The 123,583-nt window shown below is 52.0% G+C and overlaps 2 protein-coding genes and 1 long non-coding RNA gene across 3 annotated transcripts; 1 reads left to right on the top strand and 2 right to left on the bottom strand.

The window, feature by feature from the left end:
- Window positions 1-18,088: 18,088 nt before the first annotated feature.
- Window positions 18,089-121,358, bottom strand: LOC132249526 (E3 ubiquitin-protein ligase TRIM11-like). Its single transcript, XM_059724846.1, has 3 exons — window positions 121,065-121,358; window positions 120,096-120,252; window positions 18,089-19,295 (listed from the first exon to the last, which is right to left on the bottom strand). The coding sequence occupies exons 1-3, from the start codon at window positions 121,356-121,358 to the stop codon at window positions 18,754-18,756; spliced, it is 993 nt and encodes a 330-aa protein (XP_059580829.1). The 3' UTR covers window positions 18,089-18,753.
- On the bottom strand, window positions 23,763-29,075 carry LOC132248841 (uncharacterized). The gene is made up of 3 exons (XR_009460299.1): window positions 28,912-29,075; window positions 27,592-27,687; window positions 23,763-23,944 (listed from the first exon to the last, which is right to left on the bottom strand). It is a non-coding gene; the product is annotated as an uncharacterized LOC132248841 (long non-coding RNA).
- LOC132248840 (ral guanine nucleotide dissociation stimulator-like 1) lies at window positions 62,876-84,881 on the top strand. The gene is made up of 7 exons (XM_059723238.1): window positions 62,876-62,988; window positions 64,158-64,235; window positions 68,007-68,191; window positions 69,420-70,072; window positions 75,516-75,635; window positions 78,110-78,224; window positions 84,675-84,881. The coding sequence occupies exons 1-7, from the start codon at window positions 62,900-62,902 to the stop codon at window positions 84,860-84,862; spliced, it is 1,428 nt and encodes a 475-aa protein (XP_059579221.1). The 5' UTR covers window positions 62,876-62,899; the 3' UTR covers window positions 84,863-84,881.
- Window positions 121,359-123,583: the final 2,225 nt, after the last annotated feature.

Here is a 123,583-nt window from a genome sequence, read left to right as displayed (position 1 = left end):
GGGCACCCCTGCCTCACCCCTGAGTCCACTGCAAAGGCTTCCCCCAGGAAGCCCCTCACCAGCACCCTGCTCGTAGCCTTTCCATAAAGTGCCCGCACCCACCCCACAAATTCTCCTGGCATCCCCATCCCTTCCAGGACCCGAAACAGGAACTCGTGTCCAATGCTGTCGTATGCCTTTTGCAGGTCAAGACTTGCCACTAGCGTGTTCCACTTTCGTTCCGTGACATACGACAGCGTGTCCCGAAGCACCCAGAGCGCTTGTGTCGTTCGCCGCCCCCCCACTGCGCACATCTGTTCCTCACCCAGCACCTGCGGTAACACCGCCCCCAACCTCGCCGCTAGGATCTTGGAGAATAATTTATAATCGGCGTTCAACAAGGTGATTGGCCTCCAGTTCTTTATGTGCTCCTGTCCCCCTTTCTTGTAAATCAGGACCACGACACCCTGGGCAAAGCCCTCCCCTACCTGACCCCGCACCATAAATTCCTTAAAAAGGGCCAAGAGATCCCCCTTCACTAAGTCCCAAAACTTCCCGTAGAAATCCACCGGGATCCCGTCTCCTCCTGGTGTCTTCTTTAGTGGCATCGATCTCAGGACACCCAGCATTTCGCTTTCCATCAATTCCTTTCTCAGACTCTCCCTCCCTTCCTCCCCCACCTTTCTTTCCAAACTCCCCACCAGTCCCTCCACTTGTTCCTGCCGCACCGCTTTCCTATGAAACAAATCCTTGTAATATCTAATCACCTCCTGCAAGACCCCTTCCACATCCTCCACCCTTCCTCCGTTGGCCGTGCAAAGCGCCTCCATCACCCGCTTTTTGCTTTTCACTGTAAAGCGAAAAACCTTCCCCATTCCTCCCCCTCGTCCACCCACTGCGCCTTGGCCAGGAACATCCGTTCTCTCATCCTGGTGCGGAACCAATTTTTCACCCCCTCTCTCGCCCTTTCCCATTCTTTCTTCACTGCTTCCCCCTTCTTCAACTCTTCCCACAATCTTTGTACTTCTCCTTGCAAGCGTGCCAGCTCCTTCTTTTTCTGTTGTGCCTTTCTCCTCCCCACATCATCAAACCACTCTCGCACGCGCCCCTTAATTTCGACCCACCAGTCCCACCGGGTTGGGAAAAAGGGTTGCAAGGTTTGCCACTGGCGATGCGCCCTTTCAAAGGCAATGCATTCCTGGGGATCATCCAATAACGAGGCATTTAATTTCCAGACTCCTTTCCCCTGTTTGAGCCCCTGCCCGATGCCCACCTCTACCCACAGCGCGTGATGATCTGAGAAACTCACGTCGATCAGTCGCTTCCTGCGGATCTCCAACCCCTCCGACACCAGCACAAAATCGATCCTCGATTGCCCCCATCCTCCCGGATCCACTCTAGTAAACACCCCTGACCCTTCCCAAATGTCCTGGAGCCCCTCGTCTTTAATCCACCCCCGCAGCCACTTCCCCGTACTACCCATCTTGACTCCCTGCCCTATTCCAATTCGCCCACCCTCTTCAACAATGCAATTAAAATCCCTCAGCACAATCCGCGGTCCTCCACCCCCCCCAACACATCCCCAATTTATGCAAAAAGGGCATCCTCTCCGCATCCTCGGCTGGGGCGTAGACATTGTACACAGTCACATCCACGCCCTCCACCTCCACCACTGCTTTCTGTAGTCTCCCCTCTTCCAAGACCTGCTGGCCTTTGATTTTCCAACTGCCTTCCCTTGCCAGCATTCCCACTCCTGCTGATTTGTTCTCATTTGAACCCCCCCACCACGACGGTCCAACCCCCCATCGCTCTTCCAAATATTTCTAATTCCTCCCCCATGGGATCCCGCACCCTTGCAAGCACAACACTTGTGTGTGCAGGTCCCTTAAGGTTTTTGACATTGTTTCCCATCTCTGCTTCCCATATAAACTTCATACATTTAAAGATGCCATGGTCAATGCCATCCAGGCTGTTTTCCAGAAGAGTAAACCCTGCATCAGATGTCGTCCGTGTCGCTACTTAAATCTGAGGTGTCTCCCCCACCTTTCTGCATCCCCGTAGTCCTGACCAAAAGGTCAATCGCAGAGGAGCTCAGGTAACTATCACTTTCCTCCCCTTCCCCTTCCTCAACATTTTGTTCCTTCACAGGCATCTTCCTGCTCGTTCCCACTGTTGTTTCCAGCACTTCCCCTTCTGTCTCCTGGACCTTTCCCCCTTCCACCTCTAGCCGCTTGTTCTTTGGCTTTGCACTCTGTCTCTTCTTTCTTTTTGTCATATTGAATGAAATAGTTTGAATGTTTGTGAAGGTTGCCCATTAGCCAGTTTCAGGAAGAAGATAAGATTTATCTCCTTATCTAGTTCATTGTTTTGGGACTACATGCAAAAGGTCCTGACTTCGCTTAAAGTCTTAATTTAAATTTCATCTTTAGAAATCTTTTACAAAGAGAGCAAATATCCTGAATTCCAAGAGATCAAACCCTGGGGCCTTTTGACCAGATTGGTAAGAAAAGGGCATTTGCAGTGATATGGAAGTTTCCCAAAGGTAATTTAAAATGCTCAACAAAGGCAAAAGAATCTGTTGAGTAAGATCCGAGCCCAAATTTGGGAGCAACCATATATTGAGTAGGAGGAGCCCTCTGACGGCAACTCGCTCAATAAAAATGGTAACTTGCTGTCCCAATTTGGAGGTGACTATACTTGTAGAACGAAGGAAAAATCGCAAGTATAGCCCGGTTCAGACCGATCACCTGAAACCACCCTCTCCATGAACACGAATCTCTTAGTTCACGCTGAAGCCGCGGAGCACCTGAAAAGGACTGAAGGAAGGGGACTTAGTCCTATCACTGCTGAGGCCAGCCTATTGAATTGTAGTGCTGAGCCCATTTCATTGAACTGTACTACTGAGGCCAACCCATTGAATTGTACTACTGAGGAATGAAACCATATTTTGGTATTTGGCTTCTTGGAATTCTAGGATTGTAAGTATATTATGAAAATAATAGTATTGATTTAAATTTAACTTTTAGTTGTAATTGTAGTTGTTTTTGTAACACTAATTCTTACAGTATTGTTTGGGAAGGAAGTGCATTCGGAGCATTGTTTCTGATATATGTAATTATTGTGTTTTTAATGTTTGTGGTGTTTCTTAAAAATAAGCAGTGTTATATACGTAGCAAAGAGTTTTAAAATAAAATTGTGTTGTATAAATTAAGTGTGTAATCATTGTGAAATCGTGCAATCAGTTAACTACTCCCCCAGCCAGTGCATCAAAACGAATCAGTAAATTGTGTGGGATTTTCTCTATTCCATAACCCACTAGAGACATGGCGTCACGAACAGGATGCGCTGGTTGCCCATTTCAAAATGGGATGAATGTGTTGCAGCATTGGATGTTCCACAATGATAATGAGGGAACTTGGAAGGTAAATATAAGGGATCTTAATAATGAGGATGAAAGAATCACGTATAGTTTTATGTTTACACAAGAAAGTTTAAGATGTTAGGGAAAGGAGTTTACGATCAGTTAAAATTGCCACTAGCAAAGGAGATAACGTGTTTAAAAGCAGGAGAGATACTAAGAGAATTAGAAGTAAGTTGGGAACAAGCATCGGGAGGTTCTTTGAAAAAACCTAATTACCCGTCCCTCTTAGGAGAGGCAGCTCGGGGAATCGTTCACTTATTGCATGAGGTAGAAAATTTAGCAGCCGAGAATAATGTTTTAAAATTGGTTATGAACCAGAGCAAAGTGAATGAAACAGAGGAGCATGAAGAGAAACCAAGTAAAATATCTGTGCAACCTACTGCACCCTCTCTAATTACTCCATCCACTCCACCACCATATGCAGAAGTTACAGTAGAATTGAAAGAATTAAAAGCTGACTATGAGGTAGGAGAAGTAGCTAAAGGTAGAGCAGAGCCAGTACTGGAGGCATGTCCTATAGTAACTACTAGTTGGAAACAACAAGGCACAAATCCTGCGATTAGGCAGAATATCTATAGAGAAAGGAACAGGGATTTGGCTAGGAGAACAGCACGACGTACTAATAAAAATTGCTATGTGTGGGGAGGAAGGATTATAGAGGAAGAAAACGGAATAGGGACCCTATTAAGTTCAGAGGAGGCCCTTCCACTAATAAGAAATTCGGGATGGAGTAAGGGGGCAATTCTCACAAATACCACGAATATAATTCCGGGAGGCATGTATCCCATAACTTTAGCTGGATTAATTGCCACTGGGGTGAAAAATCATTTGGGAGCTCTAAGCTTTCCCCAAAATTTAGAAGGGGGTATGAATAGCATCAGGTACATAATGTGGGGAATTAGTTTTGCCCATTGGACAGCACCCCCAAACACCCTGTCGGCAGTACAACAGAGATTAAGGAATGATTGTTTGTTTATCAGCACTCCTGAACAAGTAATTGGCAACAGGATGTCGTTAGAGGTAGCAGCAAATGTTCTGAAAACCCCAGGAGTAAAAGCCTGGCTACTGCCGCTGGTGGGGCAGACACCCTGGGAAGTAGCTGATCAAATAGGAACCGTAGTGCAGGAGGAAGAAATGAAGAAAAAGCCCGAAATAACAATATAGAACACCACGTGCACACTCCTTATCATCCACAATCTAATGGGGTTGTGGAGAGACACCTTGGTATTTTGAAGACACAATTGAAAACAAATTTAAAATCAATTTCTTTTAAAAACTGGGATGCAGTATTGCATGTAACCTTAATTCAGTGCAATAATGATAAAACCATGTGGTTGAAACACGAAAAGAAAGAGTTTCCAGTGTGGACATATAAGTATAAAAAAGGTGATAAAGTGTGGATACACCTACCCAGAGAAGAAAAAGTAACAAATGGTGTAATCGATCAATTGGGGAAACATCCCAACACTTATTTTTGTTTAACTGAGGAAAATCAAACAATATTAGTACACCAAAGTTGGCTGACCTCACGAAGCTAGGCCTCACAAGGACCTAAGCAATCATTTCATTTTGTTACAGGTGTCAAGGATTGAGGTGGCAACAGTGGGAGATCAAGGATGAAAATGATCCCAGAGATGAAAACTGGATGTGGCTAATCAATGCAACATTATGCAGACCAGTACATAGACCACCCAACGTGATTCTGGGATATAATGCTGATGTATGGAATCTCACAATACCAGGTTATTCCCTTAAATGTCATATTCCTTGGGAAGGACCATGGAACCCCTCCAAATTATTAAATCCTCGTGATATAATTAATGGACCATATCCATATGGCATTAAATTAACAGAAGCAGGGATAAATGAAACTGAGTACTATCCAACACCATGGGGTTTTGTGAGAACACACCCAGAATAAGGTGTATTTGGGGTAAAATTAACTATTATACCAGTAGGGTTATTTGAAAATGCTACCGTAGACCCCTATGGTATCATCCAATGTAAGTGGAATAAACTTTTCTGGAAACCTAACACTGTGCAGAACAGAGGCAGGCTTACCACTAGCACTTGGTGTCGGACTATAGTACATACTAGAAAAGGGATATTACCTTATCTCTTAATTATAAGGGCTCCACCGCACCAAGAACAAAGCACAATAGCCTGGCATTTAAAATCTCCTGAATATTCCCGCACTGCCATGCGCATTACATATAACATTAACTGCACGCAACCACAAAGAAAGCGCAGGTCAGTCTGGACAGACTGGGCACAGCAAAACCAAGATAAAGAATGGGAAGAAACAGTAAAACCTGAATTCATGTCACTTTTGGGATTTGCCACTACACATGTGACCATTACAAAATACATTACACAAAGAATGCAAAATTTCATAACATTAACTGAACAAAATGAAAATATCACTAATTCTAACATGAGGAAAATCCAAGCTAGATTACAGTTCATCACCTGTACACAATGTCATGAATCCAGCACCTTTGAACAACTTATTGTAACAAATTTAAAGAAAAAAATCACAGATGCTGGACATACACCTCATGTAGAATGTCACAGTCAAATAATTATGCTATTTAGTCACAAAAATCAGGGAAGTGTACAATGAGTCTGTTCAGTGAACCCACTAATGGGTTGGACAGTACATGCCCGCATTGGAGGAAAACATACAGGTACATTACCCACCATGCGGTGTACCAAGCATAATTGCACACAAGTAAACACCAACCAAGTAAAATTCAATGATAAATGTTCTGAATTGGAAGCATGGAATCAAACCCATATTGTGCAATGTACTGATTGCAAATGTAAAATCTACACTAAAACTGTTCAAGTAAACATATTAAACTATGATTATGCTTTTGACTTAACCCCCCAAGATGAAGCAACCCAGTATTATGAAATGGTAGAAATGGGATATGATATTCCTCAACTCCAGCCCTGTAAGCAAGAGGGTCAGTTCTGGAGAGATACAGGGGAAATAATGGAAATAAAACATAATATCCCTCAAGACTCACCCTGTGAGCCTGGAGCTCAGTTATGGAGAGACGCATTTGCAAGGAAATGTGTGTGCATAATAGAGCCAAAAATTAATAATCTACACTCCAGTATGGAAGTAGTACTTTGGTCCAAAACAGGTATCCCATGGATCGCTGCAGATCATTGGAGCACGACTGAGGAGAATAAGGTGCATTCCCAACTATCTGCGTGGGACATTGACTTGCAGGAATTAAATTTGACTCATATATCGTTTAACTTGGAAACTGGACAATTAGTGATGTTGTCAAAGGACTATGGAGAACACATTACTTACCTGAAATTACTCAACACCAGCAAGATCCTCAATGCACCATCTGCTTCGGTGTTAGAAGGACTAGCCATGACTGAAATGCAGTGGGGAATGGTGCTAAATCTACTATACGTGAAATAGGATCGATAGGACAACAAGTATGGAACACTATAAAGATTGTCTTTTCGGGAAAATGGGTGATATATGTTATAATAAGCATCATAGGATTGTTTGGGTTAATCATTTTCGGAAAATTAATTTTGTGTATGTTGTCATGGAATCATCATAATAAGTTTGTAAGGCTTAGTAATGAAATATAATTGTAATCAAACTGCCTAATGGGCACGGGGGGATGTCATATTGAATGAAATAGTTTGAATGTTTGTGAAGGTTGCCCATTAGCCAGTTTCAGGAAGAAGATAAGATTTATCTCCTTATCTAGTTCATTGTTTTGGGGACTACGTGCAAAAGGTCCTGACTTTGCTTAAAGTCTTAATTTAAATTTCATCTTTTAGAAATCTTTTACAAAGAGAGCAAATATCCTGAATTCCAAGAGATCAAACCCTAAGGCCTTTTGACCAGGTTGGTAAGAAAAGGGCATTTGCAGTGATATGGAAGTTTCCCAAAGGTAATTTAAAATGCTCAACAAAGGCAAAAGAATCTGTTGAGTAAGAGCCGAGCCCAAATTTGGGAGCAGTGATATATTGAGTAGGAGGAGCCCACTGACGGCAACTCGCTCATTAAAAACGGTAACTTACTGTCCCAATTTGGAGGTGACTATACTTGTAGAACAACGAAGGAAGAATCGCAAGTATAGCCCGGGTCAGACTGATCACCTGAACCAACCTCTCCGTGAACACGAATCTCTTCGTTCACGCTGAAGCCGCGGAGCACCTGAAAGGGACTGAAGGAAGGGGACTTAGTCCTATCACTGCTGAAGCCAGCCTATTGAATCGTATTGCTGAGGCAAGCCCATTTCATTGAACTGTACTACTGAGGCCAACCCATTAAATCGTATTACTGAGGAATGAAACCATATTTTGGTATTTGGCTTCTCGGAATTCTAGGATTGTAAGTATAATATGAAAATAATAGTATTGATTCAAATTTAACTTTTAGTTGTAATTGTAGTTGTTTTTGTAACTAATTCTTATAGTATTGTTTGGGAAGGAAGGGCATTCGGAGCATTGTTTCTGATATATGTAATTATTGTGTTTTTAATGTTTGTGGTGTTTCATAAAGCTAAGCAGTGTTATATACGTAGCAAAGAGTTTTAAAATAAAATTGTGTTGTATAAATTAAGTGTGTAATCATTGTGAAATCGTGCAATCAGTTAACTACTCCCCCAGCCAGTGCATCAAAACGAATCAGTAAATTATGTGGGATTTTCTCTATTCCATAACCCACTAGAGACAGCTTACAACAAGCAGATCTTTTCTTTCTCTAATGGTCCACGATTAGGTCTTTCCCTGGCACAGACCCTGTAGAAGGTGCAGAGCAGGTCTCCGAAGCAGGAGAGCATGGGGGGAGCAGGGCACCAGGTGCAGATGGGTGTGGGAGGGCAGCTGGGGAGAGTCCAGACCTGCAGGGAAGAGCTGGGCGACCTGAGAGACCTGAAGAGCTACAAGGGGAAGCTTCACTGGCAGCAGAGGCACATTCACACTCAGCAGGAGAGGAGGGACTCTGGGGAAAGCAGGAGCTGGCTTCCTCGTGCAAGTAGCCAGGAGTGCCAGCACTGGAAGGTCTGGTCAGAGTTGGTGGAGCCAGAGCTCCCTGCCTCTGGAAGCGCTGCCTTGGCTGCCTCTAGGGGCTGACCAGGCAGAAGCTTTTTAGACCAGAGGATCCAGGAAACAGGTGGGGGGGGGGGAGGGCTATGGGGAATTTGGGGTGGCTGCAGCTAGCTGTTCTGCTAACATAAGTGCAGCCGGTGGTCGGGCCACGACCGGTGCGCGCGGGGCGGGGTGCAGCGCGCGGGGCGGGGCGAGGAGAGGAGAGGAGAGGAGAGGAGCACCCCGGGGCTGGCGGCGCTTTGCAGAGGACCCCGGGGGGGCGGGGCTGCAGGAGCTGCATGCTCTGTCGCGCTCGCCACATCGGCCGAGGCCCGTAGAAGGGCAGGGATTTTTTTCTTGCTTTCGATTCCGTTGCGGTGTCCCGGGATTTCCGGTGCCGCTCCCGGCCGCGCCGCACTCGGCTCCGCTCGGACCCGGGTCTGCGCCCGCGCGGGGCCCTGCAGAGCCGGCCTCTGCCTCGGGGCGCCCCGCAGCACTGGAGCAGCCTGAGAGATACTGGGAGGCACTGGGGATACTGGTGGCACACCAGTGCGGCACGTCCCGCAGGGCCCAGCCCGGCGCGGGGCAGCGCTGGGGCGTGCCGTGCCCGAGGGCCGCGGGCTGCCGGGCGCTCAGCTGGGGGCAGCGCGCGCTGCTCTGGGGCTGCTCCCAGCGCTGGAGCAGCCTCGGGCCCCGCTCCGCCACCGCCACCGCCACCGCCGCGGGGTCTGCCGGCCCCACCCGGCCCGTGCGCGGGCCCCGGGGCAGTCACCGCCACGGCAGCAGTGCCCGGCGGGACAGCGGCGTCCTGGGGACAAGGGGGGACAAGAGCTGCGCACTGGACCCCGTAGTGTCCAGAGAGCCCAGACCACCTAGCACCCCCTTCTCCTCCCCACCAGCCCCAGACCTACTAGCACCCTCCCAGCATCCTCCATTACTGCAGTGCCTCCTGGTTTCCTCCAGTGCATCCCAGCATCCCCCATTACCCCAGTGCCTCCCGGTATCCCCCAGTGCCTCCCAGCACCCTCCCAGGAGCTCCCATAACCCCCAGTATGCTCCCCAGCACCCCCCAGTACCTCCTAGTATTTTCCAATAATCTCCCAGTACACTCCCAGCACCCCCCAGTGCCTCTCACTATCCTTCAGTACATCCCTGCACCCTCATAGGATTTTGTATTACCCAGAGTGCCTCCCAGTACCCCCAGTAGATACCACTACCCTCCCAGGATCCCCCATTACCTCCAGTGCCTCTCAGTATTACCCAGTGGATCCCAGCACCTTCCCAAGGTCCCCCATTTCCACAGTGCTTCCCAGTATCCCCCAGTAGCCCCCAATATGGTGCCAGGGTTGGTCCCAGCAGGCCAACTGACAGCCCATTAGCCCGTTCCTTATTCAGGCCAGGTTCTTTGAGTAGATGGGATGTTTTATATTAGACTGAGTCATTGGAAAAAAGTTCTTAGTAAACTTTCTGGCACAATCCTTATTCGATTGGAATAATTCCAGTCAAATTTATCATTCAGTAATTCGAATGATATGGAAATGGAATCATTTATTCCAGTGTCCCCTTATTCGATTCCACAATCCAAGTACTTAGTGCAGTGGCATGGGGGTGGGGGTGGGGGGCAGTCAGTTGGCAGCTGGGCAGGGCCGTGTCACACTTTGAGCCAGGCAGGATGGCACTCGGGGGTCTTCAGGACAGTCTCTTGGTGGCATCAACAGGAAATTTGGGGTGGACTGAGAAGTATTTTGCCTCCAAATCCCAATTATTCATTTACAGGGGTGTAGGTTGTAGCCATGTTGGTTTAAGGACATAGGCAGGCAAGGTTCTTTGGGTGAATTTGATATCTTTTATTAGACCAACTTAAATAGTTGGGGGAAAGAAACTTAGCAAGCTTTTGGGTTTAAAAACCTGTCATCAGGCTGAGGAAGCCTCTACAGTTGGTGTGTGCTCTTCCTGGATGGCAGGAATAGCAACGAAGCCAGAGGCTGGGCTGGTCTGCATGGAAGACAGGCCGTCAGTGAAGATGTAAGTTGAGTCAGTGGGTGGGAGACTGGCTGGGTTGCGGGGAGAAGGGGGATGCATGTAGTAGTTAAATAGTGGGACAGTACCTGGGGAGTCAGAGGTCAGGCAGGATGTAACGTGTCATTAATCCAATGTCTATATTTAGTCCATGATGTTTTGTATCCAGAAGGTTGATGAAGTGAAGTTCGTAGGCTCGTCTCTGAGAAGTGTTGTGTAAGTTCCCTTTGAGGATTAGACCTGCGAGACTGGAGAGAGAGTGGTTTTCTTGTGAGAAGTGTGCCCCACTGCTCATTGGGAATTCCTGTCTTTGATAGATTGTCGGTGAGCGCTCGTTCTGGTGCACGGGTGTTGTTTGGTCTCTCATTTATTCATGTAGGGCTGTCTTCCTGACACAGAGCTGGTGGGGGGGGGGGGGGGGGGTGGCAGGGCTGCAGGTCGGGAGTGAGGGGTGTCCCAGCCACCTGCAGAGGGATTGGGATTGAGAGCATGGTCAGGGGTAGAAAGGTAAGGAAGATTTATTGACTTAACAAAAATACAACCACGCGAAGTAACAAAACAAACAACGACAGACAAAAGCAATTCACATTGGCAACTTATTGGCAGTCCTCTCTGATGCCTGATACACAGCAACCTTCTTTTCCTCAAAGATCAGTGAAGTCAGGCGTCCCCGAACGACACTGTCCAAAGGGGTACCGGAAAGGACCCTGGGATGCAGTTCTTGGGCTCTTCGAGGTCCACGGGCCCACTGATCCGGGCAACAGCTACTAATTCTTTTACAGAGCTGTATCTTCCTTCCGCCTGGTTTCCAAATATTCCAGCTCATTTAAAGCTTCTGAATGGTTCTGATCACGTACAACCACTCAGATTCCTTTTACTTAACTGTCCTTAGACTGACCAATAGCAGTACAAGCCTTGCATTCCTTTGGTAAGGTAATTTTAACTATGCCACATGGCCTTACTACTTCAAGGCTTTGCTAAATTTACTAGGCCTTACTTTATACAAGTCCTCACTACATCTTAATCTTTAATTAGGTTTTTAGCAACAACATATAGCTTAATATCTAAACAAATACAGAAAAACACTTAGTTTAATCTTCATAGAGCCTTCAGCAAGCACCTTTATCACACAGACATAATTTCAGCTGTCACAAGGGGCACCGGCAGGGCTGGGGGGTCAGGGCGCAGAGCAGTGTGGTAGCACACGTGGGTGTAGGCTGGATGTGCAGCTCCATCCTGTGTCACTGAGGACCTATGTAAACATTTTCTGTTGAAGTGTGAGCTGGTTTGTGATGCTGCTGCCACTGTCAGCACGACTCCACCTTACTCAGGCGTTCACCGAGGGTTGAGCCCCAGCCTCTGTTCGCTATTGAGACTCAGTCACAGTTCACTGTAAAATTTGTCAAAAAGCCACACCTGGCCACAGGAAGCAACAAGTCAGTGTGTCTGTAGGAGATGTACCCGTCCCCTTTGTGACTCCCCCCAGTCCCACCATGCAACTCTGACCACAAGTTCTGCTTCCTGTTTTCGTTACCAAAGCAAGCGCACAGCCCACCTGCCCACACGCGCACACACACACACACAAATCCACCCCCCTACCCCACTGTCTGTGACACACAGGGGCACACACATTCTGCAAGGGTTTGGGAAACACACACACATGCTCAACACAAGTCTCTGCAGGCCACACATATACAACCCAAGTGTCCCGGACACCCATGCACAGACAGACACCTCTGAGATGCACCTGGTTCTGGGGTAGGCGCCAGGGGCTGTGTACAGCAGGGCCCCTAATGCAGTTGGGGCCCGGGCTGAGAGAGGCTTGGATGCCTGGGCTCTCTGGGAAGGGGAGGAGAGAGCATGGGGGACTGGGAGCCTGGACACCTGGGTTCTTCCTGTTCTCCCCTCAAATCCCCCACCCTGGAGGATGTCAGAGAGGGACTGAGTCCTAAGTTGCACTCCAGTGCCCAGCCATGCTGCCTTGCACTGCATCTGTGCCAGGGCCCGTTGTCTCCACCCACCCTGGGCACCAGGTCACACCTGCATCTACCTCCAGGCTTCCAGTTGCACCCCTTCTCCCCCAGCACCCAGCTGCCCCACTTTTCTCCCCATCGTGGTAGTGTGCATGTGATGGGAGGCAGCAGACATGGGCATGGGGGAGAGATGGCTCTCCCCAGAGCAGAGGGTAGCACATGCATGCAGAACCAGGTATCCATGGACAGGATGGTGGGGGCAGGGGTCAAAGGACATGTGCATTGGGCTGGAGGGGTGCAAGGGGAGGGGTAGTGGAGCAGAGACCCCCCTGCTGCCCCCCAGCTCCAGCTAGTGACTCCCTGACGGAAGTGGAGGGGGTCTCATGCCTGTCTGTGAACCTCCCACTGCTGCCCCCGAGCTGTGGATGAGCTCAGGACCCCCAGCCAACTGCATCTGGGAGGCAACCAGGAGCCTCCAGCCATCAGCCACTCAAGGCTGTGGCCCAAGGGGGGCAAATCCACTCCCCAAACTGGAACTGACCCCCCCACACACACACTGGGGCCCTCCACAGTGCCAGCAGGCCCAGGGCTGGGGCCTTTGGGTCCAGAGGGACTGGGGGGGGGTGGGAGGGTATAACCCCCCAAACACCTGGATAAATCAGGGTGCAGTGATTGAGTACTTCCCATCACGGGGCTGTGGGTCAGGAGTGAGGAGCACCAGCAAGGGTGCAGGGGGAGGGGCTGTGGGTCAGGAGTGAGGGGCATCAGCAGGGCTGGGGGGGAGGGGGCTGCAGTTGGGAGTGAGGGGCACTGGCAGAGCTCTGGGGGGAGGCACTGGGGTCGGGAGTGAAGAGCACTAGCAGGGCTGGGGGGTGAAAGCAGAAGGGTCCATTAACACAAGAGGGTGGGGGCTGGGTGTGGAGCTGGATCCTGAGCAGGACAGAAGTAAAGTTTTGTGTTAAAGTGTGTGAACTTTTGGCAAAGCAGGAGTTGAGAGTCCCAGGGGGCGAGGACTAGACCCCCAGGCATGAGGGCTGGGTGGGCAGTGACTGCGGGGACTCAGATGTCCATGTGGGGAGAGCCGTGGGGTGCAGCGACCAGGCCCCGTCACGCCCCTGGTGCAGGCAGGGCTTGGGCTGGCTGGGGCACACGCTGGTGGCACCTCTGGGGCTGCAGTGGGGTCCCTGCTCTGGGCAGCTGCAGCATCCCCTGCTCGGGCTCTGCTCCCGGGCCTCACTGCCCCGAGGGGAGGCTCCCGGTGCCGCACTGCACCCGCACAGAGAAGCACCGCTCTGCTTTCCAGCCTAGACTCATCCTGGATGGTTTCACCTGCCCCTTGCTCCCCCTACCTTTGGCTTCCCCAATGCTGTAGTTGTGTCCCGTCAGCCTTGTCCTCTGTGAATAGAGACCCCAGCTGTCCCAGTGCTGCCCCCCCACCCCCCATGGTTTTAGCTCTGCCCCTGCCCAGCCTGGCAGCCCTGGGGGGCATCTGCTTCCTGGGGCTGTGACCCTTACTAGGGCCTGGATCTGTGCGTTTCAGGGTCTTGCACTCTCCAGTCCATGGAGCTGCAGGAAGACGGCAGCACTGGAGGCTACATGCGGTTCAGCTGAGATGGGGCAGATTTCATCAGCTATGACCCGAGAACACACACCTGGGTAGCAGGAACAACGCAGGCCCAGGTCACCCAGCGCAGGTGGAATGAGGATAAGGCCATGCTTTAGCATGCAGGAGCCTACCTGGAGGAGACCTGCAGCAAGTGGCTGCGGCAGTACCTGCAGCACGGGAAGGCAGCGCTGCAGAGCAGTGAGTCCCGGTGTCACCGCCCAGGACAGCACTGACCGGGCGCCCCCTCACCCCAGGGAATGCCTGCCCCATCCCCCTGTGTCCAGGATGGCGACCACTGCTTCTTGGTCTTGCTGCTGGGCGAGACCCCAGCACAGCTGTAGGACACGGTGCCCTTGTCCCTGCTCTGGTCAGGCCTCCCAGCTGGGCAGAGCCCACGTGGTGTCCCTGCCCTGGCCGTGTGTCTGAGAACCAGAGATCAGCTGTGTCGAACCCTGTTCCTGCAGCCCTGAGCCCAGCGCAGCCGTGTCTACCGTCCCCCACACTCCTTCCCCAACACTGCCTGCTCCTGCCTCAAATGGGCGCTGGAGCCAGTTTGTGTGGCCCGGTGCAGGCCCAGCCCGGGCTCCTGGCAGGGGTGCTGAGGGCCCAACAGGGCAGTCACTCTAGCAGGTGTCTCCTCCCTCCCAGAGCGTCCCGTGGCACAGGTGAGCGACAAGCCATCATCCTGGGGCGGACGCACCGCCCTAGCCTGCCAGGTCCATGGCTTCTGCCCCAAGGACGTGGCTGCCGTCTGGCTGAAAAATGGGGAGGTGCAGCCCCAGGAGACGAGCCATGCAGGGGTCCTTCCCAGCGGAGATGGGACCTACCAGACCTGGGCCACCATCGAGATTGACCCGAGCAGCAACCACAACTACGCCTGCAGCGTGGGGCACGAGAGCCTGGGGGCAGCTCTGAGAGTGGCCTGGGACAAGGGCCGGACGGGTGAGTGACCCCCGCACGGGGAGGGAGAAGAAACGTGGTGCTCAGGAGGGAGGAGCTGACTGACCCCACTGAGCAGGGAGGAATTGGGGGGTCAGAGGATGCAGGGGTACTGATGGGGAGGGGGGACTGGGCCCATGCAGCGTTGGGAACAGGTCTGGGGGTTCCCCTCACTCACAGGCCCCTTCCCTCTTCCAGAGTCCAACACTCACCTCCGGGACAGGCTGCAGCGGGCGGGCTCGGGCCGGGCGGGAGCGCTGACCTGCGGGCTCCCGGGCGGGATCGGCGCGGGACGGCTGAAGGGCGGCGCATTATTAGTACTCCGGGAGCCATCACACTTCCCTCGGGGCAGGAGGAGTCACCGATCCGGCCGTACGGATCCGGGAGGGAAGGCAGGAGAGCTCGTGCCCGAGGAGGTGCCTGGCATGGCCAGAGGGGCAGCGTCTCCGGGCCAGGATGCAGGGCAGGGGCAACCCAGACCTGATGCACGCGGCCAGTCCGCCGCCGCCAGTTTAACCAGTCATTGCCTTACTGGCCAACCCACTGCCGCCAGCTAATGAGACGATTAGCAAGGAGATACTTTTGTCTCTGAGTAAAATAAAGACTTCCACCGTTGGAGACAACTAACTGGGTGGTCTGCCTTATCTTACCCCACTCCTCAGGGAAGAGCATCCTTTTATTTCCCCTCCTTCTCACTCGAGGCAGGGGAGCGCTGAGCAAGACGGGGCGGACGGCAGACTCGCTCCTACAAACACTCACAAGTATCATCCAGAAGACGGTAGAGATCTGGCTCGAAGATTTCCAGAGAGAGCGTTTCAGATGGATCAGACTCTCTCCCGGTGTCCTGATGCTTGGGCCATGCTGGAAAGACGGCTTCTCCTCCTTCTTCTGGGCCCAGGCCCTTGTATCGCCTGTCTGACCGCAGCAGCCCAGTCCAGTAGACGCCAGCAGTGCTGGCAACTAGCAAACCAATATAAAAAGCATCACTGGTCACCTGGTCAGAGGAGCAGGGGCTTTTCCCTCCCCCGCGCAGGCGACCAGAGGGACCGCACCCTCGGCACCAGGCTTTTGTCACGTAGGCAGGGAGGAAAATCCCCCTCCCTTAGAGATTCGACCCCAGTGTCCCAAGCTGACCAGGACAGGTTTCTGGAGAGAGACACAGATGGTGGCATTTCTGCCACACTCCCAGTATGTCCCAGTGTCCTGCTAGGTTCGCCTATCACCATTGCCCCCCACCCCATGTCTCGAAGCATCCCGCAGGGCCTCCGAACAGCCTGCGCAGCGTCCAAGTCTCGTGCTGGGCCGGCTGTCACCAGGGTGTCGCTGCATCGCTCTGCTGTAGCTCATTTCCACTGCACTTCCACGTTTGGGGCCCAGACCTTGGCTCCTGCCCTCAGTGAGTCCCATGCTGAGCACCCTGCCAGCCTCTGTCTCTACACATTGCAGCTCTAGAGTGGTCTGCCAGAATACTGGGAGGCACTGGGGATACTGGGAGACACACACCCTCCCCTTCCCCACAGGATGCGCACCCAGGTGCCCCTCTGCACCCCCAGGGCTGGGCCAGGCAGGAGCAGGTCTGGGCCGTGCCTCGCTCCTGGCCACGTGCATCCCTGCTGCAGACCCAGGCTGTGCCCTGCCCTATGCTGCCTCCACCTGCCATCCCGGGTCCTGGAGGCACCTCCCACAGGGGCCAAACCCAGGACTGGGGCAGGACTGTGCTTGTGGGCCACAGGCTGCAGGGCCCAAGGCAGGGCCCTGGCACTGGGGAACAGGACCATGTTTTGGGGGTCACAGCTCTCCTGGCTCTGGGACAGCTGCAGACCCAGCTCAGTCCCCGGCACCAGCATTGCCATGGGGTCCATTGTCAGGGCCAAGGGGCTGGGGGGCACTGGGCCAGCTACCACCATGGCCAGCAGTGCACAGTGGGACGGCTGCATCCTGGGGGGAGAAGGGCTGTCACAGAGGACCTGGGCACCTGGACAGCCCTGATGCCCAGAGAATCCAGTTGTCTCAATACCCTCCCAGGATCTCCCATTAGCTCCAGTGCTCCCCCAGTGCCTACCATTATCACCCAATGGGTCACAGTACCTGCCTAGGGTCCCCCATTACCCCCATGCCTCTCAGTATCCCCCAGTGATTCTCAAATGAGAAACAGAGCAAGAGCAGACACAACCCTTGATCCCCTCTTTGAGGACGGGGTGACACTGAATAGGGCCCTGCTGACACAGGCACGTGTCTGGGTCCCTCTGGCCATGGTGCATCACAGGGAAAAGGATGTGGAGCTGTTTCTTTCTCCCCCTCAATCCCTGGGGCAGCAACTGGCTGATCCATTGTGGCCTTTCTGAGTTCTTTGCACCAGAAGAACTGCTATATTATTCTTCAGTAGCAAAGCAAGTGAAAAGGAAGAGCAGGCATTTTCTGAGGGTGCCTTGAGTCTAATGAGTGGGGATCTTGGCTCTAAAAATATTGGAGAACTATTGTTGTGTAGTGAGAGAGGCAGCTAGCTCTGATAGCATGAAGTCCGACAGAAGCAGGATAGAGATGCACCTTATAGACTCAGGAGCGCTCAATCCCTGGCCCATGGGCCAGATCTTGCCTGCAGAGCCAAGTCATGCAACCCCACAGGTCCTGTGATTCGGTGATGGCAGTTATTTTGGAGATGTTGGGAGCTGTAGACAGTAGCTGAGTGAAGTAGGAGACTGGGACACGTGTCCTGGGCACCAAACCCAGGGACAGGAGATGAAAAAATACTAGTGACTACACTGCCAGGAGCAGCGCTAGGAATCCTGATCTCCCCTCCCTGCTGCTCCCCACCCCCAGGCACCCTGTACTCCGGGCACTCAGGCACAATGTGACGTGTGCTGGGCCTGGGACACTTGTGCCGTCCGACCCACATGAGGCCCATGGTGTGTGGGTCTGGACTTGCACACGAGAAAGCTTGAGCACCACCAGACTTACTGAATCCCAGATGCATCCGCTTTCAGGAGCAAGTGCTCACTCATCAGAGGGTAAGAAATGATGTGCAGACAGCAGGTGTACAATGCAAAGGTATTTATTTTAAATATAAAAGGGAATAGAGGGGAGAGGATGGGGTCAGGAGGGAAGGGAAACAGTGCTGAGAGAGGCAAACAAATTAACAAAATAAAAACCCCAGAGTGACTGTAGTGATGTTAGTGAAGGATGAGAGTTTGGAGACAGTCCCTCCCAGGGGGGTGCTATGCGTGTGGGCATGAATGGCACCTGCCCCCAGTGGCTGGGGAGAGCACGGCCCCAACGGCGGCTGCTGCACCCCAGTGGTGGTCAGTGGGGAGCTCCCAAAGAAGCTGTCGGCACTGTTGGCAGCAAGGGTGGGGGTGGGGGTGGTGAGTGCTGGCCAGGGGTGAGTGAAGACCCACAGGCATCGCCAGCAGCATCAGTGGCGGCCAGGGCTGATCATGGACTGCCTGCAGAAACTGCTAACAGTGTCGGCGGCACCTTTTTGCAGGGAGTGCACTGCAATGCTCAGGGGGTGCACGTGCACCTGTGTGCAGCCCCTAAGCATCGCCCCTGCATGTGGGGATTGGGAGATGACACCTGGGCCTGGGCAGCACCAGGGTCCAGGCTGGAGCAGCTCCTGTGTTGGAGACCCCAGCCCTGACCCCACAGCCTGCCCCCCACCCTGGGGGCACCGAGGGGTGGCAGTCGGGGCACGGGGAGGGGACAGTCTGTGCCCCCCGTGGGTCATGGCAGGGACAGGGATTCCCTCAGGGCTGGGCTGGGACTGAGCACAGGGTCAGGGGAGCCGCGTTGGTGCCCCCAGCATTGAGACCAGGACTGAAGAAAGGACGCAGGGTCCCGGAGAAGGTGTCAGTGAAAGTGAAGAGATGGGACCTGTCGGTCACGTTGTAAAATGAGACCTCGCCCCCCTCGTAGTCCAGGAAAACCCCCACCCGCCTAGGCCGCACGCGCACGGGGAGGGGGGTCCAGGGGGAGGTGCAGGGCTTGTGTCCTCCATCTTCCAGCCACACGACCCAGTATCCATGGCCAGGTGACAGTGTGACATCCCCCTTCCTGCGCACAGACTCCCTGCACACGCCCACGTACCACTCTGTCTTGTCTCCCACCTCCACCTCCCAGTAGCGCCTCCCGCCCGTGATCCCCTCCGAGCCCAGGACACAGGGACAAGGATCAAATCTTTCGGGGGTGTCAGGCAGATCCTGTCGGGTGTCTCCGAGTCTCACACATTTCCGATCCTCAGACAGGACGAGTTTGGGATGAGCCGTGTCTGGGTCCAGAGTCACGTCCCCTGGGGAGAGAGTCACGGGTCAGGGTCAGGGCAGGCGGGTCCCCAGAATCACAGAGAATTCACCGCATCCCAGGAATCGTGGGTCAGTCCCTGCTGGGAAATCACCATCGCCCCAAGGGGAAATGGGGGAACAGGAAATGGCCCCAGGGCAGAGAGGGATGTTCCCACCAGACCTCTTCATCCCTGGGGCAGAGTGGGGCTAGGGGGCCGGGTGGTGCACCCACAGGGGGGAGGAGAGAGGGGCGGGGGCCATGGGGTGGGTGCAGGGCAGGCCCCAGGTGGGGGAGGGGCATGAGATTATGTCATACCAGCAGGTCCCTGTCCTGCCCCTCCCTCACCGCAGGCTCAGCTGCCTGGCCCCACTAGCACAGCTCGGGGGTGATGGGGCAAGAGGGGCAGCGCCTTCCCCATGAGCTGGTGTCACAGGCGCTGTTGGGAAGGGGGTGAGGGGGGCAGGCAGGTAGACTGGAGGGACAGGGGGGCGGGCTGGGAGACAGCAGGGAGCAGAGGGGCACTAAGCACGGGAGAACAGGGCCCATTGCTCATGAGTCTGGGGCCATTGAGTGAGGAGAGGCATTTCCCCAGGGACTGCCCCTCCCTCTGGGCTCAGCTGCACCAGGCACAAGTCCCAGCTCACCCCTGTTGTGCATCTGCTCTGGGGTCCGCGCTGCAGATCCTGCACTGGGCCAAGGACGCCCTGTGCAGACCAGCCCTGGGGCACTGCTGGGTCTGGGGCCTTCTGTCCCCGGAGTACTGGATAACCCCATGCCCGTGGGGCCCAGCTGCTGTAGGCCAGCCTCCATTGTGCCAGATGCTGCACACAGAGATGGCAGTTTTGAAACACATCTGAGTTACACTTGCTCTGGGGAAACACTTGGAAACACGTAGGAGCACAAACTCCAATGGGTTCTGATAGGACATGGATAGGCCAAGGCAACAACAGGGGACCCCCAGCACTTATGGAAGGGCAGGATGGGGAGGATGAGCAGCTTGGGAGCGGGGATCTGTTCAGAGCACTTCAAAAAAATATCCCCTCTGCTCTGTTCCCTGAATCTGCTGTGACATTTGCATTGGAAATGTCACAGCAGGAGGAAATTGGCCCCTGCTCCCACCCAAAACCAGGCAAAAAAACAAAGGTGGCTCCAGCTGAACCTCTCTTCCCAGAGTGATTGGTCTGTCCCCAAATGCACAGACCCCTGCATGCATGGGCAGACCCCCCACCCCACCCCACATATACAGTTCTTGCAGGGACTGGCCCACAACCCCAGGGAACGTGTGTGCTCTCCATCCCCTGCTCACTCAACAACCTGCCAGAGCCAGGACCAGAGCAGGGCTGAGGGATCCACGCAGAGCTCGGGCTCGAGCTCTCACTCCCCGATCTGGGCACAGAGTGGCCCAGCGCAGTCCCTCCCCACGGTCACTCTGGCTCCGGGCTCATCTGACCCACAAGGGATGGTGACAGCTCTGCATGGCTGGGCGTGTGCATCCGTGTAAGGAGGGAGGCATGCTAGGTTTCCCTGAAGAGTCTCTTCCACCCATGACAGCCCCAGGTGTCACCCACACAACAGAGCTGACCTGGGCTATCAAAGCCATTTAAGATCTATGGGACTGACCCTCCCAGACCCAGGCACGTGTGTACCAGGCCCAAGTGAAAGTGGCTGCTTGGCTTCAGCTCTGTGCGGGTCAGGCCTGCACTGACTGCTGGTTTGCACCCCCCTGGGCACAGAACAGCTGCAGGGACCCAGGCATCTGGGTTGGCATCTCTTGCTGCCTGGAGGGGCTGGTGCTTGCACTGGTGTGTCTGTGCTCTCTGGGCAACCCCAGGCTTGGCTGAAGGCTGCTTTCTGCCCTCCCCGCTGCCTCAGGGAAGAAGTAGTGAAGCCCCTTCCTGGAGGGAGGAACCTGGAGTAACAGAAGCCACCGTCCAAAGCCCAGGAAACACACACGGCCTGAGCAAGAGCTGCCGCGGGAGAAGGAGAGGGGTTTCCCTGAGCACTAAAGGCAGAAGGAGCAGCTGGGCACAGACTGGCGGCAGCTGGGAGAGGACGTGGGTGCCAGGGAAAGAGAGCGAAGGACACCGGGAGGAAGCAGCAGGGAGGGAGAGACGTGCTGGCTGCATGGCTGGGAGAAGAAGCCCTCAGCCAGCAACCCCTCAGCCGGACAGCCCACTGCCGCCCTCCCTGCCGCACAGCCTGGCTCCTGCCCTGTCGCTGTTGCAGCACTGGGATGTGGGTGCTCAGGCTGTGCTGGGAGCCATGGTTGGGAACAGCACCTTGCAGCCAGGAGCCCCCTGAGACCAGTCCACTGAGCAGCCTGCAGAGCAGGACCCATGGGGGCTCGGGGGGCTCTGCTGCCCCTCCCAGGCAGCCAGGAAGGAGGGGAGCAGGGCTGAGCTGATGCTCCTGCCTGTCAGGGCCCCTGACTGCACCATCTCCTCCTTCCCTCCCTCCTTCCCCAGCCTGCAGCCAAGCCCCGGGGCCAGAGCTTGCCCAGCACCTGCAGACTGTGGCTCCATCCTCTCAGCCCTATAGCCCCCAAAGCAACATGACTCTCCTACCGGGCTTCTCTCTCCTGACCCCAGCACCACAGATCAGTCGTTCTCTATCTCATCATCCAGGCCAGATTCCCTTCCCCCACCCTCCATGCTCTGCTCTTGCCCCTTCCTCACCCCTCACCCTGCAGCTCTCCAATCCCACTGACTTCCACACTCCCTTCGTGTCCATCTCCCCTGCTGCCTGGGCACTAAAGGCCAGGATGGGGTGCAGCTCCTCTCTCCCTTGGCGGAGATCTCACACTTCTGGTGGACGAGGTTTGGAGCCTGGTTCCTCACCCCAGTGACCCTAACAATAAGCAGCTGTCCTGGCCCTCTGCCCACTACCTGCCACTGCAGCAGCAGAGAGGGGGGAGTGGTGAGGCCCATGGATGGTGTGGCGGGCCAGTGGGGGTGTTCCTGTGCTGAGCCACCTGCCTCACTGCACCCGACCAGCTACCAAGCTCCAGGTGTGTCCCTGGGGTGCCTACGCCTGGCCGTCCCCTTTCCGCAGCACACCCACAAGCCTGGGGAAATGCTGCCACCACCTGGACTCAGGTCTCTGTCTGGGCCCTGTGCCACCCGGGATACACAGGCCCTGTAGTCCTTGGGGATCTGGGGCGCTTCTATAGGCCTGAAGCACTCCCCTGTCACCTCCTGGGCAGGGGGGAAGTAAAAAGCCGAGCCCACCTTAGCAGGTCCCTTCCATCTCAACCATGTACCACAAAGCTTGCTATAGCGGATAGCTTTATTGGGTGGGGAGGGGAGGCTCAGGGAGGGGGACAAGCCAGCGAAGTATCCAAAGAGCACGTCTGAGCAAACAGAAGCAGCCTGGTAGCCTTGTGCCACGCTCCAAGAACACCGTTCCTGGGCACGTTTCTGGTAAGCTGCTCGCACATGGATCTGGAGTCTGAAAGAGCTGCACAACCCGCGTGCCTGCTCCATGGTCCCAAAATATGTCCCCTTCCCCTTCCTCATGCGGCCCCTTGTATATACCTGTTGTGACCTCATCACTAAAATCCCACCACCAGCAGCCCCATTGGCTGTGGCCCGGTGTTTCCCAATGACATCAGCCCTTGCCAGGTGAGATGGCCAGTCACATGGCCTGCAGTGGCAGGGACACTTGAGACAAAGAGAGCAGGTCCTCCTGGGTCAGGCATGTCTGCAGCCCAGGTCCCAGCTCAGTGGTATATGAAACATGGTGGGGGGGAGCGCTGCCTGGTCACAGCAGGGGGGACTGGAGGGGCGATTCCTCCGCACTCGGTGACAGCAGGGAGCAGCTCGACCCCTCATTAGCAGGAGGCTGAAGAGCCCCGTCCAGGGCAGCCCCACTGAAATCGGTTGGCCCCAGCATTTCCCCAGAGCAACTTCTCTGGGGAACGTCCTGTCTCCTGTGCACACAGGCAGGGACATTGTGACTGCACCTGGTAGTGCTTGCGAGGGGTGTCAGGGCAGAGCAGAAAGCAAAGGTCCCTGGGGAGACAAGACCAGGAGTCTCTGAGGAAGCATTGGCTCCACTTACCTGCATATTGTCGGGCTCGGGCAAGTCCTGAAATAACCAGAAACCAGAGGTCACACAACCAGGCACAAACCCCACAGGACACATGTCAGTGGACAAGACACTGCAAAAACCAAAACCACAACTTACCCAGCTCTGCCAAGGGTCCCAGGAAGGAAAGGGGAGGAGAGAAAATAAAGACACGAGTCAGTACCATGGTTGCCAACTCTCTGTAACTCTACTGGTGTAGCCTCCCCTAAATCCTGACAGCCCAATTTCTCACCACCCTCCTTCTCTCAAGCAACAACTAATCCAGCCCCTCTAATCTGTGCCTTCCCCCCATATGCATCCTGCCCCTTAGCCCCTGGCTCCTGGAGAGACAAGCCCTGCCCCTGGGGCTCCCACGCAGCACTGCACGGGGGGGGGGGGGGGACAGAGCAGCAGGCTGGGGGTGCTGGGGATGAGCTTTCTTGGGGAGCTCCTCAGCACACATCACACACAGCTTCTCCAAGGAGAGCCCTGAAGGCCTGCTGGGACACCAGCTGCACAGCATGAGACCTCCCCCTTCCCTCCGTAGGGAAATCCATGAAGAAAAGTTACCTTTGTCTGCACGGCGCCTCTCTGAAACAAACAGCAGGAGAGACGTGTTACACGGATGGAGACTGGACACAGTGATGAAGAGCACCAAGCAATGGCCTTTCCACTGTACCTATACACGCAGGGGCTGTCCCTCACTGTCCCCTTGGCCACAGCACACCTGGGTCCCCAAACCCACTGCACTCGGCCTTGGTGAGGCTGCAGCTGGAGTACTGCATCCAGTTCTGGGCTCCACAATTCAAGAAGGACGTTGAGATGCTTGAGAGAGTCCAGAGGAGAGCCGTGCACATGACCAGAGGGCAGGAGAACAGGCCTTATGAAGAGAGGCTGAGAGCCGGGGGACTCTTCAGCCTGGAGAAGCGCAGGCTCGGGGGGACGTGGTGGCAGCTTATAAGTACATGAGGGGTTTGCATCAGGATGTGGGGGACCACTGAGGAAAGCACATTTCTTCTGTGTTTGGACAAGAGTTCAGCACATGTTCCCCTGGGACGGGCAGGGGCAGCCGTGGCCCTGGGGTGAGCGGGGGGCTCCCTGTGCTGTGAGGGATGCCGTGGCCTCCCTTCAGCTCAGGACAGAGCTCTTGGTTGCTTCAGCTGCAGCCTAATTCCTGTCATCCTTTTGGGACTGTGGACATGTAGTACTAAATCAAGTGCTGCCAGGGCTGTGCAGTCCCAGAGATGCACGGTTACATTTTTTGACAACCTATGGCAATGTAGTTCATTACTATGGTGATACAGTGTTGGCATCATGGTTTGTGCCCACTGATGCTATGTCGTACTGACAAGCTACGTCCCCCTAGCTCATTGCTTCAGTGACGTAGTGTCTTGTGCACACGCGCCTACTGTCACACGCACGTAAGGGGATGGGCCGACACAGACAGGTGTGCATCAGCTTCCCTGCGCACCACGTCCCTGCTGCCTCGGACTGACCTGCTCCAGGGCATGGTGCAAACTGCCCCACTCTTTCCTATCCCCTCCAGGACCTGCTCTAAAGGTCTCTTCCAAAGGAGCCATCCCCCTGCCCGGTCCCCTCTGACTCCTGCCCTTATGGCAGGGGTAGTTGAAGGTGATGCTGTACTGGAGAGAGACTGGCCCAGGGGGGCTGGTTCCCTGCTCGTACTGAAGTAGGGAATTATCTCCCAGGTCAGCTTGGCCAAGACTGTGGGCTGGTTGGTTCCACTTACTGGGATCATCGGGCATCTTTTACCCAATACATTCTTGCCCCTGCAGGTGCCCAAGGTGTTGGGTGGGCCGTTGTCTCTCCTGCTCTGGGCAGACTGTACGCTCTCTAGCTTGGTGGTTTTTCCCACTAAGGGAACCTGTCCCCGGGGTCAGAGGTCTTTGTGCATGCAGGGGAGCAGGGCCTGGATGGCTTTTGTTGTGCACCCTTCTGGCTAAACATCAGCTGTGTGACAGCCTGTGGCCACAAGGCCCTGCAGTCAGGGGCCCACATGGGCCCTTCCACTCTTGTGTCCCTTTGTCCTCATCCCTTTCCTGCTCTTTTCTGTGTCCATCCACTGAGCTGGCCTCGAGGCTTCTGGGATGGGACTGAGGAAGGTGAAGTGGGTCAGCAGCGGGAGGCATGGACCTGGGCTGGATAGCAGGTGGGGTCCATCCTAGGCCAACCCCTGGCCTTGCAGCTAGTCCCTGCCCCTAATTGTGAGGACAATGGAGAGTAGCTGCCCCTGGGACCAGGGTAGAAGAGACATGTCCATGAGGGGATGGGGCAGAGGGGCCTTTGTCGGGCACATGCTCAGGTCAGCCTGGGCTTAGTGAAGGAGGTGCGGATGGACCTGGGGGCCTGCCCTGGGATACAGTCCAGCAGGACACGGAGGCATCGTCATGCCTGACAGTCACTGCTCAGCACAGCTGGAGCTAGAGCAGCTGGGCCCAAGCACCAGCCCTGTGTGAGAATGGCCTTGCACGTCCCGAGAGCGATTTCTGTGTTTCCGCAATTGGAGACACCGGGTCAGGTCACAGCCATTGGCAACCCTAAGACCCTGCTCTCACCCACGGGCTCCCTGGAGACCAGGGAGCAAACCAGCAGGAAGCCCCCACAGTGCACGAGACACACTAGCACACCAGCATGCCGTGCAGCCCGTTCTTGTGGGGCGATCTCCGGCCGAGCAGCCCTAGCTTTGAGGAGAGAATTGAATTTGGGACAAACACTTTTTTTTTTTTTAAATGAAAAATGCTCATGTCCCAAATCAAATCAGTCAAATCAATTCCAAATCCATGAGTCATCCAAGAACCACATGAAGCCTTGCTACCAGCAAGCATCCTCCACCCCTGCCTGGGGCGTCAGATACTTCCAAATCCTTTGACGGGCATCCTCCGTGCAGGCCCACACCAAGAGGATTGGGGTTCAGATGTCCCTGAGTTTTGCTTGCCCTCAGCTGTATGGCCACAGGAGAAAGCGAGGGAGGAGTCTCCCATTTCCATAAAGTCCTTGTATAGCTGAGATCTTCCCACCGGAAGACAAAGTGGGAGACTAACTATGCATTACATCTGCCAGGGTACTACCTCCTGCCAAGAAAGTGGTTTTCTCCTGCAACTAGGAAAACCACTTCCATGGTAATGGTGTTTCCCTGCAACAGGAAAAACACATTAATAAGCTCCCAGCACAGAAATCCTCCCTCCTCATCCATGTTTCCAGCTGAGCAGCACAGATCTGGTGGGACAGCTCGCTGCAGTGTCATAGTTTCATAGTTGGTAGTGTCCGAAGGAACCTCGATAGATCATCGAGTCCGACCCCCTGACCCGTGTAGGAAAGAGCTAGGTGCTTGTCCAGTCTCCTCTTAAAGACCCCCAAGGTAGGGGAGAGCACCACCTCCCTTGGGAGCCCGTTCCAGATTCTGGCTACCCTAACCGTGAAGAACTTCTTCCAGATGTCCAACCTAAACCCGCTCTGTGTATTTGTGGCTGTTGTTCCTGGTTACTCCAAGGGGTGCCGTGGCAAACAGAGCATCTCCTATTTCTTGCTGCCTCCCTCCCCGCCGATGAATTTGTAGATGGCCACAAGATCACCTCTCAGCCTTCCCTTGCATAGGCTGAAGAGATCCAGGTCCCTCAATCTCTCCTTGTAAGACCTTACCTGCAGGCTCCTAACCATAAGAGTGGCTCTGCTCTGGACCCTCTCAAGGTTATCCACACCCCTCTTGAAGAGCGGCGCCCAGAACTGGATGCAGTACTCCAGCCGCAGCCTGGCCAGTGCCACATAGAGGGGGAGCATCACCTCCCTGGACCTGTTCATCATGCGCCTGCTAATGCATGATAATGTGTGGTTAGCTCTACCAATCACTTCAACACATCGACGGCTCACATTCATCTTGGAGTCAGCTATGACTCCGAGATCCCTTTCTGCTGCTGTGCTGCCGAGAAGGTCATCCCTCAGCCTCCAGGTGTGTTGGTGATGCCTTCTCCCCAGGTGCAGCACTTTGCACTTGCGGTGTTCGGTGTGCGCTCTTCACCGAGCTCCAGGGCTGTGAATCCACGTGGCCCCTTTCCTGGCTCAGATGTGGGGTCTGGCCTGCTCAGAGACCTCCCACAGCTTCAGTCCATCCCGGTGCTTGGAGCTCCTCTCAGAGCAGTGGATGGAGCCCCGTCCATCCTGTCCTGTCCCATCTCCGAGGAGCTCACCTCTCCACACAGTCTCCCCCCTTTCTTACTTACCTTTCACACGGTGCTGCCGCCAGAGGCAGAAACTGCCCAGGAGAACGACAAGGGGCAGAATCACGGCCAGAGCCACCGCCCATGGGAAATAGGGACCTGCAGGAGAAAGTGGCATTCACGTGGCAGCCCTGTGTGAGCAAATGCAAGGGCTGGGGGCAGCAGTGGCTTTCCCTGGGACCCTCCTCATGGATTTCAGGCCAACAGGCCTCCCCCATGCTTGATGCTTAGCACACTGGGAGCCCAAGCTAAAGACCAGCTAACGCACCCACTGCCCTGCCCCTGCCCGGAGGCAGCAGAGTGGTCACTGCAGGAATAAACCAGAGCCAGCAGCACAACCCCTGCATGCAGAAACCTCTGCCAGCCCGAGGGAAGAGAGATAGTGACCCCCCCTTCCTCAGGGCATCATGGGACCCTCATGGGAAGTGGCTCCTCATGCAGCAGGTCAGCAAAGACAAACCATGTCCCTTCAGTCCAGGGTTACAATACATCTGGGTTTTCCCAGACACGTCCTCTTTTGGGGTCCTCCCATCTCTGTCTGGGTGTTTTGTTTTTAATATCACCAAGTGTCTGGGATTTGGGATTTTGCTCTGCTCAGCACCGCAGTTTCCCCCCCGCCGGCACTGGGCTGCAGCAGGGCAGGGGAGGCACCGGCTTCTCCGGCAGGGAGGGAGCTGGGGAGGGGCAGGGGGAGCTGCGTGCCCTCCAGGAGACACTTGCAGGGCTGCGGGGAGCAGGGGGCTGCAGGACGGGAGTGAGGGGCACCGGGGCGGGGAGGCAGGGGACGGTGGGTCAGGAGCTCAGGGCACAGGCAGTGCCAGAGGACTGTGGGTTGGGAGTGATAGGCAGCTGCAGGGCTGAAGTGGCTGTGGCTTGGGAGTGAGGGGCAGGGGCAGGGCACAGACATATCTCTGCCCCCCCGCAATCATATTATACCCCCTCCTTCCTATCAGGTGCCCTCTTTTTTGAAACTGGAAATGTGCTAGTCCTGCTTCAGTCAGAGGCTGAAAGCTGCGCTCTGTGCCAGTGTGCGGTTGTCCTGAATCTCAGTGTGACCCCTCGTGCCAGGCGGCGCAGGCCGACCCCAGGGGCGCAGTCAGGACTGAGGTGCTCGAGTGCCGTCAATGCAGCCCACAGACACTGTCCCCTGCAGCGCTGCAGGCACCGAGCGAATGCCGGCCGGGGAGCCAGCCCCCTTGTCTGTCCCAGCAGCTTGTCCCCAGGGCTCTGCCGGCCGTGTCCAGCCGTGGCCCTCAGGGGACTCCTGCGTCTGCTCTCTCACCCCAGCAGCTACCAATGGACCATGAGCAAATCTTTCCTCACCGTTCTCCCAAGGCCTTTGAACCTCTTATATCTCCTGGCTGCAGTAGACCTGGACTCAGTCAGACCTTGCACCAAAGGCGTCCCAGGAGAGTGTGTGCAGGCACCAGGAGCAGGCTGGGAGTGAGGCGTAGCGTGGGCAGTGCAGCCCCAGGTGCAGGGTTATGGGGACGTGTCCCAAGGAGCAGTGAGGTCTCTCAGGGGATGTCTGCGTGGTGCAGCACGGCCCCATGCTGGGATTGCTGTGCAGACTCTGCACGTGTAGCCCCAGACCCAGGAACATCCTGGCCCCCTCACACTGTGCCATGCCTGGGGGGCACTGCTCTATGTAGGGGGCAGGGGGCAACTCTGGGAGTCCTGCCCTGGGGTGAAGCTTTCACAGCACAGGCTGGTGGGAAGCCCCAACCTGCAGCCCCTCCCCTGTCACCCTATTAGCCTGGTCCTGCCTCTGGGCTTGCATCTCCTCTCTCCTTCCACGGCCCTGTGCCTCGACAGAGTGAGGCACTCAGAGCTCAGGAGCCAAGACTTATGGGGTTCACCATGAGTGACCATTATGCTAATGTGCACCCAGGGAAATGCACCCTGAGTCTCCTTGTGCACTCAGCCTGACACACCTCCGAGGGTTTCAGAGTGGTGTCATGCTGAGCACCTGCCTTTGAATACCAGGCCCCATCAGGTGACTCAGGTGGGGCACTCAACGCTGAGGCACCCCTAGTCTTAACTGGCACCCCCAGTCCTAAGTGGTTTCTGCCCTGGGTCCTCTGCGCACCAGGGCTGCTTTGATGGCTCCGTGTGCTGAGCATGAATAAACTCCAGAGTCATGTGCCCCACAGTTTATTTGTGAGCATTAATTGCACATGTAGCACCACCCGGTGACTTTTTCCAGCTAGAGAAAGCTACTGGCTAGCTGGAAGAACTTCCCTTCGTTATATACATAGTCTGTGACACCATTGTCAATCTGAGCAACGCGCTGCACCATGGCATCTGCTCTAAGGCAAAGGTGTGGTGTGGTCTGGACAGGGTGGGAGCCCTGGGGATATACACCCAGCTGTTGCACCACAACTCCTGCACCTGCCGTCTCAGTCCCAGCAGGGTCCTTCAGCCCTTCACCTCCGCCCAGAGCAGAGAAACCCGGCCCATGCTCAGCCTGGCACCCCAGCCCCTCCTGGAGAAGCTCCAGTGCAATTTTGCCCTGCTGCACACAGCTCGGTACAAGCAGTCCTCAGCGCCCTGGGTGGGAGCAGCGTATGGGAGACGGTCATTTGCTGTACTGATCTACAGTCACCGTGCTTGCTTGCTTCCCTCCTCAGACCTGCTGAAGACGCTCTCAGGGACCAGACACCAACTCTCAGTAGCGTAACTGGGGCCTGATTCTGCCTATTCCTCCACCCTTTCTCCCTCTCTCTCTCAGCCCCTCTCCATCCCCTGCCTCTGCTCTCTATGCCACCTCTGCCATCATGGCAGGCACCAAAACTGCAGGCACCGGAGGCTGAGAGAAGACTCTGGGTGCTGACAGGTGAGTAAGTGTCACCTCCCCCTGAGCCCGACAGCCCCATTCAAGACACTGCGGGCAGGAGCAAACAGCAGAGGCACTGACCTGTCACCTGCAGCTCCACCACAGCGTCACCTGAGGAGCCATTGGACTGGACGAAGCAGGTGTACAGCCCATGGTCAGAGGGTCGGACACCGTGTATTCTCAGGGAGACGCTCCCATCGCTGAGGTCGTCCTTCACAAGTTGAGTCCTGCCCCGATATGCAGGCATCTGCTGCCCGTCCTGATCCTGTCCACCTCGGTACAAGTGCACGTAGGAAGAGAACCCAGGCTGGAGCCACCGCACCTCCATGCTCTCAGCGCTCATGGGGGGCGACAGGTGGCACGGGAGGACAGCGTCCTCTCCCATGGTGACAACGACTGGCTGGCCTGGTCCAATCACTCTGAACGGGGCTGGGGAGCAGAGCAAGACACCAGAGAAAGGTGAGTCGAGAACAGCATCGGTGCAGCTGCAACGGGGCAGCAGAGTGTGAGCGGGGACAAGGGCAAACCTGCATCCCCGCAGCCTGGCTCCAACGGGCACAGTGCAGCATGGGAGCTCCAGCAGGGCCTGCCCCTGCTCCCATCATCATCGGGTCCATTTTCTGGTGCAGACACAGCCCCATAATGAGAGACGGGCACTGTCGGGGAGGGCACCTGCCTGAGGCCCTATGCACTGAGGAGCATCACCTCTCGCTGCCCCCAGGCACAGGGGAGGGAACCAGGGAGGTAGGGGCAGGGGGTGGGGCAGGGCTGGGGTTTCAGGCCACACCTTGTTCCAGGGGTCAGCAAGCCAAGCCTGGCACACAAGGCCATTTTGCTCAGCTCACCACCGCCAGCCCAGGCTCTAAGCATCTGCTGCCACCCACGGAGCCCGGGCTGCTCCCAGCAGGAAGGTGGGAGGCTGCAAGCCCTGCTGCGAGCAGGCTGGGCTGCACTGGCCGGCTGCAGCCAGGAGGCTGCAAACAGCGGCTCTGGGCTCCAGCACGTCGGCACTCTGGCACCTGCCAAGGTAGACATTGTGGGGTGTTTGGCACTCCGGCCAAAACACATTGCCTGCCCCTGCCTTAGTCCATGGGGCTGCAAGGGGTGTCTGAGTCCCAGGCAGGCTGCAGTTACATTTCAGAGGAGACAGACTGGTCAGAGCGGTGGAGCAAAGACTGAACATGTTCACCAGCTACTGAGAGCCAGGCCAGTGTGACAGACCACAGCCCAGGGGCAGTAAGTGCCAAGGGGCAAGGTCTCTACAGAGCAGTGGATGCAGGGCAGGAAGGGACAGGAAGGAGCAGGGATTGGGCTGGTGCAGGGAGGGAGAGTGAAGCGGAGATGGCAAGTCAGCAGCTGGGGGATGCAGGCCTGCGGGGGCGGGGGGTCCAGAGGGGGAGAGTCAGTGTCTGGCCTGGGCTGGGCCTGGGTCCCGTGGGGGCAGAGGTGGAAGCGGGTGTCAGGGTCACATCTTGGCTGTGTCACAGGGCAGCAGAGCTCAGTGTGAGAACAGCCGTAAATGCCACGAGGACGAGAGGCACCTACCTGCCATGGGATGGTGAATCTGGAGTGCAGCAAGGACAGCGATGCAGCTGGGCAGGAAGGGGCTCCCTTTGGGGCCAGTGGGGAATGAGAAAGCCTCTCTCTGCATAGTGATGTGTCCTGGGCAGCAAGGGAACACACAAATCCAACATACGTGTGCACAAGGCTGTGCCCACTGACCATGGCACCAGGACAGCTGGCAGGATGTGGGGTGCAGAGGGAAGGGGCTCTCCAGGAGCCTCTGCACTGCCCTGGCAGCCTCACACAGCGCTGTGGTTTACCCAGCAGCAGGACCGGGCACCTGTGAACACGAGCGCCTGCCCCATGGAGCTGCCCTGGTGCTGCAGCAGTGATGGGGCTGGAGAGGTGCCTGCCCAGGACAGACCTGCAGGGACAGGGCTGGGGTGTCGCCAGGCAGCTGGACCCCCATCCCTGTGCACCCTGAGGTGTGGCTGACCCGGGCTGGCCAAGGGGTGAACGCGGCCAGGGAGCAGCCCTAAGAGCCCTGGCTCCTCCCCGTGCCTGCTGCGGAGGGGGTGGCAGCAGGAGCAGCTTCTGCTCCCCAGGGAGGGGCTCTGCCCTTCCCCAGGGATGGCAATGACCCTGCGGGCACCACAGGAAGAACCGGTCTCCCGGGCACTGCCAGCTGGTCTCGGGGTGGGAAAAGTAACAGGGAAGTGCCAGCCAGGCCCCTTTCCCCGCCTTTCCCTCCACACACATACTTGTCCCTTAGCAAAGATGTTCAAGTTCCCTCAAAGACACACCCCTCCAGGCTGCCAGAAAACACCAACCTCGGAGCCAGCAACTCCGCTCCCCAGAGCACTGACACCACGGCCCCGTGCTCCAGGGACTGCTAAAACATCGTCCCCAATGGCCTTTGTCCTGTCCAGCTGCCAGGGCCTCTGCTCCCAGCAATACCCTGAACCCCCTGCACTGTCCCAGTCTGTCCCCGGTGCAAAGGCCCCGTGTCCCTCCTGCACCCACACACCAACACCCTGAGGAGTTGCAGAGCAGAGCGGGGCTGCACCGCGCCAGGGATACGTCCCGTCTCTGTAAGGGTCACACGAAGTGCTGAGCTGAGAGAGCCGGTCTGGGCCTCTGCCCAGGGTGCTGTGGGCCCTCTCTTCCCTACAGACACAGAGATGGCTTGCATGAAGGCAAGGGACCCAAGGCAGCCAAAGCAGATCACAGCCTGTGCCTTAGTCCCCTGTGTCTGCTGCCAGGAGCTGGACAGGGGACTGAGCAATGGCCTGGAGGCAGTTCCCCCATGCAGAGCCCACATCTGCACGCACTGTCACAGCTGGCTGCCCGGCATCTGCTGCGGGGTGGAGAGGAGGATTTGAATCTCCAGTCTGAGGGAGCTGCAGCCCAGTGTCCCATCCCTGCTCCCAGCACAGAGCTCTCTCCACTGGGCCCAGCCCCAGCCCCGCGCCCCCATGGTTTTGGAGGAGGACGCACCAGCTGCCCGGTGGAAAGAGCGAGCTGGCCGCCGAGTGCTGGGCTCTGAGGCGCCGTCTCACAGAAGTGCCCACAACTGGGCTGAGCCAGGAGGTCCTGCATTTCCCTCTGCCCCTCAACCGCATCCAGCACTCGTGGCCCCCATTCCCATTACTCTGTCCCCGTGCGTTGCAGGGCCAGGATGTGGAGCGGTTTCTCTCTCCTGTAGTCTCAGAGGCAGCAGCTGGCTGTGCATCAGCTCCTCCTGCCCCTGCCCATCAGTAGCCCCCACAGACCCCGCAGGGACAAGCTCCGGCACAGGCTGTGATGGGGGCACAGGCGGTGTCCCAGGGTGTGAGCCCTGGCCCTGGAGGGGCTGCGACAGGGGCTCTGCCCAGGGGATTTGCCAGAGGGAGGAGAGGAGTCTCCCTCCAGGCTGGTGCTTTCCTCGAATGAGGTGCCAGGATGTGGGCTCAGCTTGCCAGCTCAGTCCTGGGCCTCAGGGCTGACATGGCCAAGTGCCCAGGCCTGCCCAGGGCCCAGTGGGCACCGAGTGTGCTGGGGAAAGGGGTGGTGAGGGGAGAAGCCAGCAGAGATGCGGTGACCCTGTCTCATCACAGGCTCAAAGCCCACGTGTGGGGCACTGTGGTGGTGGGAGAAGTGGCTGCAGGAAGCACAGCTCTCCAGGGAAGGGGCCTGGGGTCACCGATACGGGGTCAGGGTCACTCACCTGCGTGTCCTCAGACTCTCCTAGTCCTGCAATCAAGAGCAGAGAGGTGAGGATTCACACAGCAGAGACACCGCAGCAGGACCCAGCGCAGACACGGACAAGCCCTGCGGTCCCCAGCGGTCGAACCCCTGGGGCTGCCTGGAGCTGGGGCAAGGGGGAGTCGGGCTGCAGTGTCTGCACTCAGGTCCCTGCAGCAGCCAGGGGAGAATTGAACCCCCACAGCTCAGGGACCCCCAGAGGGAAGGTATCCTCAGCAGCACCAATCCTGCCCCACTGGCCTGGCCCAGAGGAGGGGTCGTGGTCCTTTCTGGATGGGGAAATGGCATCGCACTGCAGCCTACCGGGGGAGTCGGTGTCACCGTGGAGCCATCACTTCTCCGTGCCCTGGCGTCTGGCGCCTCAGTTCTCAGCCTTCCCTTCCCGGCAGCCCAGACTTGTCCCTCTGCGTGTCTGGGTGCTTGTGTGTCCGACCGTTGTTATCTCACAACTACACACACGCCTGGGGAGCTCCAGCCAGGCCCGCCCATGGGCCTCGTCCCCACAGCACCCAGCTCGGCACGGTCTCACCGCAGATTAGGGCTGACGAAGCACCAGCTCCCCCTCGGCGTTTTCTGACCCGCGCCCGACACTCATCCCCCGCTGGGCTTCACTCACTGGGACAGGGATTTTACACCACCCTGAATCTCCCTGTGATCCCACCTCTCGCGTCCAAGATGGACAGCAGATATTTCAGCAATTCTCCTACTGCTGGGTCCAAGGACTGGCATTTACAGAAGTAAATGGTACCACGGTCACTTCACTGTTGTAGCAGACCTGTGTGTGGTCTCTGTGGACTGAGATATGGGGCCACGGGCCCTCCTGGCCGTGCGGAGGGCATTTCCTGGACATTTGGAGCATTGCTATGGAAAACAACGGAAGGAGAGGAGTCTCGGCGGTGAGGTAACGAGGTAGGAGCCGTGGGGCAACAGGGCCCTCAGGGGTCCAGGTCGTAGCGGGCATTATCTGGTGGTTTCTGCTGGAGTCAGGAATGTATTTCCTCCAGCGCTGCCCACCATCCTTTTCAAATAAAAAAGGATCTTTTCATTTTCTCCCACAAAACCAAGACGCTCCTCACTGGGGAGGTAATTCAGGAGATCCCCTGTTTCAAGCTATAGTAATTTAGGGTCCTGAATTACTGAACAGGCCCCACCTCTACACAAATACTCATATCGTTCTCTCTGAACTGTTCCCACAGGCAGTTCCTCGTTCCCTGCCTCCGTCCCATAAAAGTCTGGGTTTTAGGTACTCTGGTAGCGCCCAACCCTGCGGTACCGGGTCCATCTTCCATGTGACGGGTCCATCTCTAGGGAGGCAGAAGGAAGACTTGAAACACACGGGTCAATCGTATCTCCCGTGTGACGGTGTCAGCTCTGCATTTTGCTGGGGCTGCGGGGTGGGCTGGGAGTGGCGAACGCCCCTACCACGGTGCCAGCCGGCGTGTTCATCAGCGCCGCTCTCCCCTCAGTCTGGATTAGGGGCCACGGGCAGAGCCTCTAGAGATCCCGGCATCACCTGCAGGCGCAGAGCTCGCCGATGTGTAACAAGTACACTACAGCAGTGCGTGTTGTCTGGTCCCCGCTGAGACGTGCTCCTAGACCTGCCGGCCAAACACGGCCACTTGCTGACGGGACTGAGAAGCTGCCCAGCGCTGACGCGAGGGGCTCGGAGCCGGTCTGGATGAGGCTGAGGGATGTGGGAGCCCAGCTCGCACGGCAGAGCTGGGGCCGAGATGAGCCTGGCAGAGCGCGGGGGGGCGGTATTTGCAGGCGGGGGTGGGGGTATTTTAGGGGTGAGGCCGGGGGTGCGTCCAGAGAAGTGTTTCTAGTTTGAGAGCGGTGTGTGGGTGTGGGGCTGGGCGGGGGGGTGTTTTGCTGGGAGGTCTCTGTCTGGAGCCGGGTCTTTGGGGCACTTGTGAGCTGGAATGATTGACAAACCCCTCAGGGTAAACCCGCTGCAGGCTCTGGGCATTTCCCCTCTCCAAGGGCTGAAGGGAGCTGAATGGACCCTGACCGCTGCTGCCCCCTCCCCGAATCTGCCTGCTCCGTCCCCCTTCTGCCCCGGCACGGCCACCTGCCCCCAGCTCCCTGCAGCAACAGTGTGTGTGCATGCATGTGTGTGTGTGCGTGCATGCATGTGCGTGTGAGAGAGCGAGCGAGCAAGTGAGAAAGCTGGCTGTGAATTGGATATTGTTCTAAGGGAAGGATCCCCCCTGCCTCCCACAGACCTGTCCTCCCCTCCACCCCACCCCATGCTTTCCTCAGTCTCGCCCCTGCTCTTGCTCCCAAACTGCCCCAGTGGTGGACAAGCGAGCGGACAAGAGCGCCGGCCAGTGTGAGCGCAGCACAACTACACACTGCCCGTGGAGGTGCAGGCACAGCCCGGTGGGCAGTGGTAACACGGCAATAGGGGCACTGCCCCGAACTGTAGCAGTGGGAATACATCCCCTCCTTGTCAGCGTGACTGAAGCAGGAGTCACCAGCAGCCGTAGCCCTGGGCGGGGAACCGCAGGCCTGGGGGCAGTGCGGGGTCGCCCGCGCGAGTGCGAGTGCAGTGGCAGGTACACTGGCTCCGGGGTGACGAGGGGAACAGCCCGTGCGGAGGTGTGACTGCAGCAGGGACACAGACTCCCACGGGGGCAAATGTCGACAGCACTTTTGTGAGTGTGGCTAAAGCAGGGACCGGCATTGCCCCGACCCCCACACCTGAAAGAGCCCGTTTGTTAACACGAATACAGCGCCGAGCGACGTGACCCCAGAGCCGAAGGGAAGCCAGCTGCCTTCTCGTTGTAAATGCAGCAGCAGCAAGCACTGCCCATAGCAGTGAGCACGGGGGCACCCGTTTGCCAGGATGAAGCACTCCGGGTCAGGGTGAATGTGCCTCCAGTGGCATTTCTGTTACCGCAGGACTGGGGCAATCCCCTTTCTCAGGATGGACAAAGAAGACACTGCCCTTAACGCTACCACTGAGCCCAGCCACTGTGTTGTATTAGAAATGCAGTAGGGCTACATCTTCCGCACCGGCGAGAGTGGACGTAAGGAAAAAAGAGCAGCAGTTTGCACCCTGGGTCCAAGCAAGGGGCCGTCCAGCCCAGCCCCTGCCCCCGAGACTGCTGAGCAGCGCTGCGCCGGGGAAGAGTACAAGAAGCAGGGAGTGCTTGCAGAGATCCTCTGCCGCTCGTGCTCCCCCGGCCGCAGGCTGTCACAGGCAGTCACACAACTACACACTGGGGGAGCAGGGCACCAGAATGGCCCCCCACCCCCGCTGCAACGAGGGGCAATAGGCCTCGACTGGGATCTGATCCCTGATCCCGCCGTCGTGTCTCCTGCCCAGCACACGTGGTGTGGCAGGAGATGCAATTCTTGGGATCGGGGATCAGATCCCATCACACCTTGAACTGAATGCCTCTCAGCAGCCTTAGTCACTGGGTAGTTGGTACAGGGACAAAACCAGGGGGAGGGTTATCTGTTGACTGCTCCCCATTTAAAAACTGTTGTTATTTCTTTCTCATTCATGCGTGCCTGTTTTCACTGAACCACACGATCACAACAGGCACCATACTCCCCACCCCATGCCTTCTCCCTTCTCCTTGCTGCCCGGGGTGCTGGAATAGCCGCCTACACCTCTGATTGCAGGTTTAGGGGTGTTTTGAGCCTGAGGTTACAGCCCTGACTGTTTGTCATGATTTTTCCCTCATGCACTTATTTAACACCTCTCTGAACTCAGTTATACTATAGACCTCCGCAGCACCCTACCCCATGGCCACCGCATCTTGAGGCAATGACTTATACACTTTAATAACTCGCTGGCTGAAAAAGAATCCTTTTTCTTTGTTTTAAACTCAGTTTATGACCCCTTGTTCTTGTACTCTGAGAGTAGACAATACATCCCTATTTACTTTTTGTCTTCACCATTTAGTATTTTATAAACTCTCATCATGACCCCCCTCAAGCGTCTCTTTTCTAAACTGAATAGGCCGAGCCTCTTCAGTCTGCCCTTGTCTGCAAGTCCTGCCATATCACAGCCGTCCTTGCTGCCCCTTTCTGCACCTTCACTCCTTCTTCTGCATCCTTTGTGAGGAGCGGGCACTCAAACTGCACGCAGTGTTCAAGGTCTCATAGATTTCATGGACATTAGGGCTGGAAGGGACCTTGGAAGATGTGCATGCCCCATGGATTTATAAAGAGGCATGATGATACTTTCTGTCTTGTTTACAACCCCCTTCATAAGAATTAATAACATTCTTGTTTGCCTTTATTTTTTGACAGCTGCTGAGCACTGAGCAGGTGTTTTTAGCAAACTGTCCACAGTGATTTCTAGATCTCTTCCCTGTGTGGTGATAGCTAATGTAAAGCCCATGAGAGTACAGGTAGGGTTTGGGCTATTTTTGCCAATGTGTTTTACATTCACTTTACATTTATCTGCACTGAATTCCACCTGCCATTTAGCTGCTCATCCCTTGTTTAGCTACTCCTTAGCATCTGGAAAGAGACCCCAGGCCAGAAGCAGCTGTCCCAGCACAGGACCAGCGTCAGAGCGGGGTGCATGACTGCAGTGCGGAGGAAGCAGCAGGGAGCTAGAGGTGCCTTCTCAGGGCTAGAGGAGACCCAGGCCTGTGAATGCCCCTGTACGGACTGTCGTACGAGAGACTGGCTGAGCTCAGCAGGAACCTGAGTCTGCTACACAGCCTTCTGCAGGTCCTCGCAGGAGCCTCAGTCACAGAACCGTAGAAGTCGGGTCGGACGGGACCTTGCAGATCTTCAAGTCCGACCCCCCGCCCGGGCAGGAGGAAAACTGGGCTCAAGTGACCCCAGCCACTGAAGGTAGAGCTGCAAGACATTTCACCAGTTCAGGTGAAATGCCTGCCATCCACACCAGCTGGACAGAAATGGACTCCCCCCCCCCCCAAATACAAGGTAACAAGAGAAGGGTCTCTTTACACCCTCCCTGGACAGAGCTCAGTGGAAGCCCATGTGCAGCACACTGCTAGCAACACACATTTTAAAAACTTATCTGATGAAATGAAGGAGGAAAACATGCTGAAAGAAAAGCTGCTTGCAAACTCTGGAGCCCTCTCCCCACTTTGCTTGCCAACACAGTGTCCTATTTCAGTCAGATCAAACATTTTAAATAGCACCCCTGGGATATTAAGTTCCAGCTCGTTCTCATTTTGTGGAAAGAATATATGTCTTTACTGCGTGGAATACTTTTGCCATATGAAAATTGTCCACCTTGCTACTCAGTGCCTTCTCCAGGTCCCTGATGTACCTGTTAAACAGCACTGGCCCTAACACAGATCCTGGGGGAGCCCGGCTGTTTACTTCCCATCCTGGAAAAGGGCCATTTCTACTCGCTCTTTGCTTCTATCTTATGCCAATTTCTAATCCACGAGTGGGCACAGCAGTGCTGTCTCACAGGCTCTGCCTCACGACCCAGCTCTGCCAGCTCCCCTTCCTCATCCCCTTCCTCCTCCCATCTGCTTACCCCACTACTACTACCCCCTTCCCAACACGTGTCTCAGCTGCGCTGGCTGCTTGGGGTGAGGTGACCCCCAAAGCAGAGGCTGGGAGGGAGGTTCCCTCTGGGAGGTTGTCTTGCTCAGTACCCTGAGCTGCACCTCCCTAAAATCAAGGCACCATGAGGTTTCTGCACTTCCTGGGCTCCAGGCCAGCACTTTCCTGACTGGTGCTGACCCACGGGCACAGGTCTCCCCCTGCCCCACTGTCGTGGCTAGCACAGAGACCAGAGCATGCAGGAGGAAAGCAGGGAAAGACTAGAAAAGTAACCCAGAAGCCAGGGCTGTCCTTGCACTGCGATGCTGGGCAGTGGCTGTTCCCTTCCCAGCTGTGCACACATGTCCTGACCACGTGGGCAGCCAGCTGTGACGTGTGGTGGGAACTTCCTCCTGGGCATCGCTCCACACCTTGTCCAGCTCCTTGTCCAGCTCCTGGCAGCACAGACAGGGCTTCACACGTGCCCTGTAGTCGGGTTTGTGCCCTTTGCGGTCCTGCAAGCCACATCAATGGCCTTAGTGTGGAAGGGGACAGACTCCTGTGGGAGAGGCCAAGGAGACAGCCCACGTGGGGTCTCTCAGCTCAGCACATTGTGTGACCCTTACAGAGACCAGATGCATTCCTGGCACGCTGCACCCTCTGCCCAGGCCCCAGCTGGAAAGTGTGGGTGCAGGGGCAGTTAGTGTGGTGTCTGTATGGGCTCAGGAGATAAGAACAGCCATTGGATGAGAAAAAAATGAACCCTTTTATCACCAGTCATGGAGAGCTGCTGCAAACTGGAGCTCAGGCTTCCTGGGTTTAAGTAGGGCTCATCCCTCAATTCCCACATTCACAACACGACCCATTATTTTGGCCATCTTTTGGAGTCTGAGTAAGACCTTTCAATTTGGGCAGACTTTTAGCAGGTGGGGAAAAGCTCTCAGTATTCCTCGGGAACTTGTTGTTGTAGTAGTATTTTACCTGTTTCTATGGATTTTGATAGTTTAGCAGGAAATCAAATAAATAAATCAACTTAATGAATTGTAAGGGGTGGCCTTTACATTTTCATATTCTAATCTTTCATTTCAACATCACTCGGTGTGGTGTGGTGTGGAGCACACAGGCCTTTGCAGCATCACAGCCTGGAAAGTGCAGGGAGCGCTGGGTTTTGCTGGCATCCCCAGGGACGGGGCTTGGTCGCTGGCATCATGCAAACACCGTGGATGGCAACTGCAGCAGGTCCTGGAGATTTTCTCTATTCCATAACCCACTAGAGACATGGCATCACGAACAGGATGCGCTGGTTGCCCATTTCAAAATGGGATGAATGTGTTGCAGCATTGCACGTTCCACAATGATAATGAGGGAACTTGGAAGGTAAATATAAGGGATCTTAATAATGAGGATGAAAGAATCACGTATAGTTTTATGTTTACACAAGAAAGTTTAAGATGCTGTCTGGGAGGAATTCAGAAATCATATGGTCCACTAGATTGGAGTTTAGAAAATAAAGAAGTAAAGCCAGAGGTAAAGGTGTGTAGGAAGAAAGAAAGTAGAAAAGAAGAGGGAGGTTTTCGAGAGATAATGGGAAAGGTGTTAGGGAAAGGAGTTTACGATCAGTTAAAATTGCCACTAGCAAAGGAGATAACGTGTTTAAAAGCAGGAGAGATACTAAGAGAGTTAGAAGTAAGTTGGGAACAAGCAGCAGGAGGTCCTTTGAAAAAACCTAATTACCCGTCCCTCTTAGGAGAGGCAGCTCGGGGAATCATTCACTTATTGCATGAGGTAGAAAATTTAGCAGCCGAGAATAATGTTTTAAAATTGGTTATGAACCAGAGCAAAGTGAATGAAACAGAGGAGCATGGAGAGAAATCAAGTAAAATATCTGTGCAACCTACTGCACCCTCTCCAATTACTCCATCCACCCCACCACCATATGCAGAAGTTACAGTAGAACTGAAAGAATTAAAAGCTGACTATGAGGTAGGAGAAGTAGCTAAAGGTAGAGCAGAGCCAATACTGGAGGCATGTCCTATAGTAACTCCTAGTTGGAAACAACAAGGCACAAATCCTGCGATTAGGCAGAATATCTATAGAGAAAGGAACAGGGAGGAAATAGAGGATTTGGCTAGGAGAACAGCACGACGTACTAATGAAAATTGCTATGTGTGGGTAAGAAGGATTATAGAGGAAGAAAACGGAATAGGGACCCTATTAAGTTCGAAGGAGGCCCTTCCACTAATAAGAAATTCGGGATGGAGTAAGGGGGCAATTCTCACAAATACCACGAATATAATTCCGGGAGGCATGTATCCCATAACTTTAGCTGGATTAATTGCCACTGGGGTGAAAAATCATTTGGGAGCTCTAAGCTTTCCCCAAAATTTAGAAGGGGGTATGAATAGCATCAGGTACATAATATGGGGAATTAGTTTTGCCCGTTGGACAGCACCCCCAAACACCCTGTCGGCAGTACAACAGAGATTAAGGAATGATTGTTTGTTTATCACCACTCCTGAACAAGTAATTTGCAACAGGATGTCGTTAGAGGTAGCAGCAAATGTTCTGAAAACCCCAGGAGTAAAAGCCTGGCTACTGCCGCTGGTGGGGCAGACACCCTGGGAAGTAGCTGATCAAATAGGAACCATAGTGCAGGAGGAAGAAATGAAGAAAAAGCCCAAAGTATATGTAACAGGAAAGAGTCCAAGCAAACCTACCCCAACCAAAGAGGATAAGGCTATGTTTGGATTCTTGCTAAGTAAAGGGTTTGAAAGGGAAGAATTAAGAAAGAATACGCTGAAGGAGAACAAGCAGTTAGCCATAAGCCATGGATGGAAACCTTGGAAAGATTGGACTGCTGAGAAACAAAGCAACCCAAAAAACGGGTCACGGGGGGAGAGCCAGTAAAATTCTGTCCCTCCCCCGAGACAGCTGAAATGATGCCAGAACAACAAGAATTGAATGGAGAGTCTCGCCCTTATGTAACCTTAGAATGCGTGAATCCCAAAGATTTAAGATTAGAGAGAGCAACTTTCCTAATGGATACAGGGGCACAAGTTAGTATGATCAGGAAGGCAGACTCACATTTAGTTATTCCAAAAAATGAAGAAATTACCATTGTGGGAGTGAATGGGAAATATACTAAACATCCAGTTGGAACTATAATCCTAACAGGGGGAAAAGAAATAGAAGTATTAATTGGCTCAAAGAATATATTAGGCATGAATAGCAGAAGGCATGATCCTTATCTAAAAGAATCATTAAAGGAGATGTTGCCAATTGAAGTCTCAGAGGAGGAACTCCACAAGCCTAAATTAAAGACTAAAATTTCACCCATGCCAAAAAAGGTGCGTGCTTACCAAATTAAGGACTCATTATCAGGCCCAACTCAAGTATTAATAAAAGAGCTAATAGATGAAGGAGCCATAGAATTAACCACCCCAGGCAAATATGTTAGTCCTGCATGGACTATAGACAAGGGCAACGGGAAAGTCAGATTAGTAGTAGATTATCGAGAAGTCAATTTAAGAATAGAGGATGTGAGTATTATGCAAAATCACACTGCACAAGAAATATTGTATTCCATTAGAAATTTAAAAGACACCCATGGGGAGCAAGTATTGATTTGAAGAATATGTTTTTCTCAATCCCCATAAATGACAAAGAAGGTTTGTTAAACATGAACCTTAATGGGAACACATACCGATGGAAGGTATGTCCACAGGGGTATAAAAATTCACCAGCTATAGCTAATAGTTGTATAGGCAAAACCCTTATCAAATTTCAGGCAAACACAAATTATATAGCTGAAGGAATAAAGATCTGGCAATATGTAGATGATATACTAATAACTGGACCCACTGAGAAACAGGTTAATGAAACTCTAAAGCTGTTAATTAAACATTTAACTCAGGAAGGTTGGAAGGTAAATTCAGATAAAACAAAATGTGCAGCTACAAGTTTCACCTTCTTGGGGAGAAAAATGAATGAAAAGGAAATAACCCCAGAAGATAAATGGGTAACAGCTTTCAAGAAAGCAATAGAAAAACCTCCAAAGACTGTAACTGAAATGCAAGCAGTATTAGGAATTGTTAATTGGTTAAGAGACTGGATTGAAAATGCCACAGTACAAACCAAGCTAATCAGGGCAGCAATTAAAAGTAAGCACTGGTCAGCAGCAGCTCAAGGCCAAGCAGAAAGAACAGTAGCAGATTTAAGTTCAAAACAATTAACTTTACATCGAATACATAATCAGTTACCAGTGGAATTATACACCAGGACAGGTATAGATTGGGTAAGTGGAAAGGCAGTCCAAGGAAGTAACGTGATAGACTTATGGAGTCTCACACTTAAAGGATCTGAAGCTAGGTATGGAACTTCAGGTAAAGTATTACTTGGGTTACACCACTGCTATAAAAGGTACAGCCGAGAGTTAACAGAGAATGCAAAGATCCACCATCCTGCAGGGGCAGAGCTTGGAAATCTTAATGCTCTGCCTGTTGATTTTGAAGGAAATCAGAACACTTGGGTAAAGTTACCTCTAGCCTGATGCAAAACTGGGGAAAGAATTGGCAAGGGTGAAGAATCCCAAATGACAGCCAACAAATAATGCCACAATGGACACAAGATGGAGGCATGTTTATGGAAGGATGGGGATTCAGTGATGGTTCAACCAAAAATGGGGATAAATTTGGTTGGAAGTGTACCAAGTGTCAGGTAACTCACCTAACCAATAACATTAATAATTGCAATGCCCAATTATTAGAATTGAAGGGGATGCAAGCATTAATACAACATTGTATGTTGAATCCTGGTTCAGACATCTGGGAGCTGGTAACAGATAGTAAGTACATTTGGCAAGTGCTAACTAAGGGAGCTAAGCCAGTAGTACATTTAGACATTTGGGAAAATATCTTGAAGGTGTTAACTACACGTAGAATCCCAACATTTGTTACCCACACCAAAAGTCATACAAGAAATACTAACCAACATCATGCAGCTTTGGATAAAGAAGTACAACATTTTAGCATAGAAAAGAACCAAGAAGCTGAATTAGAACCATACCTTACATGGTTACATGAATACAGTGGGCATTGGAACAAGTACGGGAAAACCGAATTTTAGAAGTTAATGGATGGGGGCCAATAAATGCCTATAATCTAAGGAAAAGAATTAGACAACAGTGTGAAGTCTGTAACCAGTTCAAAATTTCACCCAAAAATCAGTACGCGTATAATTATCTTAAAAGTGACTATTTCAACCCAGGTGAAACATGGCAAGTGGATCTAATGGGGCCTTTAACAGATGCAAAAAGGTTCCCAAGTGGACTGGTAGTAGTGGGTATGGGAACAAGAATGATTAATTGTGTTCCACTAAAACATACCACAGCTAATGATGTTGTAAAGGCATTAGAAAAAATTGGTGGTTCATGGAAGATCCCAAAACAAATTGCTACAGATGGTGGTCCGCCATTTCAAAGTAAACGATTTATTGAATGGTGCCGAAATAACAATATAGAACACCAAGTGCACACTCCTTATCATCCACAATCTAATGGGGTTGTGGAGAGACACATTGGTATTTTGCAGACACACTTGAAAACAAATTTAAAATCAATTTCCTTTAAAAACTGGGATGCAGTATTGCATGTAACCTTAATTCAGTGCAATAATGATAAGACCATGTGGTTGAAACACGAAAAAAAGAGTTTCCAGTGTGGACATATAAGTATAAAAAAGGTGATAAAGTGTGGATACACCTACCCAAAGAAGAAAAAGTAACAAAAGGTACAATTGATTAATTGGGGAAACATCCCAACACTTATTTTTGTTTAACTGAGGAAAATCAAACAATATTACACCAAAGTTGGCTGACCTCACGAAGCTAGGCCTCCCAAGGACCTAAGCAATCATTTAATTTTGTTACAGGTGTCAAGGATTGAGGTGGCAACAGTGGGAGATCAAGGATGAAAATGATCCCAGAGATGAAAATTGGATGTGGCTAACCAATGTAACATTATGCAGACCAGTACATAGACCACCCAACGTGATTCACAATACCAGGTTATTCCCTTAAATGTCATATTCCTTGGGAAGGACCATGGAACCCCTCCAAATTATTAAATCCTCGTGATATAATTAATGGACCATATCCATATGGCATTAAATTAACAGAAGCAGGGATAAATGAAACTGAGTACTATCCAACACCATGGGGTTTTGTGAGAACACACCCAGAAAAAGGTGTATTTGGGGTAAAATTAACTATTATCCCAGTAGGGTTATTTGAAAATGCTACAGTAGACCCCTATGGTATCATCCAATGTAAGTGGAATAAACTTTTCTGGAAACCTAACACTGTCCAGAACAGTGGCCGGCTTACCACTAGCACTTGGTGTCGGACTATAGTACATACTAGAAAAGGGATATTACCTTATCTCTTAATTATAAGGGCTCCACCGCACCAAGAACAAAGCACAATAGCCTGGCATTTAAAATCTCCTGAATATTCCCACACTGCCATGCGCATTACATATAACATTAACTGCACGCAACCACAAAGAAAGCACAGGTCAGTCTGGACAGACTGGGCACAGCAAAACCAAGATAAAGAATGGGAAGAAACAGTAAAACCTGAATTCATGTCACTTTTGGGATTTGCCACTACACATGTGACCATTACAAAAAAATTACACAAAGAATGCAAAATTTCATAACATTAACTGAACAAAATGAAAATATCACTAATTCTAACATGAGGAAAATCCAAACTAGATTACAGTTCATCACCTGTACACAATGTCATGAATCCAGCACCTTTGAACAACTTATTGTAACAAATTTAAAGAAGAAATTCACAGATGCTGGACATATACCTCATGTAGAATGTCATAGTCAAATAATTATGCTATTTAGTCACAAAAATCAGGGAAGTGTACAATGACTCTGTTCAGTGAACCCACTAATGGGTTGGACAGTACATGCCCGCATTGGAGGAAAACATACAGGTACATTACCCACCATGCGGTGTACCAAGCATCATTGCACACAAGTAAACACCAACCAAGTAAAATTCAATGATAAATGTTCTGAATTGGAAGCATGGAATCAAACCCATATTGTGCAATGTACTGATTGCAAATGTAAAATCTACACTAAAAGTGTTCAAGTAAACATATTAAACTATGATTATGCTTTTGACTTAACCCCCCAAGATGAAGCAACCCAGTATTATGAAATAGTAGAAATGGGATATGATATTCCTCAACTCCAGCCCTGTAAGCAAGAGGGTCAGTTCTGGAGAGATGCAGGGGAAATAATGGAAATAAAATATAATATCCCTCAAGACTCACCCTGTGAGCCTGGAGCTCAGTTATGGAGAGACACATTTGCAAGGAAATGTGTGTGCATAATAGAGCCAAAAATTAATAATCTACACTCCAGTATGGAAGTAGTACTTTGGTCCAAAACAGGTATCCCATGGATCGCTGCAGATCATTGGAGCACGACTGAGGAGAATAAGGTGCATTCCCAACTATCTGCGTGGGACATTGACTTGCAGGAATTAAATTTGACTCATATATCGTTTAACTTGGAACCTGGACAATTAGTGATATTGTCAAAGGACTATGGAGAACACATTACTTACCTGAAATTACTCAACGCCAGCAAGATCCTCAATGCACCATCTACTTCGGTGTTAGAAGGACTAGCCACGATTGGAAATGCAGTGGGGAATGGTGTTAAATCTACTATACGTGAAATAGGATCGATAGGACAACAACTCTGGAACACTATAAAGACTGTCTTTTCGGGAAAATGGGTGATATATGTTATAATAAGCATCATAGGATTGTTTGGGTTAATCATTTTCGGAAAATTAATTTTGTGTATGTTGTCATGGAATCATCATAATAAGTTTGTAAGGCTTAGTAATGAAATATAATTGTAATCAAACTGCCTAATGGGCACGGGGGGATGTCATATTGAATGAAATAGTTTGAATGTTTGTGAAGGTTGCCCATTAGCTAGTTTCAGGAAGAAGATAAGATTTATCTCCATATCTAGTTCTTTGTTTTGGGGACTACGTGCAAAAGGTCCTGACTTCGCTTAAAGTCTTAATTTAAATTTCATCTTTAGAAATCTTTTACAAAGAGAGCAAATATCCTGAATTCCAAGAGATCAAACCCTGGGGCCTTTTGACCAGGTTGGTAAGAAAAGGGCATTTGCAGTGATATGGAAGTTTCCCAAAGGTAATTTAAAATGCTCAACAAAGGCAAAAGAATCTGTTGAGTAAGAGCCGAGCCCAAATTTGGGAGCAGTGATATATTGAGTAGGAGGAGCCCGCTGACGGCAGCTCACTCAATAAAAACTTAACTTACTGTCCCAATTTCACCTCCCTGGACCTATTCGTCATGCATCTGCTGATGCACGATAAAGTGCCATTGGCTCGGCAGTGTGACGAAGCCATCAGAAAAGCCAATGGCACTTTATCGTGCATCAGCAGATGCATGACGAAAAGGTCCAGGGAGGTGATACTTCCCCTCTATCGGGCGCTGGTCAGACCGCAGTTGGAGTACTGCCTGCAATTCTGGGCGCCACACTTCAAGAAGGATGCGGATAACCTGGAGAGGGTCCAGAGAAGGGCAACTCGTATGGTCAAGGGCCTGCAGACCAAGCCCTACGAGGAAAGACTAGAGAAACTGGACCTTTTCAGCCTCCGCAAGAGAAGGTTGAGAGGCGACCTTGTGGCTGCCTATAAGTTCATCACGGGGGCACAGAAGGGAATTGGTGAGGTTTTATTCACCAAGGCGCCCCCGGGGGTTACAAGAAACAATGGCCACAAGCTAGCAGAGAGCAGATTTAGATTGGACATTAGGAAGAACTTCTTCACAGTTCGAGTGGCCAAGGTCTGGAACGGGCTCCCAAGGGAGGTAGTGCTCTCCCCTACCCTGGGGGTTTCATAGGTTTCATAGGTTTCATAGGCATTAGGGCTGGAAGGGACCTCGGAAGATCATCGAGTCCACCCCCCCCCCCCCCCCGCCCAAAGGGCAGGACGTCAGCTGGGATCATAGGATCCCAGCAAGATAAGCATCCAGTTTCTTCAAGAGGAGGTTAGATGAGTATCTAGCTGGGGTCATCTAGACCCAGCACTCTTTCCTGCTTATGCAGGGGGTCAGACTCGATGATCTATTGAGGTCCCTTCCGACCCTAACATCTATGAATCTATGAATTTAGACGTGACTATACTTGTAGAACAGCGAAGGAAGAATCGCAAGTATAGCCCGAGTCAGACTGATCACCTGAAACACCCTCTCCGTGAACACGAATCTCTTAGTTCATGCTGAAGCCACGGAGCACCTGAAAGGGACGGAAGGAAGGGGACTTAGTCCTATCACTGCTGAAGCCAGCCTATTGAATCGTATTGCTGAGGCAAGCCCATTTCATTGAACTGTACTACTGAGGCCAACCCATTAAATCGTATTACTGAGGAATGAAACCATATTTTGGTATTTGGCTTCTCGGACTTCTAGGATTGTAAGTATAATATGAAAATAATAGTATTGATTCAAATTTAACTTTTAGTTGTCATTGTAGTTGTTTTTGTAACTAATTCTTATAGTATTGTTTGGGAAGGAAGGGCATTCGGAGCATTGTTTCTGATATATGTAATTATTGTGTTTTTAATGTTTGTGGCGTTTCTTAAAGCTAAGCAGTGTTATATACGTAGCAAAGAGTTTTAAAATAAAATTGTGTTGTATAAATTAAGTGTGTAATCATTGTGAAATCGTGCAATCAGTTAACTACTCCCCCAGCCAGTGCATCAAAACGAATCAGTAAATTGTGTGGGATTTTCTCTATTCCATAACCCACTAGAGACAGCTTACAACAAGCAGATCTTTTCTTTCTCTAATGGTCCACGATTAGGTCTTTCCCTGGCACAGACCCTGTAGAAGAGTCAACACGGACTAAAGTAATCGCCTGTACTTCAGAAAACACATATGAAATGATAACAAAAACACATAAAAGGTGGGCAGACTTCCCCATTCGGTGCACAGAGCGGGGAAGGCATCGTCTTTGAACACAGAGGCTCTATCCGTGAATCCTGACATGGCCAAATCCAGGGTCTGGAGCAAAGCTGCCAAGAATGGCTTCAAATGTGAACATGGCAACAAAAAAGTGTGTTTTGCAGTTGTTCCTCTGTGTGCTGCATGGTCATTGTTTGCAGCAGGGATTGGCTGGGATTTCTTCCATGGATTGAAGAAGGGGTAAGATGCTTCAGAGTTCATACTCAGTTAGGATAAATTTAAAAAAATGCTGAAAGGGATTCCTGAATTAAATATGGCAATGAATTATACAGCATACATTGTGTGGTTTAATTTGACAGATAAAAGGTCATTGTACAGTGCCCCATAATGAGTGATTTAGAAATAGCTGCCAACTTCTGCACTGAGGACACAGCTGCATTGCAGACAAGCCGTCCTCATTAGGTTTCAGTCAACACACCAATGTATGCACACGGCAGCTATGAACTTGGAGCTATTCACAGAGTTGTAGAAAAAAGAGGGTAAAAGGGACTCGGGAGGTCAGTTAGTCCAACTCCTGCAGGCCCAGGCCAGTGTGCACCATGCCAGACAAATGTCTGTCTGACCTCCGCATCGACCCCTCCCCAGACAGACTTCACAATCTCTCTGTGTCCGTGTTTAATCCCCCTCGTTGCTAGAAAGCCCTTTCTGCGGTTCGGCTCTGTAAGGCGTCGAAACCAGGGAAGTTTGGCAGTAACAACCGGCGCAGCCAACGTGACAGCAAACGATTTAGCTGCTAGCATAAATCCAGATTGCTCCGAACAGAAGGATCTACTCGATCCTCATCTCCATCTGCCACCCAACAGCCCTCATCTGCCCCACGGCTGACACGCGGACGGAGTCATGGCCACGCCGGGTTGCTCCGACTCCTCTCCGGCAGCTTTTCTCCCGAGCACCCCGGCTAGAAAGGGGTGTTGGTTGTAGCCGTGTTGGTCGGAGGCCATGGGCAGGCCTGGTTCCTTGGGCAGATGTGATATCTTCTATTAGACCAAAGAAATAGTTGGAGAAATTGTTCTTTGCCAGCTTTCTGGCACAAACGCCCTTTTTCAGGCACAGGGAAAGTCTGCCTGACGGCTGGAAACTAAATTAAACAGGACCCTCATCATCACCGTCCCGGTTCAAGGAAGCGGCCGTGACATTTGCCACAAAGGTGTGGTTAGCCGAAACCCCTATTGGTCTGTGCAGAAATACTGTTGGACGTTTGCAATGTCTGACATCTTTGCAGAGAACCAGACACACGAGCGACGTGCCGTCCCCTGGCCTGTATTCATCGCATCAAATCAAAGCAGAGGTGCAGTGGGTTTGCTGGGCCTGAGCACAGAGCAGGGCTTCGTCTCTCCTTTAACCAGCGCGGGGTGGAGAGCGGGGGCAGCGTCTTCTTGTGCAAGCCTCACGCACGTGTCCTGCAGGGCAGGTGACAAGCCCATCCCGCCGGTACTGAGGACTTGCTCTCTCTCTGTGCAGCACGCGGTGCCGGGAGGGCTGCGGGGCACGGCGCGAGAGGAAGCGCAGGACCGGCACAGCATGGCTACAGCAGCAGCAAAGCCAGGGGCGTTTGCAGGCGGGAGCAGGGCTTGGAGCCAGGGGAGGGAAGGGTGCAGCCTGCCCGCTCCCCCGCAGTGTCCGGCCGGCAAATCCCGCAGCCCTCCGCCTCCAGCTCGGCACCCCGCGGCGGGGCGGGGTTGCAGCTCCCCCCGCCCCTGCCCTGTGCCTCCGCCTCCGCGCGGCCGAGCCGGGCCCGGCTCCCCTCCCCTCCCCTCCCCTCTGCGGTGTGCAAGTCCCGCCCCGCCCCGCCCGCGGCTCCCGGCACCGGCCGGGCTCTGCCCCGAGCCAGCAGTGCGTGCGGCTGTCTGTCTGTCTGTCTGTCCGCGTGGGCCTGCGTGTGCGTGTGCGTGTGCGTGCACGCGTGTCATTGTGTGTGCACGCACGTGTCTGCACTCATGTGCATGTCTGTGTGCATGCGTGTGCATGCATGTCTGTGCATGTGTCGGTGTTCATGGCAGTGAGAGAGTATGTGTGTCTGTGTGTCCATGTTCAGAGAGTGAGTTTGTAGAGTGCGCGCCCGTCTGCATGACTGTGTGTGTCGGTCCATATGTGCGTGCATGCATACATCTGAGTTCATGGCATGGGAAGCGTGTTTATATATCCATGTGCAGAGTGAGTAGGGTGCACAGCAAGCTCTGTGCCTGGGTGCATGTGTCTCTGCGTGCGTGCACACACATGCATGTGTGCATCTGTGTTCATGGCAGGGAGAATATGTTTGTGTCTGAGTGCCCATGTGCAGAGAGATGGTGAGTCATGAAGGACACGTGTGCACGGCGGTGGCAAGAGCGCAGCGGTGTAGGCAGGAGAGTGGCGGTGGTAAGCGGGAGCTCCCGCAGGCGTCGCTGGCGCTGCCGGCAGAGCGGGGGACGAGCGCTGGCCAGGGATTGGCGACCACACGCAGTTGCCACCGGCAGTGCCCGTGGTGCCTTTTTGTAGGGGCTGCACCGCCACAATCAGGGGCTGCCTGTGCTCCTGTGTGCACCCGCTACACTTCGCCCCTACAGGAGTAGAGTGTGCGCCTGTCTCTGTGCATGCTTGTGCCTGTGTGTGTGTGTGTGTGTGTGTGTGTGTGTATTTAGCCATAATGGGGGATGGGGAGGTAGGTAGCAGGGAGAAGAGGGGGCATGTGCCCCCCACCGCCAGCCCGGCAGGGTGCCCCCAGTCTCCCCTGCCAGCACCAGGAGGGGAAGGCCCCCTCACCCCGCTGTAGCCCAGGGCCCAGTACACATTAATCTGCGGGCGGTGGGAATAGATCTGAACCCAGAGCCTGTCATTCTTGGCGAGCAATGTGCTAGCACTATCTCTAAATGTGCAAGTTAAACATGTCACTAAAAAATCTGGTTCCTGACAAGGAGGGAAAGCGCACGGGCGCTCATGTTTGCTTGGACGTTTCAATAGGAAATATCCCGTCCACCTCTTGGAGCTGCAAGTCTGCACTGCACGTGGCATTCAAACCTACCTGATAGAGGCATTTTTTGCCAGACATTTCATTGTACCTGGCACTTAAAAAAAAGGCAAAGAACCTGGCAAATATACAAAATGACAAATTTCAGCCCAAAAGGAGCTATACATTATGATTAGTGCTTAAAGTATACCATTTTATCAGCCTTCAAACCTTGGAGACTTCACATGTTCTCACGAGAACACACTCTACCGATATCCAAGGTGTTTAGCACATAGGTACTGCTTTATAGTCATTTTTTTTTAAATGTTTGAGATGAACTGACCTCACCAAGCTCAAAAAAGTACTTTTTGTCCTGCCACTTGACCCCCCTTTTCCATACAAGGCTATGGAGCCTGTACAAAAAATGGATCCTGTGTTTTGCTCTTATGTGACAAAAGGGATTGTATACAATCTTCTTATATCGCTGCTTCTGTCCCTTTAGTAGCACACCGAGAGTTCATCGAATCACACAACACGGGGCTGGAAGAGACGTCGGGAGGCCGTGGAGTCACCCCTGCTCAAGGCAGGATCACCCCTACAAACCCTCCAGCCAAGCATCGACCCTGCTCTCACGCATTGGCAAGCATGGGGATTGCACAACTCTCTGGGGAGCCCGTTTCAGTGCTCAAAAAGAAATCACCCTCATATAGTGGGAAAGGTCTAATATCAAACCTAACTATCCCCTGCTGCAATTCTTGATTGACTCTGAGTCTGTTTCTGTGGCTGAAGAAAACAGGACACATCCCCATCCTCTCCATGGCCGCCTCTCAGGTATTTGAAGACATTGAGCTCTGGAGGACTAATCTTAGAGCACAATCATTCATCCACGATATGTCCATGTTCCAGTGCTGTCATCTCCAGTGAAAGAGATACCGTCATTATTGTTAAAGACTCAGGCAGGAAAGGTAAAATCAGGGTGGTGGATGAGGAGCATGACCTCGAGACACAGTGACCACACGATATCCATGGAAAGAGCCTCTTCAGCCACCGCTCTGGTGCAAGGGCTGTTTGAGCAAAGGCAGAAGAGGGAGGTCGAGGACACGGATCGGTTTAAACAGTTCGCCCTCCAGAAAGGGAAAGGGCTTGAAGGGAAACTGAGGGAAGTTGCCCATGGAAGTGGTGAAAGTAGGTGTCGAGTAAATCTAATGTATTTCCCCCAGCTCAGAGCTGGGAGCCAGCGGGACCCTCCCGGCTACAGACACAGAGGTGACAGTCACCGCAGGGCACGCGTGTGAGACAGACCTGGGCCGTCTGTTCTCTGTGCACAGACAGTAAATGGTGTGAGGTAGGAGCTGTTGTTGGAGTCCCTGTCCTCACCCGCTGTCACAGTGTCCTGGAGGGAAACCCTGGCAGGGGCCAGTCCTGGCTGAAGTCCTTGCACGCCAGTCCCTGGTCTCACGCCCGGTGGCTGATGCAGCGGTGTGGCCGGACACGGCCGAGACGTGCACGCGGGGAGACCCGGAGCACGTGACACGCATCACAATGGCCCCTTCTAGAACCGGCTCGTCGCCGTGGGGCTCGTGCAGACACACACGGCAGTTGAACTGCTCCCAAACCGTCGCTGGTTGGGGGTCAGCTCACAGCTGCGCCCGTGCTGTGGCCCTGACCGCAAGGGTAAGTGTGGGCACCCGCTGAGCGTGCTGCAGTGAGCAAACCAGGGGGTGTTTGCACCCACACGTGGGGAGTCCTAGGGGTGGAGGACTTGTGCCTGGGGGTATTGTCACTTTTATGCTTTCATTTCTTTCCTAAACGTGACTTCAGGCCGCTGCAGTGCAAGCCAAGGACTGCAGTGTGCGGTGTGCTTGCCTGCCCTGGGGAGGAGAGCGGGGCTGTGCTGGGAGCTAGGACGTGGGGCTGGGCAGGCACGGAGAGGGGGCGCAGCGGAGCAGGCAGTGAGGATGCGCATGTTGCTCTAGGGTTTCCATATTTCCAGGTCCAAGAAACAGGACACCTGTCACGTGGCAGAGGGGGACGGGGAATATGATGGGGGGGGCAGTGAGATGCCAGCGCCCTGTCCCTGCCCGTGCTGTTGCCCCCACTGCCAAGCCACAGCCCCGCCAGCCCTGCTGCTCCCCTCACTCCCCACCCACTGACCCCAGCCCTGCCAGTGCCCCTCACCCCAGACTGCAGGACCTGCCCCCCGGCCGTGACGCTGCCCCTCACGCCCGACCTGCAGCCCCAGCGCTGCCAGCGCCCCCGTTCCTCCTGATCGGTGCAGTGATTTCAAGTCAAATGAGGCATTTCTGAGTAAGCAAGACACAATATGAGCACAGAGTAACTGGGAATTACTGGTTGTGGTTTATCGTGCTCTTCCTTATTTCTTTCGTACAGCGACAGAAGACTGGATAGTCTTTTTTTCCCGGATCGCAAACATGGGATGCTTTGGAGATGGAGAAAGGTAAATCAAGTCGCGATGCCAATTCTCATTCTCGTATACTCTGTTTGTCTTGCCTAATTTGAGAGATTCAGGTGTTAATTGAGGAATGGCGTGGTGAGCAGATCTTCACAACGTGTGGTAAGGAAATGCACTCTTTCTCCTACAAGCTTCCTGCTTTCATCTATTTTAAGTATTTATTTCTGTGCGTTCACTTGGGTGTCCAGGCTGGAATAAACTCCCTGCAGTGGCGGTGCAGTCCCCACCCTGGAAGTCTTCAGGAGGAGACGGGACGGTCACCTCGCCGCGGTGGCTTGACCCCGGTGTCTTGTCCTGCCTGGTGCAGGGGCTGGACCCGAGGATCGACACGGTCCTTGCAGCCCTGACAGTCCATGAGTCGATGAACAGTTTGCTCCTCACATAACGTCCTGGTTTCCCCTTTTCACGCTGGACTTCAGGCTCTGGGCTTCTTTTGCGTTTCAATTTCCATTTTCTAAACTATTTGATACGAAATCTCTTAAAACTTGCTATTTAATATCATAACACGTTTCTTCTTGCCTTACTGCTTCCTTTTTCTGTTGTTAAGAGGTATGGCTGTGTGCCAGGGTGCTCACGGTCCATGTCTCCACTATGGCATGCTTTTGAATTTAAAGTAAGGATATACATTTACTTCATTTTAACTTCAGGATCTTCCCCATTTCTCTTTACACAATTCTCCTTTGTAAAACACCGGACCACCGTACTAACTCTGAATCTCATTCTTTAGAAGATGCTGACATGACTCCTGTGGTATTAATACTGTTGGACTAACTCTGGGTATCCGTCTTTCTACGGTCTGCGGGAGCACGGTGATGTCCAGGCTCTGGCAGACTCGATTCATCAAGTCTGCTCCAACGTGCGGCATTTCCAGCGTGTCAGAGCTGGCTCCCTTCACGTGTATAGGAGCCCATAGCGAGTCACTAAAATAATACACATGTTTTTCGCTTTTGCTTTTAGTAATGCATATGTTAAGCAGCATTGTGATCACCTTCTGTGTCCATTTCTTCAGCTTTCTTTTTAATGGTTTTAGAGTTAGGTATTATACATTACATCTATCTATCAGCTATCAAAGTTAGGCGAGATGCCATTAAGAGGGAAACTGTATTCATTCCTGAGATACTGCTGGAGAACGGCAATAGAAGACAGATCAATAGTGTTTCCGAGGCAGGCATTTCTAATTCATCGTCCACTCGGTGCTGTCTAGATGCAAACATCTAATTTATAAATCATGGGGGATTCTCACATTTTCCAGCAGTTTGGAGGAGAGGGTTTTCCAGGGACTCCTCCCCTCCGGTTTGCTGTCACACAGGCTGCTTCCCTCCCATCCACGTCACACTCGTGGTAATTCAGACCATTGCTCACGTGAGAGAAGATGAGCAGGACAGCGGTTACTAGATCTTCATTTCCCTGCAATGCAATAAGTGTTTGTCCTGCCTGTAATGTCAAAGCAAAGCACAGAAATCTTCACCACTCTTTAGCCTTCTGGAAACTTAGTTCAACATATCTGAGCTCCGAGAACACAAAATAAAGTCGATGAAATGAAGTTAAGTTAATAATCCCAGCTTTTCAAAGCAATACCTCCCATCATGGCATCTACCCATTTCCTTCAAGCTTGCTCCTGGTACTGCCCCTCTGGGGCAGCTGGCAGAGGCTCCTAGAGTACAAATGCCCTGTGTCTTATTCCCTACTTCCCTTTGGCCCCACATATCACCTTCAAGACTCACTGAAACCTGCGCTGAGCCTGAAAAGCTGTTTGTTTAAATGTATTTAAATGTATGAGTTAATTTAGTATTTAATGAGAGTGAAGGGTGGATGATGCTACTAAGGGTGGATGGACATCCTGCTATACCGTACATGCTCCTGAGAAAGGAAGAACCGGGGGTTGGATCAGTATATCAGACCCCTAGCTTCTCACCTAAATAGGGGGTGTGACCGGGGACGAGCCTACCAAGATCTGGCAGGTTTGTGCTCTGTGAATCTAAATGTGAGGAGCCCAGTGCTCCCTTCTGTTAGACCCGACGCCACGCGGCGCCCAGCGACCAGGGAGGTGACGATGCGATTGCTCATGAATCCTGGTACTCATTAGTCAGAGCAAGGGGGGCACAAACACCATCACACGTTGCGAGCAACAGCTTCATGCAGCGTGGAGACAGCTTCGGACTAGCCCCCAAAACAAATGACAAACCGAGGAGCCACGGAGAACAATATTTTTTTTCATATTTATACACTTTAGTTTATACACTTAATATTCATTCAACCCTCGCCTCTCCTCTGTTCCACCCATTTCTCCTCCCATCTCAAGCTCCTCCTCTGCTTACTGTGTGCTTCATTAGCATGGAATTGCCTATGCATTTCCTTCATTTACATGCCGTTCTGCTAAGAGCGCATGTCTAAGACCTTGACTTGACTTCTTCGGTCTGTGCGGGCTGGGAGCGACCCGGGGCCCTTTTGTGCGCGCGGGCTGTGGCCAGCAGACCGGGCACGCGCGGGTCGGAGAAAGCAGGCGGCGCTGGAATTAGTCACGGACGCTTAGTGGTTAATTTAAGGTTATTTTACTTACACCGAAGATGGTCGCGGTGCAGGCAGGAAAGCTTGCTTGAGTTGCGGTTACAGAAAAGAAAATGAAATTTGAACCCGCAGAGCACGAGGGTACGTCGCAGGGGGTTGTCAGCGACGGGAAGAGGTAAAGCCTGCAGGACTCGAGCCCGGACAGAGCTCTGGATACTCTCACACGAAGTTTGCTAGGCTCCGTGGATCCTTTCGGAAGCGGCGACGGGGAGAGGCGAGAGGCTGATCAGACCCCTGTTGCCTGCTTGAAATGCGCTGGGTCCGTTAGGCTCCACAGCGCTTAGAGATCTTCACACAGCGTGAAGTCTCCCCACCCTGGTGTTCGTGGAGTCCTCCCCCGTGGGCGGAAAACACTCAAGCTTTTTATACGGCTAGCAAGCCAAGCGCTAGCTGCCACGTGTGAATAATTTAGCACAAGCCAATAATGGGGCTTGAATGATAATACAGATGGCGGGAACTCTTTGCAACGCGCACTTCTGTGCTACAAAGAAGAAATGCCCCCTGCAAAGAAAGCTGCAAATGGGCGGGAAAATAATTTAGCAGTGCCAAAGCACACACACAAACAAAAATCACAGCTTTGGGTTGTGACACGGTCAATGGGTGGATTTGAGCAAAACCTGGAAGCTTCACCATTCACCTTTTCACATACGTTCATCTCGGATTCTGTTACCAATGACGTGTTGTTTTCCACATTGCAGTCTGTTTTTCTGTCTCAGGTTGTACCATCTTCCACCTCCCTAAAATGTCACCTCGTCCACGGCGCACAGATTCACACAGTCACTTGCTGCTTTTTCCTCAGAAAATGGCTGACACAGTTAAGATGGTTCCTTAGCATCAGCAAATGGCTGGCTTAGATATCATTCTGCCTTGTGGTCAGCAGCTTTGCTAGGCCGCAGGTTAAAGCCTTGGATTCAGCTGCAAATTCGATGAGCCCAGAAAATCCACATAGTGTTACCCTAACACCTTCTTTGTAGCACTGATATATTTACACCAATAAACCCATCATGCTGTACGGGTGCTTGAGCTGTCCCTTAAAAATAAACATCTGTCTACTTTTCATTGATATTACAGATCCTATGACACTCTGCTACCCTTGGCCAAAATAGCACTCCCCCTCCCTCTTCTCCCCCAAGCCACTGTTATCAGGTGTGCTATGAGTTTGTGTATCTGCCGTGGGTGGCCGAAGGTCAGTGGCATGTCCAGTCTATATTTTGGGAAGCATTTTGCAATCTTTCAGAATGAATGAGGATGCATGGATATAAAAGCAGGACACAATCATTAGGAGTGTGTGCCCACATGCAGCAAAAATAGCAATGGCACAAATTTGCTTTATGCTGCAGTGCACACCCTTGCGCATGGGGCTGGTGCAGGGCATTTTGTCTTGGGTGGGTGTGGGAGGCTGGGGTCAGCACCTGTTCTGGCCCCAGCAACTTCACTTGGGGCCTCCCCGGGCAGCAGTGGCAGCAATCCCACGGCTTGGATCCTGCCCCGCAGCCAGAACATAGCTCTGCCCAGCCAGGCTCTGTTTCTGGCAGCACACACTGTTGCCACGTGCACCGTGCCACATTTTTGTCTTTGATTTTTTTGGCACCAGGGTCTCCCAGTGTCAAATTTTGGCACCAGACAGTAAATCTGCAGCATGGCAAATGGTGCATGTGCACCATGGGTGGTCTGTGGGGCCTGAAATGGGTTTGAGGTGCCACAAACTGCATGTGCATGCTCATTGGGACACGCTTTAGGTGTACAAAGACATGGCACAAGGCATGTTGAACTATTTTTTTCTTTGTGTCTCTCTGATTTCTTTTTGTTTTATTTTGAAAGGTAGAGACGTGCTTAGCACCTAATCGTCTTGGCTCCTTACAACCCTAGAAGTAGTAATTGAGAATTAAGCAGCTTTTGAACTCATTAACAGGGCAGATCAGGAGGAGGGACGAGGATGTGGCTGTATCCCTTTGCCACCCTTCCTCAAGTGCTGCCGCCCTTGGAAGCGGAGGCCCCAAGCCGGCAGCCAGGAGGGGCACGAGGAGCCGGCTCCAAGAGCAGCCTCAGGCCCTGGGCAGGCTGCGAGCAGGCAGCAGCAGCAGCAGGCGGGCATGGCACAGGGAGCCAGCTCCAGGAGCAGCAGCCATCAAGACCAGGTAAGACCATCCAATAGTTGGCCCCCTCCATGCACAACCAACCTGCCCTTCTCTGCCTCGGGTGCAAAAAGTACTAGTTGTTCCCCTGTCTGCAGCCCAAGGGCCCAACCTGGGACCTGCTCCATTTAAAAGTCCTAGATCTTAACCTGCCTTTTGAAGAACCCTTTCCAGACTAACAATGCCCATTTGTAGCCTAACCGATAAGAAAGCCAATTAATCTTTAAAGATCGCAACCAACTGGCAAGTTGAGCTAGTAGCGGGGTGGCTGTCTTTACCCATCCGGATGGGAAGTTGTTCAAGACCTTGACAAACCGTCAGAATTTGGCCATCCCCCATGACAGTCCTGTTTGTGTCATTGGTCAGAAACCAGTCATGTTTGGAGACATCCTACGGAGGAGGGTTTAAACCCCATTTTGAGTGCAAAGTGGTGAGCTTGATAATTAGTGAGGAGGCAGTTGCAAAGGATGCTTTCTTTATTAACAGAGACTTTTGTCATTCATTTCCATAAGTATGAGATTGGGTCAAACATGGCGTGATCCTATTGTCACAACTCATTGCCATCGTGTTGCAGAGCCAACACCATAGATTAAAAGTAACCACCTCTTTGGTGCCTGCCGTGCAGAGGACTGCTGCTGGAGACCACTACTAGAGGTGATCTCCAGACGTCCTCCTGCGGTAGAGGGTCAGGTGCACGGCTACCACAGATCCTTCTTTCTGACATGAAATAATTTTCCACGTTGTCCGGAGTTATATACATGAAAGCAGCAGGGCTGGACGGTGATGACCCTGTCTCACGTGTTAACACAGGTTTTCCTCATGTCGCAGAATTATAAGAAGTATTTTAGAAAAATACAGGTTTCGTTTTGCAGGGGTGTAGGTTGCAGCCGTGTTGGTCTAAGGACATAGGCAGACAAGGTTCCTTGGGTGAATTTGATATCTTTTATCTTTTATCTTTTTATTAGACCAACTAATTATTAATTGGTCTAATAAAAGAGATCAAATTCACCCAAGGAACCTTGTCTGCCTAGGTTTAGTTTTGTGCATCCAACACAAATTCAGGTTTTTTGAATGTTGAAAATTTTGCAAGATCCAGAGCAGTGGTCCTCGGGTTTTTGAGATTCAAAACAGTCCGCATTAGATTCAAGGCACGCTTAGCTTTTACTCATTTTGTCTACAGAAAAATAACACAGGTTTTCCTTTATTTATGCGGGTTCAGTTTCTGCAAATTCGCTCTTATGCGATGACCCGTTTTATAACCCAAAAATCATTATCTGAGAGTTAAATTCACTCTTATGTGATTGGCAGCAGGTAAGTCTGTGGAGGAGGGGGACAGGGCCATGGGTGGGGGCAGATCAAGGCCCCAGTGAACCTCTGGGGCTGGGGGGGGGGCTGCAGCCACCCCAAAATTCACCATAGCCTCCCCCCCAATACCCCACCCAGCACCACTGCCACTCTCCCCAGGCACTGCACGACTCAACCCCTCCAGGAAGAGCCCAGCCTGGCCCCCGGCTGCAGCCCGTAGCAGCAGGAGCCACCCCCCCGGCCTTGCACCCCGCCAGCTGTGCAATGCCTCCCCCGCCCCACTCCCTCTCTCACCACCAGCGGAGTGGGTCAGATCGAGGTCCCAGTCACCCAGCCCCTGGGGCCGGGCTATTCCCAGGAGGGCTTTGCTGCACCCAGGTGGATGGCGCTGGTGCTGGGATGGGGGTTGGGGGGCCATTACAAATTCTGGGGTGGCTGCAGGGCCCCCCTTAGCCCCGTTCCTAACATCAGCACCACCTGCCTTGAGCGCAGCCCAGCCCAGCGCCTGCCGGGAAGAGCCCAGCGCCGCCCCGTCCCCAGCAGACTTACCTGGTGCCAATGCAGTCGAGGTCTTGGCATGGATCCCCGTGCGCTACCTTGGGAAGTGAGTTCCCATTCTGGAAATGGGAGTGATGTGCAGGCTTTCAGGAACGCGTCTACCACATACAGCAAGGGCAACCTGTAACCCCCCTCTCCTGTTTCACAGGACACAGCCCACAACAGCTGAGAAAGTTTTTGACTCCACAGATTCCTATTTGAAATCTCTGAATGTATCTTGTGACTCACGTAGAGGTGTTTGCACACACAAGAGTGCTGATCACACCTGTTCCTGCATGCGCTGAGGGGGCCCGAGATACACACGTACCATGAATTGTTGGGGACTGTGAATGGGCATTATCCTCAGGGCTGTAGATTTGCATTGACTCGTGTGAACTATCTACGTATTTCTGGGGAAACAAGTGTTTTCCTTCATAAAAGCCTGTTAGCGCTGGTGGGAGGTCATCCTGACACTGGGTACACAACGGGACTGAGCAGGGGCTTCTCAGCACGCGGCCGTGACACTGCAGGCACAGCGCCCCGGGACCTCGGTGCACGTGGAAATACAGGAATGAAGAACTCAGACGTCTTGTGGAAGTCTCCCTGACTCTTAATGCCCATAGTCTCTGATAATATTCCTGTTTATAACTGGAGTATTTAAAAATGCAGAAGGGGGAAACACCCAATTGGCCTTGTCAACATGCATATTTGCATCTTTTATCTGTCTAGGGCTTTCCATCCCAGCTGTCTTTACAAAAAAGGACCTGAATCACTCCCCCGGACCATTTCCCACTATTAACATGTATTTGCCTCTCAAGTAATAATGATGGCTTGTTCCCATTAACTTAACCAGGCTTGGATTAGGCTCCAGCTAGTGCAGAGGCAAGTCTAAAAGTGAGAGGAAATATTGTACCTAGATGTAAAACTTGAAGAGGGACAAAGGGAGACAAAATATATGGATACCTCTGGGATATGCCTGGACTCGTGGGACTGACACTCTTCCGTCACAAAACGTGTTTGATCCCACCCGGCCAAGACTTAGTTTTCTATCTCCTCCACCGACAGGGACTTCTGACACAGACTCCCCGCTCCAGCGCCGGGCGGACGTGGGCCTTGCGCTGGTTCGGAGCAGGGCCGCTGCCGACTCGTAATGTCATGGTTTTGATCTTTTGTTTCACAGGCCGTGCAAAAATGTATCGACTCTCTTATGGAGGATTTCCTCAACGTGACAGACTTTTTCGCAGGATACAGGGCCTTCGCTTCTCCTGGCATGGTCCTAGATGTGCTCCTCCGCAGGTAAGAGCCAGGAGCTGTGGAGACAAGGAGCCCAGGATGTAAAATGCACTGTTTGGGTCTTTAGCGGAAAGGTAGGACAGCTGGAGGCGAGCAGTCCTCCAAACAGCTGGACACACTGCTGGAAAAAGGCAGCGTTACCAATCCAGGCTATCACTGTCCCTCTGCATAACTCTTTGCTCCGTGAATCGGGCTCTGCTGGATCAGGAGAGGGATTTCACAGGCCTAAAGGCACAAAGCATCGTCCCTTCCTCCCCCTGCACCACAATACTCCTCCAGCTCTGCTGTCCTGGAGGGAGAGCAGACCGACAGCTCTGGTTTTCAGGGAAAACCCTGGTTGAGCCGGACGAGATGTGCCAGGTGCTCTTGTCTTTGGGCACTGTTTTTGGGGAGCGCTGATGTACACGGGCACCAAATCCCACATCTCAAACAGAAAACACTTTGACTTCCAAGGAATCCAAGTTTAGGTGCAGCTAGCAATGAAGTATTACTTGATCTCGATGTTCGGACTAGTAGAGAAGTGCTCTTTATTCGGCCTGTAGTCCTACACTGTCCTGCCCCCAAAGCCAGCTTGAAATCCTTAGCAGCTCTGCTGTGAAGGCACTCGTAGGATCCCGTGATGATTTGTTGTGCCCTGCTCCCCTTCCCCTCCACTGCTCAGGTATCTCTTCATTTCACTGCACTTTGCTTTCTGCTCCTCGCTTTCTTTTTGTCAGTTCCTCCATCTGTGTAATAGGGACAAAGATAATATTTTACCTGGCTTGCGAGGTCGTTGAGACACAGCTGCTGTTTGCAAAGTCCTTTGACAGGCTCAGATGAAATGTGCCCCCCAAGGGCAAAGCCTTGGTACTAGTATGGGCAGCGCTCGAACACATCGCCCGTCACGTTGCAGACTGAAGCGCGCAGGGTGGGCAAGACTTCTTAGGCTTGAATTCAGTCGCACCAATTGCCATCCTCCCCAGCATCATGAACGGGATATAAAATGTTAGACGGATGACGTTATGAAGGGGAGTAAAGAGAATGATATTCTCCATCGTTTTTCTCTGAGATAGTTTGAATAGAGAAATCTTGATTTTTCATTATCTGGGCAAGGTTTTGACATAAACTGCCTTACCGTTCTGACATAGACTGCTTTTGGAATAGCTGTCTAAAATATCTATTTTGATATTTAGGCATGGAAACGTGGATCCCTGGAACGGAGCAGGAGATGCCAGGCAGGATTTCTCAAACTTCAGAACAATCCTCGGGAAGTAAGTGTGGCTTTCTGCTGTACAGCACAACCTCAGTCAGGATTCAGAGGATGTGGTACACTTAATCATCTAAATATATCATATATGTATATATATGTATGTATGGATTTCCCTAGCCTTTGTATTTAAGTGTGTGTATGTCTCTCTCTCTCTCTATATATATATATATGTATGTATATATATACACACACAGCCAGCCTTATTTGCATAAGCAAAGAATTAACTGGTCACGCCTACATTAGTTGACAGAGACTGGGGTGCTGCCCCAAAACTGAACAGATCTAGTCTTTTATTTTGGAGTCAATCATTTCTGGGTGAACAAACAAAGCACGCTTGTTCCCCTTGCTTCTTTTAACCACAAATATGCATGTTCCTGTCTCTTATGGACTTCATTTTCTACTCTGGAAGTGCCTACAGACTCTAGGGGAGACACAGCCCTGATTGTGCCAGGCACTGTACGTACATAAATGAAGAAAGAATATGTCTTCTTTCTTCCTGTAGCTCCATACGGACCGGTATTTTATTTCTAAGAGTCAGGAGTGCAATGACCCTTCCCTCAGCACATCTCTGCATTGACATCTGCATGGTCTGAGGTTTGCGTGTGCATTGACACTATAAAATACTTGAAGGATTATATTGGATTCCACTTGTTGATCCCACCGATCCCCTTTTGCTCTTGGCACTGTATCGCTGTGTGTTTCTCCATAAGAGCACTAGCACAGCTTCCGGCAGTAAGTCTTTTGCTAAATTGCCTTAACTCCCACGAACTTACCAATCAATGACTTGATTTAAGCAAGCGTTCATGTAGCTTAAATTCTTTCATTTGTTCTGGGGAAAAGCAAGTCCCACGTCCTTTTTCTGTCATGTGCCATCTCCAGTAAAGAACCAGTAACTAGTGGCTAGAAGAGCAGAGTCTAGCTTGCAAGCCCTCACACCACATTTTTCCTTCCCAGGAACAATCTTTCTACAAAGTTTCATGAATGGGTTTGTTTAGTTTTCATCATTTTAGCATTGTCCGTTCCTAAGACATTGTGGCAGGGGGGTTACAGAGACTGCCACAGGTTTTCATACCACATTACAAAATTATGATGAATACTTAGGATTATATATTCTAAAATAGCTGACATACCAGTCCCACCATCGCAAACTCCTTTCTTCCCTGGGTGGCGGTGGGGCTGTGAAGTGCGAGTATGGCATGGTTTGTGAAGCAGCAGCTGGTGAGTCTGGACCTGAGATGGTCCAAACTCGACCTGATCTGTAAGTTTGATCTCCATAAAGAGCTGAATAACCTGCTTCCCTTTGGGTTCACTTGGGAAGGGGTGTACATTTGTGGCTAAAGTAATGGCCTTGGAAATCGGGACTTCCTGAGTGTATTGCCCTCTCTGGCACGGACTTGTTTTAATCCCCTACATACAGTGCTTAAGGCTTCACCAGAGACTCTGGAAACTGCTAAATATACAAACGTGTCAAACGCTATCAGCACAAAAGTCCTGCGCATGAGCTGTCAGTGTGACATTGTCCTCTGAATGGTGAAGTCTTGCAAGCAGAGGACACTGCTCCCAGGGTGTTGCCTGCAAGTCCCCTGGGACCTCTCCTACAGAAAGAAATGCTCCTTGTTAGAAGACAGTATGGAAATAAAGCAGAAAAATCAGAATTTGTAACAAAAAGATCTTGGACATGAATTTCCAGCACAGGGGCTTGTTGGCCTGGCCCCCGGAGCATCAATTCAGCACAGGGTATTTGTGTTGCTGAGCTCCCCCGTGCTGCCTGTCCCCTCCACACAGCTCCTCTCTGCTGTGGAGCCTGCTGCTCCCAAGCACTCGAGCCTCCCCTGGCTCCAGAAGGGTTGTCACCGGGCAGGTCCCTGCGGGAAAGGGCAGAGACTTCACACCCCGGGTGGCTGGGTCGCAAGGTCCAGTCGGGGTCAGAAGAAGGATGCCGCCCTGTGCTCAGAGGCAGGGGCAAGGTCTGTTCAGAAGAAAGTGAACCAACACAAAGGGTGTCGACTGTCAAGTCCTTGCTCAGGTGCGACTTGATAGGAGTGTTGTTTGCACAAGGAGGGCAGGATTTGGCCCCAAATCACTTTGTCCAATCAAGAAACCTTATGAGCTGTGTGGTCTGTGTTTTGAGCTTGTAATCCCAAATGAAGAAAGTTTTGCACACTTGGTTGAGTTGCTCCTGTCGCCCAGTCTTACCAAGCAGTACTGCTGCTCTCAAACAACTCTTTGTGGCCAGAAAAGGAAGTGGAAGAAGCTTTAAATGAAAAGAGGGGAAATCATGTCAAATAGTAAGCCAGTGGAGGATTAAAAACTATCCAGACTGGGGACACTCCTTGAGGCCCTGTCCCTGCCCCAGGCATACAAATCATAGTGGGCTGTGCAACCCCGCGCAGCTGGATCTGGCCAGGAAGGGACCTGGCCATGCCCATCTCACCTGCGGGATGCAAATGTTGGGCACCGCTGGGATAGAGCATGTGTGTGTGTGCCTGCATGACACCTTCCACTGGAACGCATGTGTATGTGCTGATAATAACCCTTGTCTGTCCAGGGTAGGTTCATCCCTATATTAAAGCACCTGTTTTGCTTCTAGTAGTGGACAGCCTTTCTTGTTCACCCCATCTCAGCAAGGATCTCCTACAATAAGACAAGGTGCAGGGAAGGGCAATACAGATGATATGGATCTGGAGTGGCTACATGTGAGCAGAGGTTGGAAAAGAGTGACTGAGGAGAATCTGGTGTCAGTGAAATCATGGATGGAAAAAGCAAATGGGGAGCTGCTATTTACTGTCTTCTGATGCCGGACATTAGGGCCACATGATTAATTTTTCAGGCAGCAGGTTTCAAACTACCAAGAGGAAGTACTTTTTCCACATGATTAATTTGTGAAACCCATCACCACCGGATGTTGTGGAGGCCAGTAGAAGGACCAGGTTCAGTAAAAGATTGCAACTGTCCTTTATACCGGTGTCGATCTGGGGCTGTTAGTCGTGGACTTAGAGATGTGCACGTGCGTGGTGACTTAGCAACCTCATGATATAACTCATGCATTACTCTATTCTCTCTCTCTTGTACTTGTCCTCTAAAACTCCTTGCCACTCGTGGAGACGGTGTGGTGAGATAGCCGGCCCTCTGCTCTGACCCAGACTGTAATTCTTACAGTCTTATGTATTGTACCTGCCCAGGAGAATGGGAATTATTCCTGCCTGTCTGTGGGAGAGCAAGGGGAGACACTGGCAGACCTCAAAAGTTGTCGCAACGTCTTAGCTGAAGTTTACCTGCTCAGATAGGTATGTCTTGTGTGTGCGACACTGGCAGAGAAACACTGCAAAAAGTGGCCCAAATGTAGCAAGAAGAAAAGAATACAAGAAAAGTACAAAGTGAGGAAAGCCAGGAGATTTGTGTGTTGTGTAAAGGTTGTGTTTGGGGCGGGATGTTCGTGTTTTGCCTGTGTCTCCTCTTCTTTGTTTGCCATAACACTATATCCAATTGCAGAATTTTGATATAGCAAAAAATAGTTATAATTGTCCTATATTTTGCATCTTGAGGATACAAGTCAGTATTCATTCACTAGTTTGGATCGGTAATTAAGAGTGGTAAAACGTGTGTCTGTGAGATTAGACCATGATCACGTAAAAAGGGCGCCCAGATCACAATTCCTTGCTCGCTCAGAGCAGAAGGAATATATCCGTCTTCTTGATACAGGTTTGAATGACAAGTATCACTGTTATAAAGACTGAATATGACTGGATTTTGTCAATGTATTTGTTTTCAGTCCAGTCGCCTTTTTCTTGACCATCTGGCTTCGTCTGACGCCGGAAGATTTCCGAGAGCCACCGTACTACACAACATTAAATAAACTGCTTGCATCCCTGCGAATGAACATGCCTGGCTCCAAGCTATTAAAAGATGCAGAGCACCTCCTGCAGCGGTTTCAGAGGGAAGAAGTAGAAAATGAGAGTAAGTTATATTTTTTCCCAAGCTATCACTGCCTAATCTCCCAAACCTCATTAAAGAATTGCATTTTGGGTGGTAAATATCACCAAAAGTTATATTACCAGGGCCTAATTCTGCTATCATTTCCATGACAGGACCAGGCCCTGTAGACTTTTGGTTTGTTTAGTGCTGTCCCTGTTGAATCTCTCCTGGGAGAGTAGGTCAGGAGTGGGTAGAAATACAAATTTGCAGTGTTGAATCACAGGTTTATGGGGTGAAATACAGGTTTTCTTTTGGTTCCCTGATTTCATATATCATTTCCTTTCACTTCTGTGCCAAAGCTAGACATCAGTCCTAGCTCACACATTGCATGAGTTCAGAGAAGCATAACCAGAAGGTTATTTGCCACCGGACAGTTTGTAAGGGGGTTAAGGACCCTGTGTCCCGTTGACACTGTACAAAGCATTTGTGTATCTCCACAGCTCACTCTTGTTTCCTCAGGTCTGTGACCTGGCAATGTAATCCAGGCTGGGCCAACCCCAGACACAGCTCCCTGCCCTCCCTTCCCCACTTGCATCCTATAGACAGCACTGGGAACAAGGCTGGGCTGTGTCAGCACAGTCCTGCTCCTGGCGTGTACTAACAGAAGTTAATGAAGGCGCTCTGCTTTGCAGCACCTTAGTCTGAACCTCCATGTGATGAGGGGTCATTTGTCAGGCAGTCAGGCACGTTTTGAAGTGCTCTGCAGCCATGCCCTTCTCTCAGTGCTTGGTTGGAGAGTACTTTCAGTGGCTGATCCTGAGACAAAACATCACTTCTGTCAGTGCCTAAAGAATAGCTTGAGAAATAAAAGTGAGGCACGCCAAGTCCAGCAGTTTGGGAGCAGGAATCAGTGATGTTGAAAAGGGAACAGGCGTTTTAGAGGAGTGGGTTTTAAAGAAGCATTTGAAGGAAAAGAGAAGTGTGGATGGAGTTAGATTATAGGGGAAATGCCAGCAGAAATGAAGAGGTTACCTTCTTGTAGAACAGGATGTGGGTCTGATTTTACTGAGTTAAGATAAAGAGAGAGAGAGGAGAGATTCCAGGTGGGGGACTCGAATCAGAAAAGGAGGACAGAGAGATGATTTTTGTAAATAGCCGTTATAAAATGCCATTCCTGTGGCTTATTTTCATAAAATAGCTACACATAACTAAGGCTGGTACAGCCATTTTCACTCACCTCATTTAACTCCAAATAAAATGATGTATCTAGACAACCCTGGAGAACTGCCTGGGGACCAGCCCAGAGACACACTCAGGGACCACCTGGGAGACCCAACTGGAGACCAGCCTGGAGACCCATCTGGAGATCAGCCCGGAGATGAGCTTGGGGACATGCCCAGGGATCAGCCCAGAGACCAGCCTGGACACCCATCCAGGGACGAGCCCGGAGACCCATCTGGAGATCAGCCTGGAGATGAGCTTGGGGACATGCCCAGGGATCATCCCAGAGACCAGCCTGGAGATCCATCCAGGGACCAGCCCGGAGACCCATCTGGAGATCAGCCCGGAGATGAGCTTGGGAACTTGCCTGGGGATCAGCCCAGAGACCAACCCAGAGACCCACCCAGGGACCAGCCCGGAGACCCATCTGGAGATCAGCCTGGAGACAAGGTTGGAGACATGCCAAGGGATCAGCCCAGAGACCAGCCCAGAGATCCATCCGGAGATGAGCTTGGAGATGAGCCTGGGCACGTGTCTGGGGATCAGCTCAGAGACCAGCCCAGAGACTCACCCAAGGACCAGCCGAGAGACCTATCCGGAGACCAGCTTGGGGATGTGCCTGGGGATCAGCCTGGAGACCAGCCCAGGGACCTACCCAGGGACAAGCCTGGAGACCTGCCCAAGAACCTGCCTCACGAAAAGGTATGGTCTAAAATGCTTTGTTGAAAGTATTCAGTATGAAAAAGGTATGAGCAATTGCTGAGATCTGTATTATAAGCAAAAATTGAATTTCCACATCCATTGTTGACTCCTGTCCCCCAGAAAGTGGTTTATAGCTGTGACCAAACACAAGTGCACGGCTGCAAACAGTTTAAAAATGGCGCACGGGGTGAAAATTAGACCCCTCCTGGCATGTGGTGTCATATAAAGATGTTTCAAAACATAGTGTCTTTTGTAACTTGTATCTGCGGGGGCTCCCAGCCAGTCAGTGTTTTCAGAATGGGAGGGGGCAAAAGGAGCAGAAGCAGATGAGTCTGGGGGGTTTTCAGCCCCGCTCTACAGGCTGGGGCCAGTGTATTGCAGGCTCCCCAAGGTGGCGGGGCTCCAGTTCACCCACTCCACCCTTCATCACCAGCTGCGGAGCCCCAAGTACAAGCTCCCTCCGCTGCCTTTCCCCCCTCCCATTCTGAAACAGCGAACACTGGCACAGATCCTGGCCCTTGCTGTGGGAACCGGCTTGCAGGCTCCCAGTGACAGCTAGATTACCACCCCCTGGAACCAAGAGTGAACTTCTGTTTGGTCTGGGGTAACGGTGTAACTCAGAACATTTTGCCAAAAACATTCTGTTACAGCTGGGAGCTCCACTTCTCTCTGCACCCTTAGGGCACTTCCACACATGCAGGCCTATGTGCTTGCAGCAGCTCAAATAGGAGCAGCACAGATTTGAGCCGGGGATTTCTGCCTCAGCACGTGTCTGTGCATGCCCTTTGTTGAGGGGCAAGTTGTGCCACTTGGGGCAAAATAACCCTGCCCAGTGTCCCAGCCGCCTGCGGAGGGTTCGGGGTTGAGAGTGTAGGCAAGGGTAGAAAGGTAAGAAAGATTTATTGACTTAACAAAAACACGACTACGCACAAATAACAAAACAACAGACAGACAATAATAATTCAAATCGGCAACTTATCAGCAGTCCCCTCTGATGCCTGATGTATGACAAGTTTCTCTTCTGCAAAGCTCAGCGGAGTCAGGCATCCCCAATCAGCGCTGTCTGAGGGTACCGGGAAGGAACCCGGTATTCAGTCTTTGGGATTCTCAAGATCCGTGGGCCCACTGAATCCATGCCAGCAGCTAATCTTAAATAGTACTTTTACAGAGCTACATCCTCCTTCTAAATGATTTCTGGATGTGCCAGCCAATTTCTAACTTAGGAGCTATGCTGATAACTTACAGCCATTCAGATTCTCTTTACTTCAACTGTCCTTGGACTGACCAGTAACAGTGCAAGCGTTGCATTCTGATAAGGTTCACAGGGCAGCGCAACTTGGCACCGGCCACCTGGCACGCAGCGCTGCCTCTGTCACATCACCTGGGCCCACGCACAGGGACTGCCTGTCATGCTGGGCCAGGTCCTGCATTCACAGGCCCCACGCACCAACAGGTCAGGCCAGTTTTGTACATGCAGGACCCAGGCCTGGGCAACACATGGTCCCTGTGAGCAGCACTGGGCCCCAGATGACAGCCTGAATGGCCTGGAGCTGCCCCAAAGTGCAGAGTGTTACAACAAACTGGGCTGGGCCCACATGATGTGGTAGAGGCAGTGCTGGGTGCCAGGCAGCCAGAGCCAAGACGTACTGGCTCTGCACTGCCCTGTACCGCGTGGAGGGGCTGTGCCAGGAGACCCCTAGCACCCTGATGCCTTCTGTCGGTGAGCTGTGGGCTGTGTGGGGGGGGCCTGGGGCTCTGTGGAGGGGCATATAGGCCCTGTGAGGGTGCCAGGGGGACCCACCCCTCCTAAGCTGCCCCCTGATCATGCCCCAAACTCTCCATCCCCCACCCTCTACTTACGTGGAATGGAGCCTGGGTCCAGCTCACTGCAGCCTGCATCGCTGTTTGCTGGCAGCAGGCAGGGTGCTGCAGCATCGGGACAAGGAGCAGGCATAGAGACACTCTGCCCGGCTATCAGAGACTCTCTGTGGAGGACCTGAGCCTCCGGTTGCCTCCAGGAATGGTCCTGGACCATGGCCTCCCCCACTTCCGCTCCCCCCGTCGTGTTTTTTTTTTTTTATACCTGGTTATCCAGGTATCAAATATTTAGCCTGAGCTGCAAATATGCAGTGCAGGGAATGACGTTTCTTCCCAGCATGCCTCTTGCTGTGTCTCAAGCTGCTTTGAGAGGCATGCTGCAAGAGGCACGTGCAGGCTGGTCTGGACGTGCGCTTAGAGGCTGGGCCCATGACAGGATAATACTGGTTTAATTTACACCTGTCTCTTACACTGATCTAAGTTTCACTGATATTCAGAGCAGACAGATGACCCCCTCTCCCAGGGTACCTCCTGGGTAATAGTCCCAGGAGGAACTATTACCAGGGCTGTGTGAAGCTTAGGTAGCCGATTTGATTTGGAGGACATTCGTCCCGATTCGGCAATGGAATCTCTTAATCTGAATCAAATTGGGAGACCAATTAAAAGGTCTGAATTGACTCAGAAGCCTCTGAATATGGAGATTTGGCCATAGACTAAACAGGCAGCACCTGTTAGCCTGATGCAGGCGTGGCTCGCTCCAGGTGGAAGGGGGCAAGCGGCACAATGGCATAGCCCTCACTCCCAGCTCTGCCACGCCCACATCTTGTGCCACCCCTGCCCTGGCTGGGCAAGAGGCAGCAGTGCCCATATCCTGTGCCCCCTTCCCTAGCTGGACAAGTGGCAGGTTATGCCCTGCTTCCACTTACCCAGTCGGGGCAGGAGGCCATGGGATGCAGCTGCGGCTATGCTAGGAATGGGGTCTGTGCCCTGCTTCCCCTTGCCCCCTTTTCCCCAGAGCCAGGCACACCTGCATTATGCCTCCCCACATGCCCTGGCTGGACAAGTGGCAACAGGGCATATCCCCCACTCCCAGCGCTGCTGCGCCCACATCCCACACTCCCCTGCCCAAGTCCTGTGCCCCCCCACCCCAGATGGATAGCCTGTCCGAGCCCCAGCCCCAATCCCTCCCTTGCTGTGGGGGTGTTTATCTGCAACCCCATGCGCCTTCCCTCCTACCTCCACCCACCACAACAGACTTACCAGCTGCAGGCAGTTGTGTCTGGCATGGTGACTACTGCTGCCTGTTTAGTCTATGGCCAAATCTCCGAAGCAGCGCCAGATCTTCAGATCAGTTCAGCTGAATCGAATTTGGACAGTGATTCAGGCCTCTGAATTGAATCGTTGTCCCTCCGAATCGGCCAATTCCAAATCCGAAGCAAATACTGGCCACTTTGCACAGGCCTGTTACACTATGTTGTCACAGGTGGGGAAGTTGGTACTAGCCTGTTTCATTGAGAAAACAGCTAGCCTGGCATAGAAGTGAACACACAACACCTACATCAGTGTAACTTAAACAGCAGTTTTACTTCTGATGTTTCCCCAGGTAACTCTACACTACATACTAGGCAATGATGCTGGGCTGCAGGGCTAGATGTCCAAAACATTAAGCAATCCTTCTGTCTCCAATCCAATCTGCACAGCCCTCAGTACCCTGAAGTTACCCAGCTGTTCCCTTTGAGCTCCACAGCTGCCTGTCCAATGCCTGTCATCAGGGCTCCCCCACCTCTTCACAAGCAGACACTCACTTGTTCACCTGACCCTACCCCTACTCATGCTTGTCTAGGGGCAGGATGCTAGAAGTCCACGGTATTTATTTGCAGGGTTGTTGGTTGTAGCCTGTTGGTCTTTGCCTGCCTGTGGTATTTCTTTGATTTATAGGCTTGGCTTCACTGTCTCTTTAGCTCATTCTTTCCCCATGTACTAGCTGTATATATAAACACATAGCATTATGGACACATCTACAAGTGCATTTAAGCTGGCTTAAATTTACTGTGCAGTAAGTCCAGCCAACTGATTGGGAGCACCTGGCAGCCATTCTGAGGCCAGAGGCAGCAGCCAGCATGTGGTGGCCATCCTAAGGGCTCATCCCCACCCCCACAGCCCTGTCCAATGCCTCCCCTTCCCATAAGTCATGTGCTCAACACAGGGCCAACGCACAGCAGCTTCCTCTCTGGCAACCCTGCTTCCCCAAGTCGCCCCTGCTCCTGCCTCTGTCCCTGGTGCCCAGCAGCCCGCACTGGTGCTGACCATGGTGCTGGTCCTGCTGGCCCCCCTGCCCAGGCCCCATGGCATCCATGCATCTGCCAGCTGGGCCCAGGGCATCAGCTGTGGGTGGTGCTGGCTGATTCCTCTTCCTACGCTCATGCAAGTATCAAATTTACACCCACGTTGCTACAATGCACCATATTTACTGTGCTGTCCGGGCACGCATGTGTAGACACGTGCCCATACTATGCAGTAATTGAGGTTAATGCACAGTAACTGGGCACATGAAGACACACCTTATAACAACATGAGCACATTTAAATCAGACAAACTGTAATAAAACCCATAGTCCATCACAGTGCCACACCAGACCAGCGAATGTCAGACAACAGCTGACCACAGAGCATGCTCCACGGGGCATCAATCAGTACAGAAAGAAAAAGAAGAAAACATGTAGAGAAGAAGTCAAGCAAAGGAGGATCAGAGAAAGGAAAAATCATCAGAGGCCTTGTCAACATATTATAAACTTATCCCAGTTTAATTGACCCACTTCAGTTAAATAGCTGCAGAGCCCTTTGTGGACACTTAGTTGAGTTTAGGAGTGGCCTGTCGCATTCAGCTTACATCTGTTTGCAGAGAACTAAAACTAAACAGAAAGTAGCACTTTTAAGTCCAAATAAGAGCATTCACCTGTTTAAGTGAATTGAAATTTTGATTGCCCCCATCACTCCTTCCTTTTTCGGGTATACATATCAAGGTTTTTTCAGCATTGCCCAAGGCATTGGGTGCTGGCTGTAGCCAAGGTTGGTGCTTCGACCGGGGTGTGCCAGTGCTCCTCCTGGGAGCAAAGCTGGAGGTCCCTGACTAGAGGGTCTTGTCCCTCCACTCAGGGTCAGACCGATCACCATATTTGAGGCCAGGAAGGGATTTTGCCCCATGGTCAGATTGGCATGGACTTGTGGGGGTTTTGCCTTCCTCTGTAGCCAGGGCATGGCCCTCTGCCTAGGACCTCTGGAGGTTTATAGATGCAGGACATTGGCTGCTGTGGTTCCCCTGCTTGACCTGTGACAGGTGAGGGTGTCAGGGAGGAGAGTATTTTTATGTAGAGTTGAGGTGATATCTGCATGGGATGGTTTGGATAGAGATGAATGTGCCCCAGGCAGGGGTTGGATTAGAGGGCCTCTGGAGGGTCCTTCCAGTCCTGCTTCTCAATCACTCTGTCTGTGACTCTGTGGTATCAATGTCACGTTTCTGACTTTTTCCTTTAATTTATATCTCGTTCTTTACCTCATCATCTTGTCCATCTGTACCTTCCATGGACACACCTTCAACACCTCCTTCCTCAACCTCTGATCCGAAGATCAATAAGTGCCCCGTGACATCCACTCCATGTACATCTTGTGACCAGCAAACCAGAGACACCTGCCTCATCCGGAGCAGAATGGAGAACAGCAAAAGCAGCGTATGCAAAACTATCCTGGTAAGTGATGTGGAAGAGCTGTGTAGATCTATTACTGGATGTGTTTTCACTCCGGATGACAATTTCTAGGTAATTTCTTTGCTGCTCTGATTTACACCAAGACAGAGATGTAAAGTATTCGGGGACACATCATGCCCTTGATTCTTAGGATGCTGTAGCTGGCAAAGCAAACCAAACTCTGGTGTGCATCTCCCAGTGCCTCTAACGCAAAACCAGGGACATCGGCCCCTCACTTTACTCGGCCTTGGTGACACCACAGCTGGAGTCCTGCATGCAGTTTTGGGCCCCACATTTGAGGAGGAATGTGGAAAACCTTGAGAGAGTCCAGAGGAGAGCCACTCCTTTGATCCAAGGCCTGGAGAGCAGGCCACATGAGGAGAGGCTGAGGGACTTGGGACTCTTCAGTCTGGAAAAGAGAAGGCTCAGGGGGATTGGTTGCAGCCTTGTTGCTCTTGGGTGCTGTGTTTACATGTGTGCCTGGGACCACAGCATGTTGCGCCAGGTCGGGGCAGGCCTGGGCTGGCAGAAGATCTGGCCTGGGGGTCAGCCTCCAAGCCCGGGGCTGCTCCAGCCCAGCTCAGCATGCTGCGGAAGGGCTGGCTGCTGGCTGCATTGGTGTGCATTAAATAAGTCTGCTGTAGTACAGCACTCGGATTTACAAGTACTAACCTTCAGCATAGTTCATTAGTTGACTGTAACCAAATAGGGCCGCACATGCAAACTTAAAGACTGCTGCAGAGCTCACTAGGCAGCTCCCCAGTAAATGCCTCGTGTTGACACACCCACTTCGGCAAAGGAGATTCAATTTGCTTGGCACAATTTGTTCTTAGCAAATGCATGCTGGCAGCTTGTGATCAGCCTTTCCTCTTCCAGATGCGTGCAAATGGATTTCTGTAGAGGATGCTCCAGCAACTTCCCAAGTATTGAAGTTAGGCTAGTTGGTCTATCATTTCTGAGAGTCTCATTTCTTTCCTTTTTTAAAGAAGGGCACTATCCTGGCCCTTTTCCAGCCCTCTGCTACCTTGCCTATCTCCCATGACTTGGAGATCTCAGGCAATAATATCTACTAAGATCCCCTCGGCCAGTGCCTTCATTACTCTGGGATGAACTCCATCCTCTACTGACCTGAATTCATTCAAGCTGAACACAAGCTGTCTGCCAGTCATGTTGTTATCTCAACCCTCAGATTCTCGCCTTCCTTGTCTGAACAGTTCTGAATCGCTGTCTGCTTGCAGCTTATTCTGTTTGGGTGAAGACTGAGGCAAAGCAGTTGTTTAGTAGCTCTGCCTCCCAGCATCTTCGGTGAAGAGCTCACCCTGGCTATCTAGCAGTGAACCCACAGCTTCCTTGGTTGTCGTTTCCTGCCCGCCATGAACTGAACCTCTCCTTGTTGTCCTTGACTTCAGTTCCCAGCTGTAGCTCATTCATGCCCTTTGCTTTCCTGATTTTGCCCCTCTCCGTTCTTGCCATTTCTTGGGATGCTTCTTTGGTGGCCTGCCTGTCCTTGCATTGTGTGTATGGTTTTCTTTTGATCTGAGGCACCGAGAAGCTCCTTATGCACTTCTCTTGGTCTCTTGCCACTCTTCCCTTATCTCAGCATAGTTTCTTGTTGAGTTTTCAAGACTTTGCCCTTTAGAAGCTGCCAGCCCTCCTGGGTCACGTTATCCTTTACCCGTCCTTCCATGGCATCATGCCTACTATGTCCTTGAGTCAATTTAAATCCCTACTTTGAAATCCAGGGTCTTACTAGTGCTGACCTCATGCTTTCCCTGTCTCAGAATAACCAAGTCTATCATATCATGATCACTTGCTCTCTTCTCTTTCATCTGATCTCTCTGTCTAACTTCTCTGTCTCTGCTATCCTCCACCATTATGCTATCTGGATAGGATTATAATCCTTGTCCTAAACCCAAGTATTTATTTATGGAGCCATTTGAATAATAACAAAAAAAAATCTTGTATTATGGGTTCAGAACTTGATGCTTTTGATGCTTCAACATTTTGCATGAAATGAAAGAAAAAGATTGAAATAGATTTCAAAGGCTGAACTCTTGAAAAACAAATGACTTCTGAAAAATCTCATCACATGGATAGCCTGCTAGAAACCAGTCACAACCCATCCCAGAGAAGTCTAACAACCATTTGAAGTGAACATGAAAGGTGACCCCCTCCACCTCTCTATGCAATACCTCTTCTCTTGCATACACTCCCCAGATGGAGGTGGCCTGTGCCGACCCTTTCCAGTGAAAGCAAAACCGGTCAGATGCCAACCCTGGGCCAGATGCGTGGTGATGCAGCTGCTGCTTGTGCCAACTCACTGGCACAAGGCAGATTTAGGCAAGAACAGCCTTGATGGCATAGGACCACCCTCGTACTCAGTACTCTGAAAGTTTTCACCCAGATCCAAAGGTAAAGTGAAAATGGACTTCAATACACAAAGAAGCAAATCATTCATTGCAAAATCCCTTTTCCAGGTGACTTGCCAAGACAGGACAGATGATATAATCGAGAGAGTCATGGCCGAGCACAACTTGGACCCAAAGGAATCGGGCAACTACCAACTCGTGCAGCTCATCTCAGAGACCAAAGGTAAGAAAGCAAAACTTTTTGCTGGTTAAAATATCCTCCTCATGTTTGCAGAAGAACATGAATATGAATCCATTTTTGAAATAGTGGGTTGTTTTCATCTCAAAGCCAGGTTGAGTAGAGCTCCCTCTTGGCTACCTGATATGATTCAGCACACCTCTACTCCCCTTTGGGATGACATGGGTGCAGCTGGGGAAGACTTGCAATGAGAGAACCACTGCTGACATGTGTACAGCTGTGTGAAGGTAGGGCCAAAGGAAAAAGAAATAACTGGGAGCATCACCTGTACACTGACTGGTGCCCAGAAAGCCACAGGGAAGACACAGTCGAGATCCATACCCTGAAATCCATCCTGCTTAAAAGATCTAAGACCTCTGCACCAGGACTTTGTGATGACTTGTGTAAACTCAGAGTAGCAGTATTAATTCTGGTGCAGCACAGTACAGCTTCCCTCTCATCCAGTTAATTAAGTGTTGGCTGAAGCCAATTTTGGTCCTGAGATGTTTGATCCCCTTTTGAGTTCTTACATCCTTGACTTCAACAACTTCCTGGAGAAGACCGAAGTCTACTAGATGTTAGAAATGGGCATGACTTCTTTCTTGCCCGTGCACAGGGCTATATCCCACTTCACCTTGTGTCCCTGAACAGCGTGGCCACAGCCACATCCCTGCAGTTTTGGGTAGGGTCGTGCTCCAGCTGGGCATGTTTGGAGCCGTGAATGGGTCAGGTACACCCATTAGGCTGTACTATAAATCATGAAACTTAGGCCAGGCAAAAACTCATTGGAGAGGTGGAAGGAGAAAGAGGGCCCTCCCATACTTCATTGTTTAAGCTAATGGGAAGGCTGCTCATCCGGGGAGTGGGAGACCTTGTGTCTAGCCCCGTCTTCCTGCCCCAGAGGGGTTTTGCATCTGCATCTCCTGCTTCCTTGCAAAATGCTGTCACTACCAGACCACAGGGTAGGCAGTATCCAGACCCCTCTCTCTAGTGACTTGAAGCTGGTCCACTGGGTAGCTACACAAAGGAGACATGTGGGGCCATGCAGGAAGCAAGCTAGAGAGTCTGTGCCTGAGTGCGATGGGTGCTGGCCTGGATGGGAAGGGGCCTTCGGGTCGAGCTTGGGCTCTTGCTCCTAATGAGCCAGAAACTCTCCCACTGTTGTTTCTCCACTCCCTGCCAGAAATATTAAATGCAAGGTGCAGTGGAGGCCACTTCAAGGGGAGGGCTGGATAATGTCTACCTCACAGTCTAATATTAAGAGTACTTTTCTAGGAAGCAGGTAGTGCAGTTTTTATACCTTCTTTCTTATGCTCTGATTCAGCAAGGTCCTACTCACACACCTAACTCATGTTTGTGAATAGTCCCATTCGAGTCAACCACAGGCTGTCTGTGAGTCCTGCCCTTTTTATCTGCTGAGTGAAAGTGAACTTCTAGAAGCCCCTGGAACGCCCATATTAGTGCAAAAAAGCATATTGCAATCTCTTCTCTATCTTCCACAAACTGGCAGCTAAGGGCAGCATAGAGAATCTTTATTCATAGATTTCCTAGACATTTGGGCTGGAAGGGACCCCGGAGGATCATCGAGTCCAGCCCCTTGCCCCATGGGCAGGAAGTCAGCAGGGATCATAGGATCCGAGCAAGATAAGCATCCAAATGGTGTTCAAAGTGGGTGCTTGACCCACCTCCGGTGGCAGTCTATTCCAAAACTTGGGGGCTCGGACAATAAAGAAGTTCTTTCTTATATCCAACCTGAATCAGTCATGGCAGCGTTTGTGCCTGTTTGATCTTGTCATCCCTTGGGGCGCTCTGGTGAACAGATGTTCCCCCAGATCCTGATGGGCACCCCTGATAAACTTATAGGTGGCCACCAGATCACCCCTGAGCCTGTGCTCTTCCAGGCTGAAGAGTCCCATAGCTCTCAGCCTCTCATCATAAGGATTGTTTTCCTGACCTCTGATCATGTGCATGGCTCCCCTCTGCACCCTCCCAAGCTTCTCCACATCCTTTTTGAATTGTGAAGCCCAAAACAGGATGCAGTACTCCAGCTGCGGCCTCGCCAAGGCTGAGTACAAGGGGAGAATGACGTCCCGAGATTTGCTTGAGAAGCATCTATTGATGCAAGCCAGTGTTTTGCTCACTTTACCAGCCACAGCATCGCATTGCAGGCTCATGTTCATTTTCTGGTCAATCATGACCCCCAAGTCCCTTTCTTCCATAGTGCTAGCCAACATAGCACTGCCGAGCCTATAAGCATGCTGCAGGTTTTTCCTCCCAAGGTGGAGAACTTTGCATTTCTCGGTGTTGAACACCATCAGGTTCTCGTCCACCCATTTCATGAGCCTATCAAGGTCAGCCTGGATTGCCCCCCTGTCCTCAGGTGTGGATGCTTTTCCCCAGTTTGGTGTCATCGGCAAACTTGGCCAATCTGCTTCTGACACCAGTGTCCACAATACTGATGAAGATGTTAAATGGTATAGGCCCTAGGACAGAGCCTTGACGGACCCCACTGGTGACCGCGCACCAAGACGATTGGCTCCCATTGACCACCACCCTCTGGGTCCTACCACGGAGCCAATTCCCCAGCCAGAGGATTGTGGTGAGGTCGAGGCCACAGTTAGCCCGTTTTGCCAAGAGGTGATCATGGGATACCAGATCGAAGGCTTTTTTAAAGCAAGATATACAACATCGATCTCTTCCCCCTTGTCCTGGTGATAGGTCACCCGGTCATAAAAGGAAATGAGATTGGTCAAGCAAGACTTACCCGCAACAAACCCATGCGGGGTATCCTTCAGGACATTGCCTTCAGCTAGTCTGTTAAGGATGGCCTATTTGATAATCTTTTTCAAGACCTTTCCCAGGATAGAGGTCAGGCTGATGGGCCTGTAGTTTTCCAGATCCACTTTCCATCCTTCTTGAAAATAGGCACCACACTGGCCCTCTTCCAATCTTTGGGCACTTCACCAGAGCGCCAAGAGCTCTCACAGATCCCTGCCAGGGGCTGAGCTCTGATGCTTGCCAGCTCCTTGAGTACCCTGGGGTGTAACCCGTCAGGGCCGGCTGACTTGAAGGTGTCCAGCCTGTCAAGGTGTTCCTTCATGAGATCAGCTTTGATGGAGGGCAAGGGTTCTCCCACCCCCGGGCCTCCCTGTCCCACAGTGGGCAGGGGCGTCCCATGGGACTGGTGAAAAACTGGTGCAAAGTACCCATTTAGCAAGTTCCCTTTTTCCTGGGCATCGGTTGTCAGTTCCCCATCTGGTTTAGCAGGGGTCCAGTATTGCCCCTGCTTTTCCTCCAGTTCCTCACGTATCTAAAAAAGGACTTTTTATTGTCCTTGATATTTGTAGCTAGCTGGAGATTCATCGCAGCCTTGGCTTTCCTGGTTTGCTCTCTGCAGGTCCAGACCAGAGCAGAGTATTCCTCCTTGGTGGTGGTTCCAGTCCTCCATCCTTTGTGGGTCTTCCTTTTCAGACACAGGAGGTCTTGGGGATGGATGGAAGAGGCAGAAAGAGCCCAGACAAGCTTTCCAAATCCCTGCTAGTGTCCAAGCCCGCCCTTTAAAACAGCTTGTTGTAATTTGTAAATGGACCTGATGTGAAGCAATGCAGAAGGAATATAGAAATAAGATGTCAGTGTTGTGCATTCGTATCCTCAGCTGCAACCTTTCTCAGGAAATCACTGCATTAGGAAAGCTCCGAATCAGTCCCTAGGATTGATCTCTCTTTCTGCGCAGCACATCTCTGACAAGCATGTTTTCACTGCTTTCTGACAGCATGCCTGGCACACCATCCTTCCCCCTCCCCCTCTCCCAGCACGGGGCAAGACCCAGGAGACATTGCATGACTGCACAGGAAGGATTTATTTGGAGTTGTGATACTGAAGTTAGCCAAGACCACGGCAACGATTCTTGGGACAGCTACACCGGGAAGCCATTTACCGAGGAAAGTGCTTAACATGCTCATCCTGCCAGTATACTGTTTTGCACACATGGCTCCCTGGTTGCTTTCCAGGTCATTTTTCTCCCCAAAGTAACTTATTAGGGGCTCAGCCTTGGCAGCGTGCTCGGTGCTGACGATGGTGCAGTGCAACTTGCCATGAGAAACAATCCTTGTGTCTAGTCAAAGTGACCCAAGAAGAGATGAGTCAAGGTTTAATTTAGGCCTGGATTTTCCAAGCAAACATCAACTGATAGAAAAATAGGGCTGGAAGGTACCTCAGGAGGTTATTAGTCCAAATCTCCTGCTCAAGGCAGGATCATCTCTCTCTAAAACCTCACAGACAAATGGGCGTCTGATAGGCACTTGAAAAACTACTTGTCCTTACCGATGACAAAGGCTCCACAAACTTACTCAATAATCTGGTTTACGACTTTACCACCTGAGAGTTAGGAAGTTTTCCCTAATATCCATCTTAAATTTCTCGTGTCGGAATTTAAGCCCATTACTCTACCGCTATAATCGCAGAAAACTGTTCATTCTCTTGATAAGTAACAACGCTTTTTGAAGACTTATAACACCCGCTCTATTTTCTCCAGATAAAAGAATCCAGTTCTTCCAACTTTCCCTGTCTAGGAAAATCTTAGACCTTTCCTCATTATTGTTGTGCTTCTCTGGACTCTTTCCAGTTTGACTGTTTCTCATGTAGCACGATGCCCAAGTTGGCCACAGTTCTCCAGCTAAGGCCTCACCAATGCTGAATATCACTGAAAAATGGCTTCCCCTACTTTGCATTCAACATGCCTATTAATACAGCCCCATACGTTCTTGTTCTTTTACTGCTTTTGCAACAATATTACAGTGATGACACATATCTAACTTGTGCTCTATACTATTATTTCATTAATTTAAGACCATTTTTCCAGTTGGTCAAGGTCATTGAGAATCCTGAGCCTATCTTCCAGATCATCTGCTGCCCTGGCTAGCTTGGCATCATCTGCAGATTTCCTAAGCGTACGCTCAGTTCCTTCAGACCTCTAGGACACATTTAATGCAGACTGAGATAAGAAGTCATTAAACACTTTGCCTTCTCCGTATTGTGCAACTTTAGTTCCCTTTCCCCAGTCAGTAATGGACGTACGCTTCTTTGGTCTTTTACATCTAACTTTACAGAATACTTCTTGTGTCTCGTACTAGCTGTATTGCAGTGCCTTGGCCTGCCTGGATTTTTCCTTTTTTGTCACCTGGAGTATTGTACCTACATTTCTACATTTTGAGAGAGTCCTTGTTAAGTCTCAAGTCACTGAAGCATTTGCTGTTTAGCCAAGCCAGTCCATTGATGTGATTCTTCACTTTCCTTACACAGGGATGGCATATCCTCGTGTCCTTAATATTCATGCGAAGGTACATCCCTTTTTCCCCGATCCCTTTTTCCTTTAAACTTGCTTTCCGTGGGATCCTGGCCACCAGTTGTTTGAGTTTGTTCATGCCCATGCTAAACTTTACTATTTGTTAGTACTATTGTCATGCCCAAAGCCATATTTATGGTCAAAGCCCTACTGGGGAAAGCACTGTATAAATACCGAGCATTACTCACAGAATAGCTTCACCTTCACAGAGGGCTACTTGATTGTATGCATTGTACTTGTAGTGTTTGGCAAGTCCTAAGCCTGCTGGGTATCTTGAGTGGCAGGAGGAGAGTCTACCATCAATCCCTGACCATTGCCAAGTCAAACTATCATCACCATCAAATCAGCAGCTGTATCAGGCCCTGCCCTGGATTTACCAGCCCTCTTTCAGAGCCACTGAAGTGAGAGGATACAAAGGGAGGGGAGAAATCCAGGCTGAGCAGGCTTCCTTCTGCTCACCTCTGGGACCCAGCAACCCAACCCCCTCTCCTCCTCTTCCCCATACACACACCTTTTTGGAAAACAGCTGTCTCCCATTGCTAGCAGACAGGTATCTGTGCGCTCAGGGAGCAGCAATCTCCTCTGCTGCCAAAAGGCAAGGTTCAGCCCCTGCTCTTGGTGCATGGGGAGGTAAAGGGGTTGTCTCAGCTGACTGTAAAAAAAAATTGTCTTGACCTATTTGTTGAATAAAGAACCCAACACATGCAAGCTGTCTGAAACCACACATGGAAAGGATGCATTAAAGAAGCAAGTCAAGTGATTGCCTTTCAACCTCAATTTACACCCCTGTGTGTATAAATCATGCTACTGTCTTTGATCAATGATCTCAGATCCAAAACACGGTTTCATTTAGTGCACAGCTACATTTGGTGATATCAGACTTCCAGAAGCATGACTTTGGATGGTACAACAATGTCTTCTCATACTTCTGCTGGTGGCAAAGGAGATGTCATAACTAGCAAAACCATGTTAAAGAACATTATTTAGACTTCAAAGTGGCACATGCCCAGCCAGAATGCACCTCTGAATGCTCACTAGTGTCCTGTGCTTGCTTGCAGTGCTGCTATCCACAGCACATCATTCAACCCTTCTTTTCTTTTCTCTTTCTGCAGCATTAGTCTTCCCAGATGGGGCGAATGTATATTATGGAATGAACAGCCAAGGAAGATTGGACTTCATCGTAAGAGAAAGGCGGTGGCCAATTATCCGCCCAGGCCCAGGCCTACAAAAGAACAAGAGGGGCCTATTTAGCCTGTTCAGAAAAGGCAAGAGGGGCAGCTGGAAAAGGACAAGGAACTGACTTATAGGACATTCACAGGCTGGAGGGGATGGGGAATCAGTGGGGGGTCTGGGGTGCAGGAATGGGTGGGATGGGGGTCAAGTTGGAATGGGGAGCAGAAGGGACAGGAGGGAACACAATTCATGGGGAATGGGAGCAAGCACGGGAGGAATGGGGAAGAAATGGGGCACAAGCACTATCCATGGAGGATGAGGGGGCAGGGTTACTGAGCTGGAGGGATGGGGGTGGCATTTGTGGGGGGGGGGTGTTGGGTTAGGTGCAGTCCATTTGAAGGATGGTGGGCAGGCACAAGGGGTGGGAGGGATAGTGGGGAAAATGGTGTGATTCATGGGAGGGATGGGATAGGGTTGCCATAGTTGCGATTGCAATAAAGCAGACACCTTGTGGGGAGGAAGCGGTGTATACCCTTCCCCCTGCCCCCCCAGCCCTGCCGGTGCCCCTCATTCCCAACCCACAGCCCTTTCCCGCCCCCCCCCCCCCCCCCAGTCCTACTAGTGCTCCTCACTCCCAACCTGCAGCTCCCTACTCCCTGCTGGCTGAGTGCCCATGCCTCCAGCATTTGATTGCATCCTGAGTACTGAGAGATCATGTGCGCACTTGAGCCTGGCTTCTTCGGTGTAACCTCCCATGTCACTCGCTAGCGCATTTTGTTCTGTTTTTTTGGGCATTGCCGTCTCCTTTCTGGTGGACAGCTTGTTGTCCTGTCAGATATCCTGGATGTCCCTAGGTGTTCTCTCCGGCCATGTCTTGTTGGTATACTTTTATTATTGAAAGGATGATTTTAAGTCCTGCCTCCCCTGGTGCTCTCCTTCAATATTCCCGTCTGGCTTCCCATTTCGGGGCTCCACCTCCCCTACACCCCACTTTACACCAACCACAGATGTTAATTCCAGACCACGACTAAGACAGAGTCCACTCATCATGATAAAGGGATTTTTTTGTTTGCTTTTTTTAGGTTTGAAAAGTCCAGTTCAGACAGTGCACCATCCTGGTTTGGGCCTTATGTTAACTGGCCTGTACTTTTACCCGTCCTGGGTTACCTTGCTCCCTGGTACACTCCTTTCTCTCTCTAGTTGTGGTCCGCAGCAGCCCCAGGTTCCTTCTCCCTCTCTCTCCTTGGGTTCATCTTTGTCCCATTCCCTGCTGGCTGTATCTGGGATCCAGTGCTCTGTCCCAGGTAAGTACCCGAGTCCTGTTGGGTTTATATTATCCTAGCATACCTGCTCTTGGAGCTCCTACCATATGCCTTTGGTGGGGCTGCATCCAGCTTCAGGCTGCTCTTGGTCTTGTGGAGGACTCACTTCTGGTCCTCCCAGATCATGGTATGGTGGGGGTTTTATTCCCCCTTCAGGGGTCCAGCAGGCAAATCGGGGTCAGCACACTGCCATAAAGCAGGTCCGTGCCGGTCCTGGCCCTAGCTCTCCCCCAGCATCCCACCAGCTCCATGCCTCTCCAGGCTCCCCTTCCTCTGGTAAGTTTCTATTCATGGTGGTGCCCCTGCCACACATCCCCCTACTTAGGTTGCCTTGTGGCAGAGGAGGGTCTTTGTCTTGGTCCTCAATGACCTTGATTGACGGTTCTGTCCTTGGTGGACCTGCTATTGTCACATGTGCTTTTTTACGTCAGGACAAGAAGTCTGCAACCTTGTTGGTTACTCCAGGCCTGTAACTAACAAAGAATTGAAAGGGCTGTAAGGACAAAGCCCATTGTGTCATCCATGCATTATCGTTCTTATTTTACCACTGCAGGGGAGCATGATCAGTTTACTAACTTAAACTCTCTCCCGATCAAATAATAGCAGAAGTCATTGACCACCCATTTTATCACCAAACACTCTGTGCCCGCCTCTATTCTATTAGGCACTCTCTTGCAGCCCTGGCCCAAACTAGTGATCTTTTTTGTCCAAGGCCTGGGGTGGGACCCCAAAGGCTACCCCGGCTGGTGTTCGGGGTTCCCCTTATCTCGCCTGCCACAACTTTGAATGTAACCTCAGTGGAGGGGTTCCCCCTTGAGGTAATCTTCAGGGCTGTCACGCCACGTGGCGGGCACTCACGGGGCTCCAACCTTCCCTACACCCTGCCCATTCGCCAGCTTTGAACATGGATCTTCTGGCCCTCAAGCGCCCCTGGTTCTTCTCAGGCTCTACCCCGGTCTCTCTTGGCTATCCGGCCATGAGCAGCCAGTGGCCCGGGGTCTCAGCCCAAATGCATAGGCACCGAGGCCCTCCTCTCTAGCTTTGTCTATCCCTAAGCCCAGCTCTCTATCTTACCCATACCGTGATAGCTGTGCACTCCCCATCACCATGATTGCTGGAGCAAAGTGGGAACCAGCAGGCCCGGAGATCCCCTGAACCTAGCGGCTGGTCCCACTCGGGGCTCCTCCCTACAGTAGCTTTTCTGCTTCTTTCCCTATCAGATCACCAGCTGGCTAGCCAGTCGACTTCCCTGCCAACCTCTCTGCCGGTGCCTTCGCCGGCTCTCCCGATGGCGCCTCTGCCATTGTCTTCGCCGGCTCTGCTGCTGGCTTGCCTGCTGGAGACTTCACCGGCCCTGCTGCCGGCTCTGGCACTGGTGCCGGTTCTGCTGCCAGCTTCCCTGTCAGTGCTGGCTCTGCCTCCACCTTCTCGGCCGGATGGATGCTGTGGTTGCGCCCCTCAGGTCCTGGTCTTCCCTGCGGAGCCTCCTTTTCCCTGTTCCTCTCCTGAGCCCTCAGGGCAGCCTTTTGTCTCTGCCAGGTGGCGTCTCCTGCTGACGTCACCTGGCCCCAGCTGGATATGGACGCGGCTGACGAACTGCGTGGGCAGTTTTGCCGCACGTGTTTCCCCACACCTTTCAGCCCCTGCAGGAGGTAAGTGGGGGCTTTCTTTCGTTTTGGCCTGGCGTCCTCCTGTAACCCCGGCTCCCCTGGGACTCACTCCTTTTCAACGGTGGAGTACCTTTTCTCAGCTGTGTTTAGCTTTTTGCTGGCAAAGTTATTGGTCACTCTGTGCCCTCCTGTTCTTAGTAGAACATGGCTCCTATGGCCGTCTCTGGCATCTATCTTCAGGACAAAAATTTTGGAAAAATATCGTGTTAAGACTACCACGTCAGTGCACAGAGCTCTTTTGATGTCCCTGAAAGCCACTTCTATTTGGGGTGTCCACTGTATGGATCCATGGTCCTTCCCTTTTATTGGCAAAGTGTGGAATAGATCTTCTATAGTAATTGGCCAGACCTAGAAATGATCTCATGTATTTCTTGGTCTCAGGGGGTAGGTCATTTTCTATTGTGGCTACCTTGCTCAACAAAGGCTGCATGACCCCTTGTCCAACTAAAAACCCCAAGTAATTGGCTTCCCGTGTCGCCAATGAACAATTTTTGGAGTTCGTGATCATCCCTACCTGGTGGACTTCTCAAAGTAAAGCTTTTAAATGGTGCAGGTATTGCAACCATGACTGTGAGTAGGTAACAATATTGTCAATGTAGGCAGCTGTGTATATCATGTAAGGTATGAGGACATGCTCCATGATGCGCTGGAAGGTTGCAGTTGCCCCATGCAGGCCAGAAGGCATCCACGTAAATGCAAACAACCCCCACAGTGTGCCAAAGGCAGTTTTTGGCTGGTCTCTCTCTGCCATGGGTATCTGCCAATACCTTTTGCAGATGGGTCATGGATATGTATCAGGCTTGTCCTATCCTTTCTAGGAGTTCCTCCACATGTGGCATGGGAAATGCATCAAACCTTGCAATTTTATTCACCCTTTGGAAGTCTATGCAAATTCTCAAGGAATTAGGCATTACTACCATTGGGCTTCACCAAGGGCTATGAAACGGTATTATGACCCCTTGGGTCATCATCTTCTGTATCTCCTGGTGTACATTAGTTTGTAAATGGTGAAGAATGGTCCTCCACCTTTCTCGTTCCATGGTTCCCTTTAGGGTGTTCATCTCATGTCTCACGCCCTTGGGGCCTTCCCAGGTTTTTCCTTGAATATATCACTAAATCCTTCTATGAGAGCTTGTAGTTGTGTTTGTTGATCCTCAGTCAGTTCTGGCCCCTGCTCTACTTTCCCTGCTTTTTCCCCTCTTGGCTGATAGTCTGCTTTAGGCTGTAACTCCTCAGGAGCATCCTCCGAACTAAGCATCCAACCCTCTGGTTCTTGCCAGGCCTTCAACAGGTTAACATGGTATATCTGTCCCTCTCTTCAATGGCCTGGTTGCTACACCTCCTAACCTATAGGGCCGGCCTCTTTTATAATGTCAAATGGCCCCTGCCATCTGGTTAACAATGCATCTGGGGTCATAGGGAGTACCACAAGAACCTTGTCCCCTACGTGGAATTCCCTGACATGTGTTCATTTTTTGTATGCTTGTTTTTGCCTTTGCTGAGCCTCTGCCAAGTTCTCCTGAGCTAACTGCCTGGCTTGCCTGAGCCTCCCATCTCCTGCCTATGTCACTGAGTTCTGACTTCCTCCCTCCTGTAGTTTCCCATTCCTCCCTCACTTCTTGCAGCAAGCCTCTTGGCTTATGTCCAAATGTTAAATCAAATGGGGATAGTTCCATGGACATCGGAGGGTTTTCAGTGACTCTATTCCCTTCCCCAAATGATGGCTTCAAGAAAGCAGGTTGTTGAATCCCACCACACAGGAGTGGAAAAGGATCTTGGAGATGTAGTTGCCTCCAGATGAACATGAGTCATCAGTGTGATTAAATGATCTGTACAGCTAACCGCACTTTATCTTTCATTAGCAGGCACGTGACAAACGGGTCCAGGGAGGTGATGCTTCCCCTCTATGCAGCACTGGTCGGACCCCAGTTGGAGTACTGCATCCAGTTTTGGGCACCACACTTTAAGACTGATGCGGAGAATCTTGGGAGGGTTCAGAGGAGGCCACTCATCTGGTCAGAGGCCTGCAGGTAAGGCCCTACAAGGAGAGAGCAAGGGACCTGTATCTCTTCAGCCTTTGCAAAACGAGGCTGAGAGGTGATCTCATAGCTGCCTGTACATTCATCAAGGGAGGGCAGTGGGGACTAGGAGATGCTCTATTTTCTAGGGCACCCCCTGGAGTAACTCGGAACAATGGCCACACATTAACGGAGAGCAGATTCAGGTTGGACATTAGGAAGAACTTCTTCACAGGAAGGGTTGCCAGAATCTGCAATGGGTTTCCAAGGGAGGTGGTGCTTTCCCCTGCCCTGGGGGTCTTCAAGAGGAGACTGGACAAGCATCTAGCTGGGGTCGTGTGACCCCAGCACTCTTTCCTGCCCAGGGCAGGGGGTCGGACTCGATGATCTATTGAGGTCCCTTCCAACCCTAACATCTATGAATCTATGAGTCACCGTGCCACCATGTGTGGTGGGCCAGTAGGGGATGCTCCTGTGTTGAGCTCCCGCCTCACTGCCCCAACCACCATCCATGCTCCGACTGCCTACCTGTGGGTGCCTTGCAACTGGCCAACCCCCTTCCTGGAGTGCACTCAGGTGTGACAGGGAGCAGTCCTGAGATTAACCTCTATGTCGGCCTACCCACCTGTCTTGGGCTGTCCACCCTCTATCTCGCCTGCCACACCCTGTTAGTAAATAATTAAATTGTTTATTACGCGGAGGCTGCGCTTCATGTGCCCACCTACACTGGGTGGTACATACACACTCCAACCTACCCTACACATGTCCCGTGCCTTGCAGCTGTTACTATTGTCGTCAACTCTATACATCCCTGGAAATGAAGCCTGTGCCTCCCATCTCTCTGCAACATGCAACTCTGGGTTCTCTGGTGACTGGCTTTTTGCATCTTCTTTTTGGATGCCTGCCTCAGTGCCTCTCTCCTGGGCACTTGGTTCTGCTCCCCCTTAGCTGTGTTCTTCTGGAGCTCTGGGCTCACTGCACCCCACTGGCTGCATCCCTCTGGTGCTCTGGGCTCCCTGCACCTGACACTGGCCTCTACCAGCTCTTATATCCTCTCTCTCCATGCACTAATTAGGCCTCCAAACTTCCCCTTCTAGGTTCATCCAAATTCTCCTGGCAAAACAACACCACAAACAAGCCCCCAAGCTATAACTAAAATACTAGCAATGCTATGCCTTTTTAAGGGGACAAACCTGTAGTCAGAGTAGCATGCCCCTATTCTAGGTACCTGGGAGAGTCCCTGTAGATTGGTAGCACCTAGATAGCAGAGCAGGCAGTAGCAAGGGGAGCTAGGCAGGCAGCACCAGGTCTCAAGTAGCTTCAGCAGGCAGGAGCTCCTTCCCTGCCCGTTGCCAGAGAGAGTATATGTCTGCTAGCTACAGCCTGGGCTTCTGTATGCCAGAACCCTGCCTCCTGCTGGTCAGGTGATGTCAGCAGGTGTGGCCCATGGCTCCCTTAGGCTGTTACCCTGACAACCTACAGATGGGGAGCTCTACCTAGCCTGGCGCTCCCTGGCCAGGCTTCTTCAGCCTTAAGGAGCAGGCACATCTTAGTGCCCCGCTGCACACCTACTCCTTTAAGGCCCTAAATCACCGAGTGGGTCTTCACTCTTTCCATCCATAGTTCCTTGCTCCCAGGCTTCTCTTGGCTTCAATGATAACCCACAAGTCATGGGAGGGGAGGTTTTAAGGTGCCTCCTGCTCACTTTTTCCCCAAGGAGGCACCACATGCTATTCACTAGGAGCTACCCTGCCACAGATAGTCCCCGCCCATATTCACCAGCCTCAGTATAATGCCTATTTAAGCCTTGCCCAGGATCAGTCAAGGTTTCTTCCATCTTGTTACTTCTTGTCTTAGGTCTGGTGTTCAGGGAATCCTCTTCCACCTGGATCCACCAAACCCCTTCATCTGGCATTGTGAGCTTCCTCTGCCCTCTCTTCTGGCTATACCAAATGGTCTGGCACACTAGCGCCTTCACTTCTCATGGGTTTCATGGGGTTGCCACTTCCCTAGACTTCCCTTCATTTCCAGGCATCTTCCCCCCAGTTTCTATCGAGTTTTCAGGGCTTCTTGGGCACAGTCTTGGTTCACAAACTCAACTTCGCCATGGCCAATAGGTCTTTCTCCAAATCCCGTATACACTTTCACGTAAGTCACTCTCCCCACCTCATCTTCAAACAGTCTTCTAACCGTCCACCACTTAGTGGAACGAGGGAAGTTGCTTATGTAGATCTGAGGCCTCTTCCCAGGTCTTTGTCCCATCTCTCACTACTTGTCTTCTGGCAGCAAGAGATATTGTCCTTTCTCATTTGGGGTCCTCATTCTCCACTTCTGGGTTATCTGCTCCTTCTCTGGGTCCCCTCTTCTTGGTTATGCTTTGGCAATGTCACCCCGGGTTGCCTTCAACAGGCTGCCCCTGCCTTTTCTCCCCATGAACACCTCCAACTCTTCACCTTGTTTCTGTAACTCCTGTTGAGGTTGTGTTCTCCTTTCATCTGTGGTGGTGAGTGGCTTTTCCCCAGGATTCCTCTTCTGATCTGGTTTAACTTTCTCTGGCATTTCACCTAGAGTCAGTTTCACCATACTTCTCCTTGGCCCTTCACCTTGGGCTTGTTTTCCTCTTGTAGGTTCGGGCCTTGGTCCACTCGATACCGTGTCTGCATTTGGCCTGCCACCCCTCTTTAGTGTCTGGGTGATATGCATTTCCCCCCGTGGGTAAAGTTTGTTTTAGCCATGTTATTCCTTCTCTGGGTTAACCCTTCTTATTTATCATCTTTCCCAACTTCCCAGCACTGGGTGTGAGCTGTGCCCAGCATCAGTCCCAGGCGGCAGTAGCAGCCTCCTCTTATCCGACAGGCAGATCGAAGGGCCCACCCACACCCTTGGGAGCAGTTTGGCAGAGCCCTGCAGCCCTCCTGGGAGTGCAGGCCCCCAATCTACCTACTAGATCAGAGGAGGCTGCTGCTGCCACCTGGGACCAGGGTTGGGCACAGCCAAAGCCCAGCACCAGGAAGATGTGTGCTGCTGCCCATTCCAGGTGGTAGAACATCCCCCTGTTATGCAGCAGGCAGATTGGGTGCCCCCTTCACACCTTGGAGGAGTCAGCAAAGCCACACAGCCCTCCTGGGGCTGTGGGGGGCCTTCCAATCTTCCTCCCAGATCACAGGAGGCTGCTCTAGCTGCCTGGGTTGGGCAAAGCAAGGTGGGTGCTTAACACTGAAGTACCCCGTACTAGCCCACCACACATAGTGACCGGGTCATTCATAGATGTTAGGGTTGGAAGGGACCTCAATAGATCATCGAGTCCAACCCCCTGCCCTGGGCAGGAAAGAGTGCTGGGGTCACACGACCCAGCTAGATGTTTGCCCATTCTCCTCTTGAAGACCCCCAGGGCAGGGGAAAGCATTGGAAACCCATTCCAGATTCTGGCAAACCTTCCTGTGAAGAAGTTCTTTCTAATGTCCATCCTGAATCTGCTCTCCATTAATGTGTGGCCATTGTTCCGAGTCACTCCAGGGGGTGCCCTAGTAAATACAGCATCTCCTAGTCCCTGCTGCCCTCCCCTGATGAACGTACAGGCAGCCACAAGATCACCTCTCAGCCTCATTTTGCAAAGGCTGAAGAGATCCAGGTCCCTCGCTCTCTCCTTGTAGGGCTTTACCTGCAGGCCTCTGACCAGATGAGTGGCCTCCTCTGAAACCTCTCAAGATTCTCCACATCCCTCTTAAAGTGCGGCACCCAAAACTGGATGCAGTACTCTGCAGTCTGACCAGTGCTGCATAGAGGGAAGCATCACCTCCCTGGACCTGTTTGTCATGTGTCTGCTAATGCATGATAAAATGTGGTTAGCCTTGTTGATCACTTCCTCACATTGATGACTCATGTTCTTGGAGTGAGCTATGACTCTAAGATCACTTTTAGCTGCTGTGCTGCTGAGAAGATCGTTCCCCAGCCTCTAAGCATGTTGGTGTTTCTTTTTGCTGAGGTCCAGCATTTTCCATTTGTCTTTGCTGAACTGCACCCTATTTTGTTCTGCCCATTTTTCCAACCTGTCCAAATCTGCCTGGATCCCTACTCTCTGGTGTGTTAACTTTGCCCCATATGAAAAGAAACAATCTTTTCTTGAATCTCTGCTTGTTGCCCTTCAGCTTTATTTTTCCTGCTGGACTCCCACAAATGTGATCTTTAATATTTTTTCAAAGGTTTTCCCAAGGACAGAGGTGACACTAAATGGCCTGTATTTACCTGGATCTTTCTTCCTCCCTGTCTTGAAAATAGGGACTACACTGGCCCTTTTCCTATCCTCTGGGACCCAACCGGAGCACCATGAGTGCTCAAACAGCCGTGTCAGTGGCTCTGCTATGACACCAGCCAGTTCCTTCAGCACCCTTGGATGAAGTTCATCTGGGCCCGCTGATTTGAACACATCCAGCCCCTCCAAGTGCCCCTTCACTAAGGCTGCTCTAACAGTCGGTGGGCTGGTGTCCCTCCTGTGTGTATCTATGATCCAATTGGTAGATTTGTCTTGGTCTGCATCTAGGAATGCAGATGCAAAGAACTCATTGAAGAGCTCAGCTTTGTCCCCCCTCTCTGTAACCAGTGCCCTAGTTTATCCTGTAAGGGTCCTTTGCTACCCTGTGCCTTCCTTTTGTTCCCTATGTACCTGAAGGACTTTTTGTTGTCCTTAATATTTGTCCCCAGTCTAAGTTCTCGTTCTGCTTTGTCCTTCCTAACTGATTCACTGCAAGTGTGAGCCAGAGAGGTAAGTTCCTCCTTGGCAGCTACCCCTTGTTTCCACAGCCTTTATACCTCTCTCTGTGCCCTTAGGCTTTCCTGGATTTCCTTTTTTCAGCCAAGAGGGCTTCTTGGCCCCTTTGCCCCCTTTTATGTACTATGGAATTGTCTCCTTCTGTGTCTGTAGGATCACTCCCTTGAGGAACGACCACCCTTCCTGGACCCCAGATCACCAATGCTCTTGAGCTTTAACACCTCACTAACTAATCTCCTGAACACACTGATGTTAGCCTTTCTGAAGTCTAGCACTTCAGCCCTGCTGGTTAGTTTTCCCACCCTTTGCCGAATTGTGAATTCAATCAATCAATGGTCACTGTCCCCTAGGCTACCTTGTACCTGCGGATTCCCCACCAGGTCATTCCCTTTCACTAACACCCAGTCCAGCAAGGCATTTCCCCTAGTGAGATTGCATACATCCTGCATTAGCTGGAGGTCCTGTATGCAGGTTAAGAACCTAGGCGAGCAGTTAGATTTGGCTGACTGCTCCTCCCAGCAGATGTCGGGGTAGCACCCATGACAACCGTATCTCTGAACCGCAAGGCCTCTGAGAGCTGTCTGCACAATTCCAGATCTAGCTCATCCTCCTGGTGTGGTGGTCTGTAGTAGACCCCCCACTACCATTCCCTTTTGCCCCTGAGCCCTTTGTACCCTGACCCACACTACCTCGGTCTGGCCCTCCTCTGATCCCATCTTGATCATAGAGGATGTATAAAGTTCCTTAACATAGAGAGCAACACCCCCTCCCTTTTTCCCCTCTCTCTATCCTGTCTGTACAACCTGTAGCCCTCAATGCCCACTGTCCAATTCTAAGTAGGGTCCCACCAGATTTCTGTTAGTCAAACCAGGTCCAAAGTTGTTGCTTGCAAGCAGGAGTGCAAGTTCCTCCTGCTGGTTTCCCATGCTCCTAGCATTCGTGTTGAAACATTTAAGCCCCCCGATGGGTGTCTTTTGTACCCCCCTGTCCTGTTGTCTATTGGACCCTGTAACAGGTATCCTCTCTGGGCTGATCTAAACATGGCCTGCACATTTGTTCCTGGGCCAACTGCCCACCTTCTCGCCTGCCATGCCTTGCTGTTAATTGGTTAAATTGATATTAATTAGCGGGAGGCTGCCCTTTTACTTCCCTGATGCCAGGGAGCACTCTCTGTGGCTCTGTTTCCTCCCCGACACCGCAGCCCACATCTCGCTAATGCAAGTGACTCTGTTCAGTCTGGGCCTTGTTATAATCTGGCCCCCTTTTTCTCTCTCTGGGCTCTGTGTGACCCTGTCTTGCTGTGTCCCCTCTCCTGGGGCTCCTCAATATTCGGCCCCCTCTCCTGGGGCTTCCCAATGTGCTGCCCCCTCTCCTGGGGCTTCTCAAAGTGCCGCCCCATCTCTTGGAGCTTCTCAAAATGCTGCCTCCACTCCTGGGGCTTCTCAAAATGCTGTCCCCACTCCTGGGGCTGGGGTCAGTGCACCCCAAATGCTGTGCCCTCTCTGGCAGTGGGGTCCCCACACAGCTGGGTGTCCCCTATGAGGCCTCCTCCAACCTCTAATGGTCCCGCCCAAGCCACCGGTATTTAAAACAGCAACAAAAACACAAACTCCTGGGCTGTAACATAAATTAAAGCCGCCCGGTAAAAACATCATTCCTCAAAACACCCCATGGATGCTCCATCCTTCACCCGGCTCATGCTGTACCTGTGGTCAGGCCTCTCCTCTAAGCTTTGCTCAGGGAGAGCTCCTTCCTCCCTGGCTGCTGGTAGGGAACTGCCAGCCTGGCCTCAGCCCCTGGGCTTCATACGGGAGCCTGGCCCTGCCCCTTCTGGTCAGCTGACATCCTCTGGTTGCCCTGGCAACCAGCAGCTGTGCTCATTACTCCCTGCTAGGGCTCTTTCCCTAGCAGTTTTCACCCTTCTTAGGAGCAGGGCACCTAAGTGCTCTGCAACAGGCCCCTTAGTGCTTCCTTTAGTGCTTACCTTGGCTGCACTGCTTGTGGCTCATTGATCCTAAGTTCTCCTTATCCTCTGTTTCCCCATCCCCCAATGAACCTAGTTTAAAGCCCTCTAGAGGAGATCAGCCAACCTGTAGGAGCACAGACTCTTACCTTTAAAAGAGAGATGAAGACCATCTCGTCCCAGGATGCCTCTCATGGAAGTGCGGTTCATGGTTGTAGAAACCGAAACTGGCACGATGGCACCAACTCTGGAGCCAAAGGTTGACTTTCCTGATGCGGATGGTGACTGCTGACAGGAAGGATAGATGAGAAGACTACCTGTGCCCCCGACTTCCTAAGCCTGGCCCCCAGAGCCCTGGTGTCACTCATGATGTGGCCGGACTACTCCTGGCCACATCATTCATACTGACATGGATGAGGACCATGAGATAGTAATCAGAGGGCTGGATGAGATCGGGAATCCTCACAGTGATGTCCAGTATCCCGGCTCTGGGTAGGCAGCAAACCTCCCGTGCTGTGGGATCTGGTCGATAGATAGGTTCCTCCAGGCCTCTCAGGAGGGAGTCGCCCACCACAATGACCAAGTGTCTCTTCCTCCAGCTGCTCGGTTGTCACTCAGCCTGCCTGGTGTTCGTGTGAATGTGTCTTCCCATGTGGCTTCCTCTGCTGTATGATCCTCCAGTGCTGCCAGGACTTTGTATCTGTTCCCTGGTTGCATTGGGGAAGTAGTCACAGCCTCATGTTGTCTAGCTCTGGAGGTGACCGTCTTCCTTTCAGCTGTCCTGGGACTCTCCTGTGATGTCTCTGTGCTAGGTGTCTGGTCCTGCAAGGGCAAGGGAAGTATCCATGAATCATCCTCTGCAGCCCTGATCCCCCACAGCCTCACCTCTGCCTGAAGTTCCCTCACCTGCCCCTCCAGGGCCTCAGTCTGGGCACATGTGGGGCAGGCAAGGGACCCCTCCCACCCCCGCACTACCCCCAGGCCTCAGAGGTCCTGCCAGGCAACCCCCGGAGACAGGCGGGCATGGCACTGCCAACCCAGCCACGGGTCCTCTCTGGGTGGAGGCCCCGCAGGAGCTCTGGGCTGGAGGCAGCATCAGGGCAGGGACCCTGGCTGCGCTCAGGGTCACCACCCTATAGTAGTACCCCTCCTTGTTCACTTACCTGAAGTCTCTGTCAGAAGCTCTTGTGCACTCCTACATGGTGCGTACTCCTGCCCATGAACTGGCCTATGAACTGCTCCCCTGTTGGCAGTCGCTGTTCGGTGGCTCCCTGGTCACAAGCTCCCTGGTCACCTGGGGAGTCTCCTTTTATAGCCTTCTGCACCTGGGCTGACTCAGGCCCAGGCAGCAATCCCACAGCAGTCAACACTCAGCACACACTCAGCGCTCACTCCCAGCTTCTCAGCGCACACCCCACCAAACAAACAGCCAGGCAGCTAAACCAAAGGTACAGGCAGCTGGATCACGTACCTTTCCTGGGCAGGATCTGGTGCCTGGCCTGGCTTCTCTCCTCCTCCTTCCTCCCTCCTCTTGCTCAAGCAATTGCCTGCAAACTGCTCCCCTGTTGGCAGTCCCTGGTCACAGGCTCCCTGGTCACCTGGGGAGTCTCCTTTTATACCCTTCTGCACCTGGGCTGACTCGGGCTCATGCAGCAAGCCCACAGCAGTCAACATTCAGCACTCACTCACCATTCAGAGATGGCACTCTGCCCACCCCTCACTCCTGACCTCCCCCAGCCTTGCCATCACCCCTCACTCCTGACCCGCAGCCCCTTTCCCATCCCCCAGCCCTGCTGGTGCTCCTCATTCCTGACCCACAGCTCCCTACTCCCCCCTGGTAACCCTTGATAGAGGGGCATCGGCAGAGGGGCAGGGGGCAGGTGGTGTCTGCAGGGGGGTGGGGGTGGAGGGGTCTGCAAAGGAAGCAGGTGCAATCCTGGGGGAATGAGGGTCTGGTGCAATCTGTTTGAGGGTGCGGGGGAAGGTGCAATCCATGGGGGGATGGGTAGGCACAATCTGTGGGAGGGTGGAGAGGGTAGGCACAATTCACGGAAGGGATCATGGGTAGGTGGGATCTGCAGGGGGATCCTGGGGTTGGGGAAGGATTGGCAGGATCAGGTTTTCAGCCCCCAGCCTGTGTTTGTCAGTTCCAGTTTTCCTCCAAACATTGAAAAAGCACAGACGTGCATCCAGACAATGTCTGCAGAATGGCTGTACACCCTCCATTCCTGAGATGATCAAATGTATATAATGAAAACATGTATTTATCTATTATTTAAGGCAATCAAATATTTATTAGTTAAAAAAAATCCTATTAAAGGTCCTCTTTTCAAACAGTTATGCTGTCAAGAACTAGATGTCCTTTAAAAGTCAGAATACTTCTTAACAAGATCTGTTTTCAACCCTATTGCTACTCTTTCTTCCCCAGATCTTTGCTTCAACAGTCTATTAATATTTTACTCAAATTACCATAACATTAGGAATTAGCTGGTGGTTTTTTACGTGGCTGGTGCTGGGATGCTCAGCCAGCTGTCAGGTGTTTAGACATCCCATGGGAAAGTGAAAATAATTGCAATGAAAATAGACAGTTAGCTATTGAATGACTCCCATGTCAGGACTCCAACCTGCTGCTCAGAAAATTGCAGTAGGAAATGAAGAAAATAGAGAATCATTTTTTTACGATTTGTTCCTCATCACATTTTTCGCAGATAACACTTGGTATTTGGGAAACAAGTGCAACTGAAAGCAGGCGCAGAGAACGAGCAGCCCATTTTAGAGTTTCTGGCTTCAATGCCAGATGCTTCAGAGAAATTAATACCCAACGATGTCCAAGTACTTTGAGTTTTCTCCTAAAATCAAGGTTACACATGCATGCACTTACACACACACACACACACACACACACACACACACACACGTACCAGCTCGGCCCCTGGCTCCCCCGTCCAGCGATGTAGCTGGTAGCCATGTGGTGCTGGAGCAAGTCAGGGGCAGGAAGCACGGAAAAGGCCTGGGGTGAGCTGGCTGGGCTGATCAGTCCTGCTGAGGCTCCCTCTGGGTCCTGCTGCCCTCTTCTCCTGTCAGCTTTGACAAGGAGCTTGGAGCTTGTAAATATAGTATCACACCCTGAAGACTCCCTCCGCCTCTGCCTCCACCTCCGCCTCCTTGCCTGAGGAGGCTGGGTCTGCGCAGCCAATTGATGCTGGCCCTCTCAGGCTGCACATACACAGTTGGCCCGGAGCGCTAAGGACAGACAGACACAGACAAGACTTTTATGCTATTAGAATTTGTATACGTGCACCGCTATCTATTCTAATTTTTAATTTATAACTCAGGTAACTGATGGGATAGTACTGAAGCCAAGCAGCAGATGGGAGCAAGTGGCACCTTAGGGCGCTTGTACATGGGACAGGGGTTTAGTCCTTTAGGATTCCTTTCTATGCCCCCTAAGTTGAAATGGTGAATTTTAATTCAAATGGTGGGTTTTATTTTCTGTCACTGTATACAGGCCATTGTCCTGGTGGCCACAGGCACCTGCTGAAGGCAGAAGGGGCAATGGGACAATCTTTTTTTGATTTGGTGAAGCGTGCCTGTCTATCCCGTAACTGGGGGGTGATCTGCCATCAGGCAAAGCAGTCCCTGAGATGTGGGAGGAACCAGTCTTTCCCTCCATGGCCGCAGGACCCCCCAGGGTCACATGGATGGGCTGCTAGTGGGCTGGGGGCTGCCCCGGCTGGGCTTCCATACCCCATACCCCATACCCCATCCTGACTGCCTTCTCCACCTGTCAGCAGACACAGTCGCCCTCCTGCTGCCTCCCCTCACTGCCCCAGGGGCAAGCCACTTCCTGGGTGTCCTCAGGTGTCCTGGGGGCTGCAGGTGCCTGCTGAAGGCAGAAGTGGTGAGGGGCCTGATCCTTTTTTAGTGGAGCGTGCCCACCTCTCCTATGGCTGGTGGGGTGAACTGACAAATTAAAGGCTGCAATCTTCTAAGTTGCAACATTGCAAAGTAAACTACATTGGGATGTGGTTTAGTTTGTGATGATACAAAACCATTTAAAAAACCACAGCTGGCAAAGCAAACAAAACTGTGGTTTGCATCTACCAATGTACCTTGAGAAAGTCCCAGGATGGTCTCCTCCTGCTGTACTTGGCCTTGATGAGGCCGCAGCTGGAGTACGGGGTCCAATTCTGGGCTCCACAACTTAAAAAAGGATGTGGAGAAGCTTGAGAGAGTCCAGAAGAGAGCCACACACATGATCAGAAGGCAAGAGAGCAGGCCTTATAAGGAGAGGCTGTGAGCTATGGGACTGTACAACCTGAGGAAGCACAGGCTCAGGGGTGACTTGGTGGCAGCCTATAAGTATATACAAGGTGTACGTCAGGATCTGGGAGAACATCTGTTCACCAGAGTGCTCCAGGGGACAACAAAGTCCAGTGGTCACAAACTCCTGCAAGACCATTTTAGGCTCGACATAAGGAAAAACTTCTTTAGTGGCTGAGCCCCCAAGGCCTGGAACAGACTCCCCCCAGAGCGGGGTGCAAGCACCTATTCTTGACAATTTTACGAAACATTTGGATGCTTATCTCACTGGGATCCTTTGACCCTAGCTGACTTCCTGCCCTTGGGGAAGGGAGCTGGATCCAATGATCTTAGGAGGTCCCTACCAGGCCTAATGTCTATGAAATCTATGAAAAAAACCCCAAAACTCATAGATGTGTAAAGTATGACTCTATTAAGCCACACAAAGAGACATTTTCATCACATGTACATGGTAACATCATCATGTACAAGCACCCTCAGAGACTGGCTGGGTCTGGGAGGCTCTCACAAGCAACAAGTGACAGGGTTGGGTGCTATGACGCAAGCACTGGTGGCTTCCCAACACACAGACAGCCTCAGGCTCGGACCACTGGCCACCCAAGGCAAAAGCTGCTCTCTCGGCTCGTCCCATTAACACACTGGTGTAGTTTGTGTTCAGTCTAGGTCTGGGAATTTGACCAGTCAAATAGAGTTTAACCAATTGACCGGTCAGATATCAGCCAAAAAGTGTAAAACATTGCCAATAGGTCCACACGATACACAGAAAAGTACCATTTTTCCATTAAGAAATGTTTCAAAAAAATATCATAACATAACATAACATGACATGACATTTCTGTCAAGAAAACAACAAAAATGTAGATTTTCTGTAAAATTGCTATAATCTTTGATCAGTAAAAAATATGGAGATTGATTTGTCAGTTGTCAACATTTGAACTGTTCATTGACCAGCTGCCTAACCCTAATTTAATCTGCATCTCTCTGCCTCTGAGTTTGAGCTGTCGTATGCACACATGTGTGCGCAGACACCCACACCCACCCACCCACCCACACACACACACACACACACAGACACCCTGCCCAAAGACAAGACCCAATAGCATCCTGTTAGGGTGACAATAATTTGGTTTATTAGCGAGCACTGGATTTGCAGCTGAATAAAAGGCATGACCTGTGGCCTAGCAAAGCTGCTGACCACAAGGCAGAATGATCGGTAAGCCAGCCATTTGCATATGCTAAGTAACCATTTTAACTATGTCAACCATTTTCTGAGAAAAAAAAAGCCGCAAGTGAATCTGTGGGAGTCTGTGTGTTGTGAACCAGCTACAGTAAGGAATGAGATAAGATACAGGGGCCAAAAGAGGTGGAAGATGGTACAACATGAGACAGAAAAACAGACTGGAATGTGGAAAACAATTGGTAACAGAATCCAAAATGAACATATGCAACAAGGTGAATGGTGATTGGTGAAGAAGCCTCCAGAAGCTTCCAGGTTTTGGTCAAAGTCTGCCTATTGACTGAAGAGCAGGAGACAAGGTCTTAGACATACGCTCATCGCGAGAAGACATGTAAATGAAGAACATGCATAGGCAAGTCCATGCTAATGAAGCAAACAGTAAACAGAAGTGGAGCTTGACATGGGAGGAGAAATGGGTGGAGCATAGGAGGGGCGAGGGTACAATAAATGTTAATAAACATGAACCAAAGTGTATAAATGTAGAAAAAACTATTGTTCGTTGCTGCTTCCCATATTCTGTCGGTGTAGGAGCTCGCCCAAAGCTGTCTCTATCCTAAATTAAGCTGTTGTGAGCAATGTGTGCTAGTGTTTGCTCCCTGCTCTGCTCTGGCTAATGAGTCACAGGATCCATGGGTAATTAGACTGTCGTTTCCCTAATCACACTGCATGGAGTCAGGGTCTAACATCTTGATGTAGTTGGCAGGATTTGACACACATTTGGAGGGGACTGATCATCCCAATCCTACCAGGGTAAGGCCTAGCCGGCATACTGGGTTGTCTTGGCCTGGGTCGCCTCGCATGTACTAGGTTCTCTTGGGCTGGCTCAGCTATTGTACCCCATCTTTTACCTTTCCCCAGGAACATGGCAGCAGGTTCAGAGGCTTTTCTTCTTTGTGTGTGGGGTCAGGGTGACCTCAGTGGTTTTTTTGTGACTTGGGTTAAACAGAATGGGGGTCCGCTGCAGGGGCCCCAGGGCAGTCTGTCTAGCGTGGCTTGTATTACGGCCTGGGGTTGGGTCAAGGGAACTTTAAGTAAAGCAACTGCCCTTCAGACTTTAGCTTGCAGTGTTCAAAATTTCATCTTCAGGCTGCTAACATCTAGGAGAGAGCGCCTCAGAGTGAAGTGTGCACTCTGGCCATCTGTACCTTAACCCTGATGATAGCCCTGAGTTTAGTAGATATAGAATTGTTTAATTGTCTGTATAGTTGCTGTTTTGTCCTTGCTCTGTATCAATAAATTCACCTATTATTGACTAGCAGGTATTGTGGTCAGTCTGAGGGCTGTGTCCATCCAGAACAAAGGTACAGGTGCTGGGTCCAAATCCAGTCCAACACTTGGCAACTGCACCAAGACAGAAGAGTAGTAATCTAACTAATCAGAGAATGTGTTGATGCAGAGTGATTTGTTTTAGAGGGGTTAGATGAAGCTTGTAGTAAAGTAAAGTTATATAGGAAGGAACTGAAATTGTCAGTATTGTGCAGGAGGTGCTGTTTGTTACCGTTGGCCAGGAGACTTTGTTTGTCCAGGCCAGGCAGAGTAGTGGCCATGAGTATGGGCTGTAGTCCGCTTAGACTTAAGTCAGAACCTCCTGTTGTGTTTACAACAGGAAGCTGGAAAGCAAAGAGAGTCATCTCTCTGCTAGAAAGGCTGTGTGAATGAACAGGGTTCCTGAACTCTAAAATGCCTGGGAAAAAATAATTACAGCTTTCTGTGCAGTAAAAAGACAAAAGCGGGTGTGTGTTTGCTGTGGAGTTTATAAAGTGTAAGTTAGTGGTGCAGGTCATAGTAAGAGAAAGTGTTGTACAAGCAGTATAGCTTCAGAGAAATCAAAACCAGTTAGAGAAATGGGAGAGAGAGACTCAAATCTCGTGTGTATCACAAAAAGAAGCAAAGTAGCACAGAAAGAAAGAAGGTATGTTACTAGACATCTGTTCACGCAGTAGCAGAGAATTTGTGATTAGAAGTGAGAGGAGAGACTTGGTTCCCACCCCCAACCCGCCATGCCTCTCCAGGAACAGTGAAGAGCCTAGAAGAGGTAAAGACTGTGAACAGCTGTGAAAATAGAGACCAGGGCCCAGAACTAATTTGAGTTACTCTGAGCAGGGAAAAGGAGTAAGCTTATCAAAGGCATGTTTCGTTTTGTTTTGTTTTTTGCAGAGGCATAGTTTAAAAGTTCCTTTTTAGGGTAGGAAGAGTTTTCTTGAAGGGATTGTGTGTAGTGTGTAATTTGTCACCCACGGTCTTTTGGGGGAACTTTCTTAGTCCTAAAGTAAAGCTTGCTGGGTTGTACAGCTGTAAGAGAGAAACATTTGATGACTAAATTTGTTTGCAAAAAGCAAGGCAAGAAGGGGCCACTGATAAGAATGAATTGTAAAACGGTAGCCCCAAAGAAGTTATGGTTAAGATCTGTTAAGGAAAAAAAAACCCTAAAAGTTAAGTGAAACCTAGAAAAAATGTTAGGATTCTAGAAAGTTGTTAGAGAGAAAAAACAGGAAAATCTAATAAAAAGTCTGCACAACCCTAAAAGACCAAGTAATCTAGCAGTCCAGAAAAGGGGCACAGAAAAGATCACTGTTACAGCTGCCAGAGCCAAGAGCCTGCAATCTCAACTGACCCGAGGGGGGCCAAAACTCCCAGAAGTCAGAGACTGTGTCCATGAGTAAAGAAAACCCGAGCAGGAGAGTGAAAAGTTTAATCCTAGGCATGACCTGAACCTGCCACCCTCCTAGGTGTAGTCAGGTTAGTAAAGCTACCTGTAGCAAGGTAAGCTCTGCAAAATGCTGCATAATAACCACACTAAGCAATAGGCAAAAGCAAATATAAAGTGCCTTAAAACATTCAGCTCCCACCTCCATGTGAGTTATTCTTCATTAAAAAAAGCTAGGGGAGCATACTCCAACAGGAAAAAACCCTTGGTGCAAGCCAAGAAACAGAAATGTGTGGCATAAAATGCCCGCTACTTTAGAAGAAAAACACTGCTGTAAAAGCTAGTGCACCTGTGCACCCCCTGGATCCACCCACCATGCCTCTGGCACACATGCCAAGAAAGGCCCCTAGTGCTCCACAACCCCAACACCTGTTTGACCCGTGCCATCAATGTCTCCCATGCTATTTCCCCTTTCCCTTCACGTCCATCACAACCCCCAACACTTTCAAACCATCCTGAATCACTCATAACCCATGTGTCTTCAACTCTCCCCAATCCCCTACCACCAAAAGCATACTTTTCCCTTTGTTACTCTATGCTCCCGCTGTGTTCCCATATCCTATAATGTACCTCAATACTCACTCATGTGATCTCTCATATCTTACTACCACCATGACATCATTCATATACAATAAGCACTTCATGTACCTTCCCCTCAGTACCATCACCCCTAAAATTGCTTCATTTTTCCAAATGTGCTGTGCCACTGGCTCGATTGCACAGACAAAAAGTCCTGGCGACAGTGGGCACCCTTACCTAACCCCTGCCCAATAAGAAACCCTTCTCCCAAACACCCTATCACATGTACTTTGCTTTCCACCCCATGTATAATGCCTTTCTCCATCCTGTACATTTCCCTGGCAATCTCATCTTCCCTAGCACTGAAAACAAACTGTGTGAAATATTAGCATATGTTTTCTCCATATCACTGCTCTCCACCACCATCGTCCACCTCCTGTCACCTACATGTGGGCCATGTCATGAGCTTGACCTATGTAGTAACGACATAAACTGAGCATGTGCTTTAGACCATGGTACAGTGCACTAATGTAATGGCAGGAAAAGGAAAAGGGTTGGTGTAGCTCCAAAGCATAACCAAATATGAAAACTCTGTGTTAAGTCTATAATTGTGGTTAAGTCCTGCAACTCTGAACTCTTCTGAAGCTCAACCAAAAGGATCAGAGGATCCAATCAGCAAGCTTCCCCAAGGGAACAGAGAAGCCTGGCTACGGGCCCTGTTTACCCTTGAATCCAACGCTACCTAAGTGTTACCTTTATTAACACAAATGAATCTTTGCTGTTGTACATCTCAGTAACATTTGTGAGTGATGACCTGAGTAGTCTCACTGGTGCCCAGTCTCACTCTCAGCACCAGTTAAACCTTAGAGCAGCAGCCCTGCACATTCCAATGGGACATCCTGGCCTAGAACACCCCCCACCCCACAATCCTGCTGTGTGCACGGGGGATGCAGGAAGTTTAACTTATAGCGAGTGAGGTGGAGCCACAGAGTCATAGCGGCTCACTGAGAGAGCAGCTGGCCTGGAAGGGATGTCCAGAGGTCACATCTAGTCCAACCCCTTCCTGACGCTGAATCATCCCTATCCAAACCATCCGGTACAACCCATAATGTAACCTCTTAACCAAACCACACAGTCTACCCTGATGCAACACGAGACGTTGCACCCGAACCTGCCAAGGCAACGCTGGGCAGCCATGACATCCAACGCTCTGTTTCTATAAATGTTGGTAAGATGTGCTCAAGAGATAACAGGTACAGGCTGTGTCCCCACTCCTGAGAAAAGCACCCTCACCCACCCAATCTACCTGAGCATGAGGTAAAATCCCTTCCTGACCCCAACTGTGGTGATTGCTCTGACACTGAGTGGAAGGGCAAGACCCGCTAGCCAGGAACCACCTGGAACCAGGTCTGAGCATGAAGGGGAACCGATGGGAACTCCACCGTCCTCACCTGAGGGAAGCAACAGACCGTTTAGGTAACCCGAGGAGGTGAGTGATGGGCTGCGCTGGTTCCATCCAAAACCCTCATGTTCTTCACCCTGGAGCAGGGATGCATATGGAGGAGGGAGAGGTGTGTGAGAGTGAGCGGGGTCCTGCTCACAGCATGGGATGCAAAATCCCCCTGGGGATGGATCCACACTGCAATTATCCTCCTGGCTCTGGTACACCCGGCTTCAGAGCTGCATGGGACAGCCCTTAAGAGCAAAGGAGCAGCAGCCCAGCGCAGGACAGCCTGCCGTGACTTCTTATCTGGGAGACAATCTCTTCTCAGGGTTCATAAATGCTAGGAGCTGTTTTAGAGAATAAAGTTTTGTGCTTAAGGGAAAAGACAGAAACCACTTTGTGAGAGAAACACGACAGAGGAAAGTGAAAGCACACTGAAAAAAAAAGAAGACAAAGGAGGAGGGGGTGTACAAGGTCCTGTAGCAGGACTCTGACAGAACAGGTAACTATTTGCAATATTTATTATTTACAATAGATACATATGAATTTATATTCAAATATTCACATGTAACAGCTGCAAATGTTGCCTGTCTGCAAGCTGAGTAGGTGATCTGTGCTTAAGGGATCTGCAAGAAAGGGGTGGCAACATTTTGCAGGGGGTGCACAAGCCCTACCAGACAGGAGGGTATGCAGTGCACAGTGCATGCTTCTTCTTGGCATGTTTAAATTGTGAGCAGAGCCCACATTGCAAACTGGGGGGATCTGATTGACGGCTACTGAGTCATAAAAGCGGAAGAAGGGAACGCGCAGGGAGCATCACGAGTGGGGCAGGAGCAGATCCCACCCCAGTGAGGGTTGGCGCACTCAGCCAACGCCGAGGGAGTCCATGCTGAAACTTGCCTGGAGGGCATCAGGATGGGGGAGAGACTGTGACATCCCGTGAGAAGCTGATTCCCCTCCGGGTTTGGAGCTGTGCACCCAGGGATGCAGGTGCCAGGGAAGGAGTGGGAAGGGAACATGGGAGGGGTTGGTAAGCAAGGCTGGTAGCCTCGCTGGGAGAAGCAGCAGGGCCCTTACAGTGTCCAATGACTGGACTCTGTGTGTGTGTCTGGCTGGGATGCTGGGCTGAGGACAGTATGAAACCCGTGCTGGGAAGGCTCAAGCAGCAGCGTCAGAGACCTGCAGAGGGAAACCCCTGTCTGTGGGTGGGGCGCAGCCCTGAGAGGGAGTGAGCTGGGAGTATAGAGGGGAAGGGGACATCTAGTCACTTGTGCTTGCCAGTAAGTGTATTTTTCAGAAGGAAACTGCTTAAGAGAACACCCTGCCAGCAGAGGAAACGAAGGGAGCACTAGTTTTGTCTGCAGTAGTTTTCCTTTCCACTGGCTGTTTTGCTGCTTTACCAGGGCTGCTTGAAAGAGCCCCGCTCCCGGAGCAGCAGACGTCTCGCCTCCGCATCCAGTGGTGGGTCACAGTTACGGCTGTGCGACGGGACATCGATTGTGACCAGGAGGAAATCAATTGGGTTATGAGGTGGGGGGTGAGGGGGGAACTGTTTTAAAGGCTTATAACAAGGGGTATTCAGTTATTCAGGTTTTTTAATACAAGTGGGGCCACTTCATTATCCACCTAATCTGTAGTTGCAATTGTATCCAGGTCAATAGTTTTGTTATCAAACTATTGTTATAATCTTTTTTTTTCCTTTTTCCTTTTTCTCTTATTTAAATTGGTTGTGTATAATAAAGAGTAGTGTGCTCATAAGGTTCAGAGTGACTTCCTGTGTGGGAAGGGCGAGGGGCACACCTCTCCACCGGGCACCTCAATTGGTTGTCTTCCTGCAGGGCTCCGGGGCTACTGGCACCCTGAGGACCTAAAAACTGGCGCATCACCCAGCCTTAATGCGCCGGGCATGGGGTTACATACATACACACATATATTTATATCTGTATACATACACCACTATTTATTCTAAGGTTTAATTTATAAGTCAATTAACTAATGGAGTAGTACTAATGCACATCAACACTTATAAATATGTAACTTTGTAGCAACGTATATACACGTATAGGTAGGTGAGCACACCCCCAGTAGAGCAACAGTAGGTCTGTTCCCCATCCCGGACGGCAACGTTATGTGTATCCAACACTGGAAAGAAACAAAACCAGGCTATCCCCTCTGTGTGTGCAATGATACAGTCCAGCTAGGTCTGTCGTAGACACCCAGAATAAATGTCTTTCCATTAACTACTGTTGTCTTGAAGTCACCTGAGGTGTGGCAAGCATGATCAGTCAGGGTGGGTGGGATGGGGGCTCCGTCCATGGCCTCAGGACTCTACTCCTGACGACAGCCGGTGCCCTTGCTCGGCCTCCTGTAACACATGCATGACTTCTTCCACATGACACCCCTTTCTGCCCCTCAGACAGGGCTGGTGGGTCTACTTTCCTGGTTGCTCACTCCCAGGGCCCTCTCTGACATGCAGGGTTAGGGCTTCTCTAGCGGGATTCCCCCTCCTGTTGTCCTCAGCTGCATGCTCACTAGCTGAGGCTGCTTTCCCCTCAGGGCCCTGCTTTTATCAGAGCCAGGGATCACCTCTGGTCTCTTCTCACTTCCCTCACCCATGCGACAGGCAAACATATAGAAAAAACACTGACTGGGAAAGGTTGTGATCACAGATGCTAACTTAGCTTTGGAAGCTTTTCTCTTCTTGGTTGGAAAAGAAAGCAACATCACAGCACCTTCAGCAATGCACTGGGACACTGAAGCCGAGAAAGAGAAGCCAATCCACTCCTTAACCCTGAAAAATGTGTGTATTCTCCAAGCAGGTGGTCTTCACTCACAGGCCACACCAAGGGCTTGTGGAAGGAAGAGAAAGCATGCTTGAACACCAAAGAGCTTCACCAAAAGGGGGTCACTGAAGCAAGCGTGGGAAAGAAACCTCAGCTTTAGCACCTGCATTGATGAGTGCTGTGTGTTTTACCAAGTGCCTTGGCTCCATGTGTGTTAAAGCCACTGAGAATACAATACAATCATTTCACAAGCAGAGCTCCGGTCCATTTTGCCAGATCTACGTTGTTTTTTCTGCTTGGTTTCATAGTTTCATAGTTTCATAGTTCGTCGGGTCGGAAGGGACCTGAGCAGATCATCTATTCCAACCCCCTGCCGTGGCAGGAAAGAGCACTGGGGTCAAACGACCCAGGAAAGGTGTTTGTCTCACCTCCTCTTAAAGACCCCCAGGGTAGGAGCCAGCACCACTTCGCTTGGAAGTTGGTTCCAGGTCCTAGCCACCCTGACTGTGAAGTAGCGCCTCCTGATGTCTAGTCTGAATCTACCCTCTGCCAGCTTGTGACCGGTATTTCTAGTCACTCCTGGTAGTGCTCGGGGGAACAGGGACTCCCCCAATGCCTGCTGGTCCCCCTGACTAGTTTGTAAATGGCCACCAGATCCCCCCTCAGCCTTCTCTTGTGGAGGCTGAACAGGTTCAGGTCCCACAGCCTCTCCTCGTAGGGCCTGCCCTGCTGCCCCCCGATCATGCGAGTGCCCCTCCTCTGGACCCTCTCAATGCTGTCCACACCCCTCTTGAAGAGCGGCGCCCAGAACTGGACACAGTACTCCAGCTGCAGCCTGACCAGTGCTGCATAGAGGGGGAGGATCGTCTCTTTGTAACTGCTTGTGATGCATTTGTGGATGCACGACAATGTGCATTTGGCCTTCCTGACCGCGTCCCAACACTGTCGGCCCAGGTTCATTTTGGCATCAATAATGACTCCAAGATCCTTTTCTGCCTCTGCACTGACGAGAAGGGAGTTCCCCAGCCTGTAGCTCTGCTGCTGGTTCTTCCTCCCCAGGTGCAGCACCTTGCACTTGTCAGTGTTGAAACCCATCTTGTTCTCATCCACCCACCCCTGTAACCTGTCTAGGTCCAATTGCAGCCTATTCCTCCCTTCTAACGTGCCCACATCCCCCCACATCTTAGTGTCATCAGCAAATTTGAACAGGGTGCTTTTTACCCCCTCGTCCAAGTCACTGATGAAGATGTTGAACAGTGCGGGTCTAAGGACCGAGCTCTGGGGAACCCCACTGCCCACAGCCCTCCAGGTCAAATAAGACCTGTCCACCACCACTCTCTGGATGCGGCCCTCCAGCCAGTTAGTGACCCATCTGACTGTGTAGGTGTCGATGCCACAGTCCCGTAGTTTTTTAATGAGAATGGGGTGAGAGACAGTGTCAAAGGCCTTCCTGAAGTCCAGAAAGACTAAGTCCACTGCTACCCCTGAGTCTACGGATTTTGTGACCTGGTCGTAGAAGGCCACCAGGTTGGTCTGACAGGACCTGCCTCTAATGAACCCGTGTTGGTTGCCCCTAAGCATGATCTCCCCTGCTTGCTCCTCGCGGACATGCTCCAGGATAACTGTCTCAAAAAGCTTACCTAGGATCAAGGTAAGACTAACTGGCCTATAGTTCCCTGGGTCCTCCTTCCTCCCTTTTTTGAAAATGAGAACCACATTGGCCCTTTTCCAGTCCTCTGGCACCTCGCCAGAGCACCATGAGTGCTCGTAAAGCCGTGCCAGGGGTCCCGCAATGACCTCTGCTAATTCCCTCAGCACTCTGGGGTGGAGATCGTCAGGAACAGCCGATTTAAATATGTCCAGTCCCTCCAGAAGTTCCCTGACTAGATCCTCACTGACCCTGGGCCTGGCTGCGCCTCCCCCGGGGCCTGAGGGGGTCCTGGCGGACGGGCTGATCTGGTTCCTGTTGAGGAAAACGGTGGCAAAGAAATCGTTAAATAGGTTAGCCTTGTCATCTGGTGCGACGAGCAGATTTCCTAGTGTGTCTTGCAGGGGCCCCACGTTACCTGGTACCTTCTTTTTGCCCCCTATGTATTTAAAAAAGGACTTCTTGTTGTCCTTAATCCTGGTAGCTAGTTCCAGTCCCATGTCCACCTTGGCCTTCCTGACCGCCCCCCTACAGCCCCGAGCACCCGAGGTGTAGTCTTCCCTGGTGATGGCCCCTCCCTGCAATTGGGTGTACACTTCTCTTTTAGCAAGGAGACGTTCCTGTATGCTTTTGGTGAGCCAGGGGGGCTTTCGCGCCCTCTTGCCCCCTTTGACCCTTGTTGGGTTAACCTCCCTTTGGACATGGAGGATCGTCTCCTTAAGAATCAACCACTCCTCTTGGACACCCGACTCCCCTCCCATCCGGGACCTCAGTACTTCCCCAACTATTCTTCTTACCTCATTGAAATCCGCCCTCCTGAAGTCCAGGGCTGCTGCCTTGTTGCTGCCTTTTGCCACCTTGCGCTGGATGGTGAATTCCAGCAGGCGATGATCACTGTTGCCCAGGTGGTTGAGCACCCGCAGCCCGCCCACAAGGTCGTCGCCTGTGGCCAGCACCAGATCCAATAGATGTCTCCCCTGGTGGAGCTGTGCACCTTCTGGGTTAGATGGAGGTCCTGTATCTCAGCTAGGACCTACGTGAGTGGTCAGACCTGGCTGACTGCTCTTCCCAGCAGGTGTCTGGAAAGTTCAGGTCCCCCATGATGACCACATCTTTTGACCTAACTACCTCCGTGAGCTGACTTAAGAATTCCTGGTCTAGCTCTTCCCTCTGGTTGGGTGGTCTGTAGTAGATCCCCACCATTAAGTCCCTTTGCCCTCAACTTGCTTGTATTCTAACCCAGAGCACTTCAGTGTGCCCCTCCTCTGACCTTGTGCTACTCACTGAGGATGTGTATTCCTCATTGACGTCGAGCCCACACCCCCACTATTCCTCCCTGTCCTGTCCCTCCTATACAGCCTGTGCCCGCTTGCCCTCGAACATCTTGTTCCATGCTTCTCTAGTTCGGGTGCTCACCGGGATCCGCCCTGCCGCTGCAGGTGGTCTTACAGGGAGGTCTTCACACACGCTGCAGATTGCCCCCTTCTCTCCTGCCATGACTTTGAATCTCCTTCAGTGGGGGGGGGGGGGGGCTTAGTACTGTGCAGTTACCCTCGTTAGCCACCTGCTCCTTCAGCGGTCTTCCACGAGGCTCCACCTCCCTTCTACCTCGCCCTATACCCAGCCTGGAGGGTCACTGTTGATCCTGCAGCCGATCTTGTACTCCACGAGCCTCTCTCAAACAACAAGCGTTTGGCTCCTCTTCCCGCTTTTCTTATCTCACCCTTCCTCAACACCTTCCGGTATGGGGAAACACAAAATACTCTCTCTAGCCAAAGAAAAGAAACAACAAACACAAGAAAACCACCACCAACACCGTGCCTCCTTGTGGACCCAATAGCCCCTCTGCACTCCTATATGACCAATAGGGTCCTTTCTGGTTCGCCTAGCCCTATGGCCCAGTCCCTGCCACCCTGGCTATGGTTGCTGTCCCTCGGGGCCTTCCAATGTTGTCACCCTCTCTCTGGATCTTCTTAATCCTGCAGCCCTCTCTCTGGGAATCCACAGCCCTGCAGCCCTCTCTCCAGGACTTCACAATAAGGCTGCCCTCTCTCCGGGTCTTCACCACTTTGCAGCCTTCCCTTTGGGATTCTCCAGCCCTGCAGCCCTCTCTCCGGGACTTCGCAATAAGGCTGCCCTCTTTCCGGGTCTTCACCACTTTGCAGCCTTCCCTTTTGGATTCTCCAGCCCTGCAGTCTTCTCTCCGGGACTTCACAATAAGGCTGCCCTCTTTCCGGGTCTTCACCCCTCTGCAGCCTTCCTTCTGGGATTCCACAGCTCTGTATCCCTCTCTCTGGGTCTTCACAATATTGCCCCTCCCCTTGCAGCGTCTCTCCGCATGCCCCGGGTCCCTCCACCGTCCCACCTGTTTGGATGCTGTAAGGAGGATCAGCGTTTCCTCCTTCTCCGTGGAACCTACTGGTCCCGGGGATTATCCAGGTTCCTTCCTTATTTTCTGCCTTGCCCACAACCAGAGCTCCTGCTCCTAGTGCCGGTTTGCCTTTACTGCCGCTGACGGCCTTTCCCTTGCTGCCTGAGGTGTCGGCTTCTCCTCTGCTAGCGATCGTTGCCTCTTGCTCTGCCCCATCCTTCCAGCTGACTCCACCAGCTGGGGGTCCTCCCAGTGTCCGACCCCCTGCCTCTCTGTGTGCCATTCTTTTTGTTTCTGCCGGCTGGTAATTGCTGTTGATGTCACCCGCCAGCCGCAGCTGAATGAAAGCGTGGCTAATAACCCGCGCAGGCTTTCCCCGTCGTTCCTATTTTGCCTCAGGTCCTGCTGTGGGTAAGTTTTCTTTTTTTACTTTTGTTTTTACTGCTCTTCCCCCATTTCCTGGCCCCAGGCCCCTCCCCTTGGGCTTTGGGGTCTCCTGTTTGTCTCTCCCTGTGACACAGCCTATAGCCCTTGATATTCACTGCCCAGTCGTGTGTTGGGTCTCACCATGTTTCTGTGAGCCCCACTATGTCTGGCTTGGTGTCAGCTAGCAGGAGGGCAAGTTCCTCCTGCTTGTTCCCCATAGTATGAGCATTTGTGTAGAGGCATTTGAGGCCTCCTGAAGATGTGTGCACTGGCCTCCTAATCTCAGTACTACTCAGGCCCCTGTTGCTTACCTGGGTATTTGTTCTGCTCATCGTCAGTCTAGGCTGGGCTGTCCTTGTGGGTATCTCATGGTTCTTTGGTTCAAGGCTTCCTCCGCCCTCATCTTACCCATCCCCCAATGAGCCTAGTTTAAAGCCCACCGGAGGAGATGCACCAACCTAGAAGAGCACACATGCTTACTTTGGGGAAAGGTGAAGCCCATCCCACCCGAGCATGTCTCTCATCGTGATGTGCGGGTCATTGTCTAGGAAGCCAAAGCCTGCCTCGAGACACCATTCCCAAAGCCACCAGTTGGTCTCTCTGATGCAGGTCTCATGTCGTCTTCTGCATCCACTCACTGGTAGGACAGAGGAGACTACCACCTGTGTTCCTATCTCCCTCAGCACGTCCCCCAGACCATGGAAGTCCATCATCAGGTGATCAGGGCTTCTCCTGGCCACATCTGTGGTGGGCCAATAGGAGGAGCTCCTTCGTTGACCATCCCACCTACCTATGCCCGTTCACCTGCCGGACTCCACGTGCCTCCCCAGGGGCACCTAAGACCTGGCAGACCATCTTTCAAGTCCCACCGCAGAGTCCAGAAGTAACGTGCTGCCACCACCCCGAGAGGGGACCTTCTAGGTTCTGTGTCCTCGGGGAAACACAGGCCTAATATTCCTACAGGTACTCACCCCAATCCAAGCACTTGGGGCTCCTCCCCAAGTTGGGGGCCAAAAAGGATAGTCTCCTTTAGTTCTCAGAACTAAGGGGCCTCCTAGGCATAATTAAACCCGCCTGTCAATAAGTCTCTCGTGCCAGTCACAAAGGAGAACTTTATTGGTTACAAAGGGTAGGGTTAGAATAGGGTAAGAGGTAGAGCACTATCAAGGGATTACCACTGAGCAAAACAGTCTGGCTGAGGTAGCCGTTTGATAGGCAAATGCATCACTGGGAGCTGACTAGCTCTCTAGAAACACTTACAAGTATCATCCAGAAGATGGTAGAGAAATGGCTCGGAGATTTCCAGAGAGAGAGGGCTTCAGAGGGATCAGATTCTGTCCCCGTGTCCTGATGCTTGTGCCATGCTGGCAAAATGGCTTCTCCCCCACTTCTTCTTGGACCAGGCCCTTATATCGCCTTTCTGACCTCAGCAGCCCAGTCCAATAGAATCCAGCAGTGTTGGCAACTAACCAACCAATTTAAAAAGCATGACTGGTTACCTGGTCAGAGGAGCAGGGGCTTTTCCCTCCCCCGCTCAGGTGACCAGAGTGACCACACCCTCAGCACCAGGCTTTTGTCACGTAGGCAGGGAGGAAAGTCCCCCCTCCCTCAGGAACTCGACCCCAGTGTCCCAAGCTGACTGGGACAGATTTCTGGAGGGAGACACAGATGGTGGCATTTCTGCCACAAGCACCATCAGACTCACTGGATCCCAGATGCATCAGCTTTCAGGAGCAAGTGCTCACTCATCAGAGGGTAAGAAATGACGTGCAGACAGCAGGTGTGCGATGCAGACGTGTTTATTTTAAATAGAAAAGGGAATGGAGGGAGGGGAGAGAGGGGAAAGCGAGGCAGTGCTGAGAGAGGTGAACAAAGTAACCAAGTAAAGCCCCCGAGGGACTGCAGGGATCTGGAAGTGAAGGATGAGAGTTTGGAGCCAGTCCCTCCCAGGGGGGTGCTGTACGTGTGGGGATCGGGAGACGAGCCCTGGGCCAGGGCAGCAGCAGGGTCCAGGCTGGAGCAGCTCCTGTGATGGAGACCCCAGCCCTGCCCCCACCCCGGGGGCACCGAGGGGTGGCAGTCGGGGCGCGGGGAGGGGACAGTCTGTGCCCCCCGCGGGTCATGGCAGGGACAGGGATTCCCTCAGGGCTGGGCTGGGACCGGGCACAGGGTCAGGGGAGCCGCGTTGGTGCCCCCAGCATTGGCACCAGGATAGAAATATGGGCTCAGGGTCCCGGAGAAGGTGTCAGTGAAAGTGAAGAGATGGGACCTGTCGGTCACGTTGTAAAATGAGACCTCGCCCCCCTCGTAGTCCAGGAAAACCCCCACCCGCCTGGGCCGCACGCACATGGGGGGGGGGGGGGGGTGAGGGCCTTGTATCCCCCGTCCTGTAGCCACACGGCCCAGTATCCATGGCCAGGTGTCAGTGTGACCTCCCCCTTCCTGCGCACAGACTCCCTGCACACGCCCAGGGCCCAGCCTGTCTAGTTTCCCACCTCCACCTCCCAGTAGCGCCTCCCGCCTATGAACCCCTTCTTGCCCGGGACTTCTGGGTAAGTGTCAAATCTCTCCGGGGTGTCAGGCAGATCCTGTCGGGTGCTTCTATATCTCACACATTTCCAATCCTCAGACACAACAAGTCAGGGATTTGCTGTCCCTGGGTCCAGAGTCACATCCACTGGGGAGAGAGTCATAGGTCAGGGCTGGGGCAGGCAAGTCCCCAAGATAATGGGGAATTCACTGCGTCCCAGGACTCGTGGGTTGGTCTCTGCTGGGAAACCACCGTCGCCCCGCGGGGAAATGGGAAGAACAGGAAATGGGGAGAACAGGAAAGCAGGATGTCCCCACCACCCCTTCATCCCTGGGGCATTCCTGGCCTGGGTGCTGGAGCCACGGGGGGTAGGGACATGGGATGGAGGGATGGAGGAAGGGCAGGCCCAGGGTAAGAGAGGGGTTTGCAATGATGTCATCCCAGCAGGTCTGTGCCCTGCCCCTCCCCCACACCCAGCGGGGCTGCTCTGCCTGGGGGGGCAAGAGGAGTGGGCTCCAAACCCCTGAGCTGGTGTCGCGGGCACTGTTGGGAAGGGGGTGAGGAGGGGCAAGCAGGGAGGCTGCAGGGAGGGGGATGGGCTGGGAGACAGCAGAGAGCAGAGGGGCCCAGCAGAGCAGCCTGCCCGGGGGAAGGGCTGGCAGGGGGAGCAGGGGGCAGGGCCCGGGGGTCTCTGTGCTCTGGGCCGAGGGCAGTTGAGTGGGGAGGGGGCATTTCCCCACAGACTGCCCCGTCCCTATGGGCTCAGCTGCACAAGAGACACATCCCAGCCCCCCCCCCCCCCCACAACTGTGTGTCTGCTCTAGGGGTCTCCACCGGAGGAACTGCACTGGGACAAGGACACCCCGTGTACACAGGACCTGGGACACTGCTGGGACCGGGGCCGTCTGCCCCCAGAGCACTGCACAACCCCAGTCCCGTGGGCCCAGGTGCCGCACTGGCCAGCCTCCATTGTGCCAGAAGCTGCACATCCCGATGCAGTTTCCAAACAAAACGCAGTGATCTAGGAGCAGAAATCCCAATGGCTCCCAACAGGACCTGGGCTCTGGGGCCTCTTGGGGCCTGTGGAAATGCAGCCCTGGGAAACCACAGGACACTCGTGCAGCACTTGTGCAAGGGCAGGCTGGGGAAGATGAGCAGCCTGGGGTGGGGTCTGTTCAGAGCACTAGTGTGAATGCACCTTCCCCTCTGCTCTGTCCCCAGACCTGCTGTGACATTTTCCCACTTGAGGACATCAGTCCCTGCTCCCACCCAACACCCAGGCTGAAAACAGAGACGGGTCCAGGCCTACTTCTCCTCCCAGAGGGGTTTGTCCCCTGTTGTGAGCTGCACAACTCCCCTACAGCCATGCCCAGGCACCCCCAGCATATACAGTGCTGGCAAGGACCGGCTCACATCCCCAGGGAGCATCTGTGCTCTCCACCCCCCACCCCGCAGCCCCTGCTCACTCTCAACAACCAGGCAGGATCAGGGCAGGCTGGGGGATCCCTGCAGGGTGAGAGATCTCGCACCCTGATCTGGGTGCAGACTGGCCCAGTGCAGGCCCTCCCCATGGTCAGTCTTGTCCAGGCTCATGTGACCCACAAGGGATGGTGACAGGCTGGGATTGTTCATGCAAGGCACCCCTTGGGAGGGCAAGGTCCAATAGGCAGAAGGTAGTCGAGAAAAATTTAGGAGAGACATAAAGAAAAAAATCTTTTTCATAAAGGTAACTACAACGTGGAGCACACTCCCAGCAGAGGTTGTACCGTTGCCATCCCTGGAGGTGTTCAAGAGGAGGTTGAACAAGCACTTTGTGGAGCTCATTTGAGCCCAATTCCCTCCTGCCCATGGCAGGGGACCAGAATCGGTCATCTTACTGGTCCCTTCTGGTCATTCTTGCTATGACTGTGATTCTGTGCATTTAAGGAGTGGGGTGTGCTGGGTTTCATTGCAGAGCCTCTTCCATTCATGCTCTAGGGTCTGGACAGCTCCAGTCTGACCTCCCCTCCCCTCTCCTCCCCTCCCCAGTGTCCTCCAGGGGCTTGAGATCTGTGCGCACCTGCTCCTACCACACAGAGCCCCCAGAGCTTGGCCCAGGCCCCAAGGAGAGCCTCCACTGTCCCCTGTCCTCACTCCCAGCAATCATTCATCCAGGCAGGGCTGGGGGGTCCCCGCGGGGCTGGAGCTCTCACACCCCACTCTGGATGCAGACTGGCCCAGGACAGGCCCTCCCCACACTCAGCCTGACTCCAGGCTTGTCTTACACACATGGGGAAGGTGACAGCTCTGGGCAAGATAAGTGAGACATCCCAGATTTCTCTGCCAAGCCTGTCCCATTCAGGAAAGCCTCAGGGCTGATCCACACCACAGACTGAGCTGGGTCATCAAAGCCCATTTAAAAACGAATGCATTGTCTCTCCCAAACCCAGTCCTGGGTGAAACCAGCTCTGGGCTGCAGCTCTGTGTGGGCAGGACTGCACTGGCTGCTGCTTTGCACCATCATGGGCAGGAAACAGCTGCAGAGACCAGGCTGGGACCTGCCAGCTGGGTCTGTGTTCGTTGCTGCCTGGAGGGGGCTGGGGGATGCAGGCGCCTGTCTGCACTCCCAGGGCAAGCCAACGCCTGGCTAAGGCTGATGTCTGGGCCACCTGCCCTTCCTGCTGCCTCAGGGAAGGGACTGTTCTGCCTCTTCTTGGAGCCAGAGCTGACATGGCAGACATTGGGACTGAAAGCCTGAAGGCCTGAGTAAGAGATGCCTGAGGCAGGAGACAAGTTAGGTTCCCTAGCATCTGAATTCAAAGGAAGTGGCAGGGCAGGGACTGAGCTGCATCCAGGGCAGGGAGTGTGTGCAAGGCAGAAAGCTCCAGGGTGCGTGGAGTAGCAAGCAGCAGGCAGGGAGAGATGGGCTGGAAGAGGAAGCCCAGAGGATCCTGCTGTAGGGGCAAACATAGCTGGAAAGGAGCTGGCAATGGAGAGCAGGTAACAGCCTCTTCCTGTCTCATCCGCCTGCACTCGGGTCCTGTGCACAGCCCTGGGAATGGGCAGGATGGCACTAAGGGGACTCCTGTGGTGGTGCTCAGCTCCCTTGGCTACAGCAGGCTGCACCACACTGCAGGGCCCAGGGACTGCAGGCTGTTGGACTCCACAAGACCTTCCCCATTGCATGCAGAGACCCAGATTTCCCTTCAGCCCTTGACCTTGATTTGACAGACATGGGATCCTAGAGATTAACCCAGAGATTTAACCAGGAGATCAAGTGACTGCAACTGGGCCTGGGGCACATGGAAGAGGATAATCTCAGAGCACCAGCACTTTGCTGTCCAGCCCTGATCCTGGCATTACCTCCTCTCTCCCACAGCAGGAACAGGGATCCACCAGGTTGACCATTTCCCTGTTTCCAACTTCCCCTGTCCCCTCTGGAGTGACCCAGCCATGCCGTGCCTGGAAATTACAATGGGACTTTTCCCTCTGCTGATCCAGAGACCCTTGGACATGGGCTGAGGAGACCACTGCAGGACTGCAGAGGCTCTCTGCCAACACGGCAGTCACATCCCCTGTGCTGTGTGTGCCACATCCCCCAGTGCACTCCGCACGGCTCTTGCCAATGACCCTGACATGTGCTGCGATGTACCTCTGAATTTCCTTAGCATTTCCATCATCCCTGGGACGCTGCACGGGGTCTTCAGCTCTGTGGAAACAGCTTTTGCTTCCTCAAGCTTCACATCCTTGCTCCTAAGTGGAACATATCCCCCATCATCGCTCAGCCCAGCTCTTCCAGGGAGGTGTTCCTGCCACAGCCCAAACAGGAATGTAGTGGGAGGGGGAAGGGGAGGATACAGCACCTGTCCAAGGTCCTTTTCACATCCTAGAAAGGGAAAGATGAGGGTAATAGTGAATATTTCCTTCCTGGGTGAAACCATCTGTACCAACGTTCACTGAGTTTATGACTTGTCTTTTCTATGTGCATCCATTTTTTCACTGTCTGAAAATCTCTAAGTCTGGCTCTGCCTGGTGCACTTGGATGCGGCCAAGGGGTGATGAACTATTTCTTTACCGTCACCTGTCTCAGCATTACATTGCTCTGAACATTTGCATGGCTACCTCCAGATGTGATGTCTTGTCCATTTTGGCGGCTGACAGAAATGAGAAAAAAATCCAAAAAACCCTGTACTTTACTGCAAGAAGCAGCACATTATTTCAACCTCACTCCACTGCATCTGTATAGATCATGCACTTCAGCAAGGCATTTTGGTGCTTTACTATAACGCTCATTCAATCAACTATTAGAGATAAGCTCCAGGAAAGCCCCACTGAAGCACCCAATCTACATAGACATTGGGCAAGCCAGGTCCAACTAATGTGGTGCCTCATCTGGGGATGTGCTGGGTTCAGTGCGGGGGCACATGAACTTACAGTACAGCCCTTGACACTTCTCCGAAATCAAAATTTCCTGCCAGTACAACCTTGTAGACCTCTAGGATGATGGAAACTCTTGTCTGAGTCTTGGCTCGGTTTCCCCCAGTTCTGGGGTCCAGGCCGAGGGCTGCTTTGTGCCAGACGGCAGCAGCATTGAGGGGCCGGATCAGCAGCACACGCTCACCTTCAGCAGCTCAGCAGGTGTCTGCCGGCTCTTCTCTATCTCCGAGATCAGCGTGCGCAGAGAGGAGCTTTGCCGGGAGAGTTGGGCTACGTTCGCCTCCAGGCTCCACAGAGTCTCCCTCTCCTCCTCCTCCAGTCTCTGCAGAAGCCGCTGCTCCTCCTCGCTCACAAAGTGACGCAGCTTCTCGCACTCAGACTGGATTTGCTCTCTCTCTTGCTTTACCTTGTTCTTCAAGAACAAGTAGTAAAAATAAGTGTGAGCTGCGATCTCCACTTTCAACCTTTCAGTGGGCATGAAGTCAGTGTGTGCTGCCCTTTGTCATTAGATATACTGTCACCAGATATATATTACATCCTTTACACATAGCGATGCATGATCTAGAAAGGATTGCATAAAATATTTTTACCCAAAGCCAAAAGGGTTGGTACACTTGGATCTGGGACACTTGTAAAGGCCACAGGACACTGAGTAAAACCCAGATGCATGGGGAGGGCCCCAAAAGAGATCCCCCATCACCAGCAGAAACTCTTTACACAGGAGTCAGGCTTTCCTGCCATTGCCTTGTTCCCTTCTTAGGGTGTGGAAAGTGTCAGCTGCTTAAATGACCCCGCAAGAGTCAGGAAATACACAGAACATAATCCAATGTACAGAAGAGGAAGAAACTGCAGGGCTTCGGGAAAGTTCCTGCACCAGTCCCACAAAACATTACCTCTGCCTCTGTGAGAGCTGCCCCAGGCTGGGGAGCCTTGAAGCCCCTGTCCATGGGCCCAGGGCAGGGCAACAAGAACCGCCTCCCCCTTGGCCCTGGGATGGGGAACAGCAAACTCCAGAACCCCTTTCCCTTCATGCGGGGGCACCGCGGGTGAAAGAGCACAGGGCTCCCGTTCCCCGCAGGGCAGGGTAATGCAGAGTGCCCAGCCTGCCCTGCCCCAGGGCACCGCAGGAAGGGCTCTGCACCAGTCCTCCTCTGGCTCAGTGATGCCCATCGTGATAGGAGGCTTTTAGGTTTTAGAGAACTTCTAGAAGAATCTCACAGAAACCGAAACACTGATGTGATGGAAATCCTGCTGCGGTGCCCAGACCCCTGGGACAACTGGGAAAGACAGAGACATGGGCTTCAGTGTGTGCAGGAACTGCAGCAGCTCTGGGAGCAAACATGGCTCCAGCTTGCAGAGTGTGGCCCATTTTATGGGAGGTAAAGTATGTCATCCAGGCCAGGAGCAGTGGCCTGTACTCCCCTGGAAGAGTGGCAAGGAAGGGGTTAAGCTGCCAGCACCTCAGCCCAGTGTGGTCCCAGCTCTCCCCCAGACCGCAGCATCCCCCTGATGTCTAGGAAGAGCTCCCTCCATGGCACACCGCCCCTGAGGGGGCAGATCTTACAGCCGCCCCCACCCCGCACTGCCAGCTCTGCATGGGGATGAGCTCTTGAGGACACAAACTGGCACCTGCCTTCCACGCCGCGGTGCTGTCCTTCTCCTTGGACTCCATCGCCAGGGCTCTCTCCATCGCCTTCCTCAGAGGATCCAGGACTCGCTGGAGCTTCACCTGGCAGGAGAACCATCAGGTCCTTATTCCTGACCCTGACACATGCTGGGACAAGGAGGGCTTCATACGGGATCAGTAAATGTGCAGGGAAAGCAAGCAGCAGAAGCAGCCGTGTGTGGGGCTCTGGGGCCCCGGGACCAAAACCCAGCAGAGTCACTGGCCAGGACCGTGCCCAGGGCAGCGCCCATCCCCGCTCCTCTTGAGCCCTCTTTGCAGGCTCTGGCTCAGGGGCTCTGGCACCGGGTACAAGACGCAGCTGAAACTCTGCTGTGAGGGAGAAGTCACCTCAGTGCTGCTCTGCAGACACACGTAAGGAGCAGGCAAAAACCTTCTGTTATTTAGCAGCAAAAAAAATGGTGCAACATTGCCCTCCAGCACCAGCAAATTCCAGCTGCTGCCCCTCGACAGAAGTGCATGTCCCAGAATGCCCTGCACCCACGTGCCCTGCTCCCCCACTCATCCTGACGCTGCTGCACTAAACGGGCTGGGCCAAGAAGCTCATTCAGAAACGTCCCCGAGGTGTCTGACCCTGGGGGTTCGTGCCCGTCCCTGGGATGCACAGCTTCTCACCTAGCTTGGGCCAGTTTGGGAAACAGGCTTGGTTACCGCTGGGGCAGGAGGGGTGGGTGGCTGGAAGGGGGCAGGTCTGCAGCACACAGGCTTTGCCCTGGACCAAGGCCCTGTTGCATTTCCTACACCTGGTCCATCTCCACATCCCCTCTAGTCTCCTCCAGACGCTTGTTCCAGACCAGGGCCCGGCCCCTGTGACAGAGCCAGCTCCCATCCCTGTGCCAGGCAAGAAACATTGGCAGGGCAGGGTCCGAGGGCAGACCTACTCGGAAAAGCCCAGTGGGGCTGCATGGGCACCGGAGCACGCAGAAAAAGTGTCCATGTGCTGTCGGGGACAAAGGAGCAGGTTCCCTGTTGCACACAGCCATGTCTGGAGGGAGCCAGCTTTTAATGGTCCCCAAGAG

This window comes from Alligator mississippiensis, chromosome 1 (genome assembly GCF_030867095.1).
Source record: "Alligator mississippiensis isolate rAllMis1 chromosome 1, rAllMis1, whole genome shotgun sequence".
Taxonomy (NCBI): Eukaryota; Metazoa; Chordata; order Crocodylia; family Alligatoridae; genus Alligator; species Alligator mississippiensis.
The sequence above is the reverse complement of the archived record's forward strand: the minus strand, read 5'-3'. Positions and strand labels throughout refer to the sequence as shown.

Excerpts from the sequence above, each read along its gene's own strand:
- LOC132248840 (XM_059723238.1), top strand. The coding sequence starts at position 62,900 with ATGGAGGATTTCCTCAACGTGACAGACTTTTTCGCAGGATACAGGGCC. Across the intron at positions 68,192-69,419 it reads GGAAGAAGTAGAAAATGAGA|ACAACCCTGGAGAACTGCCT; the intron begins GTAAGTTATATT and ends TGATGTATCTAG. Across the intron at positions 78,225-84,674 it reads GCTCATCTCAGAGACCAAAG|CATTAGTCTTCCCAGATGGG; the intron begins GTAAGAAAGCAA and ends CTCTTTCTGCAG.
- LOC132249526 (XM_059724846.1), bottom strand. The coding sequence starts at position 121,358 with ATGCCCACTGAAAGGTTGAAAGTGGAGATCGCAGCTCACACTTATTTT. Across the intron at positions 120,253-121,064 it reads CACCTGCTGAGCTGCTGAAG|GAACACCTCCCTGGAAGAGC; the intron begins GTGAGCGTGTGC and ends GGGCTGTGGCAG. Across the intron at positions 19,296-120,095 it reads AATGCTAAGGAAATTCAGAG|GGGACGTGACTCTGGACCCA; the intron begins GTACATCGCAGC and ends CTCTCTCCCCAG.